At 38.4% G+C, this 140,951-nt stretch overlaps 9 protein-coding genes across 10 annotated transcripts; 5 read left to right on the forward strand and 4 right to left on the reverse strand.

The window, feature by feature from the left end:
* Positions 1–7,840: 7,840 nt before the first annotated feature.
* LOC146632749 (elastase-1-like) lies at positions 7,841–10,748 on the forward strand. The gene is made up of 8 exons (XM_085354647.1): positions 7,841–7,895; positions 8,116–8,201; positions 8,344–8,444; positions 9,514–9,639; positions 9,890–10,026; positions 10,120–10,262; positions 10,363–10,512; positions 10,647–10,748. The coding sequence occupies exons 1-8, from the start codon at positions 7,856–7,858 to the stop codon at positions 10,653–10,655; spliced, it is 792 nt and encodes a 263-aa protein (XP_085210773.1). The 5' UTR covers positions 7,841–7,855; the 3' UTR covers positions 10,656–10,748.
* A 9,282-nt stretch (positions 10,749–20,030) lies between these two features.
* Positions 20,031–22,716, forward strand: LOC146632750 (elastase-1-like). Its single transcript, XM_085354648.1, has 8 exons — positions 20,031–20,115; positions 20,228–20,325; positions 20,424–20,524; positions 20,735–20,860; positions 21,058–21,194; positions 21,374–21,516; positions 22,252–22,401; positions 22,621–22,716. Exons 1-8 carry the CDS (start codon positions 20,031–20,033, stop codon positions 22,630–22,632), a joined length of 852 nt encoding a protein of 283 aa, XP_085210774.1. The 3' UTR covers positions 22,633–22,716.
* Positions 22,717–31,306: 8,590 nt separating this feature from the next.
* On the reverse strand, positions 31,307–44,939 carry gls2b (glutaminase 2b (liver, mitochondrial)). Of its 2 annotated transcripts, XM_085353484.1 has the most exons (18): positions 44,644–44,939; positions 44,196–44,295; positions 43,955–44,076; positions 41,190–41,319; positions 40,886–40,965; positions 40,191–40,354; positions 38,642–38,700; positions 38,119–38,151; positions 37,947–38,005; positions 37,422–37,488; positions 36,740–36,790; positions 36,473–36,649; positions 36,226–36,357; positions 35,647–35,739; positions 35,497–35,558; positions 35,037–35,113; positions 32,976–33,039; positions 31,307–32,768 (listed from the first exon to the last, which is right to left on the reverse strand). In XM_085353484.1, the coding sequence occupies exons 1-18, from the start codon at positions 44,814–44,816 to the stop codon at positions 32,612–32,614; spliced, it is 1,800 nt and encodes a 599-aa protein (XP_085209610.1). In that variant the 5' UTR covers positions 44,817–44,939; the 3' UTR covers positions 31,307–32,611. The 2 variants fall into 2 exon arrangements, with proteins under 2 accessions (XP_085209610.1, XP_085209611.1); XM_085353485.1 differs by lacking the exon at positions 32,976–33,039 and having other exon boundaries at positions 32,644–32,768.
* Positions 44,940–47,907: 2,968 nt separating this feature from the next.
* On the reverse strand, positions 47,908–50,373 carry rdh5 (retinol dehydrogenase 5 (11-cis/9-cis)). Its single transcript, XM_085354649.1, has 5 exons — positions 50,333–50,373; positions 49,875–50,197; positions 49,492–49,750; positions 48,500–48,663; positions 47,908–48,128 (listed from the first exon to the last, which is right to left on the reverse strand). Exons 1-5 carry the CDS (start codon positions 50,362–50,364, stop codon positions 47,908–47,910), a joined length of 999 nt encoding a protein of 332 aa, XP_085210775.1. The 5' UTR covers positions 50,365–50,373.
* Positions 50,374–53,350: 2,977 nt separating this feature from the next.
* On the reverse strand, positions 53,351–57,722 carry bloc1s1 (biogenesis of lysosomal organelles complex-1, subunit 1). The gene is made up of 4 exons (XM_085354651.1): positions 57,556–57,722; positions 57,335–57,407; positions 55,358–55,490; positions 53,351–53,783 (listed from the first exon to the last, which is right to left on the reverse strand). The coding sequence occupies exons 1-4, from the start codon at positions 57,614–57,616 to the stop codon at positions 53,673–53,675; spliced, it is 378 nt and encodes a 125-aa protein (XP_085210777.1). The 5' UTR covers positions 57,617–57,722; the 3' UTR covers positions 53,351–53,672.
* Positions 57,723–58,978: 1,256 nt separating this feature from the next.
* On the forward strand, positions 58,979–70,921 carry itcha (itchy E3 ubiquitin protein ligase a). The gene is made up of 24 exons (XM_085354652.1): positions 58,979–59,070; positions 60,059–60,105; positions 60,379–60,520; positions 60,804–60,928; positions 61,404–61,535; positions 61,925–61,973; positions 62,113–62,291; positions 62,535–62,757; positions 62,849–62,944; positions 63,154–63,328; positions 63,963–64,032; positions 64,121–64,205; positions 64,822–64,950; positions 65,571–65,643; positions 65,805–65,876; positions 65,976–66,064; positions 66,205–66,364; positions 67,246–67,379; positions 67,786–67,926; positions 68,152–68,272; positions 68,443–68,547; positions 68,725–68,821; positions 68,926–68,998; positions 69,404–70,921. The coding sequence occupies exons 2-24, from the start codon at positions 60,081–60,083 to the stop codon at positions 69,501–69,503; spliced, it is 2,595 nt and encodes an 864-aa protein (XP_085210778.1). The 5' UTR covers positions 58,979–59,070; positions 60,059–60,080; the 3' UTR covers positions 69,504–70,921.
* Positions 70,922–76,092: 5,171 nt separating this feature from the next.
* On the forward strand, positions 76,093–77,357 carry pxmp4 (peroxisomal membrane protein 4). Its single transcript, XM_085354653.1, has 4 exons — positions 76,093–76,216; positions 76,448–76,510; positions 76,632–76,830; positions 76,926–77,357. Exons 1-4 carry the CDS (start codon positions 76,104–76,106, stop codon positions 77,193–77,195), a joined length of 645 nt encoding a protein of 214 aa, XP_085210779.1. The 5' UTR covers positions 76,093–76,103; the 3' UTR covers positions 77,196–77,357.
* A 4,873-nt stretch (positions 77,358–82,230) lies between these two features.
* On the forward strand, positions 82,231–86,943 carry tgm5l (transglutaminase 5, like). Its single transcript, XM_085353553.1, has 14 exons — positions 82,231–82,237; positions 82,426–82,638; positions 82,744–82,977; positions 83,281–83,399; positions 83,751–83,879; positions 84,237–84,414; positions 84,616–84,751; positions 84,852–84,955; positions 85,049–85,288; positions 85,429–85,491; positions 85,586–85,795; positions 85,929–86,086; positions 86,499–86,635; positions 86,790–86,943. Exons 1-14 carry the CDS (start codon positions 82,231–82,233, stop codon positions 86,941–86,943), a joined length of 2,082 nt encoding a protein of 693 aa, XP_085209679.1.
* Positions 86,944–88,359: 1,416 nt separating this feature from the next.
* On the reverse strand, positions 88,360–102,708 carry eya2 (EYA transcriptional coactivator and phosphatase 2). Its single transcript, XM_085354654.1, has 15 exons — positions 102,649–102,708; positions 102,405–102,445; positions 101,417–101,529; positions 100,452–100,568; positions 96,775–96,851; positions 96,438–96,621; positions 96,034–96,170; positions 95,826–95,909; positions 93,175–93,264; positions 91,030–91,088; positions 90,121–90,281; positions 89,264–89,378; positions 88,986–89,107; positions 88,781–88,881; positions 88,360–88,440 (listed from the first exon to the last, which is right to left on the reverse strand). Exons 3-15 carry the CDS (start codon positions 101,517–101,519, stop codon positions 88,360–88,362), a joined length of 1,431 nt encoding a protein of 476 aa, XP_085210780.1. The 5' UTR covers positions 101,520–101,529; positions 102,405–102,445; positions 102,649–102,708.
* Positions 102,709–140,951: the final 38,243 nt, after the last annotated feature.

Here is a 140,951-nt window from a genome sequence, read left to right on the forward strand (position 1 = left end):
TTATCCACACCCCCTGAGGCAAGCTTTGCATGGTGCTCTAGACTGATGGTCATTTTCACCTATTTCCAAATAATTGCAACAGTTGTCACCTTCTCACCAAGCTTCTTGCTAGTCGTCTTACACTCAATTCCAGCCTTGTGCAGGTCTATAGGTCTACAGGTCCCTGATGTCCTTTGACAGCTTTTACCCATAATGGTGGAGATGTTAGAGTGGAAGAATTCTATGGACAAGCGCGCTTTGTATGCATTACAAGTTGAGATCAAGAGTATCTGTAATTGACTTATTATAATCTGTGGGCACACATGGGCACACAGCCAATCTGTGGGAGCCAGAATTATATGGGATCAATCAATTTATAACCTTTGTAATGTGGCTTTTTCCCTGGATTTTTTTATTGGTATTCCGTCTCTCTATTTATCCATCCATCCATCCATCTTCATCCGCTTTGTCCGGGGCCGGGTCGCGGGGGCAGCAGCCTAAGCAAAGAGGCCCAGACCTCCCTCTCCCCAGCCACCTCCTCCAGCTTGTCCGGGGGAATACCAAGGCGTTCCCAGGCCAGCCGAGAGATATAATCTCTCCAGCGTGTCCTGGGTCTGCCCCGGGGCCTCCTCTCGGTGGGACATGCCTGGAACACCCCACCCAGGAGGCGCCCAGGGGGCATCCTTGTCAGATGCCCGAACCACCTCAGCTGGCTCCTTTCGATGTGGAGCAGCAGCTGCTCTACTCTGAGCCCCTCCCGGATGGCCGAACTTCTCACCCTATCTCTAAGGGAGAGGCCAGCCACCCTTCGGAGGAAGCTCATTTCTGCCGCTTGTATCCGCGATCTCGTTCTTTCGGTCACTACCCACAGCTCGTGGCCATAGATGAGGGTAGGGACGTAGATCGACCGGTAAATTGAGAGCTTCGCTTTTACACTCAGCTCCCTCTTCACCACGACGGACCGGTGCAGCGTCCGCATTACTGCAGCTGCAGCCCCAATCCGTCTGTCGATCTCCGGCTCCCTTCTCCCATCACTCGCGAACAAGACCCCGAGATACTTGAACTCCTCCACTTGTGGCAGGAACTCATCCCCGACCCGGAGTGGGCACTCCACCCTTTTCCGGCTGAGAACCATGGCCTCAGATTTGGAGGTGCTGATCCTCATTCCTGCTGCTTCACACTCGGCTGCGAACCGTTCCAGTGCGAGCTGGAGGCCCTCACCCGATGAAGCCAACAGAACCACATCATCTGCAAAAATCAGAGATGAGATTCTGAGGCCACCAAAGCGAAAGCCCTCCGCCACTTGGCTGCGCCTAGAAATCCTGTCCATAAAAATTATGAACAGAACCGGAGACAAAGGGCAGCCCTGGCGAAGCCCATCACCCACCGGGAACGAGTCCGACTTATTGCCGGCAATGCGAACCAAGCTCTTGCAACGGTTGTATAGGGATCGAATGGCCCGTAGCAATGGGCCAGACACCCCATATTCCCGCAACACCTCCCACAGGACACCCCGAGGGACACGGTCGAATGCCTTCTCCAAGTCCACAAAACACATGTAGACTGGTTGGGCAAACTCCCATGCACCCTCAAGTATCCTGGAGAGGATAAAGAGCTGGTCCAGTGTTCCGCGACCAGGACGAAAACCGCATTGTTCCTCCTGTATCCGAGGTTCGACTAACGGACGAACTCTCCTTTCCAGCACCCTGGCATAGACTTTCCCAGGGAGGCTGAGGAGTGTGATCCCCCTGTAGTTGGAACACACCCTCCGGTCCCCTTTCTTAAAGATGGGGACCACCACCCCGGTCTGCCAGTCCACAGGTACTGCCCCTGATCTCCACGCAACATTGCAGAGGCGTGTCAACCAGGACAGCCCTACAACGTCCAGAGCCTTCAGGAACTCGGGGCGGACCTCATCAACACCAGGGGCTCTGCCACCAAGGAGTTGTTTAACTGCCTCAGTGACCTCGCCCCCGGAAATTGGCGGGTCATTCCCCTCATCCCCAGACTCTGCTTCCTCCTCGGAAGACGTGTCAGTGGGATTAAGGAGGTCCTCGAAGTATTCCTTCCACCGCCTGACAATTTTCTCAGTCTCCGCCAGCACTTCCGCTTCCGCTTTCCCCTCCTGAGACGTCTGACGGTTTGCCAGAATCTCTTCGAGGCAGTCCGAAAGTCTTTTTCCATGGCCTCTCCGAACTCCTCCCACACCCGAGTTTTTGCTTCAGCCACTGCCCAAGCCGCATTCCGCTTGGCCTGTCGATACTTGTCGGCTGCCTCCGGAGTCCCACAGGCTAACCAAGCCCGATAGGACTCCTTCTTCAGCCTGGTGGCTCCCTTCACCTCTGGTGTCCACCATTTGGTTCGGGGATTACCATCACGGCAGGCACCCACCACCTTGCGGCCGCAGCTCAATGCAGCAGCTTCGGCAATGGAGACTCTGAACATGGTCCATTCGGACTCAATGTCCCCAGTCTCCCTCGGAATGCTGTCGAAGCTCTGCCGGAGGTGTGCGTTGAAGATCTCGCGGACTGGGGCCTCTGCTAGACGTTCCCAGCACACCCTCACTACGCGTTTAGGTGCACCAGGTCTGTCCAGCGTCCTCCCCCGCCACCTGATCCAACTCACCACCAGGTGGTGATCAGTTGACAGCTCAGCCCCTCTCTTTACCCGAGTGTCCAGAACATATGGTCGCAGGTCTGCTGATACGATTACAAAATCGATCATCGACCTACGGCCTAGAGCGTCCTGGTGCCACGTGCACTCTCTATTTAAAACAAAACTATTATACAAATTAGAGACTGTTTGTTTCTTTGTAAGTAACTAAACTTACGAATTAAGCAGGTATTCAAATAAATATCTCTTCCTTTGTATTGTTAAAAGCAAAACACAGAACAAAAGAAAATGGTAATGACACAAAAGAATTTGACAATTTGTGTAGTGACATGTTAGTCTGGAAACGAACGAAAGTTACTCTTATCACAGCACACTTATTCAAGCTAGCTGACAGTCTAGAAAATGCACTAATTGACATATTTTTCCTCTCCTTTCCCTCTGGGAGTAATTATATCGTCAACCAGTGTCAGGTATAAACATGCAGTGCAATAAAACTATGCATTACAAAAGAGCTTTACAAGCCCTGTTCACTGTTTGTTATTATAATTAGATTTCCTTGTTAAAAATAATAATAATAAAAAAAAACAGTTGACGGCTATAAATAACCATAAATGTTTTTTACTTACTGCATCACTTTTTAAATATGCTAATCAGTTTGTGTGCTAATGCTAACTGCGTTTGGTAATTTCTTCGTGAGATATCCTCTGTGTCTTCTAATTTTGATATTGTTGAACCTTTATTCTTCAGTTAATGGTTTTTGGTTTCAGCTTTTGAAGGCTGTGTAATGACCCTATTGTTAGAACACACAGTGTGAAGCAATATGGTAGGTCAGTTTTTAATCTCCTTTCCCCTCTATCACTCTGTGAAGGAAGCTTGGAGCAGCAGCCTCCTTTTCCACTCCAGTAGACCCCATCACTGCTTCAACCAAGGCCTGGGACCTGGCGCTCTGGCAGCACCTGAGGCCAAAGCAGACGGAAGAGGGAACAGGAAGCTAAAGGTTAAAGTAGCAGCAGCCGCTGTAGGACAGAGATAGATGAACAATACTCCAAAGGATCAATCAAGTACTCGTAACCACAGCAGATCATCTTTCTTAAGCAGCATTACTGCTGCACCACTTTGTCCCTGCCCCATAAACCGCATTACTCCACCGCCTATGAGGCACATTTTTTTGCCAGATCTATAGAAATGAGCAGACTGAGAAGAATGAGGACGGAAACATGAGAAGAAAAATGAGCTCCTGAGGAAGCTCGACTGAGAGAGAGAGGGGGGGGGTGCATGGGGTAGTGGGAGGCTGTATTGATTGTTTTCACTTTGGTGTAATTGCAATTAAAGGTTGCAAACAGCCCAGTGGATCAGTTTCACTGCTGTCACCCAGCAGGACACATGGAAGCATTGATGCATCCCTCCACATTTCCCTGGCCAGCAGGGAGAAGTGCTAATACACTGTCAGCTCTAGTAGACTGTATAGATTAGTGCTATGCCTTGCAGTAATCTAGTGCTGCAACTCCTTAAACCTTACATATAAACAAGTTACACCACTACAACAAAGAGTTGAAAGACAAACCAGTGTTAATACTCTTAGGTGCTGTGAGATGGTGCAAATGGTGCTGTTCTGTTTTTATTTGTGGGCTTGACAGATGTTCATCAAGTGCAAGAGTGTTATGTAGGTAATCACAGAGAGCCTTCTGTAAAATCTTTGTGTTTCAAGGAATTCAGTGTTATCTTAGACAACCCAGGAATCTTGTGCCCATCAGGAAAACAAAAATAAAAGACAGGACTGCATTGCCAGTGACTAAATAACAATGGAAACTATAACTCTGTTAAACTTTGTCCAATAAGACTTCAGGGAATATATTTAATATTAGTAGAGCAAGTTAATGCTATGCTCACGTGCAAGAAGCAATGATGCAAAAATGTCTGCTCTGTCTGTCTGCTCCTGCAGTTTTCACAGGATTGTGTACAGTTCTGTAAAAAAAAAACCCACTACACACACCTAATGAATCAGTAACTTGTAAAACCATCTTTAGCAGCAATAACTTGAAATAATCTTTTTCCCTATGATTACGAATATGAATTTAGGCCCAGTCTTCTTCACAATGTTGTTTCACTTCATTAAGGTTTGCGGGCATTAATCCACAGCTCTCTTCAGGACCATTTTAAGGTATTTACTGATGGGGTCTTTGCAGCATCTTGATTGTTTTTCAGTCATTCAGCTATACATTTGTTGCTGCTTGGGATTGCTGTTTTGTTACATAATACAATATTGGTAAAGCTTTAGCTGTTGGATTACAGCCTCACTCCTGGCTCTAGGATACTTTGTTATACTGTTACTGAAAAACAAGCCCAAATCATCATCATCTCGCCACCATCGTGCTTGACAGTTGGTAAGAGGTGTTTGTATGAACATGCTTTGTTTTTGTCAGAAGTGGTGTTGTGCATGATGGGCAAACATCCACACTCTAGTCTTACTCTTATTTTTATTTTTATTCTTATTCTCAGTCTCCACTATACTGAAAGGACATGCAAACCTAAGCCAGGCTGCCGTGTTCTTTTTAGAGAGAAAGGTTTTCACCCCTTACAAGCCACTCTTCATAAGTTTTGGGGGTTTTTTTTGTAATTGTACTTTCAAGAACTTCATTTACAAGAAATTCACATTTTTTTGTTTTATTCTTTTTTTATATGTTCAGTGCTGTGTTTGCCATGTGCTCTACTAGTGCAAATTGATTAAATAAAAAAAGAAACAAAAATACAGCTTTAAATTCACAGGAAAATGATGGACCGTAGGAAACAAAAAGATGGAATACAAATCAAATATTTGAGCACCAGACTGTCATAAGTGCCTTTAATGGCAACTTTTGTACTCATGCTTATTTGGATTTACCTTAAACTACTTTATATAGCTCTTAAAATGTCTGATTTGTCTGTGTCACACACTGTATTGCCTCACTTTCCTCACAGAAATTCATTATCCAATGGTAAGTAATAACCGAATATCAGAATATCATGGAATGAGTAACTGTATTTGGTTGTAGTAACGCTAGTGGTTTCCTATTTAAATGATGTTTAAATCTGTCAGCTCCAGTCTGGCAAGAGTTTTTTAAATAGTGTCACATTGGCATAATCAACATTTACACTGCGTGATAGCCCTCCCCAACTTTCTATCACACACCCAACGCACAATCAGTGCATCTCATCCATCTTTTTTTCCAAACCTCAATTTCCTGCTCGTGTATGTGAGACATCTTTATGGGAACCAAATCGACTGTTCATTAATGAGGGAAGCTGTATCAAGAACAAACACCTTTAATTAACACATCCCCAGTACTTCCTGTCTTTGATCTCCTCGTTTGATTTATGCCTCTGCAAGAAAAGGTTGGGGTGGTGGAGGAGTACACAAGAAGTTTGAAAAGGACGAGGAGAAAATAATGAAACTGTGGAGCCTCTGTTGGTCAGGAAGTCCTACAGCATTAGGACCTTTCCCCTGTGTGTCAGGGGGGCAGCTCAATTACTAGGCAGCACAGCTATCTCTTTAATAGCCTGATAAGACAATAATCCAAAATCCATACAGTTTTAATGACTTTCTGTCTAATTAAGGACTGTTTTATAAAATATGGACACATCAGAGGCCTTCCTATTGTTCAGTAAGCTACTGTTGGTGCTATCAGCGTGACTAGTTCAGAACAAGTAAAAGGCTTTTAAAAAGTATAATTATATGTATTTTACTTAGAGACTTACTGTGCATAAATCATCAAGTAATCCATCTGTGATTCTAATGTTCAATGTCAGAGGGGTTATGATGAACTGAGGGAGAGAAATCACTTTTACCTCAGTTCTCACACTGGATTTAAACACAGAGTTAGGAATGGAGAGAACTCTTAAAAAATCTCAGTAGTAGCATTAGCACTACACTACAGACTGAATTTAAAATCGACCTGCATGAATATTTGAGGTTTTCAAAGCAAAGTCAGGACCACATCTGTCATCTGTCTGTATGACCAGGAATGTGTGTGTCCCTTTGTAGAGATGCCAAGTGTTTGTTAGTCTTTAGTCCCCTCTAGTGTTAGCCCATAATATTGTCCTGTTTTCAATTAGCTTTACAGTTCATATTTCTACTGTATCTATAAAATAATGTATACGCTTACCTTGCTCTGAATCATGAATGACTCTTTATACTACAAACAAAATTAAATTACCTTTTTAATATTACATTTAGTTTGACATTAGTAAATAATTGGTACCATCTAGACATCACACTCAAGTATTCCTTTAGCTTCGTTTCAGCTTCAACAAAAAAAAACCCCCAAAAAACTAAATTAGGCATGAATAACAACAATACGAATTATTGTCTTCTTTATCCTTCATTTCTTTATATTTCTAACTTTAGAAATATTCTCTTTAATTAATATACAGACCAGATGGGACAGTTGTAAAACATATTGTAAAATATAACAAAAGATTTACTTTCCAGAGACTAACATGGTCAGTCATACTGTCTAGGTGATTCTAGACACTAGAAGATAAAAAGTGAACCTGTTTTCCATTTTAATGTGTACTTTTGGAATATGCCATTACACCATTGATGCCACAGCCGTTTGCTTTCCCATGCTCACTTGATAATTCATGCTGGTTCAAATGGACATGTGATTATGCTGTGATGTAAGTCTTCACAAGATCTTGCCCTCTCTTACATCAGGCACTTTATTTTAAGATTTCATGCTGCACTGTAATGGGAATGATCTGTATTTAATAAATCATTGAGGACATTGGGTGAGAGGTAACAGTGTAGGTTTTCATACGTATCTGTCATACATATCTGATATGATGACATTATGATATGATTTATTGTCATTATTTACAGAATGAATCATTCTTACACTCCTTTTCTGACAAAAGTATTTTGAGAAAATATCTTTTCTGTAAGCTGTTGCCCAAAATAAGTGTGGTGCGCACTATTAGCAAGAATACATTTATAAATGTATTCCTTTTAACTGCTCTGAACCACTGTGACTCATTTTATCCAGCAATAAAACTGTCAATCCATGTGACATTGTTCATTTTGGACCACATTCAACTGACCAAAGCAGGGGATGTTTTTTTTAACTGGCTGTGATAGCGCTGTGTGACACAGACCACAGGTACACACCTGGGTTTTGTCACAGGGGAAAGACCAGTCACATTTTTCCACATCAGCTGAAGGTCAAGTTCAGGTATAAAAGAAGGAAAGCAGCACTGGTTCCTGCACAGACGTTTTGAGACTGCAAACATGCTCAGGTTTTTGGTGTTGACAAGTCTTGCAGCCTTGGGTAAGAAAATGACAGCAGACATTGTGCTATATAACCATTCATTATTGATCCGTCTGTCTCGTTTTATTCTCATACTCTCTGTCGTGCCCTGTACCGTCCGTACATTCACTCAGTCACTCTTTTAGCGACGATCATTTTTCCTTTTCCCGAAAGATGAACGCAAATAACATTTTCAGATTTCTGTTAATGTGTATAAACTGATCATTATTTTTTTAACTAGTGCTGGCCGAGCCCAAGTATCTGATGAACATTGATCAAAGGGTTGTAGGAGGTGAGGTGGCTGCACCCAACTCCTGGCCCTGGCAGGTAACCCAGTATGACACATTCAATTGATTTTCACAATAAAAATGAAAGCATGTGGTCGTTCAGAGCCAAAATATCAGATTGTTAAATTAAACTTTAATTAAGCTTGAATGTTTTTACACAGAGATTTCTGTTTCTCCCTTAGATCTCTCTTCAGTACCTATCTGGCGGCTCCTACTACCACACATGTGGAGGAACTCTGATCCAGAGAGGCTGGGTTATGACTGCTGCTCACTGTGTGGACAGGTAACAAAATGATGAACTACAGGCTCACGCAGTATTCTTTGGCTGTAGGAGTTTTAGTTTTATTTGGGCTTATTATGTCATTTATCATGAAGTGCTGAAGAGGACCCAAATGCAAGGCGCTGGAGGTAGGCTTGAAAAACAAAAGGCAAGGGGTTTATTTTGGCTGATGAACTCCAGAAAAGAGAACAATCATAAATCCAGCAGCTGGTAGGAATGAGTAGGGATGATAGGCTATAAGTATACAGAGGGGTGACTGGTGAAAAGACACATTGGGGGGGAATGGGAGGCAGTTGAACACGATAAAAACTGAACACAATTAAGGGGGTTAAAGGGATACAGACAGGAAGTAAAACTGAAATAGGAAAGAAAATAAACCCACAAAGGATAAAACAAGACATAACCAAAGGGGACTAATCCTAACCTAAATGCAAAGACCTGACAACAACTACAGGATAGGAAAATAAAAAGAGACTGACATATAAACTCAAGAGAGAGAGGATGATGACAGAAACCTTAGAAGTCTGGAAACACAAAGAACTAAACTAATCCCTACGAAAGCGTAAAGGAAACAGAAACCAGCGACCTAAAAAGAAGCAGGGTCAGACTAGATTGTAGAAATAAAAACAGTATCCACACCCTAAATACAAAAACAGAAAAAAAATTTCACAGAATATTAAGGCAGAAAATTTAAACAAACAAACATAAAAAACTGGTTTAACAATGGACATAGTAAAACTAAGGAAAACCAACAAGGGTCCTCAAAACCAATATAAACTCCTCTACAGTAGAGGGTAAAATGAAATTCAACCCCTGACTTGAAAGTTAATGGGTTACTTCTAACCGAATACTTAGTTATGATTTATTTCCGTGTTTCATAAAGCCACCAGCATGAGGAAAAATCTTACAACCTCATTTGTAACTGCCACATTGAAAGAAAATTTGCTTATTGATTTAAAAGAAAAACAAACAACATGAATCAAACATAAACAAGAGTATAATGCAGTGAAATCCAACTTATTGATTGCTAACAATGTTGTGTTTGTTTTTGGATGTTTCTGAAACATTGCAGCCCCCGGACCTTTCGTGTCATTCTTGGTGCACATGACCTCAACAGCATCAGTGACAGAGAGCAGATCATAGCTGTCAGTGCCATTTATGTCCACCCCCAATGGGATGCTAACAAACTGTCTCAGGGGTGAGAAGTACCTTTATGTCTTGTATTCCTAAGCATTTTTTAAATTGTTTGTTTGTAGCTATTTATAACCTTTTTAAGTAATATTATGTTTGGCAAATGTGTTGATTTGGGGTCTGAATGTTACATTATGGATGTGGTGGGTCAAGGATATGAACATAATTCGCCTCCCAGAACTATTTTGGTTAGAGTTAGACAATTTAGACAATTTTAGAGGCTTTACAAAACAGATTTTGTTAACTCTCTACCTTAGGAATGATATCGCTCTGCTGAAACTGGCCTCAGACGCCACCCTGAACACTTATGTCCAGCTGGGCTCTCTGCCTCCCTCTGGCCAGATTCTGCCCAACAACAACCCCTGCTACATCACAGGATGGGGGCGCACTGCCAGTGAGTTGTTTGTATGATCTCCTATCAATATCACTGTCATAACTGGGTGTCTTCTGTAAAGACTAATGTACCTTACCATTTTATTTTGTCCAGCCGGTGGTAGCCTGTCTCCTGTGCTTAAGCAGGCCTACCTTCCTGTGGTGGACTATCAGACCTGCTCCAGCCCTAGCTGGTGGGGCAGCACTGTTAATAACAACATGGTGTGTGGTGGTGATGGAAAAGAGGCTGGATGCAATGTGAGTTTCATCCTACAAAAAAAGAAGAAAACTATGCTGCCAGAAAGAAATACAGGATCATTTTACATAATTAAAATAATAAATCTTTTTTTTTTCCCAGGGTGACTCTGGTGGCCCTCTTAACTGCTTGAATGGTGGAAAATACTACGTGCACGGTATTGCCAGCTTCGTGTCTGGTCTGGGATGCAATACTTATCAGAAGCCTACTGTCTTCACCCGTGTCTCCGCTTTCATTAACTGGATAAACACTGTTAGTATAAAAGGATTTTATTATCAGAGATATTCATGAAATTATTACAACTAAAAATGTTTTATAGAATTCATTTATCGTTATATCTCTAAGGTTGCAATGCTTAACCAATTTGAATGTTTTATGTTTTATAGATCGTCTAGTAAGCACAAGAATCGTTGACGCTGCAGAGACCGCATTCCATCATATTTTCATCTGTACAGACTCACTTGTCTGGTGCAATTCTGCAAAAATAAATGTAATTAACTTTGTGTGATGACTCATTTATCATCAGAAAGTTTATGCAATGGAAATGCCATTAAAAAGGTAATTTACTTAGGCTTAGACATCAGTCTATTCTACCCTGCAACAAGATGTGAATCAAGGACATTGGGGGGGAAAAGAATTAACTATCATTTATGAAAGTACGTAAATTATAGTGTTGACAGTAAATGCTGAACACTTGGGTACTGATGGAAAGTATAGAGGCACTTTTTTTGTCACCTCTGTGATTGCAAAAACTATTTGAAACAGCAAAAAAGTCTGAGCTAGACAACAGGTGTATGTCTAACCTCTGCCAAGCACAGCGGAGGAGGACAAAGGTCATCTTTTACTATGAAAAAGAAAAAAAAGAGATTTAGAGATTTAGAAATTCTGAGATGCCACAGGAATTACAAATTGTAATTATAATTTTTAGCTTTGTCTTTACTCATTTTTTTTTTTTTGCCAAGTTGGATTAAGGTTTCAAAGGGATTGGAGGACATACTGAGTCACTGCTGGACATTATCAGGCACGGGACAAGGCCTGGATGTAGCTCTTTTCATCTATTCATTTCAAGTTTATTAGTTAGATTAGGATAAAAATCAGGTGATTTGATTAAGTTATTCTTGGTATTTGATTTTTTTTTTTACATTGCACACCTAAAATGCTTAAATTGCCACAGGTGTAAAAAAAAAAAAACAGAAAAAAAATCAATATGGACTGCCTCTACAAACATTTTTTAAAAATGAGTCGCTAGCAGGGAATTTGGACCCTCCCTTTAAACAGAGAGTCCAGTCTGCAACATGTAACAAATGACATGGTGATATTTAAGATATATTTAATATTATAACTGATGCATGTCCTTTAGACTTCAGTGCTGGCTGAACTGTCTATACAGAAAGTAGTATCGCAAGAGGAGCTGTGGGTGCGGAAGTAGTGGCTTATGTTGCCTAATGGCCTTGGCAAGTTAAGTTTCACACACTAGCTGAATCGGGACTGTGAAAGGTTGTGTAAATGCAGTGCTAGTTTTGCCCTTCAGTATTGGTTGCAGATGAATCTACAGGTGGAAAGAATCTAAGATGCTTGTCTTAAATCTGTTTTATGATACTTACACAACTCTCAGCCTGTATTGCTTTGTATTTCTATGACACACATTCTTTGCGTTCGTGTACACATTTGTTTTACCATCAGGAATTTGAGATAGCTGCTTTCACTGCTTTCCAAATGTTAGAAGGTTCTAGAGCTAAGGTGTATATATATATATATATATATATATATATATATATATATATATATATGAACCCACTGTCATAATTTTTTTTTAAAGAGGCTAGTGTACACTTATACTTGCATACTAACTCTTGGTAAGCAAACAAATGCTGTAATTCAATTAATTAAATAATTAATTTAATGTATTAATGTCTTAAATAATCAGGCCCCATCTTATCTTAAGGACCTTGTAGTACCATATCACCCCATTAGAACACTTCGCTCTCACACTGCAGGCTTACTTGTTGTTCCTAGTGTTTAAAAGTAGAATGGGAGGCAGAGCCTTCAGTTTTCATGCCCCTCTTCTGTGGAACCAGCTTTCAGTTTGGATTCGGGAGACAGACACTATCTCTACTTAGGCTTCAAACTGTCACAGTACGGCTGTGTGCAGGCAAGGGAAGGACCCAAACGCAAACTCACAGAGACAAAGGTAAACTCAAAAAACACAGCTTTATTGCTGGTGTAGGAGGACAATACAAACAATACAAAACTAAACTGGGAAAACTAAAGCACAAGGAGCCACAGGGAAAATCACACAGCTATGAGGGAGGACACAACGCTGACAAAGAGAAACACGGGGCTTAAATACACAGAGGGATAACGAGGGGGAATGAGCCACAGGAGGAGAGTAATAACGCAGGACGAGACAAGGGAAGCAAAACTAGAAACATTAACATAGGACAGACTGTGAAAGTAAAACAGGAAACACACTGACTGAACTCAAAACATGTAAACTTAACAGCAACTGAGACAGAACATAGGGACCTGAAACATGGGACAGAAAGGCAAAGTAGACACAACATGAACATAACAACGCCCACAGGGAAAGAGCAAAACAGAACACAGAAGCACAGGACCTCTTTAAAAATAAAATAGGAAACAATGAAACACTGACATGACTACATGACCTTGACAAGAAACAGACATAAAACACATGAAGGATAAGGGAGACTTAACACAAGGGTTGAAAACACAAGGGGAATATAATAAGCAAATGAACATAGAAAATCTAATGAGCTTAAACATACACTATAAACATCAAAATGAACTAAAACTCAAAACGCTGGGTCATAAGACCCAGGATCATGACACAAACTTTCCTTTTTGCTAAGGGCTGGATCAGGTGACCCTGAATCCTCCCTTAGTTATGCTGCAATACACGTAGGCTGCTGGGGGATTCCCAAGATGCATTGAGTTTTTCCTTTTCAGTCACCTTTTTCACTCACCATGTGTTAATAGACCTCTCTGCATTGAATCATACTTGTTATTAATCTCTGTCTTTCTTCCACAACACGTCTTCTATCCTGTTTTCCTTCTCTCACCCCAACCGGTTGCAACAGATGGCCCCGCCCCTCCCTGAGCCTGGTTCCCCTGAAGGTCTCTTCCTATTAAAAGGGAGTTTTTCCTTCCCACTGTCACCAAAGTGCTTGCTCATAGGGTCATTTGATTGTTGGGTTTTTCTCTGTATGTGTTATTATAGGATCTAGCTTACAATATAAAGTGCCTTGAGGTGACTATTGTTGTGATTTGGCGCTATATAAATAAATTTGAATTGAATTGTTTATTTGCTGCCAACAGTACTAACACTTTGAGAAATGATGGTATGTGCTTTTATAGGTTGCTCCTCTGCGCGTACTCATACATATGTATGGTCTATGGTATTGATCAAAAAGTTCCGTTCATTTCATCACAAGGAGACTGGTGGGCCTCCAAGCTGCAGAGCTAAAAGCATTTGGCATGCCAATGGGATAGACAGCTTTGTGTCTTTTATGGGATTTAGTATGCCTCAGAAGAATTTTCTGCCTACTACATGACATGAATGAACTGGGTAACTAATGGAAATGTAATGAAAAATAAAGAGAAACTAATAAAGGCTGTTAAACAGCTTCACTTTGTTTTTTGACAGCACATTCAATAAAATAGAATCTTTTCTAATATTATTATTATATTGCGTAACACTTTATAATGTTGCACCATTAAACATTAGTAAGGCATTAAGCATTAATAAGTGTATTAGTAAGTGTATCAGCAATTCCTTACTAATGAGTAATGCCTTAGCATTAGTATACAGAAAGTAATTCAATATATGAAATAAGTAATTAAGTATTGAGATACACAGTTATATATACATAATGATTAAGATATGAGCTCATTGTTTGTGAGTGCGTTACTGGAGAATTTATATATACTCATTTCATACTGTAATTCATGGTTAATTCAGGCAGTTACTAGTTGTTAGTTAATTATTTTGTTTGACCTCATCTAAAGTGAGGACTACTTTTGCCTTATAAAACATTTATAAATAAATATGGTAGGACCTAAAGATTCAAACAGGTCTCAGTTAGCTTCACAACAGAAGAATGACACAGATGAAACAAAAGAGATACAGAACATACAAATATTTATTGCTAGATAAAAACAAAACCCACCGGAGGTTTTCAGAACACAGACATGTAGGTAGGCCCAGAGTCTGCACCAGAATTTGTAAGAGGGGTTTAAGTGAGAAAGATACATTGAGCAGTTGGAGCCACTGCTCAGCTTAAATATATTAACTATATAAATTAACTTACATATACATATAAGTTTCTTCATATTACAGTGTATGTCTCTTCGTTTTTGTTGTTTTTTTTATATGATGGTGGAGTTTTTTTAAGTCCTGATGTTAGTGCTGATTCAGCTGCCAGATTGGATTTGAATAGAATATAATAATCTATCTAATCTATCTCTGCTTTGATTGATTGATTGATATACTAAAGTGTTTTCTTCTTTCGTGAACAGAATTTCCTCAGAGCTAAGCTTGATAAGTTTCTCTTGTTGCAATTTCCCTGGTCAAATCTTCAACCAATAATTGATAAAAACCAACGTGGCATCTGAATGATGTCTTTTATAACACAGATGTATAGTTGGATTTTGTGGATCTTGCAACATTTATATTTCTGATGAATGAACATCCACATTTCTAATAAAATTCCTGATACCTAAAGGTTTTATTAGACCTCCTAAAACTTCACATCCAAAAGCTTTATGATAGAGCAAATGCAGAAACAGAGGGGCTTTACCAAGCACACCAAAAGGCATTTTTATGTTATTTTATTTATGTGTTATTATTCATTCATTCATTTTATTTTATTTTATTTTATTTTTTAAATATAAAGCATAATGTTCTGATTCTGGCAGCCAGTTCAGTTTCTCTTGTCTTTGTTTCTTTTGTTTTTCCTTGGTTGCCAAAATTGTTCTGTTTAATAAACATAAATATTGTGTTGCCCTTTTCTGTTGTCTCTCTGGTGGTTCAGTGACATTTTAGAAGTAAAAGGCTGGGGCTTAACAAACTTGCACAGTAGATGCACGATAACTGTGTGCCTATAGTGGGAACAGCACACCTGTTGCAGCTAGGGTGTAGTCAAAATTCAAATAGCACTTAAGAGTCAAAGTGACAGTAACAGGAGATATTGATTACATTTCATATGTCTTAAATGTTTTCACATTATCTGTATCATGTTTTTAGAAGTACAGCTGAACCTTTTTGTTATGCCTTTTTATGTAAAATCTGAGAAATGTTACAGCTTTTTTTTTTTTTTTACTGTATCTTTAACTCAACCTTGAAACACCAAAGTACTGTCCATGAATATATTTTAAAGCAGGGCCTGTGGGGAGGTTAAATGAACCTAAATGAACCTGGATTTACTTGGATATTAGTTATATGCTCCTAGCTATGCTTTTATTATTACAGGATAGCTGCTGTGTATGATTCCAGCAGTGATCTTTAAAGTTAAAAGGAATTTCTTGCACACACTAAATGAAAAGTGTTTTATTCATCTCGTGTTTTACTTTTTGTTAAATTCATTTAAAGTAAAGACATTTATTTTGTTTATAAACAAAAATCTCACACAATAAATCTCATAAAAAATGTAACTTGCCTCACTTCAAGTACAAGCTTTGAATATAGGTTTACAGAATTTACATTTTAATTACTGGTATATTAAATGGAGATATTGTTCACTGTGTGAATGCTGTCTGTGAGCCACGTGTGCAGAACAAGCTCATATCAGACCTGCAGTGTTCTCTTTGAGAAAAGTAAATAATCGAGCTCAGCATGTCCAGCATGTGAAGTTAGTATATGGAACGCAAAAGTGGTGCTGTAGATAACAGGCACAATACTCAAACACAGCAGCTGAATGAAGTTCTGTAGTTTATTTCTGGCTAAAGGTAAGACTGTGAGAATCCCAAAAGTAAAATAAACATATGTTGTGTTGTAGTGTTAAAATCAACATGACAAGTGGAATTTATTTTGATGCCTTAAAAATCGTACCCCACACTATCGTTCATCTCCATTAAACCACATCCTTTTCTGAGGCAACACTTAACGTGCAATACCTGCACTAAAGATAGAGAGTTGTAATAGCACCTCTGCAGGGCGTCATGAATATTTATCAAAGGGTTAATGTATAATTCTGGTGTGTGGCTTCGGGGTTGATATTGTAGCTTTTAACAGTGATCCTCATCTATAGCAATAAATATCCTGTAACCTGCGACGTACAGGATCCCTTTTCTGTTCCCTTTTCTCTAGATGTTCACCTGCATTGTCGTAGCTTGAGCTCAGCTGTCTTTCCTAATGGCTCACAGGTCTGTGAACCTGTCAAAACAACAATAGATTAAAAGCTGACTGCATTTTCACCACAGTCATCAACAGTGAACTACAATTTATGTAAAGATAAATTGCAACAACTCAGTTTTTCTACTTATTTAAAATGACACATTTACAAAAATCTGACATTCATGTATCCATAATATTTAGTAAGAGTGACTGATTGTTTCTAGGTTAAGTGAGAAAATATGTAAACATATTAATGTCTAAACGTAAAGATATTAAATGACTCAGTAAGTCAAGTGCTAAATCTTAATGTTGAAAAAAAGAAAACTGTCAGGGTCCGATCCCTGAGCAGTTATGGACTTGTTATATTATATGTATTTTTGGTGTTGCTGCCCCTCTTCTCCATGTTTGTAGATATGAGTGTGTGTATGGGTGCAGGTGTGTCTGAACTCTTGTTTACAGGCACCTTCAGGCCTGGTGGGTGTGGCCCTGCTAGGGGACTGGCCACACCCGAAGCCACACACCTGCTGCTGATCAGGGCTCATCGGGGGAGCTACTTAGGAGAGTCTTGGAGCTCCCACCGACGCGGGATCATTGCGTTAGTCTCCCATGTCAGTGTGCGTTTAGGAGGTGCAGATCGTGTGTGCCCGCGGGGGTCAGTGTTTAACGGCTGCCTCTATTGTTTTCCTACAGGAGGAACGTGGAGAGGAAGGACAGCACGCACAGGGTGTGCAGAGTCACGACAGCGGGGAGCACGAACACGGACGCCACTGGAAGACACACACAGGAGTCTTGGGGAGCACGGGGATCAATTGTGCATCAATATTTACCACACTGTAAATAAACGCACTGTTGTTATTCAGAGCTCCGCGCCTGGGTCCTCATTCCCTACATACCCACGGTCTGCCAGCCAGACCGTGACAAAAACATTCTTACTAATAACAGGAACAAAGACCTACATAGAGACTGTTTTAACAGCAGGGACTAAGTATGATCTAAATATGAGATGTATGCATTTTCAGGAGTTACAGTTAGGACCAAAGTATTTGGACAGTAGCTTTGCAGTAGTAGTATTGCATTAACTGTTTAGGACATATGACTTACATACATATGGACCTGCTGAGCTCTCTCTCTCTCTCTCTCACTTATATATACATATATATATATATATATACTTATATATATATATGTATATATAAGTATAAATAAGTATAAGTATAAATAAAACATAACTGAAATGTCTGAGCTTGGTTTCTTAAGTAAGGGATGGATAACTGCATGCTTAAACTCACTTGGTGATTGACCTGACAAGAGCCTGGTATTGATGGTATTGATTATGTTCAGAATATGTGGTCCAACAGTAGAAGTAAAAACAGGGAGGAGTGATATCATTTGGAGAACCACACAGTTTAGCATTTAACACGAGTTTCCCTAGTTCAGGTAGAGCAATTGGTTGGAAAGAAATAAGCAAACTTGAACAGGAAACATGTACAAATGGATCAACGGGAGATAATGTAGAAGGTTTCAAACTGGCAACCTTATCCACAAAGAAGGTAAGAAACTTGAAACAACTAAACGATCAGACCAGTCAACCACAAAGATCGAATTCAAAGAGATCAGACAGACGTGTGGACATGACTGGGGGAACAGGCAAGTAACACCAAAGGGAACTAACATCAAACAAGGAATAACTGTCACGGACCCGGTTCTATAGGGACTCGGGGTCCATGAGCAGTGTGGACCATTATTATCCTCATTATTATTATTATAGTATATGGTGTTTGTTTGCTGCACTGTGCTGTGTTCTCGTGTTCCATGCTTGTGGGTGTGCGTGTGTATAGGCAGGTGTGTGTGGATGCCGGTGTTTCTGAGAGCACCTTCAGGCCTGGTGGGTGTGGCCCTGCCAGGTGGTTGGCCACACCTGAAGACCATCACACAGCTGATCAAGCTTCGTTGGAGGAGCCGCTTTAAAGTGTGGTGGAGCTCTCTCCAACGCTGGATCGTTGAGTGACTACCCGTCAGTGATTCCAGCAAAATCAGTGAGTGCTAGTCTGTTGCTGTTTAGTTGTATGTTAACAGCTGCCTCTGTGGATTTTCCAGCAGGAGTGCGGGAACAGGAGAGCAGCAAGCAAATGTTTCACGGGAGCGGGGACACGGAGCACGAGCACTTAGAAAGAAACACAGCACGGGAGTTGGATTTATTGTTGTGTACTATTTACTTCACTGCAAATAAACGCACTGCATTCATCGCACAGAGTCCTGCATTTTGGGTCTTCCTTCCCCACACACCCACAGTTGGCCAGTGTGAACTGTGACAATAGAACCAGAAACATATAGCAAAAAACTCAGAAGTGCTAGGAAACAAAACTGTACTCAAAGGATGAAACAGTAAAGAACTAGAACATCACTTTTAAAAAACAAATAAATCATGAACCCACAAAACTCAAAACACTGGGTCATTGGACCACCACAAAATCATTGTTACATCACTTTCTGCAGAGGATTTACAATAAGGTGCAAGCCACTGTTTTACACACAAAAAAAAAGGGAATATCAAATTAGATTTTGCCACAAAATAACTTAAAGGGTCTGCCCAATTCTGGAAAATATTATTTGGGCAGATGAAATCCAAATTTACTTCTACCGAATAATGGGAAGAGAAAACTGAGAAGCAAATGAGTACTTCATGAGCACACCAAAGCACACCACATTATCTGTCAAACATGATGAAGTAATATTATGGGCATGTATGGCTGCCAGTGGGACGGGACCGCTAATGTTTATTGATCCTATGTCTGGTGATAAAAGAAACAGGATGACTTCTGAAGTGTACAGGATTATAATCTGTTCAGATTAATTTAAACACTCTAAAATTGATCTGACAGGTTTTGAACAATAGCCTATAGCATTCTCCAAAAGCAACCCAACCTTTTTTTCAGGGAATAAAATGGGATATTCTTCAATCACCAATGCAATCACTTGAACTCAGCTCAACAGAGCATACTGTTAGTTGACTTCTGAGAAGCATACAATCTATTAAAATTTATACAAGTTTTACCCTCAGCACAGACAAAGAACCCCAAAATTCCCTGACTATTACATTAATGTTAAAGTTTAGTTTACACAGAGAATCCAACTAAATAATCCTGAGCAGCAACTGCTAATGTAAATGGAAAAACATAATGAATTCAGCGGCTGAGTCAGCTATTCCATGAATGAATCCGCAGGCCTTCACTTCAGTGATAACTGTGAGACAGACACAGGTGGACAAGGGCTGGTGCTGAGCACTACACACAATCTCTCTCTCGCTCTCTCTCTCACACACACACACACACACACACACACACACACACACACACACACACACACACACACACACACACACACACACACACGGCCTAGAGGGTATAAAAGAGTCATGGACGGAAGCCTTCATTGCAGAAGATTTCAGGAAACTGCAGACATGTTTAGGTTTCTTGTGCTGACCTCTCTTGCAGCCCTTGGTAAGAACTGTCTTCTTCTCCTTTGACATTATTGCAAAAGACAAAAATCTTTTCGATCACTTGAACGCTTGATGGCATACTGTTGTACTTTCCATGTCTCTACCTTGTCTAGTGCTGGCTGAGCCCCAGCCCAGGTTTCTGGAGGATGATCGTACACAGGAGAGAGTGGTGGGTGGTGAGGTGGCCAGACCCCACTCCTGGCCCTGGCAGGTACTTGATACTTTACAAATGCTTTAAAAAGTCCAAAAATGCAAATCAAAACAGAATGCAGGGATTTTCAGATTTCGTAAACCCATATTTTATTCCAGATAGGTCTTCAGTACCTATCTGGAGGCTCCTACTACCACACCTGTGGAGGGACCCTGATCAGGAGAGGATGGGTCATGACTGCTGCTCACTGTGTGGACACGTGCGTGTTACACAGGATATTCTTATGACTTAACTTCATCAAAAAATCTTGGCTTTACATTTTTCTTATTGCATATCAGTCTTCTATTTAATAAACTAGCAAAAAAACTACATAGTTTTTTTGCTACATAGTTTTTTTGTGAACTGATTTATTATTATTATTGATTCATTATAATATAATTAAAGAGATGTAAATTTCATCTTCCCACAGCCCCAGAACCTGGCGTGTTGTTCTTGGGGATCACGACATCTATACCCATGAGGGCACAGAGCAGTACATGACCGTGAGTCAGGTCTACGTCCACCCCAGTTGGAACTCCAACAGTGTTGCAGGCGGGTTAGTGATATCATGATCTGACACACATTTGCATGCACAAATTTTATATATATATGGTGTGCATATATTTTTCAAGTAAAATCTTTAAAATTGGCAAATTGGGGCATATTTATTCTGTATCCTTAAAGACTTAATGATATTTTAGAAGATGAACAAAACGTGTTATTCATTGAAGTGACTGTGTGCTGGTCTCTCAGGTATGACATTGCCCTCCTGCGTCTGACATCTGATGCTACTCTCAATAACTACGTCCAGCTCGCCGCTCTGCCTCCTGCTAACCAGGTTTTGCCTAACAACAACCCCTGCTATATCAGTGGATGGGGTCGCACCCAGAGTGAGTCTGACATAAGGATATCATGCATTTACACTATACAGTAAATTATTCGGTGCAGTGCTAGCATACATGGGAAAGCAATCTGTAAGAACCATAAAGTCAAGAGAGGGTTTTTTCACCCAGATTTTTTTCAAGACACAGTTGTATTGTGAGTCTTTTTTCTGTACTGCTGTACACAGCTGGAGGTCAGATCTCCGCCCAGCTGAAGCAGGCCTCTCTGCCTGTTGTTGACCACAATACCTGCTCCAGCAGCGGATGGTGGGGGAGCACAGTGAAGACCACCATGGTTTGTGCTGGTGGCGGCAGCAATTCTGGCTGTCAGGTGAGCCAAGAGCATTATGAAGTATTTTAGGCCAGAGCGATTGTTTCATGCTTTTTACTTAGCAACGCTTTGTTGTTTAAAGTGTAATATCCAGGAGTGTTAAGTTGGTAATGCGTAAATAATTTATTAAGTCTTTTGAATCCGTAATAAACCATCAGCAAGAAAAATAGGTTTGCTATGTGGTTAATAACCTTTTAGGGTTGAGATGAGTTAAAATCTAGAACTTCATTATTAGCTACAAACAAAGATGAACACTGTCTTCATTCATTGTAATATTTAACAAACGTTGAACCTTGTTTTTTTAAGCTCTTTAGCAAACAGGTGTGTCAGCCCTAAAAAATGTTTGGGTATAAACAGACAGGAAGAAACGCTGGAAAGAAGTTGTTCTATTTCAGTCCCATGTCACTGTAACAGAGTGACATTTAATGTCTCCCACTGAGTTGGAAGCTGACCCCTTCCTGTCAAGGAAGATATTTTGGGGGGCACATGTGGGATTACTTGCTGCTTCAGCAGGGCATAAGTCACTTACAATAATTCAAGCAAGTGCTTAAGCTGCACAAAGTGCATGTTGTAAACTTGTGTTCTGCACAAACTTGCTTTAGGCTGACTGAGATGTTAGCTGGACATTGGAAGTTGGGAAGTAGTTAAGTGCACTGGCAAATTTGCTCTTGACTTTACCCAAAATGCATAAATGATTTTTTTTTGCTTGTCTGTGATGTAACCTTTCGAATGCAGGGTGACTCTGGTGGCCCCCTGAACTGCAGTGTTGGTGGCCAGTATGTTGTCCATGGTGTGACCAGCTTTGTGTCCTCCTCGGGCTGCAATGCCTACCAGAAGCCTACTGTCTTCACCCGCGTCTCTGCTTACATCAGCTGGATGAACAGTGTTAGTATTTTATAACCATTAATATAGATCACAGCATTTTAAAACACTGTGTTTGAGTTACTGTGTGTGGTAATGTTTTATTAGTCTTACTAATGCAGTAAATAGAAGATTTCATAGTTAATTTAATCCATTCAATTCTTACAAATATTTTTGCAGCATTTTGTGCAGGTTGATTGTTGTGGTAATCATGTAATGATTCATTTGTCCTTGCTTTGCCAGATCATGGGTTGAGAAGAGTGATCATCTCCATGGAAACACTCTGGATTCACCTCAGTTTCTTACTCCATCAGAATAAAATGTCCTTCAATGCACATGTGCCTCACTATGTTTTTTGTTTTTGCTTTTTTGTGCTTTTTTTTAGTGTTGCATATAAAAGATTTGGCCATTAAAGTATTTAAAAGCATTAGTAATTTGAGGTAAAGTAGAATATCTGAAACACATAATCTATTGACTATTGAGGCAGCAGTTCTAAGAAAATTCATACAAGTTTTTCTTTTGTGTCATGGCCATTTGCTGCTTCTGCTAAACTGATTTTAACAACACTTCAACAATTACACTATCACCACCAGCAGGGATCGTTACTGTTAGTGAGGAAGTAGTATAACATTAGCGATTCAAATATTTGGAAAAATAAAACAAATTTGTTTTAGGAAGAAAACTGCTAATGGCTGCCCAAATTCTCTTTGTCTATTATTATGTTTATTGTTTTTATTGTGTGTCTTTGTCATCATATGACGAAGAAACACAGTAATATATTTTAAAGATAGGCTTCACCTGCGGCATACCATAGATGTTATTCCAATCGGAGCAAAGATACAGCTCTGATTTTTGAACCTCCTGGTCACCTAGGGTTTTCCGCATGAATGATTTGTGTGCATTTATCTGTATCTCCTGGGTGTTTCACTTTCCCTTCATATTTTTGTTAGATTAACTGATTGTGATTTTAAATTGCCCATTGGTGTGGATGCATGTCTCAGTGCTAGCCTTATATTGCTTACTAGGGTGTTCAGGCTATATCACCTCTCTGGGATATGCTGGGATAATCTCGAGCCCACCTGTGACCCAGAGCTTGATGTGCAATAAACTAAACAGATGCATCTCTAAGTGACACTAATGCAGTGATACACATTCATATACAATTAGTCTCTCTTTCAAAGTTTATTTTTAATCATTCTTTCTTTTAGGCTCTATTACCTTCAGTGCTTCAATTCAGATCCAGGGCTGAACTCATTCTTCTGTCATCCACTCACAAGCAGATTAGAGTCCTTCAGTGAACCCACACAACCACTCAGGGGACATGCAGAATGCTTTTGTGATATAAACTAAATGTGTTCAACAATCAGACCAAAACTGAAAAAACAATCTACAAAACTTGCTGTTGAATGCTGGTAGCTCTTCTATCTTTGAGGAAGAAAGAAAATGTCATTCCTCATTAGTGTACCTACAGGTTTTGCTTGGCAGGGTCAGATGGGTTATATAGAAGCAGAATAGAATAAGGAGATGTTGGAAAACTCAACCTGCAGTCAGATATTTTCAGGGTTAGTTGAAGTTTTGAATATGACTAATATGATGTGTCTCTTCATGCCTAGAAGAGAAGGATATGCAGACTTGAAAATCAAAATAGATTTTGATACCAGTTCTGACAGCCTCTTAAAAATATTTGTCATAACGATACATTTATAAGGACAAAATAATACACCATGACATTTAAGTCCTTCTTAAAGGACTCTCCTTTTCTAAGGAAAACACACGTGTTAATGTATACCAATTTTTCAAGTGGTACTTTTGCTATGTAACATTTAAATGTTAAATTGTAAATAATATTGATATATATATTTAAAGGCTAGCGAGTGTATTCACAGTTTCAAATGGTAACACTCGCTTTTGCCAGATATTACATAGCTTACAAGGTATGTCAAGAAGTCTGTATTATGATCCTCGGGAAGTATATTCTAAGAAAAACACTGCCATATTGCCTTTATATCATTATGTCTGCTTATGAAAAAAAGCTTTGTCTTTTCAGTGGTGTGGCTATATGGTGGTGATGATAGCTCCAAGTCTTACAGTAAATAGCTGTCATATTGTTCTGTTGAGCAGGTATATGATGAAAGTGGAAAATCTACTGTCTAGAGATTTCTTTAGAGATTTGGTTTTCTTTTTTTGAAAGAGTAATTGTGAAACAGCTAAGAATCTGAATCACAATCAGAATCGGTTTTATTGCCAAATGTTGAGCAGGTTTAGAACATTAGGAAATTGCTGCGGTGCTTCAGTGCAAACATACTGTCATAAATTATGCTTAAATAGACATGAAAATAAAAATAAGAATAAGAGTTAAAAGTGCTAAGTAGATAGATATATACATGAGTGCAGGTTGTGATCAGTGCCAAACATGGAATGATGCAGTGAACACAGCGTAGGGTCATGTGTTAGTGGTGGGAACAGTCATACGGTTATTGTTCATGTGTCCAACAGCAGAGGGGAAGAAACTGTTCTTATGGCGAGAGGTTCTGGTGCGAATGGACCGGAGCCTCCTGCCTGAGGGGAGCAGGTCAAACAGACTGTGTCCAGGGTGAGAAGGGTCAGCTGAGATCCGAGCTGCACGCCCCAGTGTCCTGGAGGTGTACAGGTCCTGCAGAGATGGGAGTCTGCAAGACTTGAGAGGTTTCAGTCAGGTTTCATAGCTCATCAGAATACAGAATACAGAAATACCTATGGCCTCTGACAGTGATGTAGCCAGAGGACCCTTTACGTTTTCACGCCTTTACGGTTCGGAGCTGTGGACCTGTTTTATATACACGCGGAATAGTTTTCTATAAGAGATCGCTGCAAAAGTGCAGCCTTACGTAATGTCCACCCTACTGTTACACATTTTATATTAAGATTTAAAAATGTAGTCAGTATTGCTATGGCCAATAACCTTCAGTAATACTAATAAATCACACAGCAATAGTACATTCATGTAGTTGTAAAAAGCATGATAATATATTAAGTAATCCAAAGTATTCAGAATACGTTACTCTCACTAAGTAACGTAACGGAATACGTTACAAAATACATTTTGGGGCATGTATTCTGTAATCTGTAGTGGAATACATTTTAAAAGTAACCTTCCCAACACTGGCCTTATTTGGTTTATTTCTGTTATAGGTGTGTATTGACTTGGTGCTCTGATTATGCATCTGTGGGCAATCCATTTACATGCCTGAGGATCTCTCCAACACTTGACATTTTTAAAACCCATCTGAAAACACATTTTTACTCTCTATTTTTTTTTTTTTTTACTATGTACAGCACTTTGGTCAACCTGTGTGTTTTTTTAAAATGTGCTTATAAATAAATTGAAGGACTGCTTGATTAAGATTCAAGCTCCAGTTATAATTTAAATAAAACCATCATTCACTTCTTGAATATTTTTTACTTTTTACTTCACAGTCTTTTCTTTATGTGTCTCAGAGTATTCTTATGGCACTGTGCCAGCATTATCAGCTACACACTACATGCTATACTGTACTTCAGTTAAACCTGTTCAGCCTGGAGCTACATTCTTATCTCCATACTCCAGCAATCAGCTCAGCTCAGCTCATCCAATGTGCCAAAGCCTCATGAGCACCCTCTTTAAACTTCCTTTTAAAATAATAAATTTTTTGTCTAACTGACAATCCTTCTTTGAGCTCTGCATTTGGATAATCAAGTTGTCCCTTTCTGACATACTGCAAACGATAAGTGTTCTTCATGTTCCAAATGCAGCTTCAACAGATTTAAATCCAAAGAGCTTCACCTCCATCTCTATGATACTCAGTTAATTACAAGGAAAAGAAGATTATTTGTATAGACAGACTCACTGAGATAAAGACAAACTCTTTTTCGTCTAGCATGTACAGAGTGTGTTCGCAACTCTATTCTTTAATGTGAAAAATTAAAAATCCATGTCAGTCAACAAACCTAACTTGCAGTTGAAAGGTCAGCTGATTATCCTCTCATGCAGTATTTTTGTGTTTCTGTCCTCCTGACATCTGCATCAATTCATAATACATTTCTCATCTTCAACTCTTTGTGTTTCTCTTTTTTCTCTCTTTCTCCTCTACCATTTTTTGGTTTTCCTCCAGTAATTTATACTTCTGCTCCAAGGCTTTAAATTTCTCCTCCAGTTGCTTTTTTTTTTGCAGTCCTTCATTTTTCTTTCTACTTCAAACTACTGTCATGACTTTGTTTTCCTGTTCCAGCTGTTTATTCCTTTCTTCAGCTCACTTATAGTTATTCACTATTTACCACGCAATGATCCGTCGGAGAGATCTCCAACGCATTCTTAAGTAGCTCCTCCTACAAAGCTTGATCAGCTGTGTGATGGTCTTCAGGTGTGGCCAACCGCCTGGCAGGGCCACACCCACCAGGCCTGAAGGTGCCTATAAACAGGTGCTCTCAGAAACACCGGCATCCACACACACACACACACACACACACACACACAAATCTGCAAGCAGGGAGAATGAGGGACAGCACACCAAAAACACACATGTCCATAATTGCGCAGGGACCCTGACAACCTCATTATGTACAGTATGCACTCCATCTAACATGTAAGTTGGAATGGAGAAGTGGAGAAGTTGGGTATTGATTTTACTATAGCAGACTACTGTTTTCTGATATTTTAAAGTTTGTTAACACACATACTGAAATCAAAAGACCTACAATCTTTACTACACAGCAATCATGGCAAAAGGACACCCTGTGTCGTGATTTCATTTAAAATGTAATTTTTTCATCTTTGACCGCTCATGGATTCAGTAAACACTGCTTGTGTACAGAATATATCAACTTGTCTGTGGAGAAAGAATGAGTGAGGGAGACTGCAGCAAACTGCAGCTTAAATGTGAAAAGCTATAAGCTGTAAGTATTGCATCATAATGGCAATGGCTTCATGACAACTACCACTAAAAGTGTAGATGTCCAGATGTCCCAGTAGAAGAGTTTGACAATCCAGATGTATCACCAACCATGAACCTAATAGTTGTGCAACTGTGGAAGAACTGCTGGTGTGCAAGCCCGAACTGAACGAGTGACGTGAGCTGACACATGGATGATTTTAATGTGCTGCCTGTGTGATGTGGTTGAAAACTTCAGAAGACCAGAACAAGACTGTCTGTTTCTGTTGTTACAAGCTCAAAAGGTTATCCTGTGGTTTTTGTATGGGTTTCTTTCTATAATTGCATTATATTATATATAATACTAAAGGTAAATTGGTGATTAAGTTTTAGCTTAATGCACTTTTTAAAGTCTATTTAGATTTGTGTTGTCTAATGTTTCATAAATCCCCAATTCTTTAACAGAAATGCTTTCATGCCTCTGTGAATATTTAAAAATCTGTGCACATCTCTTTGTGATATGTGGACAAGATTAGCAAACATATTAGAAATTAATACACAAGTTAATCAACACAGAATTAATGCATAACATTTTTTAACCATTTTCTCAGTTGGTGGAACTAATTCCAAAGGTCAGCGTATCTGTAATATCTCTGCAAGAGGGTTACGTTCCTCATGTTAATGAAAAACAGTTCACTAATTACACATATTCATCATTTTTTGCGCTTGATTAATCACATTCTTGTGATGAAGAATGTTCACCTCTCAATTTAACACACTGTCAGGGGTAAGCTACTGTGAATACAAACTTTGTGTTATGTTCTCATGAGTCATCTCACTGACTGTTGCTACATGTCACTGTTACTGAAGCAGGGCTCAATGGCAGGACTCTGAACTGTGCAGTCAAAAGGGGATTTATATACAACACCAGTGAAATATTTACATATACAGAGCGACAGTGTTCCGGGGATTCCAAGAGAGGGTCAGGGAAACACACGTCAAGCACCTCTTCGTAGAGTCCAGAACATGATACACACACCGTCCAATCCAACACCGTGACCCACTCTCATTCTGGTCAGGTCCAGGGCAATCTATACAGGTAGATGGACACAGAGGTCAGAAGAAGCACCAGGGACCACAGGGAAGTACAAACGCGAGCCAGGCTACACTAACAGAAGTAAGTACAACAATCCAGTGAGGAACACTACTCCAACACGGCCTTAAATACTGTCAGGATCCATCAGCAATGATGAGCCGCAGGTGTGTGTGCGCAGGTGTGAGAATCAGAAGAACACAGACGAACAGACGCCTCCCTGGTGAACATAGTAAGAACAGCATGCCAGGGCAGCCACTGATGAACCATGACAGTACAAACACAGTTGTTGGTAAAGTCTGTTTGACCCACATGTGTGACCCACTCATATGCTACAGAAACTTATATATATATTTATATATATGCTACTGATGCTGAAATATTGATAGATTCACTATGATTTTATTAGAAACCAAAAAGGGAATGTAAATTACAACTTGAAGTTACAATAGAAGAAAATTAAGTCAAACACGAATGCTAGTAGGAATCATTCTACTGGAACTATAAGTATTAAAATTACATTTAATAGCAACTGATCTGATTCAGGTATTTTGCTATTACCACCCTTAATCTCACTGCTGCAAATGCATTCTCTGAAACCTAATCTCCAGAAGGCAATGGCTGAATGGCAGAACAACCTTGTCAACTTGAGAAAATCCTAACATCCTTGTGGGATTCACACACATCCCTGTGCCAACTCATTAAAGTCAGCTTTTATATTTCTGGCTTCATTAAACCTCCTTCATGCCAAAAAGTTCAAATCATTAAAAAAATGAACACTTGTCTACGACATTAATAAGCAGGTCCAATTTATCTGAGTCACGAACTGTCCAGAGTCCAAAATTTTAATCATTGTGGAAAGCAATACAAATGTGTTTGTCTTTTCAGAAGACACACATTGATACCTCACCAGTTGTCTTCTTAAGGTAGAAAAAACCACAGGCTTCGACAAGGTAGCAATTGCCAACAATCGATTTTATTGAATGCTTTTGAGAAAATGAAGAGCACCAGTCTACACCAGTGTTGGTCAAGTTACTTGAAAAAAGTAATCAGTAATTAATTACTGATTACTCCCCCAAAAAAGTAATCCCGTTACTTTACTGATTACTTATTTTCAAAAGTAATTAATTACTTAGTTACTTAGTTACTTAGTTACTTTTTAAAAACACGATTTACAACCTGAAGAGGTGATAAAGTGATAGATCTTTCAGCCCAATTCTACTTTTTCTACATAATCCATCATACAAAATGTAATCAAATGGAAAAGTCTCTTTTTTTAACTTGTTTTATCAGTTTTAATCTTTTAACTTTATGCATCAAGCAAAACATTTAATTATATGCAACATTCTCTGACTTGAATAAATTAGTTTAACATTTAAACCTATTTTCTACACATTCCAGCACATAAAATAAAATATTTTTTGTGTTTTCACTCACTCTTTCAAACAGATGCAAGTAAAACACAGCAGAAAATAAATAAAGTCAAAGACTCAGCGGTCCTTTTGCTCTATTTTCACCTGTAAAGCAGGAGCAGGGTAGGCGGAGGGTTACCCTGGTGTAGGTGTGCTGCGGTCAGTTGAAGAATCCGCGCGAGTGTCTCTGTGAGTTTCCCATCACGTCGTAGCTACTCGGTGCTTGCTCGGAAGTTTAGGGGTTTTTTTCGCTGTAAAAAGAAGTTTTCTTCCCACGCACGATGGACGCTAATGTTTTTGTCACTTTTTATGGAATCAAACTCAAAGTAAGGACAGTACTTCCACGCTTTAAACGCTGCACGCTCATACTCTCTCCCGCACTCGATATATTATCCATTGTTGATCTGCACACAGCTGCTGTCACCAACGTCGCACTTGCTTACGTCACTGTCATGAGACATTCTCGCAAAAAAAATCACGGTTTTAGTAACGCAGTAACGCAGCGTTCCTACGGGAAAGTAACGGTAATCTAATTACCGATTTTGCAATAGTAATCCCTTACTTTACTCGTTACTTGAAAAAAGTAATCAGATTACAGTAACGCGTTACAAGTAACGCGTTACTGCCCATCTCTGGTCTACACACAGTAAAGCGTTCAAATCAAGAGCTGCACCTAATCGACTGGGTGGTGTAGATTTTCTTTGTAAATCATTCAAAGTGCTGGATACAGTTGTGACATATTTGCTCACTTTCCAAAATAAAAAAGAGAAATATTGGTCTAAGAGACTAAAATAAATCCATTTAAAGAGCAAGTAAAATGTGTAGAAAATATTGCACTGCATATTTGTTGTCTAAATGTCTGTTTCTGTTTATTTCTTTAGTGGAATGGGTTCAAGATCCTGTCAGGACCACCATAGTCTCTTCAGGCGGCACTAGTCTCTCTGAACGTCAGCTTAATCTTATATAAGCTCTTTATTGCTCAGCAGTGCTCGTTCTCTCCACAAATCTAAGGCACACTGTTCCACCTGATAACAACTGATACTGTAGGTTGACCAGTTTGCAGACAACACGGACACATGTTGGACAGGCACATAGTGCCATCTGATGGATTAAAGAAAAAATGAAGCATTTGTGCTCTGTGGCTACAGTCTATTGTATCATATGCATGAAATTAAAGGTACAATCTGTCAAAAATTATTAACTCTACATTTATAAATAAAGCATTGGTAAGGAGAGGGAAGTCAACCCTGTAATGTCAAGGGTATCATATTTGTTATGAGTTTTTGTGAGTCTTAAAGACTCTTAAAGACTTAAAAGTGTGACTTCTAAGCAAGAAATTGCACAAAAATACTGGATTTAACAAAAATAGTGTAAATTAAAGCTCATATATGCAATATAAGCTCATATATGCACATTTATATTTATTTATTTATTACATTTTTCAGAAGGTTACATACACAATCCTGTTTCAGAAAATGTGATTTTTTTGGCAATTATTTCATGGTACAGTCTTTATATGGTTAAAATAATGTGGTGCACATTTGTTATATCTCGCTAAATAGTTCTTATTACATTACTTGTTCCATTTGTTTTCATTGAAATATCTTGATTATGCAAAACACACACTCCTGCTGCTTTTTCATCATGTATTCAGTTGATTTACTCGGTGCTGCAAAATATTTAATATCAAATTTGTCACACTATGAAGCACTGACTAGCTTAATAAAATCAAAATAAAATCAAGCTATGAGTGGCATACATGGCTTTAATGCCAAACCTTTCACATCATTTAGTTTTTGGAACCTAATTTATTATGAGGCTGGAGATCATAAAGTACCACAATGAGACACTCATTGTCTCTTTTTTTTACAGTAAAAAACATGCAGTTTTCCCAAGTCAAGGTATAAACATATACATAATAAATTAACATTAAGTTGGCCACTATGTGTTATAACTGTGATATTATGTCATTGTGTTTATGGTATGGATTTCAAATAATTTAAATACGCTGAGTTTGATAGTTGGTTTGACTGGGAGTAAAAAAGACGAGTGTCACACAACATTCAGACAAGGCAAAGGAGGGAAAATCCTTTATAGAACAAAAACAACAAGCACCTTCCTGTCATCAAAAATCTTTTACACCCTGTCACCTGCTGCTGAAATCCATGTAACTTTGAGTCAGGTGGCATCAATTTCCCTTTGTGTGGCACTACATTGTACTCGGTTGCACTTTGACAGAGATATCAATCAAGTGAACCTCACACATATATACATTATAGAATAGAAATGCTATACGGACTGTAGTGTTCTAAAAATGCAATTGTTGCGTCTCCTCGAGGGCAGGAGGGGATAACACAACAACTCCGGAAACTCGGTACAGGTGTTATGAAAAAGGTTTAATGGCAGCGCTCTCACAAAATAAATAACCCAGACTCAAACAACAAATGTGGGGGAGAAAGGGACAGTTAGGTTGTGCCAAAAAAAAACCACCAAAAAGACAAAACCAAAACTTAGCTGAGCTATTATCCTAGAAAAGCAAAAACAAGAGGGAAAGACCCTAAACCTCAACTCAAAACAAGCTCAAAATTACATGGGTGGCACCAACCTACTTACCTAGTGTTTCTAACAAAAAGACTCAAAATCACAAAAAGGAAATGCTAAACAATAAAATTTTCACCTGACTCGAATTTGAAGAAAATCTTTCATAAAGCTCCATGACAGTTATATTCTGTTGTTTGTGCGTCACTCATGTTTCGTGCTACAAATGGACACCCATATTTCTAAACTTGGAAAATTGCACAAATGCCCTGATGTATTACAATTTCAGAACTTCATTTTAGCTATCACACCATGCCGTCAATGGTGTCAAGCTTCTGGGGATGCACAGCTTCACTCTGCTTCTTTTCCTGCTGCTTGCACTCTTGCTGGTAATCTTTGAGCACCGTCACTAGCTCGTCATGCCCAAATTGCATGGCATCATCGACCGGTAGATTCCCCCACCTGCAAGTGATGGAGAGGCAATTCATAAAACTATGGATGACAAAATCCAAGAGTATACAAACTGTGGTATTAACATCGTGTGCTGATAAATAATTGGAAAAGTTTAGTTGATGGAAAAAGGCTCTTTACAATGAAGTAGTATGACAGTACAGGGTTAATGTAATCAATTGATTATAATTAGAATTATATACAAGGTATTTATCTCACCTGTCTTCTACAAATGGATCAACTTTGCAGGTTTCAGTGAGGAATTTTACTACATCCATGTGACCTAAGAATATAATTTTTAAAAAGCAAAAAAACCAAATTGTCACCATTGACAAATTAATCTAGTAGCACCACAGAATTAGAAATGGAGAAGAAAATCTGCTAAAGTAAAAACAAAAAACAATAAATATGTAATTACTAATTCCTTCTATTGGAATCCAGCTCAGAATGGCATTTAGGAATCTTTGCCTTTTCCCTTTTGGAAGAAAACTGCTGTTACTTCCATGTAGGGCTGGGTATCGTCACTGATTTCTAGAATCGATTCAATTCCGATTCACAAGGTCCCGAATCGATTCGATCCACGATTCGATTTAATTCGATTCGATTTAAATCTGGGAAATTTTGACAGTCAGAAATATTATAATTCAGATCAGAACATTTACATATTTTTGTATCAATAAAAAGGAAGCTGACACACGCAAGACTTTTTCAAAGGTGTGAGCGTCACAGCAGATGCCTTTGTGTTAAAGTAGCTGAAGATAAAACACAGAAAAACATTAAGGTGATTTTCCTGGCCTGGGATTTTATAAAAATATTCTGCAGTACATCAAAAACGAAAGAAAACCATTAATCAACATATGAACATTACCTCTGAAGTTACAGCGGTTTTATTAGAGACACGGCTAACGTTTTGCATTTTGAATAATTTTAAAAAGTTTAAATTTGTTCAGTATTGAACAGCAGAAATGAGGTTTTCTTTTCGGAAGAATGTAAAAGGGGAAAAAAACAGCGGCCGACAGCGCTGTAAACAACAGTAGACTTGTGCGTAACAAGCAAGCGAATAATGAAGAAAGGGAAACTGTTCTTGAAGTACAGAGAGAGAGAGAGAGCTGCGCATCGCGGTGGAAGCAAAACAGTAAAAGTCAGAGTGAATTCATGACGATGTTTATGTGAAGCGTTTGGATCTTCTTTTGCTGCTGGTTCGGTCAATATTATTTGGAGAGACATCAAACTAACAGCTTTAGAATCGGCGCATAAAGGGCGTGAACACAAAGCGCAGACCCGCCGACAGATCAGAATCAGCGAGCTGTCGGCTTTCAGCCCCGACCGTGAGAAAGGCGACATCTAACTGATTCTGATCCGCGGGTCGCGCTGTGTGTTTAAGTCTATGTGCAGAATCCGTGTTCCTGCTCTCATTTACTGTCTTAGCTGTTTGGTGGTTCTTGAAATTTTGTGAGATGTCACCTGAGATTCTGGCATTTTGGGCAAAATAAATTTATATTAAAAAAATCGATTCAGGATTTTAATGAATCGATTTTACGTTATCCAAGCCAGAATCAATTTTAATCGATGAATCGATTATAAAAACCCACCCCTACTTCCATGTTAATCCTCGAAACAAATAGTTTGCTTACGAGGCTCTTTTCAAGAAAAACGTTACTGCTGTAGTCGTGGCAGCGGAGTATTAAATCTGTGCTGTGAATAAACTAACATTGCAACAGAAGACAAATAATCTACCATATGGTGCTCTGTAAGGGTTTATGAGCTGGTTCATTAGTGGCTTGTATAATGTGAGCCAGAGGTACTGAACCTCTACTGTTAATCATGAGAATAAACAAAGTGAAAACTTTGCGCTAATTACTGCTGTGAGCATCAAAACAAACGATTTAACAAGTTTAAGTATTTTTGTATCAGTCAGCAATGAAAAGAAATGACAGAGTGAACAGACACCATTCTTTTAACTGAGAGAAGACAGTGGATAGGTAATAAAGGTTGTTTTTATCTGCTATACCAACCAATCATCATTAAAACTGAAATCTGCAACTTTCTGCATCTGTTATCTTACAATTACACCAAGTTTTCTTAAACATCTATGACAAACTTTTGTGTTGTAGCAAAACTTTAAATGTATGTTGTTTGGATCAAAGTCATGATTAGTTTGATCTCAGATGATGACTTAAGCTAACTGCACTTGTTTTGAAGTCATTAATTTAAAAATAAATAAGTAAATAAAAAAATGACCGAATAAGTGTAAAATTAGCCTGAACTTATGACGCTTACCCTCAGCTGCAGCAACATGAAGCGCTGTTCGAAAATCATAGTCTTTGAGGTCCATGTCCATGGAAGAAAGTGCAAATCTGCAAAACAAATCAGTCAGCTACTTTCAAGTGCTCCATTATTCACAAGGGGTCGCCGCAGCGGGTAGCCCTGCATGTTTGATTTGGCAGATTTTTTCACTAGCTGCCTTTACTGATGCAACCCCAAAGAGATTTGTATCTCCTCCCTGAAACAAATTGTGGATTCCACACTTGTCTTATTAAAAAAGAAAAAGAAAAAGAGAACTCTTATTGGTCTTATACTCTATGCTCTGATTCTGTACTAGGTATAAAAGGTCATTTTGTTCACTACACCTTACTAGTAATAAACATTGTTGAGGTAATTTGATCCAGGGCCTGTTTTAGACATTGTGAGGGAAATGTTTTATAGAGGACAGACAAAATCAGGAGTCTCGATTATCTACCTTCTCAGTGCCGATACATCTCCACTGTAGGCAGCAAACAACAAGTTGAAAACAGACTTGTTCTGCAAAAACACCACAGAGCCATAAACATGGAGGCTTAGAGCACAGCGCATATTACATACAGTACCAAACAAAATACGAGCAACTCACCCTGTCATCTCCATCCTGTCTGCGAGGGTCCTGTTTCTTTACAAAGTGCCTCAAGTTGTCGTAATTGTGAAAATTGAACACTGACACAAGTTCCTAAGAAAACAAAAACAGTATGATTTAATCTTTAGGGGGGGAACAAAAAAATTATTTATTCTGTTTTGTTCTGTCAAAAAAAAAAAATTAAATATTAAAAAAACAGAATATAACAGCCACAGAATAAGTCAGGTTTATTAGACATTTTGCACTCTGTAAAGCAACTACAGACACATTCTGGGGGAATATTTATGGTATTAGTCGAAGCCAGGCTTCTGGCTTTAAGACGATGTCGATAGTGTAATGACTGCAAATTATTTATCAAACTAAACTGGTTATTACTGTAATCATCATCATCTTTTAAAAAATTAAAGCTTCTACCGTAAGGCCTGAAGTATTGACGACTTCAGAGCCAATTTAAACACGAGAAAAATATTAGAAAGGCCAGGATGTTCTACTTGCATTAAAAATTCAAATTAAAACATTAACGTGAAAAAACAAAACATAAGTGGTCTAAATATAATAAAACAGAAACTATTTTCTTGCCTGACAGAAGTGTATTCCTCGGACACTGTTTCCAACCCTGTCCAGTGGAGGAGACCAGCACATCACTCCCATCACATTGGGGATCACCAACAGAATTGCACCGGATACTCCTGATTTTGCAGGCAAGCCCACCTGTGAGATGAGAACGAGAGGCTGAATGTGCCATTTGTTCTAGGTAATGAGATTATTCCTATTTTTGTTGTGACACAGTGAAGTGCTTTTTCCATCACATCCTGCTGTTACTCACATGAAAAGCCATCTGGCCGGAGAAGTCATACATGCCACAGGAGTGCATGAGGCTCAGGGTGTTTCGCACAGCCTCAGTACTCAGGACACGCTCGCCTGTAATTGGGCAAATTCCCCCATTGGCCAGAGTGGCAGCCATGATGCTTCCTGACTCACAGGTTACCTCAATGGAGCAAAGCTGAGAGGAATAGTCAGTTTATTATTGAAACTACTGAATCATTTTTCATAAATAAAAGGCTGCAAAAGACTCTTTTTATTGACATTTTACCTGGAAGTAGAAGTCAAGGGCATCGATCATATCTGCTCCCAGAGGAAAACACTGGTGAGTGAAATATTATCATCATGAGTATCTGATTGACCAAAGTAAGCAGAATATTTATCTGAAACTTGGCAATTTGGTTTCATGAAAATTAAATAATATAAAAACCTTATTATAAATGTGGAATATGACTGCTGAGTACCTGATCAAAATATACATTTTATAATAGGTTAAAATGGATAAAAATACAGTATTTAGGTTTTAAATGTTAGCTTTTCCTTGTCATGTGTGTCATCTATTGAGTTTCTAACATGACCTCATGCGGACATTGCTTGAGTTGTCCAACATATTAAAAGTAATACGACCATTGCTAAGGAAAAATCAGTAGTTCTTGGAGGTTTCTGGCTGGCTTCTGATTTGTGTCCTACAGGCCTTATTCATTTGATCCTTCATTGTCACCATGATTGTCACACATCATAAAATGGCAAACAAGTTAATGTCATTTGGTTAGTGCTAACTTGTCTGCAAACCTCAATGAGACACTCAGTTGATCAATTAGTCATTACTTTCATAATTAAATCATGGATGATTAATTTTGATTGTTTTTAATTACTAAAAGATAAGTACTATCAAGTTGAAACTTTTAAATTCATATATGTGAGCTTTAGGAAATGTTTTTTCTGAAACTGACCTTCTTCTCTTTCATGTAGTATCCAATGGCAAAATTCCTGTCACCTGTTTCTTTTTCTGACTGGAACCTGAGACAAAGAAAGAGCAGAAATCAATATAAAAAAAACATCAATAATGCAATAGGTAGTGGACTAAACCCATAACACAGTAAGTCTTTCCATATGGAAAAGAAATAGTAAAAACATATATGATTTACTCATGAAAGTGGCCACTTTCATGAGTAAATCATATATAAATCATATAAGGCTTACATGATTTACTCATGAAAGTGGCCACTTTCTCATTACTTTCATATATTTTTTTAGTAAGTATACAAAACATACAAGTTTCATTATATAATTTTCCAAGGGATCTTATATGTGTTTTCACTCTTGTATGCTTTTCATACAAGTTTCACACAAGACAGATACAAACTTTATAAGATTTATATATATATATCTTTTCCATATGGGTTTTCACTCATGCTTGTGCTAAATGGAGGCAAATAAATACAAAATACTCCAACTCTATTTTGAAATGCACTCACGTGGCATTGCTGAATCCTACATATTCTTGGCCAGCCATCTTTTTCACAAACTCCATAACCTGGAAAAAAACATCTGTGCTTTTTCAGCATACCTCTGAGCACCAAAATAATAAGCCTACATTTTTATATTCATGGTCTAAACAGAGTAGAAAACTGGAGGTACATTACTTACATAGTCAAACTTTTCTGCCTTATTTGAGTGAGGCTGAAAACAAGGAGAGTCGCTTGCTTGTGTAAAAACAAACAGTACTGAGTATAATTGCCACATTCACTCAGCTCCTGCATTCAGAAGCTGGTACCAATTGCACAGTATAAAAACACGAATGTGTTACTGATTGCATGATTTAGTATCCTATTATCAGCAGTAAGAGAAGAGCAGGTAATGATCATAAACCAAGTGGTCCAACTTTAAGGCAAACATTAAATATGCTATAGAACATCACAAATTTTCATGCAGTAAAACATCTGATGCATTAAGTTGTTTTTAAATTGAGTGCATAACTTTCTACTGCAAAGTACCATTGCTGCAAGAGTCTTACTCAACAGCAGGGTAAACACAGTTAGTTAGTGCATATTTTAATATTAATTTCTTTATTTAAGAGATTTGAGCTTCAAAAATATATAAAATCTGCAACTAACCTTTTGCTGCCACAGTCTTTCACTAAAAAGAGAGTGATAAGTGTTTATCTGTCTACCTTGATAAGAGAGCTGATCAAAATGGCTCCAGCATTCACCATGGGATTATGGGGCTTATCTATGAGACGGGACAGTAAGATAAGACACAGGGTTGAAGACAAATTCTTTATGAAATAATGATTTTGTACAAAGGACTGAAATCAATCTCTATAATATGTGAATCAACATAAGAGTTGTGGTCTGAAGTTTATATACACTTGTTATAGTAATTTGGGGATTTTAATGATTTCTTTGCACTGCTGTTTTTCCAGGGTAGAATGATTGTACAGCAAACATCTTCAATTATGTAAAAAAAAACAAGAATTGGGTACACAAGATTGCAATTATTGTGGATTTTCTCTAATTCAAACAACATCAAAAATATATATGCTGGTTCAAACATGCATGCTGCCCCCACTCTTAACAAATTGCACCTCAACCAGATGCTTTTGGTCACCATCAACATGCTACTGGGAGGACTGGATTTTTGACCACTATTCTTAGCAGAGTTCAATGCTAATGTTCAACCCAATGAGTGTCAAACAAATTCTTTTTATGCTGGCAAAAAGAGACTACAATACCACTTGTAGCTTACTAACAAAGCTAATAGGGCTTGGCGTTGTCAGGTTAAAAGGCACTGTAGAAGCTTCAACAACAGTTATTTAAAAAATTTAATTTGGGCCTGTATGTATACTTTTTAACCTTTTTAGATTAGAGAAATTACAAAGTATATTCAAATTTGTGCACCGAATTCTTTTTTTAATAAAATATTTTCATATTTTCCAAAATAAAGCTGTACAATCATTCCACCTCTTCCAAAAGAAGAGGTCAAAGAAATCATTAAAATTCCTGAAATTACCACCAAACATACATGCTCATGATGGGTATATGTAAATTTCTGACCACGAGTGCATATTTTAAAAAAAGGGTCCTGACAAAATTCCTAATGTGCATGAAATATAATCTGAATAACAGAATAATATTTGTACCAAAAAAGTACTGCAAAAACAAATTTACAAAATGTCTTTAAATGTATATTGTGTTACCAATTTTTTTTTTTTGAAAAGGGCAACCAATAAATATTTGTTCTTTTTTTTTAACTGAAAAACAATTACAAACACTACCTTGTTACCAAAATAGCAACTAATCAGTTTATTACATTTCATTAATTATTACTGGTGTAAAATTTGACTCGGTGGAACGGAAATGGCCTGAATTTCACAGTATTTCTCAGAGAAGGAAACCAGTGTCAGTGACAGTTGTGAAGGACCTAAATTCTGTGTCAGAGTAACACAGCTAGATTTCTTCCTTGATATTAAGCAGAAGAATAAAGAAACATTATGATAAAATTATTATGAGAATATAAATTCGGGTTTCATCTGGACGAAGACATTGTTCATCCAGTCAGTTTAGCACTTATGCAGGAGTAAAAGGAAACTAAGATACATGTTATGTGCTGTGCTAGATGCCTCATAACTAGATTTCTTTGAACTTCAGGTGTCATTTCCGCGCACTGATTGCATTGATAGATTTTTATAATCCAATAGGAGGTAATGAGGCTTTACATACCTTCATCATCAAGTGAAAGCACATTGAACTTGAGTCCACTGGGCTCCATGCCAACATAGCGGTGAACCTTCTCAGTTTCTGACTCATGTATGGCAATGGCATACTGCAGGGGCTTCACGCAGGACTGCAGGCAAAACGGCTGTTTGGTGTGGCCTACTGAGTGCCTGCAAAAAGAAAACAGAATAGACCTTTAGAGCCTACACAATCTTGAAAATAAAGTGACAGTCATACTGAATGTGCAGTATCACTTTAAAAAAAAGTATGAACTATGTTTAAGTAGAGACTGAGAGAACGCTCATTTATATTTGATTCACCTTCTGAAATCTGTAGCAAATGCACTGTGTATGAAGATTATAAGACTGGAACTAAAAATTATATTTTGATTACAGAAATGTGTATCAGTAAGTCTGTGACTCAAAATTGGACAAAAATAAAACAAAGGTACAGCAAAACATTAGGCTGATGTTCTGCAAAATTTTTTCACATGAAATTGTCTTACAAAGAATATGTCAAATCAAATAAATCTAGTTACACACTAGACAAGAAGAATCTTTGTTTCCAGCTGTCATTCAGTGATAGCTGGGAAATCACAATCTAATGAGGAATCTCATAATATATGAATAAAATAGCTCTATAAATCTCTACAAATCTCATAAAAGACTCTCATTTCATTTATTCAAATGTTTAGTTCCTACCTCTGTCCGTCAACTGTACACAAAGACACACCCCATAGCTCTGGGCTGAATTTAGCCAGTTGGGGAATGTAGTCTGCAACCTGCAGTCACAATGAGAAACACAGTTAAAGTTAAGACAGAAGTAATGCTCATTCAGAAGTAATTGTTAGAACTAATGTTAATGTAGTAGAAGAGATTCCTTATTTACTCATCAAGTATTATGTTTAATGTGTGCAGATATTGGGGCAGCAGGATGAATTAGGAGAAAGCTTTACGCAGCAAATAAACCATCATAGCATGGAAAACTAAATTAGGAAAAGTTTACCTTCCCATCACTTTGCTTCTGCACTTTTTCGTAGATTTCATTTATTTTCTGTACAAACAGGTCAAACTCAGGGATGATAAACTTCTTCCTGAAGGCCTGGATTAGCAGAACAATGTTTCCTCCTACACATCTAAGACAAAAACAGCATAATGCAGAATTACTCAAGAGCCCTAAATAAAAAGAAAATACTTTCATTGCGTGTGTGTGTTGTTTGTGTACCTGTTTAGACATCTTTGTGGGGACCAAAGAATGGAAGTTTACTATACTTGTGGGGACCAATAGCCCGGTCCCCACAAGTCTGAAGGCATTTCAGATTCAAAATGCGGTTTTAGTTAAAGAGATACAATTGGGTTATGGTTAGGTATTAAGAGAGTTTTGTTTAGTTTTCTTTTCATAAAGCTCTGGTGCACGGTCCGGTTAAGGGTTAGGGTTAGGCATTTATTTTTGATGGCTAGTGTTAGGGTACGGGGCTAGGGAAAGAAAAGCATTATGTCAAGTAGATGTCCCCACAAGGATAGGAGTACACACACGAGTGTGTGTGTGTGTGTGTGTGTAGCCTCTAGAGTAAGTGGAAGCCAGCAGCTGTCAGTTTCCATTAAGTGTGAGAAGCTGTTCCTTTGATCAAAACGACAGTAAATAAAACTGACATGTCCTGACACCGACTTTCACACATCCATGTTTGGGATGGATCTTGATGAAATGCATGTATTTAATTATGACATTACAATGTGTGTGAATTTATTACTGTATGATAAATCTAACATTCTTAAGCTATACCTGTACGTATTTGCATTACATTATACAGTGTATCAGTTTTTCAATTTATTATTTATAAAGAAAAAATCTGTATGCGCACAATTTGTGACACCAGAAGCCTTAAAAATTGCATAAAATGTTGTCCATTTAGTTCCGACTTCTTCTACATTCTATAGTTCCGCCTTATCATTCTTAAACCTGTCTGAATGACTGAACATAAAGTACGTGGAAGACAAAAGAAGAGAGAAACAATTACGCATAACATCACATACAACAAATCCTGTACTAAAATGGATTGTTAGTGGAAGGTCAGGCTAAAAATAGTTTGGTCTCATGCCTGCACCTGCTTCCTCATGCATGGAAAACAAAACACCATGGACTGTCACAGCTAAGATAGCCCTCTCTGAGGGATAGTGTAACGAAGATTAAGTCCCACAAAAAAACAACAATAATTGTGGGAGAAATGTAAAGTTAAATTTCCTGTCAACTGCCGCATTAGATCCATTTTTCTTGGCCACTGTTGCCCTTTAGAGTTTGCTAAAAGTTATTCTGTGTGCCATTTTCTTAACTTGATTTCTGACTTGCTAAACTGACACACAAATGACAAATCATGGGCTTATCCACAGACTGCATTGGTTTCACAGAGTGGCATAAGAAATAATACTAATAATAAAAAACAAAACACAATGAAATAACCAAAACAACAAAAAAAAACTAAAAAAAGGGAGCAAAACTATATCTCCAGCAGCCGCAGGACTAACAGTTAAATGTCAGCACTTACAGGCAGTTCACCGCGAGGGTCGACGTACTGAGTGTAAATAACCCTAATGCAATGAAACTTAGCCTCATTTGATTTGTAGTGATCAAAGACATAAAGCGTTTACCAGCAATGTAAACCATTTTTCCAAATTGAATCACAGAGGCAGCTGTGGCTCAGGCTCTCTGTCCAATAACCACAGGGTTACTGATCTGATCTCTGTGTCCTAATTGTAAAATGCTTTGTTTATTAAGTTAAAAAGTGCACACATTTCCAGCTAGACCATGGGTATAAAACTTCAGGCCCAGGGGCCAGAATCGGCATAATGGACAGCTTTGGAAAACGTGAAGGGGTTATAAATGTTTGTATTTTTAACTGTATTTTAATAGGTTTTGCAGCATTTTATGCTTTTAAAGACCTCCCCCGTCACAATTTATATTACACCACAGTAATTAAAAAATATATGAATATTTAAATAAGAGAAAAGTTCCTGTTTTTTAATACTGACTTTACATTGAATCCACAAGAAAAGAGCATTCTCTGTGAATTAAGAGAAACTTTCTGTTTTGTTATTGCAGGACAGTCTGAGCAATTAGCTACCAGAAATTCTTGTTTCCTGTCTTGTGAAAGATTTCTTTCAATTATTTCATCTACTACACCACCATTACTATGTCATGTGGAAAATCTAGGACTTACTGTGTAATTCCACTTTTTTCTGACATTATTCTCAGAGATTAAATGTGTAGTTAAACTTTTTTTTACATCGTTAGAAAAGAGAATTTCAATGGTTAGGCCTACTTAAAATCAAAGTGATATAAAATAATTATCCAGACTTTCCTCTATCTTCTACTGGTTGGACTTCAGTAGAAGATAGAGGTTGTCTTTTAAACAGTTTGCATTTGTAAAATTTACAAGATATGGGGGTTATCATGGTCTACTACAGTGGAGTTGACTGTTCTCTTGTCAGTGGGAAAGGCACAGGCTTTCTAATCACAGTATATAGTTATATTCATAACGCCCTGGCAGTAAACCTGTATATACAAGACCATGGCCCCCAAATTGCTCCAGAACCAAATTGCAGGAAAATACAAAAGAAATTCTTTAATTAAATTAAGTTTTGGTCAGACTGGATTCTTTTTAGTTTAATTAAAGAATGATTAACTGACTCATTTCCCAATCATTTTGAACTGCCTGTGTGCTTTAGAGGTGCTATTGACATAAATTTTCTTAGCCTTGAGAAACCGCTTGTCACCTGTGGAAAAGGTCTTTGTCCATCATCACCTCGCCAACAGATTCCTTCACGGCCTCTCGGAGCTTCTCCATGCAGTCTTTAAGGCGAGGATCGGATGGGTGAAGGCCATTTTTTTTCAGTGCCTGCAAATAAGAAGTTGTCAGCATTAATGTCATTGCACACAGTATGTACAATTAATAGGATAGTATATATTCAGTAGCAACAGTGCATATAAAGTAATGTACAGATGATGTCTGCTTACTGCTGTAAAGTATGAGATGGGCACTTGCTCTTTTCCCTCTGTGATGGTGTAGAAAAGCATGTTTTCCACTCCGGAACCAGATGGCTTTGAATGCATATTCCTGGTGAAGTGAAGAGCACACTCTTGAAAAGAGGAAAACAATCAAAAGAAGTGTTGGATTCCCTTAAAAAAAACACAACAACAACAACAAATAAAAGACAAGATTGCTTTTATAGCCTACACATGCTGCACACACAGACATAACCACCTATATGGAGGTCCATATGGTGACTGTTCTCTTCCTCCTATAGTTTCTCTGTGCCCATAACACAGAAAACAACTGCTTATGCACAAATAATTATATACCAGCATATGGCAGATAATAGTTAGTGTGGAGGCGTTCTGTTTAAACGAATTCACACCAGTAAGAAGGTGCTGATTCTCACCAGTTTAGCACACACATACTTACATTTTCAGATGCAAACGATCTCGTAGTGCAGGGGATCGTCTCTGAAACTGAGTTATTGATTTCGTGCCCAAACAGCATGCTGGTTGCACGATGAAAACCTTCTTCGCCACATCTGTACTTTTGACCACCAGTTGAGCAGAGTTTGACCGGCGCAGCGCGTTCAGGAAATGCATGGCTGCGACAAACGGCACAAATAAAGCCTTCGCGATAGCTCGTTCAGGATGAAATCAACACAGATAACCTTGCTGTTATTTTCTGAGCTGGACGCCAGCTGATCGTGCGAGGTCGTTGACTCACCAGCTTTAGGCTGAAGTTGAAGTTTTGTTACCTTCATGTGTCATCGGAAAGGTGGGACTGTTTTTATTACAAGCCCTTTACAAGTACAGTTCATTTACTTGGAAAAAAACATTTAACTTAAAATATATAGAGATCTCGACTACTTAAACAGCACAACAAGAAACAGGTTTATATTATTAAAACAGCCTAGAATGTGTCACAACCCACAACTCCACAAATACTCGTTTGAAGCGTGGTTAAAGTTTTACAAGGAGCATTTGAAAGCAGCAGAGTCTGCACAGGAGCCGGTCAGAAGCTAGAAATAAATTTCCCAATCTGAAACTCCAAAGCTGTTGGAGTATTAAAACGCGCATAAGAAAGAAATATTAATATTTTACGCATTACTTAACTGCTTTTGCAACATTATGGGGAAAAAAAAATCTAATGTTTATAGTACGGCAATTTTAAGCACTTTAGTTCTGAAACTTTCATGCGATGTTTTAGCACCACCTGGTGGATTTTCCAGTCAGTAGGTTTGAATGTAATGTGGTGTACATTTATAGTTGGCTAGCAATGTGCCAGAATACTGAACCCAGTTCTGACGAAACATATTTTTTTTTCTTGTTTCTTCTAGTGGTTCAGATGACTCACTCTATCTGCTTCTTTGCATTAAAAAACATAAAACAGTAATAATGTCCCTCCATCATGGTAATTAATTCCATCTCTGTCAGTTGAAAATGTCCCGGAGCTACTGAACTGCATTTAGAAAGTATACAAAATAATATAAAATAATGTTTAAAGAGCCAACAATAATACAGTCATACACAACTTAAAAACACGACAATCACACACATACAGTGGGGCAAAAAAGTATTTAGTCAGCCACCGATTGTGCAAGTTCCCCCACCTAAAATGATGACAGAGGTCAGTAATTTGCACCAGAGGTACACTTCAACTGTGAGAGACAGAATGTGAAAAAAAAATCCATGAATCCACATGGTAGGATTTGTAAAGAATTTATTCGTAAATCAGGGTGGAAAATAAGTATTTGGTCAATAACAAAAATACAACTCAATACTTTGTAACATAACCTTTGTTGGCAATAACAGAGGTCAAACGTTTACTATAGGTCTTTACCAGGTTTGCACACACAGTAGCTGGTATTTTGGCCCATTCCTCCATGCAGATCTTCTCGAGAGCAGTGATGTTTTGGGGCTGTCGCCGAGCAACACGGACTTTCAACTCCCGCCACAGATTTTCTATGGGGTTGAGGTCTGGAGACTGGCTAGGCCACTCCAGGACTTTCAAATGCTTCTTACGGAGCCACTCCTTTGTTGCCCGGGCGGTGTGTTTTGGATCATTGTCATGTTGGAAGACCCAGCCTCGTTTCATCTTCAAAGTTCTCACTGATGGAAGGAGGTTTTGGCTCAAAATCTCACGATACATGGCCCCATTCATTCTGTCCTTAACACGGATCAGTCGTCCTGTCCCCTTGGCAGAAAAACAGCCCCATAGCATGATGTTTCCACCCCCATGCTTCACAGTAGGTATGGTGTTCTTGGGATGCAACTCAGTATTCTTCTTCCTCCAAACACGACGAGTTGAGTTTATACCAAAAAGTTCTACTTTGGTTTCGTCTGACCACATGACATTCTCCCAATCCTCTGCTGTATCATCCATGTGCTCTCTGGCAAACTTCAGACGGGCCTGGACATGCACTGGCTTCAGCAGCGGAACACGTCTGGCACTGCGGGATTTGATTCCCTGCCGTTGTAGTGTGTTACTGATGGTGACCTTTGTTACTTTGGTCCCAGCTCTCTGCAGGTCATTCACCAGGTCCCCCCGTGTGGTTCTGGGATCTTTGCTCACCGTTCTCATGATCATTTTGACCCCACGGGATGAGATCTTGCGTGGAGCCCCAGATCGAGGGAGATTATCAGTGGTCTTGTATGTCTTCCATTTTCTGATGATTGCTCCCACAGTTGGTTTTTCACACCAAGCTGCTTGCCTATTGTAGATTCACTCTTCCCAGTCTGGTGCAGGTCTACAATACTTTTCCTGGTGTCCTTCGAAAGCTCTTTGGTCTTGGCCATGGCGGAGTTTGGAGTCTGACTGTTTGAGGCTGTGGACAGGTGTCTTTTATACAGATGATGAGTTCAAACAGGTGCCATTCATACAGGTAACGAGTGGGGGACAGAAAAGCTTCTTACAGAAGACGTTACAGGTCTGTGAGAGCCAGAGATTTTCCTTGTTTGAGGTGACCAAATACTTATTTTCCACCCTAATTTACGAATAAATTCTTTACAAATCCTACCATGTGAATTCATGGATTTTTTTTTTCACAATCTGTCTCTCACAGTTGAAGTGTACCTCTGGTGCAAATTACTGACCTCTGTCATCATTTTAGGTGGGGGAACTTGCACAATCGGTGGCTGACTAAATACTTTTTTGCCCCACTGTACAGTGCATGAGTCTTCATATATGCATATTTCTTCTCATTTAACTGCCGTGTTCATGTTGCCCATAACTGTAGCTCAGCCTGTAGACATTGTTTCAGAGCAAAGCTTTATTTATTTTCTTTCTGTATGCAGCCCGTTCTCACTCCCGTTTCAGCAGCATGCCCATCCTTGCATTCTGACAAACACAGTTTCTTAATATTAAAATGTTCTTTATTTAGGCTTCCATGGTGAACAACATCCATAACAAGCACATTAAATAATAGCGTTAAAACACCCAACAAACAGAATAATATGCATACGGTAAACTGTATGAGTATTTTTGTGTTGTCTAGAAGTGTCAAAGAGACATTACAGAGGAAAAAGACTTTTCTATGGTATACACTTATAAATATAATAACAGTAATTTCTAAAGTTGTCGTATTATCATCGCATGGCCAACTCTGATAAGGAAAATAGATCAAGAAAAAAAAACTTTTTTAATGTCAGCCTCCTTATTGCGTCAAAATGACATAAAGTAGGTCATCCCAAATCAGACGCTCTTTGAAGGACGTGGAAGCACGAGCTTCAGTGCAATATCAACTACAAAGGAAGGCATGTAAGAGAGGGGGATCCAGACAAGCTTGGCATCCCAGCCAGCACTGTATCTGGTGCGAGGGTAGGCAGCAGAGAGAGCGTGCTCCATGCAGTTGGTCACTTTAGTGAGGTCAGAGTCGCAGACGGCATTCATGATCAAACGCTGTATATTGACATCTTAAAAAGAGAATTATGTATCGTGACCAGAGAGTAATTTGTGATTTTTTTAAGCCACAGTAAACTTGCAATTTCCAAGAATCCTTCATTCTTATCTGATGTTCAATGATTTATTTTTATACTTCATTTTTTTTAAAAGCACGCAAAGATATTTTTGGATTAACATGTTATGTATGAATCTTGGAAGTCACTTCTCAATAGGTGACTTTTTATATCTAAAATTAACAGTTACATTTCATTCCTAGTGTATCAAAGCAAAAAACAAACAAACAAACAAAAACGAGTCAAAAAAAATCAGTAAGAATGTGACACAATTGACCTATTCTGCATCAATAAAATGCTTCAGATGGTCCACGGCCCATTGTACTTACATTTATCAAGGTATTTGTCTCCATAGCTGGCCTTTACTTCAGGGCTGAGTTGGTTCCACAGGCGATGGAGCTCCCTCTCAATGGATTCGAGGCTCGTTACTGCAGTCTTGAAAAACCCGGGCTCAACGATACATACCTTAATTCCAAAGTAGTGGATGTCTCTCCTGGAAACACAGATATGCTCTGTGTGTTGCTTTTTCATAGCAATAACAAAACCTCATCTAATTTTGAGCACCACTTTCTAACAGGTCACCATTCACACATGTCCTGCTTTATATCTGCTTTACAATTTATTTGTGAGATATTAATAAAAATATTTGGATTGGTAGAAAGGCCAATCAAATGGCCAAATGGATTGGCCATCTGCATTTAAGCCAAAAAATGAGTCTAAAAATCTCTACTTGTCATTAGTATTCCCTTACAGTGCGGGCTTTCTTGATTTTCTGAGAGTGCAAATGAGTTCTTATCAATTGTTTATAACTGATACATTGTATTCTATTACTATCAAATACTGTTGAATGACCTACTGAACATTAGTAAAGTCTTGAGTTTCCACTTACCAACTAATATTCAGGTTTATAGATTTAGATGGTTTCAGTGCTAGCTCTATAACACAGGCTGCAAGCTTTTCATTGTCATTAATGAAAACATAATCAACTACCTGGCAGAAAAAGAGAGTTAATGTAGCTATGTGAGTCAGTGAGGGCAACAAACATTTCCCCCCGTTTGGCCTCAGAACCAAAAATCCTTCTCTGAGGCACGCTGTGGCCAAATTAGGTCTATTTGTACAACTGGTTAGATGGTGTGCATTTTTAGTGCACTCTGTAATTTACTGATGGTCTTTTTTATCACTGAAAATGTAATAAAACTGTATCACCCATGCTAACTTTCTAATTATGATACACTGTCTGTCTTTCTAAATAAGAAACGAGTACCAACTGGGTCCTTAAGCTAATATATATGGTTGCAGCAGCCCTTTAAATGAGTCTTACCTGAGGCAGTCAGAGAAAGATTCTACTGCAAACTTGGAAATGCAGTATCCACCACCATTTGCTGCCACTCTACCAAGCACTGATGCTACATTTACAATACGACCACGAGCCTGTTTGATGAGGGGCAGGAAGGTCATTGTCATGGCAATCACTCCATTCATGTTTACTTTCAGTGTGCTGTGGAAATCCTCCACTTTCATCCACTCGGATGGACCCATGGGTAATGAACGTCCAGCATTGTTCACAAGACCCCAAAGTCCTACAAAGCAAATAAAAAGACAAAACAAGGAAAACATGATGCTGTGTTTTGTTTACAGGCTTGCCTTGTGTGATCTAATAATGTCCTACAATCGTATATGTAACTGTAGGAAATCATCTCTCACCCTTATCGCCAACCTCTTGCTTGGTCCACTCCATTGCTTTTTCAATGCTATCCTGACTGGTCACATCCAGCAGGATAGTCTTCAGATAAGGCCCTGCCACTCTTTTCAGATCATCAGCTCCCTTTTCTGTGAGACAGCCAGCTAGTACACGGAAACCTTTACGATCCAGTTTCTTACACAGCAGGTTTCCAAACCCCATGTCACAGCCAGTAACAAAGACATACTTATTTTTGAAATCCTCAATCTCCAAGCTGTCTCTGTAGAGCCACCCGACAATCCACAACACAATGAAGGTAGCAGAAATGTATAACCAAGCATTTTCCCTAAAAGAGATCAAATAATATGTAATAAGAATGTTAAGTATTTGACTGTCACATCTGCATCCGTGAGTATGGTAAGGTATGACTACAGGTAGCAAAGAAATCAAGAAGTCAAAGTTTAGTTTTGGTATTTCTTACCCTAAAAGGTCATACACAAACTGTGTATCCATGATGTCTTCAGGACTAGAAGTAGTTTTTCAGTCACTGTGAGAACTTGATGCCTGCTGAAATAACATGTTAGTATGTACTGACATGGGAAGCTCTCAAATACAGTTTTCAGAGAAGAGAATGTAAATCAGAAATACATTGATACGTTTCAGGAATGTTGCAAAACCGATTTTGTCTCAATTCCACAATAATTAGGTTTTTATTGAAGCTTTATATTGTTTTATTTCATCTTTTTGACAGCTATTTGACACAATGAATTTGTTCAGTGAGAGCCATAATTGAAGGGTGCCCCTAATGCAAAACTGCTTTGGCTGCTCTGGGCATGTGATAAATCTTTGGATAATACTCTTAAGGAAGAAAGAAAAGGCATTTGTGATGGAGTAAAACCCAGTGAGTGGGGGGGACGAAGACATGTTTTTGAAGCATAATTTTAATACCCGTAACGGATCTGCTTGGGATTGCTGAAAACTAATTAGTCTGCAGGCTTATTATTGTAACAAAAAAACTTCTGTGGCTTAAGGTATCCAAAATATTTATTGTGTGGAAAAACTAATACTTGTTAAAATCTTGTTACATTTGGGATAAATTAAGTTAGCAAGTAGAGTTATAATTACATTTTCTGAACCAGAACACTCTCTCAGAAAGAGAGAGAGATGTCAGTGCAAGGTTTATGCTACAGCTGCCCTAAATTAACAATATTGGTAATTACCAAATTGATTTCTTATGTTTCTGTAATCGTTATTCCACCAGTGTGTACAAGCTCTTTCACCGTAATGATATTTTTAATGCTAGAATATAATTATTTTGGTTAACCACAAATGTTCAAATTTGCTGTTTTACAAAAAAAGCAGAAAAAAAAATAAACCACATTATTATTTTTGATGCCAAATTACAGTAATTTTCCAACTGAATGCTAAATGCTTGATTAATTTTGTGACTTCTCAGGGACTTCTCTAGTGTTCCATTTCAAATTTGGGTACAAAACCATGAAATCAGTTTGCTATTAGCCTAATAGCAAATGACAACATATCTTTTTTGTTTTTAACTGGTTTTTGACAGATTTCTAAAATGTTTTCTTGTTTTTTATGACATGTGGTTTACTAAATTTGCTAATAACTGTTTAAATCTCAATCAGTGTAAATTTATAATCAGATAAAACTCAAAAGTCCATTTCTGCATATCTTGAGTTTTTAATATTCACATTTAAACTAATTACTTTCTTTGATTAAACTGAAGTGGTGAGTAAAACACAAAACTGTGTTGTCCTACCTTTTTATCTTTTGGGAAGTGATGGCGCTCCACACGTTGTCGCTCCTCTTCCCGTTCCCTTTCTGGTTATTCTCCTGTCTTAGTTCAGCTGGTTGGACAGAAGCTTTATCCCTGTTGTTTATCCCTTTAGACTAGCCCGCTACTGGTAATCCAGCAACGCGTAACCATTTGGTTGGTGTGTTTAAAAAAAAGGTGGTGGGAACGAAACAAACAAAAACCCTTTTCTGTGACGTGCACTTGGATTTCAAGATCTTCTTAAAGACATTTTAACATGTTACGTCAGGTCCTTTCAAATGGTGCACCACAAAGTGTATACAGTATATATTTTCAAAGCCTGAAGGTTCCTAGTTTATAGCGGCATGAATACTTTGTGTTTTAAGAGTATTTATACAAATTGTGATAATCCTGTCGGACCAAGCATGAGTACAATCTGTGACTGCCTCAGTTCACCTGACAGTTATATCAGTAATAAAGCTCATACAGTACTCTTTTAACAGTCTCTATGACCTGCGTAATTTTTGGGCCGGTGGAAAAAGAACAAATACATCCAACCTTTTTTTTTTTTTTACATTAAAATTAGATTAAGAGCAGTCTCGTGTGGTAAATTTCTTGCCTGTAATACGATTAGTGAACTCACAAGCCACACTCACTGACACGTCACACATTCCACAAACTGTCCAAGCACCTTAGCCAGGCAGGTATTTATCCACTTACTATATTTATATCAAAACTTGTTGCAATAGTTGCAAGTCCATAAATGCTAAGGTCTCTTTGGGATTTTCACATTTGTAACAGGTACACTGAAGCCAAAAAAACAAAAAAAAAAAAAACAATTCTTGATCCTGAAGTAATTTTGAAGGAAACTGCCCACTTGCAACCCTCACAGCCTTTAACTCTCACTTGTTCTCCAGTTGTGTTGTAAAGATTTAATCTGTGCTTACCCAACACTGACATCTGCTGTGCATATGAACCTCCTGACAACGTATCTCCTTAAAAAGCAGCCTACAGGCTTTTCTTTCTTAAATGAGGTACTTTATACAAATATTCACATTTCCTTGTTCCCAATTTCTTTATATGTAACAACTGTTCAATTAACACATTTTTTATAAGAAGAAAACACAAGTGAAGATTTTTAAACTTTATTAAAATATTTTTCCATCATTAACAACATCTGAAATCCATCCATCGTTCAGGTATCAGCCACAGAAAAGAAAGCCATAAAACAAAATGCTTTTTTTGGATATACTAAATAAAGGTAACCGGTGTTTATTATGTCTGTGGCTTCTTTAACCTATTGCAAAGGGGTAAACTGAATCTTTACAACAATGTTACTTTTTCCTCTTTTATTCAACAAATCAGGCAATGTAGTGAACCAATTTGTCTGACTCGGCCCCCACCTCTATCGCCTACTGTCACTCACCACATGGAGTGACAGGATCCCTGCAGGGCTGTGTTCTTAGCCCCCTACTGTATGTATGCCGTGTGCACACGACTATGTCCTGAGGAAGAATAACCAGGACCGGGAGCTGCTGCTGGCCTTCTACCACTCATCAGGTACGCAAGGACCACAACTGAGAATAGGAAGGCTATGCAAAGGGTAATTAACACTGCCCCAAAAATGATTCCTCTTCCACCCCTGGAGGCCATCGCCAGATTCTCCTGTTTCAGAAAAAGTAGGGCCACAGGTGACTCTTTGCACCCCCCCTCCCCCTCCCCATTTGTACATGAACTATTCTATTCTAAATATTTATCTACTGTTATTTAGGTTGTTGCAACCTTGATCTGTAAGCACCTCCAACACTGCTGCTAACACAACAACATAACAATTTCTGCACATGTGCATTTAATTGTTAAAGCAGCAGAATTCTGATGTTCATCTGAGCTGCCCTGGCAAACTTAGAGGGGAGTGCAGACAAGCAAATAAACTGCTGACAAAGGCAAAACACATATTCGCTGATAGGGGTCAACTCAAGTAGATTTAAATGTTATTCCAGTGTATTCAGTTTCACTTGCAAATGTCCAGCACGTACATGTTCATGGTTTATGAGCAAGCAGACTGAAGCTGACCCTTGTGTACATACTCCAGCGCTGTTGCTATTGTCCTCATGTCCATCTCAATACTGCGTGCCCAGTTTTCTACATCTCCAATTTCCTGTTTAAATGAGAGCATGAAAAAATTAGTATTCACAACCTTGTTAATGTACAAATATAACCCACTATCAGCCGTCTTTAATTCCCAAAATGTGTTTTTTGGATTCTTTTTCAAAAGGGGAAAAGTGTGTTGAGCTCAGATTAAGTCCCTAATTAAAATGTGTTTGTACAAGCAATTCCTTGGTGATGTCACAAATAACTCCTAAGCCAATCATGATCCAGTTTGTATTTTACACAAGTGCGATGTGTTGACCTGGAACTGCCAGTGCACAACAGAGAGCGCAGATCTTTGGAAGATCAGAATCAGAAAGGGGTTTATTGCCAAATGTTGAGCAGGTTTACAACATTAGGAAATTGCTGCGGTGCTTCAGTGCAAACATAGTGTCATAAATAGCACTTAAATAGACATGAAAAAATAAAAGTAGGGATAAGAATTAAAAGTGCTACGTAGAAAGATATGTGCATGAGCTATACATGAGATATATGCATGAGAATAAGAATTAAGAGTGCTACGTTGAAAGATATATACATGAGTGCAGGTGGTGATCAGTGCCAAACATGGAATGATGCAGTGAACACAGCGTAGGGTCATGTGTTAGTGGTGGGAACAGTCATACGGTTATTGTTCATGTGTCCAACAGCAGAGGGGAAGAAACTGTTCTTGTGGCGAGAGGTTCTGGTGCGAATGGACCGGAGCCTCCTGCCTGAGGGGAGCAGGTCAAACAGACTGTGTCCAGGGTGAGAAGGGTCAGCTGAGATCCGAGCTGCACGCCGCAATGTCCTGGAGGTGTACAGGTCCTGCAGAGATGGGAGTCTGCAGCCAATCACCTTCTCAGCAGAGCGCACAACACGCTGCAGTCTCTGTTTGTCCCTGATAGTGGCTCCAGCGTACCACACGGTGATGGAGGAGGTGAGGATGGACTCGATGATTGCAGTGTAGAACTGCATCATCGTCCGTGTTGGCAGGTTGAATTTCTTCAGCTGCCTCAGGAAGTACATCCTCTGCTGGGCTTTCTTGATGACGGAGGTGATGGTGGGCTCCCACTTCAGGTCCTGGGTGATGGTGGTACCCAGGAAGCGGAATGAGTCCACAGAGGTGATGGGGGTGTCAGTCAGGATGATGGGGGGGAGTGGGGCTGTGTGCTTCCTGAAGTCCACAATAATCTCCACTGTCTTCTGGGCATAAACAGTTTTGTTTGTATGTACTCCTGACGTTATTTAACACAAGGTTACAATAGCACTTTATTTGCTCCAGCGTCTAGTGTTACAGTTTTAATGTGTTTTACTCCTCACACTTGCACAAAGAACTGCAGCTAGAAGTTAGCCTGCTGACACACTTAAGGGGATGTCTTTTAGGGAATTTTTGGATAAAAATTATACTGACAAAAAAAACATGTCAAACAAATTATTATTATATTATTAAATATCATAACGTTCTTTTAACATTTTCATCCTAACTGACCTTGAAAAAATGCTGATGTTTGCTGCAAAATCACTTTGCAACATGACTGTGTTCAAGACTGATATGGTAGATTTGAGATGATGACAGACGACAGCCATTTCCTTTTAACCTACCTTTAATGCTTGATTGAAACCCTCCACCATACTGATCCACTGAGCAGTTTGTTTGGAGAACTGGCTTGCCTGCACTTGGAGAGTCTTAACCTCATGGTCAAGCTTTCGCTGGTTTACATATGCCTGTGCAACTCTAAAATGAAACAGAACAAAATAATGAGGTTTAGGGCATTATAATACATATAGCCGCTTCAATTTCAATACACTGAAACCATACACTGTTACTCAATATAGTAAAAATCTCCCTTTGTCCCAGAAGGATTTTGGTCTGGTGGCTAATCTTTTTCATGCAGGAGCAGCACAACAATAATGGTCTTTGCATCCCACTCTGAGTCTCTTAAGCTGATTGTCCTGGTTTCATCACATCTTTCACAATACATTGTTAATAATTTCAGCATACTGTTTTTGGCTGTGTTAAATATTAGGCGATGTCCATCCTGTTAAGAATAAACTGTTTGATTAATTTGGTCCGAAGAAGGTGTCAGTAATGTGAAAGCCTGGAGAAACAGTATGACTAAAATCTGATGTGTGTGAAAGCCTTTTGTCAGCCTGGCACTGACATACCATATACGAAGTAATCAGTCGAAAAATTATTATTAATTAGTGGGATACAAATAATAAATAATTACTAGCTATTAACATCACACTAAAATCAAGATACTTTTAAAATTGTTTACACTTGACTTTAAATAAGCAAAAAAATATTTAATGTAACATATTCTCTAACTTTATTGTCATTTTACATTAAATATCTTTAGATTTTGAATACTGGTTGTAAACAACACAACATGTGGAAAGTTAATATTGGGCTCAGAGATTTTTCACAACTTGCTTACTTTCCATTGACTAAATTTGCAATGTAAAAAAGAAAATCAATAATTACTGGTGCTGAAACAAGTACAGCTTTCAGAGCAACACTTAAAAGTAAATAATACAATTGGTGCAGGACACAGATGTCCAATATTCCAGAGAGATTGCGTGAAATGTACCTTTCTGTGGGACCTCCAAAGGTTGATTCTGTTCATCTGAACATAGCATTTTCAGGGGGAGAAACGTTTTGTCACTCATCCAAGTGACGAAACCTGGATGAGTTTTGGACCCGATCCTGGGGGTGGACCAATTTTTGGCGCAGCAATTTTTGGCGCAGCGCGTTTTGGCCTAAGCAAAAACCTGTAGGGATTCTGTATGTTTCAGGAGTATCAAGACACATTTTTGCTAAACACCGTGTCTCCTGTGGCTTTTAAACCCCAAAACACGATGTGACAAAAATTGGTCCACCCCAAGGATCAGGTCGCCCGACGCAAACAAGAGTAACATAGTGTACGCTGTTAAGTGCCAGGAGGATTGCCAGGACTTATACATCGGGGAAACCAAACAACCTCAGGCGAAGCGGATGGCACAACACAGAAAAGCTACCTCTGCAGTCTATTTACTAGACACTACAGTCTAGTGGCCTGTAGTGTCAATGATGAGGATGTACACATCCTGGACAGGGAGAAACGCTGGTTTGAGCGCGTAGTCAAGGAGGCCATTTACGTGAAAAGGCAAAGACCATCTCTGAATCGAGAAGGGGGTCTAAGGGTACATCTCTTGGCATCTTACAGTGCTGTGATTGTAGCCATTCCCCAACTCTATGTGAATGGTACTCATGGCCATTGATCAATGGGCTTTGATCAGTGGTTGTTGATCAATGGAACTGACCTCCCAGCGCATTGTTCCTTCAGTGGTGTTAGTTTCGATCATTATGCAAATGTACTGTTTATACGATTGGGGAAACCTGCAGTAAACTGAGACTGAAGAAGTCACTTGGAAGAGTGGCGAAACGTTACTCCCACTAAAAACGCTACGTCCAGATCAACAGAATCAACTTTTGGAGATTTACTTACCTGGATGACTGAGCATTCCTTAAATACTACCAAACCAAAATGAACAGCAAGAAATAAGCAAAAAGAAAAAAGAAAGGAATCACCGTCATACCCAACGTTGAGGTGGTCTACCAGGGCTTCTGTCAAACAAGTGGCTGCAGCAATTGCTTCACGTCTGCGTTTCTCTGTGAGAGAAAAAAGACATTACTACAATCAATCAACACCGGACTGTAGCACTGTGTGGTGCTGGGACATCCTAAGTCAAAGAGAGCTTTGTTTTTTAGCAATGGTTAGCACTGGCGGCTATCACTATCGATTTTTGTTATCACACACCCTGCAGCTCCTTCCGCTCATTTTGCTTCGCCTGGTGCTCCTTCAATAGACGAGATAACATCGTGCTTCAGCAGACGTTATATTAATGGCGAAAGTGACTGCTCATAGAACAAATAACATATCATTTACCACACCGCGGCGTTTCTTGCTGACTGCTAACAATTACAGCCGTGTCACGGGACTAAAAAGACGGATGTCACACGTGGGCGTGTCCACACTTTGGCCATCGAGTAAATGTCTGAATAATTTCATAAATAAAACCATATATTTTAGTATGTACTGCCAAACAATGTAAAATTTAAAGGAACATAAACGTATCTTGTATCTTGTTAAATTATACGATTGTTTTATCTTTTTTTTATCGCGATGTCAGCAGCTTCAACATCCCTTCAAAATAAAAGCTTGCCTATAGGCTACATCTACTAATACTGCAGACAGAAATCAAATGACAAAACTACTCTAGTCCAGACTTATAATAGCAGAAAGCTGGGGGACAAAAATACCAAGACAAATATAGTCTGGTGCATCGTGCTGTTTTATTTTTGTCTTTTTGTTTTTAATGTGTGAAGGAAACGGTTTCCAGGGCCTACTCCGTGGATCGGCTTCCTCCGAGGCGTGGACGTCTATCAGCAGAGAATGTACCTTCACCTATCAGCAGAGAATGTCCCTTAGTCTGTAACACAGTCAAATATATTCTCAAGTAATATTCAAGCATGCCATTCAGCGTGTTAGTACGAGCTCGGGAGCAGCTTGGGAGAACAAGAAAACAGAGACTGCTTCAGGTTGTCTTCCCAAATTGACTCAACTTTATTCACAAGTACAACAGTTTATATAGAGGGTAAAATTCATGAGACAGCAGATTATCAGTTTAAACCAGTACAGACCAAGATAAGGCAGCGTCTTCCTGCCCTTGGCTGAAGAAGCATCCTTTGTGTAGTTTATCAGTTCAGCTACAATTGTGATTATCTCAGCGACATATTTTCAAGGCACAAAATAAAGAGTTCTTTCATTAGTGAAATCTGAAACAAACCATTTGGCCTTCAACAGGCGTCTAAAAGATTAAGAAACTAATGTAGCTGAGGGAGTGATCTCTGTGGTATTTCAACCTTGTACCAGCCTGTGATTCTCACACATCAATTCTTGGGTCAAAGAGAAAAACACTGAAACAAAGGGGCCTTATTGAATGACAGAGTTTTCCTGCATAATGTCACTATAAAACAATATCCAGTAAATGCTACCATGGTACTAAAATACCTAACAATGTGTATAACGTTATAATAAAAATTAACATGGTCTGACGCCTAATGTTGCTTATAACTTATATAGATAATCAGATTATATAGATAATAAGCCTTTTTCTCCAATGCTTTATTATGAAAAACTTGTACCGGAAAACCTGGACTTGTTCAAGCTAGCGGATCACTGGTCTGAGCTGATGTTGTTATCTTACCTGTCATCATTCAGACATAGCTGAAACTAAAGTTTTTGTCACTCTTTATCTTCTTCTTTAATCAGGTATGGTCACTTAGAGTTCTTCCAAGGAACAGCTTTGATTATTCCTCCTCTAAATAGTCGAATGAGTGAAAGTGGTGTTAGCATTTCGAGCGTGGGTTTAATGCATGGTTAGCTAAAGCCTTGATCGGGATATCGGTGTGCAAAGTTCCAGGTTCTTGAACTTGTCCGCCTTCGTTACAGTTATGAAACAGTTTACAAGCTGGCTAGTGATGGTGATGTGACAGCTTAAACGGAAACTCTACTAGAGTCTAGTGTTTAACGCTGTCTTAATAACTAATCTTCTGTTGGCTAACATTACTGCTAACCTGTGAGAAAATTGAGCCTAATGCGCAACGAGATCAGATATCAGTTTACTGACTGATATCCTCCGTCTCGTTTCCCTTCTGTTTATATATATAAAACCTCACAAACTAACAAGCAGAAATCATTTTACTCCATACAACCTCAGTTTCTCAGTACCAATATCTCAAACCTCAACATTGAACAATATGTATGCCAATAGATTTTTTTTTTTTTTATACTGACCAACCATTATTTAGTTCAGGCTCTGTTTTGATTACTAAAATTGACTGTCGATTACTAAAATTGACTGTCGATTACTAAAATTGACTGTCTAGCACACATAGCAATGCGGTTTGCTGATTTACAAGCTCTACCAGATGAGTGACAGATTTGGACAGCAGTTATGAATGATTTCCCTGGGCCTGTGTGCTAAGAAGCTAGTGAGGGTATAGCTCAATTTGTTTATTTGTGTATTGTAAACCACAGTCAATTTAAATAATTAACCAGAGTGATAATTGAGATAACATGTTATCTTTGAGTCAACAAAAAATGATCCCAGATACCAGAATCTGTCTCAAGTATCTCTTTGTTTTATTTAGATTGCTTACTCACAGTTGACTATAAATCAGGTTATATTTTTCACTCTTTAAGTATTAAGTTATATGTGATAACATTGATTGGAGGTTCATTTGTTGTTGCCACTTAGGCTCTAATGTTATGGATGAACCATGAAGGCCCAGTTGCAAGTTACTGGTAAGTTATTGTTTTTGCAAAATTTGTATGCTCATCATTTAACAAAAACCAGTAGAGGACTGTGATAAATTCTTAACGGGGTTTTCTTTTATCATTATTAATATGCTTAACATCTGTCATGGAAACCTAGATTTTGATGAATCCCTTGATCTTAAAAAATACCTTAAAGCTGGTTGTAAATAAACTGACTGCTGTTGAGCTCAGGATGCATGGGGCTACAGGAAGTGGTTTTAAAATCTTGGTTTTCCATGACTAGAATTTTTATTTTTCCAGTGCTTTCAGCTAAGCTGAAGGAAAACAAAAAGACCTGGTTTGGTCCAAGTCCATATGTTGAAATAGCAGTGGATGGCCAGTCAAAGAGGACTGAGAAATGCAACAACACACACAGCCCTAAATGGAAGCAGGCTCTCACAGTGTGAGTACAACTGTGAAAATTTGTTTAGGTCCATATTTTAGCAGAATGTTGCAATTGTAGACAGTAAATGTAATGTAAGATATAATGGAGGATTAAAATCATCATAGACTTATTAATTGGATTTCCTCTGTACTTGGAGGCGGGAAAAACAAAACAAAAAGTATCAATGCTTGATGAGTTTCAAACAAAAGCTAAGAAGCTGTACAGATTACCTCAATTATTTCTCTGCTGTTGTATCGTATTGGTTGGTGCTGTATGCTGAAAATTTCTCACCTTTCTACAGAATTGTGACGCCGTTCAGCAAACTGATATTTCGTGTTTGGAGCCATCAGACACTCAAGTCAGACATTCTATTGGGTCTAGCTACATTGGAAATCAGCAAGACCCTTAAGGCCAATGACATGAAATGTAAGTTCATTTTCCTAAGTGGTGATTGGACCTCAGACCTGGTCAGTGTGCATAGCATTACAGTGACATTACAGTCTGGTCTACATTCTCTGTAAGAGCTACTTGTCTGTGATTTTTAAAGCACTGAATGAGATTCTTGTTGCACGTGGTTTTTGAGGCATTCCATGTGACTGGAGTTTTTCAGCTCTGCTCTTTTCACACTGTCACAGTTTGGGCTAAAAAAGTAAACGTTGCTTTAAAAATCAGGTGATTAATAACAATCAGAGACCCCTTAGGAAATTGTTCTTCAGTATTTGTTTATTTTAGTAATAAATGTTACTAGGAGAACAATGTGCTTGTAGGAGCAGTTTTTAATTAAACCAGGACATCGTTAATAATTGCTTTTATTCTTTTGTGTTATGGTATCGTATGTGTTCTCTTGTCTTGTAATTACAGTGCCTGCTTAAAACTTGACATGTATTCTGTCCCCCTTAAGTATGTGAGGTCGTGCAGACACTGCAGCTGTGCTCTGACAGAGACCCCCAGGATCTTGTAGGTGACTTGTCAGTCTGTCTGGATGGCATGCAGGTAGACCCAGAAACCTTTGGCTTGGCAGAGAGAGAACAAGGTGAGAGACCACGCTCACACAAACCCAGTATACTATGTGGGACACATTTGCAATTTTAGAACAGGAATGCTCATAATCTGTAATTTGAAAATGAATAGAATTGCAGAATAAATTTAGCTTGTTACCATGTTGGTCATTATTAATGAATTTGATAGCAATGAGGTAACAAGGTGGAAACTGCTGCCAGGTTGTAAATGCTTATCAGTGTTCTGTGCCCTGACAAGACCTTGGCATTACTTGTAACCTTTATATCTACCTGCATTAGTGACTACATTTGCACCCAAGCATTTGAGAACTTGGGAGTTACACATACATTTTTGAATGTCACATTAAACATTTGTCTTTTACTTTGATTTTTATTTTTTATTTTTGTTTTTATGGCTTGCTAGCTGCTCTTCCAAATGGAAATACGCGGCAAAATGGAGATACTGGTGACAGGTCTAGTAAATCTTTAATTAATGATCTTAAGATACTATTGCATTAAAATATTTGGACATTGGTTTTGTAAGATTAAATAAACATTTTAAATCTTTGGTCTTGGAAAACTACTCAAATATTAAGTATTTTGTACTTGTAGGTCAAGCGGAGGCTCATCACCTTCAAGTGACTTGGATGAATGGGTCATTGTACCAAATGTGCATGCTGTCAATGGTACAAGTTCTCCCTCACGGTCTCCAGGGGGCTCCACTGCATCACTTCCTTCTGGACCTACTCAACCGCCCCCTCCTATGCGACAGAAACCAGCAGCTTCACCATGTAGGAAAACTATAAGACATCAAAGATTAAATGGCTTACATATACATCACATGAGTGATTTCAATCTCCCTCATGTCTAATATACCATTATTCTTTTATATACTAGCTAAAGCACTGAATACTGACTTCAGTCAGTATTAAAGTCACTACGCTTTTGAAAACAAATACACCTTTGAAAATAGAAAGAACATTTTTTTTCACAGACTTAAAGGTTCCCTACTCTTGTTCTTGCTCATTTCATAGCCTCTTCTAGCAGTTCTTCTCCTAGTGAACTCAGCGAAGGCCCAGCTTCCGATGGTTCCTCTCAGGCATCAGCTAGTGGGTGTTCAGATCAGCAGAATGAATCAAATGCAAGGGCGGCAACATCAAGTTCCTCACAGACAGCAAGTGTTCCTAAACAAGGGGCCAGTGCCTCAGCAACAATTCCCAGGGTGGCTCCCATAAACAATGGTCCCTTGCCCCCAGGGTAAAGAGCAATGCTTTCTGCATTTTGTTTTATAGGCCCCTCATTTAAGCTTATTTTCAATCTGTTTATTTAATTTGTATTTCTTCTGCAGGTGGGAGCAAAGAGTTGACCAGAATGGACGGGTATACTATGTGGATCACATTGAGAAAAGAACAACCTGGGATAGGCCTGAGCCTTTGCCTTCAGGGTGCCAAACATCTTTATTTTTTTTATACTACAGATATATATGTAGTTTGAATATTGTGTATTCAGTGGCATATAATTATCTATGTCACATTGTTTATAATCACTTTTACTATGTGGTAATGTGTTCTCTGTGGGAGTTTTTAATATCTAGAAAGAAATCCTTGGCAAAATAAACAACTTTTTTTTTTTTTTTGCTCTCCTTTTATGCAGATGGGAGCGCAGAGTGGATCCAATGGGTAGAGTTTATTATGTTGACCACATAACCCGAACTACTACATGGCAAAGACCCACACAGGAGTCAGTGCGTAACTACGAGGAATGGCAGCACCAGCGTAGCCAGCTTCAGGGAGCCATGCAGCAATTTAACCAGAGATTCATATATGGGGTGAGAGCAGTCACTGAATGTGCTTCAGACTACACATGAAGAACAGTTTGAAGATGTATTTCTTTTGATTTGCTTAAAGAGCCCATCTACGCATGGTTTTTGATCTATAAAATCATTTGTATATGGTGTACTTTTACCACATACAAAAATTATACTGCACAGTCCTTCTACGTCTTAAATTCAAATTTATAAATAAAAAAATAACTTTAACTTTTAAGTACTAAACACCTGCAGTCTAATGAATAAGCACTTAAGGTTTCAGCTTTCCACTTCTACTGTGTAATTTGCATATTTCATGCTGAACAATATATTGCAATAATTGTGTCTTGGAAACATTTTGGAACATCTTTCTCTTTAAAATGAAGTGACAGTGCAGACTTTGAGGTCTGATGTAGCTCTCGAGTGTGAAAGGAGCTCAAGTAAGGTTGCATGAGTTTGTAAAGTCCAGATAGCATGTTTTAAGTCTCGTGACTAAAAAGCTTTAAGCACCCGAAGAAATAAACATACAAATGCTCTTGGGTCAGTTTCTTCTCTGATTTTAAGTCTAAACTGTGTTTAAACAGACCGTGACAAAAATAGTTTTTACAGATGTTTTTGCAGACTTGACATTTGTAACGTTTTCTTTCTGGCTCAGCTGCAAGACCAGTTTGCAGCCACAGCCAGTAAAGAGTTTGACCCACTAGGACCTCTGCCTCACGGATGGGGTAAGTATCAGTGAGATTACAAAAATGTTTTAGCTGATGTTACTGACATGATAAATAAATGAAATGTGTTGATTTTCTCCTTCACAAGAAAAGAGAACTGACACCAATGGTAGAGTGTATTTTGTCCATCACCCAACTCGCAGGACACAGTGGGAAGACCCAAGGACCCAAGGGTGAGTGTATTTTGTGTTCTTGACAGTAGGGAGCGCTGATATGTCTAGAATAAAGTGACAAGTGAAAGGAATGTCACTTTGTTTTTGGCAGGCCCAAATTTCTGAGTGACACATTTTAGGTCTGTGTTTCAGCCATCAATTTGATGTAGAAGGTTAATTCTTTCCATTGCAGGACTCCCTGAAAAACTGTCCTAACCTCTTAGGAGCTTGGAGTTTGGAACAGGTCAACAGTGGCACAGAAATTGCATGCAGATGATCTGGCAACTGTGAAACTGGATTAAATGTGTAGAACATAATGACTGGATTCTGACATCTTTGACAGATTTGGAATTGGATAGTTCCTTCAGAAAATCTTTGCTGTTGACCACTAACTGCTCTTAAATTTATGGTTTATGGATACACAAAGGGAAGGGTTTCTGTCTAAATGCTTTTTTTGTAACCAGCTAATCACAGTTAAGTAGTACGGAGGAAACCCTGCTTTTAAGGACGAGTTTTTAAATCTTTGATTCCATTTATTATTTTTTATTCATTTAACTTAAAATATACATTTTATGTTTCTTTTAAAATGATTTCTTTTAATGGTTGCATTTCTCTGTGCTTACTTAACTTTATCCAGGCTGCTGAATGACAAGCCTCTGCCTGAGGGTTGGGAGATGAGGTTCACTGTGGATGGTATTCCCTACTTTGTAGATCACAATAGGCGAACAACAACCTACATTGACCCTCGCACAGGGAAATCCTCACTGTAAGTTTTGGTATCTTGTGCTAACACGAGGGGGATCAGATTCATTTAATGGAGACAGACACAACTGCACGTTAAAAGCTTCTGTAGCCTGTGAATCAAAAAAGTCTTTGGTTGTTTTTATATACGTATTTATAATTATAATTGAGGTCATTCTCAACATAAGCAAACAACTCGGGAGTTTGACTGAGACCTACTCCAATGGTCTCTGTTCTGTGTTCTGGTCCGTACCTGGGTGTGTTACAGTGCTTACATTTGCATGAACAAGCATCATGAAAGGGGGGAGGGGGGGGGGGGGATGAACAGAGTTCAATTTAAATGGGACAGGTGTGTCTCATTAATTTTTACAAAATTTGTATATGTTTGCTTATCTAACTCTTTCCACACTAAATTGCAAATGTCGAGAATATTGATTAGTGCACGCCTGAATATATTTAAATCAGCGATTGGTGTAAAATCAAATGAGCCTTATAATCTCAAGTGATCATGACCACAAAGCCTGGGTGTTGCTAAAGAAAACAAACAGGATGCTCAGAATGTCCAGAGATGAATATAAGCACTTGTTATCAAAATGTATTTTGATACTTTTATTTGACAATAATTTAATGTGGTCTTTTTTGTAGTGAGAATGGGCCACAGATAACTTATGTCAGGGACTTCAAAGCCAAAGTGCAATACTTCAGATTCTGGTGTCAGGTACGTGCTTTCAGCATATCATACTGTTTTACTACATATGCTGTTATGTTCTTCTTGTTTTTAATTACGTAAATGCAAAGTAAAGTGTAAATGATTTTGCTAGTGGACAGAGTTTTTAAAATCAATTATTTACATTGTTTACATGTTTTGTTTCCTCTTAGCAACTGTCGATGCCTCAGCACATTAAAATTACAGTTTCACGCAAAACTTTGTTTGAGGATTCATTTCAACAGGTAATTGTTTTAATTGGTTGTACTGTCTTCTCACCACATTTCTATATTTAATAACATTGTCTTTTCAGTGCTTGAGATGTGTAATTAATTCATTCTTAGATCATGAGTTTCCACCCACAAGATCTTAGGCGTAGACTTTGGATAATTTTCCCTGGTGAGGAAGGCTTGGACTATGGAGGTGTGGCCAGGTAATCTCAAAGTAAAAGCTGCACCACCCTGTTGCTAAAATAACAACACAAACAGTAAAAACTCGTGATTTTGTCATTAAAATCTAGTTTAAAAAGAACTACCCCACTCAACTAGTTTGACCACTTGTGCTTATTTTCAGGGAATGGTTCTTCTTGCTGTCTCATGAGGTGCTGAATCCAATGTACTGTTTGTTTGAGTATGCTGGCAAGGACAACTACTGTCTTCAGATCAACCCTGCCTCTTACATCAACCCGGATCACCTTAAGTACTTCAAGTTCATTGGGCGATTTATTGCCATGGTATGCGCACCATCTCTCAGTTGTTACTAATAAGTTTAAATCATTAGTTTTGAAACTAAATGTATGTGCATGATTAATCTGGTCTGCCATTGCTATATCCTACCATATTATTATGCCATACTACAGGGTGGGCCATTTATATGGATACACCGTAATAACATGGGAATGGTTGGTGATATTAAAGTCCTGTTTGTGGCACATTAGTATATGTGAGGGGGCAAACTCCTCAAGATGGGTGGTGACCATGGTGGCTATGTAGAAGTCGGTCATCTTGGATACAACTTTTGTTTTTCCAATAGGAAGAGGGCCATGTGACACATCAGACTTATTGGTAATGTCACAAGAAAAACAATGGTGTGCTTGGTTTCAACGTAACTTTATTATTTCGTGAGTTACGTTGAAACCAAGCACACCATTGTTTTGGCCCTCTTCCTATTGAAAAAGCAAAAGTTGTATCCAAGATGGCCGACTTCTACATGGCTACCATGGTCACCACCCATCTTGAGGAGTTTGCCCCCTCACATATACTAATGTGCCACAAACAGGACTTTAATATCACCAACCATTCCCATGTTATTACGGTGTATCCATATAAATGGCCCACCCTGTATATTATTACATTGTGTAACACATTAATTACTTTATGTGAATCATGCAATATTTTATGCTTTTGTCTTTTATTGCAATTTAATCACAATGATTAGATCTCAAATCTAATTATTGAATTAAATTTCAAAAAGAGATAGATGTGCCTTACAGAATAATATGTTTGACTTTCTCCCATAAAATTACAAATCTCAAATATGAGATAAATGTCTTCTGTTTATCTGTTGTTGTTTTTTAATTTGCATACAAAACCTTTCCATTTTATGTCTCTCCAGGCCTTGTTCCATGGCAAATTTATCGACACAGGTTTCTCGCTGCCCTTTTACAAACGTATTCTGAACAAACCTCTGGGTCTGAAAGACCTGGAGTCCATAGATCCAGAATTCTATAATTCACTCATCTGGATCAAGTAAGTTTCTGATGTACATGTGATAATTGAGTTATACTTGTGGTGGATGGTGTCGAAGACTTTGATGTATTTTACATTTGTTGGGTTGTTATAAGTGGACCAAAATTTGTGGATATATACATAGACTTCTGGCTGCTTTAAAAAAAAATATTTTCATTTCCTAAATATGTTTGCATATTGTTAGATACTAGGTTTTGATAACCTATGCACACAAATGAAGAGTTTGAGAGGACAAATTGGGTCATGTGCATTATTTGAGTAAATGATTTATGCTCCCGTAATTTGTCACTCACTGTGGAAATGTATAGGATTCTATAGTGACCTTTAGAGCAGACATAATAGCTAACTTCTTTTGTTTTTTAAACATTGTCAGTAATGACGGTAACTGTCATTGTCTTGCTTGTAGGGACAATAATATAGAGGAGTGCGGTCTGGAAATGTTCTTCTCCGTTGACAAGGAGATACTTGGGGAGGTCACCACACATGAGCTTAAACCAGATGGAGGGAACATTCTAGTAACTGAAGAAAATAAAGAGGAATACATCAGGTACAACTTCTTACCTACCGTCCATATTCATTTGCTACTTTTACATGCTCCATAACATAATGTGGTAAACAAGCGTAACATTTAAATACACTGAATTCGGACATGTCATGTTTAAACTAAATAATCCTGTTTTCCTTGAAAACATTCATTTTTAAGCAGCACTTGACATCTCTAAAGTGGGTTAATATTAATTTATTAATATTTCATTATGTCATCTCTATGCAGGTTAGTGGCAGAGTGGAGGCTATCCAGAGGTGTGGAGGAGCAGACACAGGCTTTCTTTGAGGGCTTCAATGAAGTTCTTCCACAGCAATACCTTCAGTACTTTGATGCTAGAGAATTAGAGGTACTGAAGTCAATAGATGATTCTCTATAACTTTTACAAGTGTTTGAGGTAGCACTGGTCCTTTAAATACTACAGGGATTCTGTAACAATAAGGATTTAAAAAATTAGAGAAAATAAATACTAACATGAATGTTGGGCTTATTTATAAAATGTCCCCTTCTTGTCTGTAGGTGATGCTGTGCGGTATGCAGGAGATAGACTTGGTGGACTGGCAGAGAAACACAATCTATAGACATTATGCCCGAACTAGCAAGCAGATAATGTGGTTCTGGCAGGTTGGTACTTTAAAAAAAAAAATATATATATATATGTTTTTGAATCAGCTGTAGCTGCTTAATTCAGTGTGAATATTTCTTTTTCCAACTAAAAAACAACAAATGGAAAATTAGTATCACTGTAATGTACGGATATCAGCCTGATACTGGTGTTAACACAAAACTGTCTGTTAACAGTTTGTGAAGGAGATGGACAACGAAAAAAGGATGAGACTTCTGCAGTTTGTCACAGGAACCTGTCGTCTTCCCGTGGGCGGCTTCGCTGATCTAATGGGTATCAACAGCGAACAGACACATGACATTTGTACAGTAGTATAAACCAGTATGTGATATCAAAATCATATTTAATCTCTTTATCCTTATTTTTGATCAATATAGGAAGCAATGGTCCACAGAAGTTTTGCATTGAGAAAGTTGGAAAAGAAAACTGGCTTCCACGAAGCCACACATGGTAAGACCAGTAATTCTACATTTGTACAGGTTTCTTCAGTTCATGTGTTAAACCTCGTGTCATATCCGGCTTAATGTGGGATTAAACTTTCATGACCAAACCCTATTAGTCATTTCTGATTCAACCGTTGCAAGCGTTCCTTTATTTTTAGCCTGAGATGTTGGTGTTTGTTGTTATATAATGCTATGTGAGAATACATTGTTGCTCGTTAAGTGTTTATTTAGCAGATGTCTTCGCTGTGCGCAGTACCGTGGGACATTACTGCAGCTGAACAAATGTTATCATTTATAAATGCAAACACAACACACTTGTCATCATTATGAATGACCTAGAAAGAAAATGTTAACTTAATACTAATAGAGCACTTCTGGCCACCCTCTGTTTCTGTCTTCTTGTTTTATGTAGCTTTAATCGTCTGGACCTCCCTCCTTATAAGAGCTACGAACAGCTGAAGGAGAAACTCATGTTTGCCATAGAGGAAACAGAAGGATTCGGGCAGGAGTAAAACTATAAGTGCAAACGTATAGGATGGTGGTGATGGCGGTGGACTTGGAGGAGCCATATCCATTTCAGACAAGAGCACTTTCCAGCAGATTGTCTTTGTAGTCAGAAGCTGCTTATGATCTGGTGGAAGAACTTATTATTCCTTCTTATAGTTTGTCACAATTGCATATTCATAAAGAAAAAGCTGTATTGTTAAAAATTAGTTTGCTTCAAACGAGACCTTAAAAATCCTCTTAACCTGGTTTCACCTCTTTCCTGTAGTAAGAGGTGATCAGTTCATTCCTAATCCACTGTCAGGCGATGGAGGCGGGGCCTTTCTTGCATTGTCGTGTTTGCACTTGTATGAAGACCGACTGCAGTTTCTACATCTACATGTGTGAATATGCAGTAGAAACTTATGAGACACTTTCTGGTTCTATGCATGAGCATGAAGAACCATATTTGTGCATTTTGTCTTAAAGGATGGAAGTTGATATGTTAAAAACAACATCAGAGGTTCACACATGGCTTTGAATCTTTCCTATTTTTTATGAATGAAATGGATCCCCCCCAAATCGCTGACTGACAGACTGTAAAGACTCCCGTAGCACTTATACAGTTTCTTTAACACTTTTTGCAAAACATAATGATAGCTTTATCTTATTTTGACAGGTTTATTTCTTAAAAATTTAATGAGTTAAGATGCTGAGTACCTTTGCACATTGTTGTGTGAGCAGTAAGATGCTTTGATTGTTCTTGAAAGATGTGGTATTTTTATGTGCAATTGTTTTGTAGGAAACATTTTTCCAGATAAGAGTCAAAGCTGTTTGATCATTTTTATAACACTTTGATAATATTTACCATTTAGTGTTGATTTCAATTCCAATATGAAGTTGGTGACATATTTGGTGAAATTAATGTGGTTGTGATTTGAGAAAAGATTACCTTCCCATACTGTGCTGTATGAAATCAGATTTAAGTGTGGACGCTCAGCACTTTTGTCAGTCAGGGAACATGACGGGCTTTTCCTGATAATTAACTTGTTACTGATGACGTGGAATGTCAATGAACAATTTCCATGAGATGGTAACTGATCTCTGCTAATTGCCCAGAGCAAAGTATTACATGTGCTGATGCTGGGTTTCTGAGGCAACCACCTTTTGTTTTCTCTCCCACAAAATAGATAAAATGTGGCACATTTATTAGGAAACAAAAAGGTTTTTAAAAAATTGTATATTTTTGTGTGTGTGTTGATGTTATGATACCACAATACAACAAAAAGGATTAATGACTATTCTGATTCTTAACAAATTTATCTGTGGCTAAGGCAGTTTATGTAAATATACTCCGAAGTTTAATCAAAAGAAAAGTGACTTATTCTAGCAATAGAACTTCTTAAGTTGCTGGCAAGATGTGAAATAAGATCTGAATTATGATAGCAAGTGCCCCTAGTTTTATAGGGCGTATGGCTTTCAGATTTGTACAGTTGTATTGTATTTCATGACTTTTCAAAATGTTGTCTGCTGACAGATATAGTTTATTTTAGGTAAAGTATCACTTAAATAAAATCTTTGGAACCAGTCTAACAAATGAGTTAAATTAATTAAAGAACCCTTAACAGAGGTAATCAATTCCGAACAGTCCCAAAGTAATTACACACGTGATATCAATGGTCAGTACTAAGAGTTTGTTATTTGTTTTACTTGTGGTAAGGTATAGAAATTAAAACTGCTCTGTTCTGCTAAAAAGAAAAGAAAACTAAAAATATATTTTGTATTTAAAACAAATTTACCTTGCTGAGGAATTATATTCACATTCACGTTTTAATAATTTTGTTGCCATTATAAAAAGACTTTACTTTTCCCCCTTTTACTTAGAATGTAGTTCTACAAGTGAATGACACCAGAAACAAAGACGTAGCCAGTGAAAGTAAGCACATTTTAAAAGATCATTAGGTCAGTAGGTCTTAATATTTTTTTATAAACAGGATTGAATAAACAGACCCAAAACTCATATTATGATTTCTTTTTTTAATTTATTTATTTTTCTTCCCACTGTCCAGCCTTCAACCTGTGGTAGTGTGTATGTTGGCAGCGTGGTGTAAATTATCTGCAGTAATTCCAGTGTGTGGCCCAGAAAATGATTTTATACATGGTGTCTTTAAGATACAGATTGAAATGTAAACAGACAAAATACTGTCATTTTTAATGTACTCATGTGTGAACCATGTGGCTGTTTTTCCCATTTCATGTCGTCAGCACTGCAGGTAGGAAAAAAAAAAAAGACTTGTCTGATGTAAGTGATCCCTCGTTGCCCTGATGAGTACATTCATTCAGGCCACACCTCCACCGCCACATACCAGTTTTTCTTCATTTAATTGTGTAGGATGTTTCACTTGACTTCACCTTTATTCCCTTACTGGTTGTACACCCATACACTTGCAGTGTAGCTACTCCTGTGCAGATTAATGTAAAAAAAATGCATAAAACTTTTTTCTTTTCTTTTTTTTTTTTTTTTTTTTTAAGTATGTTGACTGTTGAATATTTAACAGGTAACAATATTACAGCACATTGACACTCGGAGTGGTTGAATTAACCACTTCTGTGTTTAACCACCACTGTGGTCCAGGTCATGGGGCAGATGAATATATTTAAAAAAAATATGCAAAATGGTGTTTGACTTGTTCTGATTGCACAGTCATTCGAATAGTAGACTAACATTTTTTATACACAAGTGGAAGTTTGTGGATAAATATTAGGAAGATGAATTTCTTGTATCAATGGATTTAGTAGATTTAAAAAAGAGCAATAAAACAATTAAAACACTGAAAGTGTGATGGGTATTTTGTACACGTACATTACAATAACTTACAACACACAACTCATTCATTTTGTAAGTATATTTCTTCCCAGTCTAATTGAATAATTTTTTTTTTATGTTGTCTTCCACTTGAATTGATCTCTTCATCTTGCTGGGTTTATTGTTGCCCTTTGTGAGCTGAAATTTCCCAAACAAATCTATCTCTGTCTCCAACAGTTTTGTCAGAGTGCTGTCTTCATTTACTTTTAGCAAAGTGACCTAAATTATGTAAGAACTGCTGTCTTTGAAAACACACAGAAGATACATGAAAGAAAACGAGAACTCTCTTTGTTACAAAACTACATATGCTGGGTATGTTGATGGGTGTTGACACAGAGAATGTACCAGAATACACCAGATGGTATGTAAGATGGCTCTTGGCAACATCATTTAACAGGAGGATGCTTACTCCATTATGTAACAGCTGAAACAGTGAGTGAACTACCAAGTTCTAGCACTGTTTCACTATGCTGTTTGTACTTTTGAGAATGTTGTGTTGCTTTCTTTCAACTGTATGTTGTAGAATAGAATTAGAATTCAACTTTATTGTCATTGCACATGTCACAGGTACAAGGCAACGAAATGCAGTTTGCATCCACCCAGAAAGTGCTTTAGCAATATATATATTAGCAATAATATAGTTATATAGATATATTACAAAAATGGGTCTATTGTAGAGAGGGTACAAACCATGGGTCTATTATGGGTATGTTACAATGTACATGGTATGAAGGTATGTTATGAATATGTTATAACTATAAGTATGTACAGGCTGTAGTGAGTGTACAAGCTATGAACAGGATATAAATATGAAACTATACAGAATTATGAAATATGAACTATACAAGTCATAAACAGTTGTATAATTGTATTGTACAGAATGATTTTCTAGACAGCATTTATAGTGTGGATGTAAGTATTACTTGAAATCCTGGTTAAAAGGGTGATGCCTTTCAAAAAACATAAGAATCACAAAATATACAGTGGAGAGCACAAAAATAACAATTAGAATTCATTGCATAATTTTACATTAGTACTTGTATGAAGCATCCACTCTTACATTATGTAATATGCAATAATTAAATGACTAACACAGTTTCCTTAAAGTTTCATATTTAGTTGTTTTGTTTAATAGACAGAACAAATTCTACTAAAATAAGAAATGAGCATGTTTTTAGAATAGGTTTTCTTCCACCCCAAAGAACAACGTTAATAGTACTCACCACACCACTGTATGTGCATGTCATAAGCCATTACTTAACATTGTGACTCAGAAACTGCTGTCTGCTAATTGTTCTGTTACATAATATTAATTATTGTTTCTTTAAAACTTGACTTCTGAATTATAAGCATATGGTACTTTTTATTTCTACTAGAGTTATCTACTATAAGTTATTAATAGTTATCAAGGTGACATTTCTAAAGATAAGAACAAGAAATGATGGGGAACTGTATGAATCTATTACATAAGTAAAGTGTCTGCCTGAATTACATGGGTGGTGTCTTGGCAAATGTGCTAGAATACTGCATGTGTACATGCTGATACCTCTAAACAAATTATGCCCTCTCCTTGTTGTTATTTTAACATCCTAAAATTTGTAACCGTTCTTGCAGGATAAAGTCAAAAACTGGTCTTTGGTCTTAGGCTTGCATTTAAAGTGAAGGTTGACATAAAAACACTTCAGTTTTCATATGAGATATTCACATTTGCATTATGTAATAAGCAGAAGATGAATAACTAGTGCAGTAATGTATCAAAAATTAGGCATTTAATTTACAGTCAGCAATAAATTGCAGTGCAATAATAATGAGGTGCAGTAGGCTCTTTTCCTCATGTCATTTGTGGCATTGTGCAAAATACTGAAGAGTTTTCAGCTAAATTACCTGTAAATATATTTTTCTGTTTTTCTTTTTTAAAGTGTGTTTTTCAACAGGTGGAGCGGTTTCAAATAACATTAGAGTTTTACTACACTTCGGTATTTTTTGATTATTTACTTATTTTCTTTTTTCCATTTTTTTTGTTTGTTCGTTTTTTGTGTAGTTTTCATCGAGTTAAAGTTTACTTCAGATTTTGTTGGATTTAAGCAGATATCCTGACTGTTGTTACGTTTCGGTGTTGTCAGTGTTTTGTTTTTGCGTGACTGTCATGTGTTTCCTGTTTTACTTTGAAGGTCTGTGTTATCTTAGTGTTTTCAGTTTACGTTTCCCTGTCTCGTCAGTTCTAATTTGCCCCAGCTGTGTTTCCCTCCTGTTGTCCATTTTCCTGATTGCTCCCTTTATGTATTTAAACCCTGTGTTTCAGTGTGTCATGGTCGCGATCTCCCCCCGTGTTGTAAATAGTTTGGTGTTTTGTTATAAATAAATAGTCTGTTGTAAATACTTTCGTCATGGGATATTTTCGTTTTGGGATTTTGGTGGAGGGCCTTCGTGGTTTATTTTTCCTTATCTTTGTTTTTCTGCGTTGCACCCCGGTTGCCTAGGCCGGGGTGTAACATATGGGGGCTCGTCCGGGATTGCCTTCGCTGGGGGGTCCGGGGACCGCCCCAGCCTTTGTCGTCTGCTGGAGGGTCCGTGGGACCGCTCCAGCCTTCATTCGCCTTCGCTGGAGGGTCCGTGGGACCGCTCCAGCCTTCATTCGCCTTCGCTGGAGGGTCCGTGGGACCACTCCAGCCTTCATCCGCCTTCGCTGGAGGGTCCGAGGGACCGCTCCAGCCTTCGTCGTCTGCTGGAGGGTCAGTGGGACCGCTCCAGCCTTCATCAGTTTCATCTGCCTTCGCTTCAGCCGTCCGTCTCCGCTGGAGGGTCCGAGGGACCGCTCCAGCCTTCGTCGTCTGCTGGAGGGTCAGTGGGACCGCTCCAGCCTTCATCAGCTTCGTCTGCCTTCGCTGAGGGGAGGGTCCGTGGGACCGCCCCAGCCTTTGTCGTCGCTGGAGGGTCCGTGGGACCGCTCCAGCCTTCATCCGCCTTCGCTGGAGGGTCCGTGGGACTGCTCCAGCCTTCGTCGTCTGCTGGAGGGTCAGTGGGACCGCTCCAGCCTTCATCGGCTTCATCTGTCTGGATCAAACTTTTCACTTGGTGTTAAATGTTTGATTTTTGGGTGGGGGGAACTGTTACGTTTCGGTGTTGTCAGTGTTTTGTTTTTGCGTGACTGTCATGTGTTTCCTGTTTTACTTTGAAGGTCTGTGTTATCTTAGTGTTTTCAGTTTACGTTTCCCTGTCTCGTCAGTTCTAATTTGCCCCAGCTGTGTTTCCCTCCTGTTGTCCATTTTCCTGATTGCTCCCTTTATGTATTTAAACCCTGTGTTTCAGTGTGTCATGGTCGCGATCTCCCCCGTGTTGTAAATAGTTTGGTGTTTTGTTATAAATAAATAGTCTGTTGTAAATACTTTCGTCATGGGATATTTTCGTTTTGGGATTTTGGTGGAGGGCCTTCGTGGTTTATTTTTCCTTATCTTTGTTTTTCTGCGTTGCACCCCGGTTGCCTAGGCCGGGGTGTAACACTGTGTTGAAAAAAAAAAAACTAAGAGTAAAGACACGTCCTGTACGATTTTATTTACTTTCAGTAACCACACAATACTTGTACTGTTTTGTGGTGTTTTAGAGCTTTCCCCTTCAGTGTTAGTTTCATCTCACTGAGCTGCGCTTCTGCACGCATAGGAACCTTTAATAGAACTCGGCTACAGGGTGCGTTTTTAATGTGGCACAGCATTCTGCACTGTTGTGTCCCACCTGTATCTGTTTCCCCTCGGCTCCGTTGAAAGTCATGGCAGGTCCTGATCTGATAAGAACTCTTCTGTATACCGTCAATAATCTTCTACAGCAGGAGAAATACAAAGCGGCGTTGGCAGTTTTGAAGGGATTCAGGAACGGCGCTGTGTGAGTTCAGTGGAGCACCCTGCGAGCTTAACTACGCTATTTACTTATTTAAACTTACACTGCTATCAGCTGGACTATTGCACTTGTTCCTTTAGCTGTTGTTCTCTGTCATGGCAGAGAGCCAGACTGGTAACTTGGCGGTGGATTTAGCAGCAGCTGAGGATAATAACAATAAGTGGAGATTTTTAGCCGGTAGCGAAGCACTTATATAACACTCTGTTTATTTCTCAGATATGGGGCTAAAATCAGAGCACCACATGCCCTGGTTATGACATTTCTATTTAGAAGTGGCAGGTAAGGCATAAATCTCAAGCTTATATATATATTTAAAAAAAAAAAACCCCAAACAAACCCTGTGCTACACGTCGCGTGCCTCTGAAGTGTTAAAACATCCCGTTTTCCTCCTGTGTTCTAGTTTAAACGACAAGTTCAAAGCCATTTTGAAGGCCACATACACCCACTCCAGAAACCTGGCGTGCTTTGTGTTCACGTACAAAGGACTGCAAGCTTTGCAGCAGAAACTTCAAGGAAAGAGTTTACAGTCTCACTCATTTCTGGCTGCCTGTGTTGGTGGATGGTTAGTGTTTGGCGATAACAACAACATTAACAGTCAGGTAGGACAAACTGCAGCCTGTGGGTGTCAAACTTCAAACTTGCCTGTTGCATCTGTCTGTGTTCCGATTATACAACTCTTTACTTTCTACTCTAGATCAACATGTACCTGCTGTCCAGAATCCTGTTCGCCCTGTCTCGGCTGGCTGTAGAGAAAGGATTCATCCCACAGCCTAAGCATGACCCTTTCCCACTCTTTGCCACGCTAGTTTGGGGTATCGTCTTGTGGTTGTTTGAGTATTACCCACATACACTCCAGCCATCACTGCAGTCCTCCATGAACTACCTCTATCATGACAGCAACGTGTGGCATGACATCTCAGACTTCCTAGTTTACAATAAGCCAAGGACTGCTGCCCAAAACTGAAGGTTTATTGTTTTATTTTTTGTAAAATAATCTTTTTTTAATCACTATTCTAAATATGATTGAATTTTGCCTTTTTAAATGTTTGACACTGAAGTTTGTATTTGAATGTCCTAATTCTTTTCTGTTTGTCAGTATCAACCAAGTTTCTCGCTAAAGTGCTCAACCATCATATTTAAGTACCATTGCTGAAAGGCAATGGTTGCAGTACTTCCTATGATTTTGTGTTCATATTTTATCTGATTGTACAGATTGTTGGAGATTCTGATTTTCCAGAGCTATGTCACTAAATGTAGTTGCTGTATAATTGAAGAATTAATAAACAACTAAATTAAATTTCTGTTATCTCTTGTAAACCTGTAGCTACACATTGACATATTTGTGTCACCTCAAGTTGTCAGCTGATTTATTTAAAAAAAAATTAAAACATTCTTTAACATTCATTCAGTAACAAAGCAATGGCAGCTGTTATTTTTAACTTATATATGAACTGTTAATGTTCTTTCTGCAATGCATTCTGCAAGTTTGAATGATGAAGCATAATGACACGTATTTCTTTGCGTTTTTTTTTTTATGAAATAATGATTTCTTCATACTGCTTACGCCTGAACTCCTCCCAGCAATGCATGCAGAAGAAATACTGGATTTGCATGTTGCAGATTTTGTTAGGTTGTCTTAGTGACTCAAGGTGTGCCATTGTTATATAATATTTAATGTAGAGTGAAATCTTCAAAGGGTTAATCATCACTTTTTGATTGCATCATTTTGTTGAACAATAGCATATTGTTCAACAACGTTGCATAGGTTTTCTAGTTTTATTCACAAAATTGGTCCAACGTGGCCAGTTTCAAGAAAAAACAAGTTTAGTTGGTTGAATTAAGCAGGTGCATTCTCTACTGTATACTTGTTAAAAATGTTCTACAGTCTGTTATTTGAATTGAAATATTAATTACTTTAAAAATGCTATTAATGGTAATGTATACATTTACTAGAAGAATCCATCCATTTTTAACTGCTTGGACAATTCAGGGTCACAGCGGTGTTGGAGCCTAACCCAACTGTTACACAGAGAGAGACCTGCACCCAGGGCAGTCTATAACAGGCCTATCACACAGAGACAGTCATTCACATGCAGACTTTTGGGCATGTTGTACATGCATGCGCTGGGAGAACATGCAAACCCCACACAGAACACCCCCAGGTGGCCAGGTATTTCAGCTAGAACTGTCAGCTCACTGATGATAATAGTACTTGTGCTTATGCATTCCTTATGAAATTACATCCTAGTGTCAAACTTACAGAATCACTTTTGATGCAAAATTCAAATGAGAAGTGACAGTGACATGGATGATGACTTTCAATGTTTCAATTTAATGTTACTTTATGCTCTCCATTGGTAAATAACACTAACGATATATAAAATAAAAAATAAAAAACACCTTTAATTTGGCCACGACAATCCATGCTTTAGAGCATCAGAATTTTACTTACCCATTGGTGGTAATAATACTGTACATATTATTATAACACCTTAAAAGGGCTGTTCTGAACGAATGTGCTTATTTCTATAATTTAGATAATACTCTCTGTTAAAAGTAAATATAGACTAAGTGCACTTACACCGTACTTCATGAACAGTTCTGTGTAGACAAAAAAAGATTATATATGTGCTGCGACTAAAAGGCACTGGTGTTACTTGTTAAATGTCAAATGTTAAAAAATAAAATATCAAACAACTTCAACTAAAAACACTGTTGATGTAAAATAATGCAACACAGTACTGTTCACTCTTACACTAACACTTTTCAACAAATGGCTTATGTTACGATTTGAGCAAGAAAAGTATAATCCAGGCAGATATGAAACATAGAAAGCAACAGTTAAAATTCATGAGAGCGAGTCAGTACTCATTCTCCAAAAATGCTTCCCACCCAAGATATTGTGCGTGCTTGTAATTATAAGTGGGTGAGCGCTCCTTCACTACAAAAACATTTGCGCAATGATGATGATGATGCTAGTTTCATTAAAAGGCAAACCAGAGTGAACAATGATGAGTTTCAAATAGCTAACCTCCCACGCTTCTATTCTGGGGCAAAACTCCATATCCTTGTGCAGCAACTTATTTGAGGTGGATTAATCAATGAATTACAAAACCTAAGGAATGTTCGTGTAAAGAGATAAAGTGACAGAGGGGGGAAAGCTGCACATGAGTGTGTATGAATGTATGTAATGGCCAATTTTGTCTTCATAGTTTAGCTTTGTTACTCATTTATGGATAGCTGCTCTAACCTTTTGCCTTACAGAGTTGAGGGAGATGTATAATTAATAAAAACCACATGTCTTTCATTTGAAAACCTTACTCTTAGCCACCCTAACTGGAAAGCGTTGTTGTTATTTGTTGTTGTCCATTTTTCCTCCTGCCCCTTAAGTCTAATCTCTCTTTTTTAAGTGCTCAGCTTTTTTTTAGTATTCAGCTCAGATAAAATAATTACAGAGGGTGATTTTAATATTCATGTAGCCTCATTGCATTTGACATCATTTTAAATGTCTTCATTTTGCATTAAGAAATGTAGACAAGAAAAGAAAAGAAGAAAAGGCCTTTGTCACTCATCTATATTTATTTGTCCCTCTGGGAAAATCATGATATTTCTATACACCAATATGGAACTAAAGATCTTTTCTTTTGTGAGCAAGTGGGGGCAATAGTGCCATGCGGATGGCAAGAGTTGAAAAGAGGAGGCAAAAAAGAAGATGCCACTTTCTAAAATAGGAAACGCAGTTCCTAACAACTTATTGCTTATTGTTACCATGATGATTTACCTTAACAAATCATGTAGGGGCTTACTAAAGCAGTGTCATCTGTGTGCGTGATAAAATGTCTGCTGGGAAAAAGTTGTTTTTACAGCAGTAGGTATACAGAATAAACAATCATAGAGATAAAGCAAAACCCAGAGGGAAGTCTGTGAAAGTGGTCTATTTGTCTGAAAATAGACTCCAACTCTGGTCTCATGTGTTATCCTGCTAAGAAACCCAACAATTCATAAAGTCAAACAAGAAACATGAAAAAAAATTGTTTCCAGTTTATCTGCTAACATTTTCTTTTAAAATTGTATAAAAAGAAACACACTCTTCATTGGTCCTCTAGTTTTATTGCTTATAGTTCGTTATATATTTTTGAAGGAAAATCATCTACTAGACAAAGAGAAAATACTCTTTCATCAGCCATTTTTTCATGTTTCACAGTGGTTCACTGATGGTTTATCATCACATGTCCACCAGGTTACATTTATTTACAACATAAACCAGTATTTTTGTAAATTTGATCATATGGCTTATAAAAATGTTAAAAAAGAATTTCTATTCACACGCAACCCTGTTGTGCATCATACGAATAATAATAGTTGACTTAAGCATAAAACATGCTCTTTCTTGTTGTCCACCCAGTTACTGTTTTCCACAGTAACAGGGTGGACTAGGTGGGTTGGTATGCATATTTTTGTGACTCTTTTTAATGTAATCAAAGCGTGAAAGCATGTGGGAGTCTAATTTATTTTTTAGAATAGATGGACATTTTTTCCAGTGGATTCAAACAAGATAAAATCTTTCATAGTTTAGTATCTCATCTCCAATGTCAGGCAGGGAGGCTGCCCATGTAAAAGACAACTATGAAAACCACCAGATACCTGAAATTTTAAAGCTGTGGAGATTATCAAAATAAGCAAGTGTTTTGCAACAAACTGTTAATATTGATATTGATATTTTACTTTGAAATATAAAGGTGGTAATAGTGAAAAGGATAATACGTCATCCAGAGGGCGTGAATAGACTGGTCTTTCAGAAACTGATGCTTGAACTGATGGACAACTATCTCTGGGATTACAGAGAATCATCTAAAAAGAGAAAATATCTAGTGAGCTGCAGCTCTCAGGGTGAAAATCACTTGTTGATGTCAAAAGTCAGAGGAAAATGGCCAGACTGCGTCATACTGAAAGGTTAAACACTTGTTCCAACCAAAGTATGCAAAAGAACATCACTGATTGCACAGTATATTGAACATGTTAATGCAGATGGGCTACAGCAGCAGAATACCACAACAGCCATCCCTGTCACCTAAATCAGGAAACTGAATATACAGTTCACATGAGCTCATCAAAAACTGGACAACAGACAACTGGAAAAATGTTGCCTGGTCATTTGGATGGCAGGGACAGTATTTGGGTTAAACACAATAAGAGCAAGAAATGATCCTGCCTTGTATCAAAGTTTCAGGCTGTCGCAGCTCTGGGGGACATTTTCTTGGCACATTTTAGACTCCTTAGTACCAGTTTAGCATTGTTTAAATGCACGACCTATCCGAGTATTGTTGCTAACCATGTCCTTATCTTTATGACAATATTGTGCCCATTTTCAGCTGGCTGCTTCCAGCAGGATAACGTGCCATGTCACAAAACTGAAATAATTTCAAACAAGTTTTCGAACATCCAACTCAACCTTATAGTCAACAAAATAAATAGTTAGTACCACCTCATACTGTATATGCAGAACTTTGTAATATAGTATTAGTCACATATTCAAATAGTGGGTGCATCAAACTAGCCGTTAACAAGTGTCATTCATTCAAAATCGTCAGAAAAAAGCCTCTCTGCAAATAAACTTAGAACACAATGTAAACAATAATATTTGGATAACAGACCTGTATGTGAAACAAAATCTAGGACTTACGTAATAGAATCATCCTTCAGTTGAATCCTGTGTCATAACATGACGTCTGAATGCAGATTCTATTGTGTGGAATATCAAAATTTGTGGTCTATGCGACAGATATTAATCATTGACAATCAGATTTGCTAGCATCTGTTAACACTGAAAGGTACTGTTCTTGCCCAAGGCCTCGGGCCTTGGTAACAATTCAAGAAAGTCACACTGCGTTCTCCCCGCCTTCTGAAATGCTTAAGAAGGGTTGGGCAAAATGCTTATATAGCTTTAGTGGGCGATAGTGGAGTCATACAACGTTGCTGTGAGAAAGAGAGACTAAGAGATGGAAGGTGAGATTTCATCTTCAGAAATGCAAACTCTTTCACTCTTTTCTGTTCCTTACTATTCATTACTATTCATTTGTTATACAGAGCAAATTCACTCTTGATAAAGACTATGATTATGATTTGATTATTACCATGATTACTGCTGTGCGTGATTGCCTTTTACTGTTACAGACAATGTATGATGTTGACAGTCTTTAATGTTTCTTTTTCTCAACTTGCAGACTTGAGGATAAAATATGTTGACCTGGAACAATCAGAAAACCTTGAGAGTCATAGGACGAATGGCTTCAGGAACACCAAATCTCTGGTGGTGCGGAGAGGAGCCCCATTTAAAGTCAGCGTTCAGCTGGAAGGGCGACCCTTCAACCCTAAGATCAATACTCTGAGGGTGAAAATCATGCTAGGTACTTTCCTGAGTATATTGCATGGATGCTTTTGTATACAAGTGGTCTAACCCACAATTTAAGGCTTTTGCTTGTGTTTCTAACATTCCTCAATTTTCCCATCAGGTAACCTGTACGCAGTAATGCCTGTAACCTTCTCCAAGAGCTCTTCCAAGTCCAGCTGGAATGCCTATATTGACCCTGAGGAGTGGAACCCTCTGAAACCTTCTATCTACATCTACTCTCCTGCCTCTGCCTCAGTCGGCTCCTACAGATTTCAGCTGTGTGTGCTTACTCAGGATGGCAAGAAAAGCTCTGCATATGGCAATTTCATCCTGCTCTGCAACCCCTGGTGTTCTGGTAAGTGAAGCAAAGTATCAGTGCTGGAGAATCAGATTTATTTTGGTAGCTTGTTGCAGCAACCATATATGTATCAGAATACATATATGGTTTGTGTGGCCTAACACACAAACCATATTGAAAATTACATTATTGTAGAATACATAATAAATTATTAATTACTTATTTTTAAGTATCTGCTACAGTACTATATAGGTCCGTGGACTGAATGATCTGTAAATCTCTTTGAAAATGTTGAATTGAACATGAATTGAAAATGTTAGTACACTGTGTGGTTCTAAATGCAGGATGTATTTCTTGCAGAGGATACAGTATACATCCCATTTGAGGATCAGAGAGAAGAATATATCCAGAGTGACTTTGGGTTGCTGTTTATGGGATCAGAGACAATCATTGTTGAAAGACCGTGGTCTTTTGATCAGGTAAGAAAGTCGCAAACTGAACACTAAGCAACTCAAAAAAAAAAAGTATTACCAGAAGATGTGCCTTTTAAATGAGGTATTATGTATGAGTGTATTATGTTTTATCAAAGTGCATAAAGATCGTATTCTCTGTAACACTGTTTTGAAAGATTCCCAGTGTTCACTTTCAGTTCACTTTAATAATTCTTCAAAACAATATTTGAAAATGAATAAATGTGCAAATTTTGGAGGATCAATGAGATAAAACATCTTAAAGTATGTGTGCACATAGTAAAATCTTGACCTTAAATCTGACTTCAAACCACCTGCTTAACAGGATGTACTCAAATTTTCTCTTTTCTGCTTGTAAAGTATGAGTCTGGTGTTCTGGAGGCATGCTTGAATTTGCTCCAAGTCAGCCCTCAGCACAAAAAGAACAGAAAGATGGACTACCTGAACCGAAACAACCCCGTGTACCTCAGCCGGGTTGTGTCTGCCATGGTGAGTGTCAACAGATTCTGTCTAGCAACACAAATTCAACATTAACTAGCTTTACAAATTGTATGAATCACATTAGTTTTTGGATCTTGTTTACAATCTATTACATGAGCATCATTTCTACTTGTTAAACAAGCTTGGGCTTAACCTGGGACACTATGTTCTGCACATTGACACAATGAAGAGACACAGCCTTCAATGTTCTGAACACTAAATGTCACATGCAGCAACACTGTAATTATTACTGTAAAACTGCCAAGGCAACATGGAAAATTATGGGATGCCCAAACCTGTTTTGGCATCTTTGGCACGTGCTGTGCAAACAGTAAAAACTATACTTAAGTTGTGCTTTGTGTTTAGATCAACAGTGAGGATGACCGTGGGGTGCTGAAGGGGAACTGGACAGGCGACTTCAAACAAGGTGTCAGTCCCTCCATGTGGACTGGGAGTGGGGACATTTTGAGAAAGTGGAACCAGTCTGGTAACAGCCCAGTCAAGTATGGACAGTGCTGGGTTTTTGCAGCTGTCATGTGCACAGGTGCTTATATCTTCATCTTTTAAAACCTTATAAAAGCAAGTAACTTAGATCATGTACTTCTGGTCTTTGATAATCAGTTGTTCTAAATGATGCTATCATAATAAAGTGTTTTCATTCCTTTTTTTTTAACACCGAGTCATTTTTTCCATGACAGTGTTCAAATATTTTAACAGTGTTTTTTTTAAATCAATTGTGCTTCAGTTATGAGAGTTCTTGGCATTCCTTGCCGTGTGATCACAAACTTCAACTCTGCCCATGACACTGATGGCAACCTGGTGATTGAGGAATACTACAGCGCAACAGGGCAGAAGTTAAACCTCACCAAAGACAGCATCTGGTCAGTTTTATATTTTGCTTATAAACTGTATTATTTAACTACTTTAAAGACTTTAATGACATTTTAATGCTTAACTTTATCTTTTGTTGGACTTTAACAGGAACTTCCATGTCTGGGTGGAGTGCTGGATGACTCGTCGGGATCTTGAATCTGGAATGGATGGCTGGCAAGTTCTTGACCCGACTCCTCAGCAGAGAAGTGGAGGTGTGTGCTAAAAAAAGTTCTTAAACTTTTTCTTCCACTCTTTAATTCTTTGTGAACTTCTTCAAAACGGTCTTGTTTCTGCCATCATCACAGGAGTGTACCGCTGTGGCCCCGCACCAGTCAAAGCAATAAAGAACAAGCGTGTGGACCTGTTCTATGATGTCCCATTTGTCTACGCCAGTGTGAATGCTGATATCCATACAATCATCTTGGGCCAGGGTCAGGTGCTCGGGTTCAGCAAAGACACTGAGAGAGTTGGCTCCCTCATCTGCACTAAGGCTGTTGGGTTCCCCAGATTGCAAAAGATCACAGGAGATTACAAATACATCAAAAGTATGACCATAAAACTAGAATTCTGCTCATTGATTTGCACATTATGCAATTTAATGAAGTGATATATTGAACTAAAGTGATAAAGTGAAATAATAGCACTCTCACATACTCACATTTGTCTTTCTGTCTTTATAACACAGGCCCAACTTCAACACTTTCATCAAGAAGCTCTTCAAGTTCAGGTGACTCAACACTAAGAAGAAGTAATTTGTAGTTTTGAATGTATTCATCAGAGTTTATACCGATTTCTTTAAAAACATATCTCTTCATGAGGACTTTTTCATGTTTATTCAGCAGGTTCATCCCAGGGAGTGTTAGTCTTCCTGACCCTGGACAAATTCCCCATTGTTGGGGAGCCTGTCAGCTTCAGCGTGAAAATTATGAACAAGCAGAATGTAGCCAAGATGTTGAAGATTCACCTCAATGCCCAGGCAAAAGAATACAACCACAGCCCCTCGGACACCTTCTGGGAAAACCACGGTGTCTTACAACTTGCACCTATGGAAGGTACATTTACTTTTCTCATCTACAACTAAAATAGTCACCTTTGAAGGACTGTTGTTGTTTTCAGATCTTAATCTATTTGGATTTGACTATTTATTTAACACAACCTAATTTCTGTGTCACTTCCTCTATCCAGTCAAGGTAGTGAGGCAGAAGATCCCCCTAGCACAGTATGAAGACGTGGTGGGGGATAACCTGATCAACCTTGCAGTTGTTGTGGAGGATACTGCCAGTCAGGAGAGAGTCCTGAGCTCAGAGGAGTTCAACATCACCAGTCCACAGCTCATCATACAGGTACTTTACAAAAATTCTCAATATTTCCTCCTTAAAGTTTCTCACATACAGACTTATTGCATCCATCAACTTAAACTTCTTTAAACAAATTAATTAATTAAACTTTATGTCTTTGAGCACAAATTCCAATGCTTTGATACCAAGTACAGGTTGCTATGTAATATTATAAGAAAGTATTTAAAGGGCATTCAGGATTTTCATATCTGATTTGATGATGCACCAGCTGTGAAAAAAATGCATCGGTGGTTTTGAAAATTTCTATAATATTTCTCCTTTTTGAATAAAAATGTAATCATATAGTTACAAGTATGAGTTGCAGACAGCAGATGTTATGTCATATTTATTAGCTTAAAGTTATATAATGGAGAACTTGAGGAAATGTTCTGGGTTTACTAATGTGTTTGTCCTTCAGGTTGCAGATGAAAAGTCCATCAAGCAACACAGCGAACAGACTGCCCTAGTGACCTTCATCAACCCATATTCTCACCCAGTCAGTGGAGTACTGACTGTAGCTGGGGCTGGGCTGCTCCAAGGCAAAGTTCAGTTCAGGTAAGAATGATTTTTTTTGTCTCATGGGCAATAATTAGAGGCGTGATGCAAAGTGACAGGACGTTTATTGTAGTCAGCCAATCTGAGTTACTGGAATAAATTTCTACATTTTGCAAACATTTTTTTAAAATAAGCTTTCTACATTTTCCTGCAGGATGCCCCCACTGCCTCCAGGAGGAAGAGCGGATCAGCCAATCCCGTTCATGCCCAACATGGTGGGAGAAAAGATGCTGCAAGCCAGCCTGTGGCTCACAAATATGAATGTCACCATCAGAGGCTTTAAGATGGTCTCTGTCAACAGTGTTTAGCACCTGCAGCCATGTTTCCTATGCTGTAAATGATGAATGTAAATATTATTTATTTAGCTATTTATTGTTTTTATTTATGTGTATATGTGCCATAAAAATTAACATTGATACCCAAAGATATATATATTTTTAATTTATTGTTGTACTTTTACCTTTATTTGAGAAATAAAATCATAAAATGTTCAATTCTGTCTCATTTCTTCTAAAAGCCACACAGTGTATGAGTCTATCAGTGTCTTTATGTTACTACTTTTCTTGGCCTGAAGATGGTGATCTTTCCCCATAAAGAAAGAAAAGTCCCTCGAGTGATTTTGTGCATGGAAAACTTTAAAATTCCTTTTTAGGTTTATGTCATGTAGATTGATTAGAATGCATCTATAGATTGAGCAACAGTGCAAAATGAGATGAAACTGAACTCACCTTTGCCCTCAGTGTAATTAATTTATCTTTATTCATCTACTTCAACTGTCTGTCACAACAAGTTGGCAACAAAGCATTATATACAGATCATTGCTAAGCTGACAGGCAGTGTAATCGGCACATGCACAATCATACCAGTCCAACTATATTACAAACAGGTTATTAGGAACTTAATGACAGTAAAGAAAACAATATACAACCCATGATTAAAGGTAAAGATTCATTCAAGCACCAGCCTATAATACAGCATCTTCAAGCCAACTCATCAAAACTTTTTGAGCAGATTTTTGGTCTTTAACTGTGATTATTGTTTTATGCAGAGCTCCCAAACTATTACCGTACTGTATTGTAAAACTGAACCAGTAAATAGCTCAGACTGTAAAGCTGAAATGCAGACTATTTAATAGCCCCTACCTTTAAGAGAATGGTATTTAACATTTATTACTAAAAATCACAATATCAGAATTCTTGCTTCTAATTTTGTCTTTACAACATTAATGGCCAGTAAAAAAACGTGTTAAGTCTCAAAAGAAATATAAAGACACAGCAGAAAAAGTCATCAACAATCTGAACTTTACTCACTGTGATCGCTAAACAGGATGTAAATATCCTGAAAACGGAACAATTTATAAACTCAAGATGAATTAAAAAAAAAAAAAGTAAGTTTGTTGTTTTATATGATTAATATTATCGGTATTAACCATAATTCCCTGGAGTTAGCGATGAGGCTTTGGTCCCTTATTTCACTTTGGCCTTTTATTTTGTTTCCAGCCCTTTTTTTCATATTTATGTATCACAGACACTGCAGCCTTGCTTCAGAATCCCCACAAAATCCATTGGCTTGGGTATAAAATTGTCTGTCAGAGTGCTTGCTCAATATAGCAGTACTGACTTTTAATCAGTCTCCAGGGGAATCTTCACCTGCAAGGTGCACTCAGAAGCTCCAGAGTTTCTCATAACACAAGCATAAGAGCAGAATGTGATGGATGGCGCCCTCTAGAGGTAGTCCAGCTCCAGTGCGTGGCTCAAAGCCTCGAGATCAGCCCTACAGGACACTCTCCAGAATGGCATGTTCTTCTGATAAAACAAAAATAATGTCATATCAAACGCGTGTATAGAGTATAACATTGAAACTTAAGATAGTATCTTTTCAGAAGTTTTCAGTGTTTCTGCAGAAGAAGAGCATATGTGAAGTATTGTCCCATTTGGAGGGGTGCTATAGTACACAGATACATCTGGATAACATTATAGAAAAGCATTAGAAAAAAAAATCTAGGAAAATCTCAAAACAGCAATTTCATGAAAAAACAAACCCATACCACAGAAGCTGCAGAAATCAAGCATAGTGTAAGGTTAACTGATTTGCTGTGGCCCATTTTTCAGCTGTTAAAGTAATAATAAAACCAGACAGTTTTACCTTCTTGGCTACAGTCTCCTCTTCAGCTCCATCTCCTATCACCACATAGACTGCTCTCCGACCAAACCTCTGAGAGACACGCTCAAAACAACTTTCTTTGCCTTTGAAAAGGAGAAAAATCACAGTTTAAATTATTATTACAGCCTTTTCACTTGCTTAACTGTGATATTATCTCCTTGCCTACTTTCCCTTGAAGTTTTCTCACCTGTCTTGGTGGCACTGTATATGTTCTCTATGGGGAAGGCTGAACCTAAACCATAGAGTAACACCTTGGACAGGGCTGGAATGAGCTGAGTAGTGGTCACCAACACATTCACACAATTAGGCCTGAAAGAGGGCAAGACAGGCACTAAAGTCAGTAAATATGACAAACAAATATATTTTGTCACAAACTGAGAAAAAAAAATGAAAATGTCAAATTAAACAAAGCTAACATTTAATTCACCTCTAAGTGGTAATAAAACTATGGAAGCATAAACTGACCTTGAGTTGATGAGAGCCAGAGCTTTGAGTGCTTGAGTCAGCCACAGGTCAGTGAGGACTTCCATCTCTCTCCTTAACTGTAACCACTCTTCTCTCTTGGGGCTGCCCAGTAAACCTGACCATCAAGAAGAACAAAAGCTTGACAGATAATCTTGGAAACAAGTATTTTACTCTTCTTCATATCCAAACTGCATGTTTATGCCTAGAAAGAAAATAGGAACCTAATGAAACACATCACATCATCACACGCACCACCACACATTTCCTATAATCCTATAATTATAAATTATAGGATTTATAATAATATAATAATATTCATAATCTTTATAATCTCTTCTGCTATTTGCACGTTCTTTACTGTAAATTCCTAAGTTAATTTGTAAATTTTCTAGTAACCTGTAAATTGTAAATATTGTAAAACTTTTTTTCTGTCATTTAATAGTCGGGCATTGTACAGCTACAAGCATTTCACCCCCATGTCATACTGTGTATGGTTGTGTGTGTGACAAATAAAATTTGAATTTGAATGAACTCAAATGAAAAGGTCCTACTTTATGACTTCAAATCAATCATCTTTTGATTCTTAGATGTTAAGATTTAGTTCTTTAACTCTTTACCCACTGAAGCCTGACTAGGTGTAACACTTACAGTTAGTTTCTCTTTTGCTTTTAAGGGCACTGGTGAAAGTCCTACAGTTGATAAATATTTGCATTTGTGTAGAATAATCTCATCATCTAACTTCCTGTAAGTGTTTAATAAGTGCACGAAAACCCCACATAAAAGAAGGAAGGAAGAATTTCTAAACTTTCACGTCACACATAGACAGCAATGTTGTATAAAATGAGACTAGAACTTACCCCCGACATTATTTTTGTATGTGTTGTAGATCTCCTTGACTCTGCGGTATCGGAAAGCTAGTTTCCTCATCCAGTCCACCCCTCCGTGGACCCCTGACCCCAGGCACAGAGATCCTGCTCCTGCTGGGCTCTGGAAGCCATCCGACCCAAAGTTATAAGTGCTGCAGAGTCACAATAAAGAAAACAGCCAGGATATAAATCATAAAGGCGTGAGCTGAATTCTTCTGAAGATCTTATTGTAATAGTTCATCATTGTTGACATTGGTACTCCAAGAATCAGTGGCTATATTCACTAATATATTTTAGGGTTGCAGGAATTTATTAAAGCAATTCAACCATTGAAAAAGAAAGCATTGCTCGAGCTTTTCATCAAATGTAGGGAAATGTGCCAGTGCAAATGAAACTGTCCGGGCCAAGAAATCCTGTAAAATTGAATGAGCATTTGTCACTAAAAATATTATATACATGTAGTGTGACTAGAATAAATATAAAAACATACTCAAATGAAAAGGTCCAAGTTCAATAAAATAAATATGTCAAAAATGTACTTTAATACAGACTGGTTCGCTCAAATCATTCCTAAAAGCATCTTAAAGTGTTTCAACAAGTTTATGCAATAAAACGCCAGCACTGAGGGAGACAGAGGGAATGAAAGAGATAGTTTGATGAGAAATGAAAGCACTGGATAATCCTCTGACATATTATATGACTGTGGAAGTAGGGAAAATAAAAGACATGCACATGCTTGCATGCATGAGCACACACAGATGCACACAGCCCCCATCTCATCTTCATGCTTTTCTCTTCCTGCCCACTAAAACCCAGAGGGCAAGTCTGGTTCACAAGCCATAGCAGAACTGTCAGTTTCCCAGCTAAGCTTTGAGTACAGTAACACAGCAGAAACTTTACCTCAGGTCCTGTCCATTGTCATCTGATGCCACGTCATCAATATGGACTTGGTCACATTCCTGGGAAATGAAAAGGAGAGCAGATATATGATGAGATCCTTTTCAGAGTAAAGCCATTTACAGGCAGGTCTCTGCTCTATAGAAATGATAGCACAATGGATATGAAAAAAAAAGGGTTAAAATAAAATACAAGGAAGGAGGAAATAAGGTGTCAGGAAATGGGCCAGTAAGGCGCCACGGAAAAAAAGTCGTCAACATAGTGGTGCAATTCTAGCGCAACCACATAGTGAAGTAAAGTAAATCTGCACTTTTTTTTAAATACACCTAACAATTTAACCACTGGTTAAAAAAAAAAAGAAATTCTCTTAAGAATCACTCATTGTCCGACAAGCACAATGGTTTGCATATTTGTCTCTGTTGGACGTTAATGCAGCCAACCAGACTGCAGGGAACAAAACCACACTGTAGCTTAACCAAGTGTCTGCAGCCAAAACACCTTCAGCAATATGCAGTAAAACAAGAAATTTGAAAACAGCTATTATGATTTGATATGTTAAATTAAAAAAAAAAAAAAAAAAAGTAGGACAAGTCAGTCATCACAGACTAAGTGAAAACACACCATGCAAAGGTATCAAGCAAAAACTTGCACTCTGGTTTCTGCACACTCAGTGATATACTCTGTTTTTAAGCACGCACATGCTTAAAAATGGAGTCCTAGTATGACTCCAAACTGTAACGCAACGGCCCAGTACAGACCGGCTCTCCTATCACCTTTCCCAGACGGAGACGCTACCTCATCTCCCTTACATTGCTGCATAACTATATTCCCAGGGGCTGCAACCCACTCCCACTCAGGTGACATCCACCCATGCTGAAATGTAACTGCTGACCGTACAATGCGGATTACCTTTGTATAATTTAATTTCAAACATTTGATTATTTAATACGGACAAAAGCAAACTGGATCCTTCATCTGTCAGCTCTGCAAGTCCTAAAATGTCAATGTAAGTGCAGAATAAAATAAAAAAATTGCACATATGCTAAAAGTCTCAAAAAGCAAAAGTCTGAGTTAGTCTGATTTTGATTAGACTGCAATAGTTGTATCGTTAAATTGAGATAAAGAAAACTAGAACACACTGAAATCTTTTTTTTTTTTTAAACCATTAAAATTTCAACTGGCAATGATGGACTTGATTAGTCAGACAGTAACACCGACTATTTACAATACGTGAGTCATGACAGCAGCAGTTGTAGCCACTGGTGTTGCCACAGACATGATAAGGACAAGATAATTGCACCTTAAGACTTAACAGGCTTTGTCAGCCTGATATGGGGCACTGCTTTAGAGCTTTACTGAGTCCTGACAACAAAAGGAGGGATAAAAACTGGGTTTGCAAATGGCTTTGTTGGCTCCTTTCCCTCTTCTTGACTGTTCCTCCTCCCATTTGACTAATTTCCCCCTTGGATACTCAGACACAGACCTATAATTATAGCACAAAGTGTACTTGTTCTCTTTTTCTATGCAGCTCTTCAGGTTTTCTTCTTTGTCAGAACAAGGTTAAGGAATTTAGGATGAAAAACACATGCGTTGTTCAGTCACTAGCAGGTACTAAAATGCATTTTAATGACCAACAGAGGCTTTTATTTCTTTTTTTAAGGAGTCATCATTTTAAGACGTTGTGTATTAACTTTGGGAGTTTTTTTTGATGTCCTGTCAATTCCCCATGAAAGTAAATTGTTTGGGTAATGCTGTAAATGCAGCAGAAAGAATAAATACGAGATAGATATTGTGTGAAGGGATTTCTTCAATGAGTGCCACCGTGCTTTATGTAAGAAGAAAAAGCAGCAAAATGTCAAACCGCTCGCTAAGCTCTTGCAGGCAAGGTTTTCTGGTTAACTGTATGCCAGCTTACATTGCTGGATAATTTTCAGTGCTACAGTTTTCCAGCTTACTGGAAAAAGTCACACAATTATTAGAATATATTGAGATCCAGTGCACTGTAAGCCAAATATGAAAATAGTACACTGGCACAATTTTCTTTGTGCAGCAAAGCACACCGCTAATTAATCAACACTGAGTCTTGGAATTTTCATTGTGTTTCTTTTTTCAACAGTTACGGTTCATCACACAAATTTCAAACCTCACCTCCAGGTCATTGAAGAAAAGCCTTGAGTCAGCCAAGTTGAAGATCATTTCCTCCATCCACAAACCCAGAGACACTGCCTTTGAAGAGTCCTGATACACACAGAGGCAGGAAAAATTGACACATGTTGTATATGCCATTCTCGCACAAGATGGAGAGAAGAAAACTGTTAAAAGTTAGTGTGGACAGTAACAGAATTTTTTCTTTTTGGCATCCTTAACTAAAACTATAAACAGATTTGGCACCATGAATAGAATGTGAATGTGAACAAAGGCTATGCTCTTTGTTAGCATGTTCATAGAAATAAAATTCTGGGCTTATGTTCAGACTAGAAGCTTTGGTATTTAGAGAATAAATTGTTCATTTAAAGCTATTTAACATTACTGCTCTTTTCATTATGTCAATGCACACATAATAGAAGCTTTGTTCTGCTCTAAGTAAAAGGATTTACATAAACAGGTTCCAGAAGAAGGTAGGCGTGAATATTTATCTGTCAATCAAACTTTATTGCTTATCGTTATCTCTGCCATCTTCATTCTGAGCTATTTGTTTTGGCGTTCATAAATTCAGTCAACTGTTCTCTGCTGCTGCTTTTGGTCAGAAATGCAAACTAATCGAAGTCAGCAACTATTAAAACCCTTATTTTCAGTCGTATACATGTAGACTCGTTTAACTACTGGCACCTTAAATGCAATGGATATAATAGCTGAAATGTAGTCAGTCTTTCACCTTTTCCCTCAAACCTTTTATTTTCTGTTATTTTCAATCATATAGAAAGCAAAGTAAAAACCAGGTTTTGCATTACAATAACTTCCATTCAGTTTTTAATAAGCATTTTCTGAATTACCACATTCAGAAAATATAAATCATAATGTGCCAGCAGTCTGGCTGACAAATCATCCATGTTGTTCAACTTTTTTTTTTTAAAAAAGAAAAAAAGAAAAGGTGTGTACATATGAGTGGTGCATTGTTTTGATAACTCCTCTTTGGCAGCAAGACACGCAAAGCCAGGAAAAGTCAGCCAAAGGTGATCATTTAATTAGTTCATTTGAAATGACAAGCAGGGCTGTGTTCTCACTCAGGTTGGTAAAATGGACTTGATGACACAAGTAGGGTAAATCACAGCAATTACAAAATACCTCCCTCCACAAAAGGGCTTAAAAAAAAGGTGATTAAGGACAAAGGCCAAAATAAGTTCAATAGGAGCGACGGGGAGGACACAGGTGACTGGGAGAAAATGCAGTGGGCGAGGACTAAGGAAGAGGTGAATAGAAAGGGTGAAGTGGGTGGAGTTAAAGGCTTGAGAAAGGTTTGTTTGTCCAATAATTGAAATAATTGTCTGTAATCACCCTTCTCTGAAGACTGTGGTTACTACTACACAGAAAATCTAATAAAAGCCTCTTTCTTTTAACCCCAAAGCAGAGGAATGAAGATGAAAACTGGTAGAAAAGGAAAGAACATGCAAGAAAAATTGGTTCCCAAATTTGCACCTTTGCAGGGGACTTTTGTTTGTGATATAAAAGACAGGGTTTGGGAAGAGAATTCACACTCTGGAGAATAGAGTGAGGTGCTGCATGATAAATGAGATAATGGAAGCAAGGTTTTGGGAGTAAGGGTCAGCTCCTCATGTGGACATCTATTCACCTCTGGCTCACCAAGCTAGTGAAAACAGGTTTCTTTCAACAGACCCATTAGTCTTCCTCAGAGTGGGCCCAGACTTACCTTTACTTTATAAATGCCCAAGCATTTGTTAATAATAAGAGCAAATTACATTGATCCAGTTGGAAGAGGCTTATGGTGAGAAGCAGGATGCAAACAGAGTTAATTAACTCCAGAAATGATTATATTATTTCTCCCATAGTAGGAACAACAACAACAAAATATTTCTAGCTTCTGAGCCATCTCAATATTAGTCTATTCATTTGTTTTTCCACTGTCATTCATTCAGTTCCTTTACTGCTTGTCTTAGTTTTGATGTCAGAATCTGTCCCGAGTTTCCCTAGATCCAACAGTGGGGTGTTTGGGTGGTGGGAGGAATCAGGAATTTCTGGCACATGAGTCACATTTCAACACATCCACACAGTCTAACTTGCTCCTTCTCTTTTCTTGGCCCTTCTGCTCTTTCTCTCTTCACCCCCTCACCGTGGCAGAAGAGAAAGAAAAAGAAACAACAGATCCCTGGCCCATCAGAAACGCTGCTCTCAAACTCCCATCAGCCTTGTGTCAACCCACAGGGGGACCGTGAGAATTCAAAACACAGATCCCCGGCCAAAAACAAGAAATGCACCACTGTCCGCCCCTCGTCAGCTGCCTGTCTGTTATGTAAAGGTCCCGCTGGCTGTCAATCACACGGCAGGTTGTCGGGGTAGCTAAACAGCCCTGCTGCATTATGAAAAGAAACAGGAGGGCAGAAAGGAAAAACAGCCAGCGTGTGAAAATGCTCAGGGATGAGACCCAAAGGTCACTTGTCTCAGGCAGCCAAACTGTTGACCACTAAGTTAAATAAGCACTTGATTGCTGAGAGAAAACAGGGTTACGCGTTTGTTGTTAGGATCATGTGTCCACCAGCCTTATCGCTAGAATTGGGTGTGAATATAGCTTCAGTACATACTCCTTACGGTAAATGACAACAAGAATGGTCATATCGCCATACCTTGCCAAATCGTGTGGAGAAAGTTCCCGTGAGGAGCGAATGGAAAATAATGATGGTTTCATCCAGATCCCAGATAAACACTCGCTGCAGTGAAATAACAGATATGTAATGTTAACCACATGACAGTTTGTGAGTGTGTGTGAGAGAGAAAGATAAATATTGGAGAGAAATGCTGATAATTTCCAACAATGTGTGACCATGGGTTTACCTCAATATCAGAGTCCAAAGGTGGAGCGGGGTCACTGGCTCTTTTTCTTCCTCTTAACTTGCCATCTGAACCCCTTCGTGTTGGGACCCCCTCCTCTTTACCTGGTGTGGGGGGGCTGGGTGGTGGGTGGTACTCTCCTAAAAGACAGAAATATTTTTTTCTTACTTTTTTTTTTTTTTTTTTTTTTTTAAACTGGTCACAAACAACAATTTGTATGTTCAAAGGGGCAACCACATGGTTTTCAGAATCATCAGGCAAGTAAAATTTTAAATATTTCAGTTTTTGTATTCTTTTTCTTAATGTCACAATGATTTAAAAAAATGACACATAGTATAATTAAAGTGATTAAATGACTCATATATTCTTAAAAAAAGCTTAGAAATAAAACAAAATACAGTTTTTACCTGTATGTGACTCTGGGCTGTGATTGGGCAACATAATTGGGTGTTCTGGGTGCTGATAGGCTAATGGAGCAGTGATCGCAGCAGGGCTAATGTTGCTACTGGTTAGGTAGGGGCTGTTGTAGTGATGTGAGTTATAATACGGCGAGTATTGACTCTGACTGTAGCTTGAATACGCTGAAAACTCCTGCCAACACAGACAAGAATATTAGTCAGTGACGTCAAACATCAGTTGATAACCGATTACAGGACTTTTAGAGTTCCCCTTTTATTTCTGCAAATAACTATATACAAAGAAACATTTTGTTCACGTGTTGCTAGTAAGAACTTAGATACTCACTTGTTGTGCAGGGTTGAAAGGGGTTGAACTTGATATTGCATGGGTGCCTTGAAAAATTCCAGAGGAGATTCCACTACCTAAGGAATGATGCACAGACAAGGGTTAGCTTTAAGGTATAAATCACTCATAAAGGATTAAAAAAAAAAAAAAGATACAATTTCAAACTGGAGGGATATTTGACTTTGCTCCATCTAGTATTGTTGAATCCGCTTCATATATAATTTCGCAAGATCCAATCTGATCTGTGATCTGAGTAGAGGAAGTACTGAGCAGTAAACTTTGACTCCTCTTTGACAGCTAAGTGCTGTAGAAGGTTAGAGTGTGATTTATTATGGACATGACAATACAGGTGGGAAAGTCTGCTGCTCCTGCTGCTCTGGGAATCTTCGAATCTAATCAAGCCAAGGCAAGAATGTCTCCCTCCGAGCGATTTTGCCCCACATTAATGCCGTCTCACCTCGCATCTTCCTGTCAGGTATGTGCATACTGTTTGTTTGTCTGATTAACTACTTCTCCTGTAATTCTATCACCTTCACCCACAGAACTGGATATATTTCTAATTTTCATTCCATCCCTTTAGTTTAACCATTATCTTGATGTAGCTTTAAAAAAAAGCAAATTAAATTAACCCCCCCCCCAAAAAAAATAATAAAAAAAATAAAAAAATGCAATAATGCTGGCTATTAGCCAAAGAGGATCAAATGAACTTCTACTAACTGTGAAAAAAAAAAAGTATGTTGTGTGTGGTTCCTTAAAATGGGGATACTATTTCCTAACAACTTCATGTAAAACAGTTACATTTTCAGAATTTACAAACAGACAGTTATGCATGTTATGAACCGAAGAAGATGACAGTTGACAAATTTTGCAGTCTTTGCTAAACCAGCTGAGTTACAGGACAGTTGTAGTAACTGTAAAGTAAAAGAAAGAACATTTTTAAAAGCAGTTCGACCTTTTAATGTTCCCGTTTTAGAGAAACTAAAAGCCGTTTCTTGTTAAGCAGCTTGATATAGATGATTGTGTCTATTGCCATCTGCATTCATATGAAAAACAGATCAAATGACATGCCTACTATTTGTTTTATTTCCACCTGTACTGTTTATTGAATGGGTGGTTTTAAGCAATAAGTAATTCCATGGGATAGTTTGGAAGTTAATTAACAGACACTGCTAGCTTCCTAGCTTCCTATATGTAATTACCTTATGTTTACCCTTCATTGTTTCATAAGATCATTGCTCCTTCTTCACCATGACACAGTGCATGACAAACAGTAGAATAATGACTCAGTGGAAGAATCACAATGAAATGGTCTCAAATAACACAACAGCCTTTAGAGCAGTGGTTCTTAACCTGGGTTCGCTCGAACCCTAGGGGTTCGGTGAGTCGGTCTCAGGGGTTCGGCAGAGCCTTCGCCATGACATGCATGGCTCATTTTGTGCACCAGTAAAAAAATCACATTTTATTTTTCACTAAAGAGGGGTTCAGTGAATGCGCATATGAAGCTGGTGGGGTTCGGTACCTCCAACAAGGTTAAGAACCACTGCTTTAGAGTGACTAAAGGAAAAATATAGGACGTCTCTGGAGTAAACACAAAAAGCTCCCATAGCCCCCATTTGGTTTGAGTTGTACACACAGTGTACAGTAAGTTTTTCTGAAGGCTCTTTGTGGTGTGTGTGTGTGTGTGTGTGTGTGTGTGTGTGTGTGTAGCTTGCGTATTGTGTGCAGTATAATGGATGACATGGAAACATTCTGAAATCCTACAAACATTTGGTTGTTGTGGCAGTTTATTACCGTTTGAAGTTTTCAGTTAATGATTTATGCATACAAATATTCAAACAACTGTATTTTGTTTGGAAACAGTGTCCTTCAAGCTTTAAGTACACTATGTTAAAAACTGTTTGTTGGTTCAAGGGTGATCTAACAAAGCACAGTCACTAAAGGCTTTGCAGTTTCTGAGAGGCTTCATCAAAAGTGTGTTTACAAGAATATTTACATTCCTGTGTAATGCCTCACATCTGAATATTCTCCTAAAAGAAAGTTATATGGAAAAAAAGATTTAACTTGTCTGTAAAGAGCTGACAAGCAATTGATCTGGAGTCAGTGGGTGAGTGGAGAAAGATAAAGCATGACATTCATATTGGATAACATTGGATTTTAAGCAGAGCACAAACTTAACCGTGTAAAAGACTAGCGATTCTTCTTCGAAGAGGAAGATTAGGGTAAATTAAAAAGCTGTGGAAACAACTACTCAGTCATCAGTCAGTTAGTCCAGCGGTCCCCAACCTTTTTTGCGCCACGGACCGGTTTATGCCCGACAATATTTTCACGGACCGGCCTTTAAGGTGTCGCGGATAAATACAACAAAATAAAACTAGTACCGGTACCGAAAAAAAAGAAGATTTATTCATAACACACGTGAAAAGACCCAGGAAAACCGAGTTAACGATAAAAACAATAACAAAATAACGCTGAAAACCGATAAAAACCCTGAAAACCATACATTTCACACCTGAGCCTCAACTCTCGCGGCCCGATACCAAACGACTCACGGACCGGTACCGGTCCGGGGGTTGGGGACCGCTGAGTTAGTCCGTTAACTAACTGAAAGGAAAAGGATCTATCACCATGACTATTTTGGCAATAGAGTAAACTATAGTTATTCACAAACAATGAACTCTGCTTATTCACAACATGACAGTTTAGTGCTCATTTTAACTGCAGCCATGAACTTAGAAATGCTTGTGACAATGCAAGTTCCCAACATTAGATGGCTTTTAACCTTGTACAAAGTCTGTGTGGTGTCTGATTTTGTTGAAGTGAGAATAACACAAGGTAATTATCCTTGCTAGTGAGTAGTCATTTGGTATCCAACCTTATAGACACAAGAAGAAGAAAGGCAGTAAGATTCAGAAAGTACTGGGTTGTTATTCTGAAAAATATTCAATGCAAAATAACAGCATTTTAAAAGCACGTCCACTCATCGGTTTATTGCCCGAAATTGTTTCATCTTCTCCTTGTCGCTTTCATTCAGTGGAAAAAGCTCATGCTCTGTCTGCAATATTAAACCCATTCAACCCTCCGTAAAATGCCCCTTAACCTCTCCCCTCTCACACACAAGGTCAATTTCACGCTGGTTTCAAAGCCATAAAGTCGCACTGAGCAAGTCATGCTTTGGGCGCCGGACGACTGAGGAATGTGTACAGCACAGACACACACAGACCTGCACGGGCATAGCGCTGAACAGACTCACGAGTTCTACATCTTAGTCAAATCATTTGACTGCCAACAAGACCCTCTGCCTAGTTTTTGTTATCTCTACAATTCATATTTTTCCTCTATCCTCTCATTTTCTCTTCCTATCATCTACATGTTTTTTTTGACTCCCTCTCCAGAGAAACTGACACAAGCGTTTGCATGCTGTGTTGTTGGTCTGAGTGGAGAAAAGGGGCCTGACCCCATGAAAAAGAGGAGGGGTGGGGAGACTTTTGACGCCAGGAGTCCAGACCGCAGCTAATGGAGAACAGGTGTGGCAGAGAGAGGAGAGGAGCTAGGGATGACGGCGAGTATGGATGCTCCATCCAGTAACGCAATATCAGAGATGCCTTATAAAAGGTCTGTGCGTTGTTGTGTGCGGTAGCGTGTCCTTAGTTTCAGTACATACAGTGTTTCAGACTAACCATGTGTATGAGAGTAGCTGTAGAGACTTTGACTTGATGGAGTACTGCTGAAGTTGGAGTAGCCCAGTAGTCCTGTCTGTCCTGGTGAGTGACTTAGGCCATCCTCAGTTTTAATATCTAAAATAACATTAAAAAACAGAAAATTAATGTTGCATTCAGGGCAAGACTAACCAACAATGCTGGAAGTTATTTTCATTATCAATTATACCAAACACGCTATTACTAGAGTTTCGATGTTGAAATCAGAAAACGGTTTGGTCTAATTCATGGTAATCAGTTGAGATAATTAAACCTACAGAACACAATGAGGTTGACTATCAAGGTTTGACATTTGAGTGTCTAGATTGGTCCATCTCTTGAAATCCATTTTCCTGAACAGAGCCTAGATTAACCATAATGCTAAAACAAGTGACAAGTGACGTGATCAGCTTGTTATAACGCAGTGTTCTGCTGGTAAGCCTGTGGTTCTGGCCTTCCTGGATGTTAGTTTGCTACATGCCACCCACTTCGACACATGTTCACCCCTTCAAAGGCAGCAGGCTAGAACAATGCACCTCACGACCTGCAAAAACTCCACAGAAACAGCTCTACGGACGAATCAAAGACCCAAAAGTAATCATTTGGCCCCTGATCCTTCCAAATCCTAGTCATATCAACCAATCTGCGGGATGCCTAGAACAAACTGTTCCACTCAGCCCCAAACATCACAAGACGCAACCAGAGAGCTAGTGTATATGCCCTGACTAATCGCAGCTGTTTTGACTTGAATGAGAAAGACCCACAAAATATTGTTTTAATGCTGTGGCTTATTGGTGTAAGTAAAATGGCAATTTATCTTCGTAGCACAATGCCCTGGTTTGTTGTGTACATTACAAAATGTTTGTTCCCCTAGTGTCCACCTCAAGTCACTGTTTTAGAATGTCATTGCCTTGTATATTCATAAAACCATGTTTGTTTGTACTTACTGTAAGATGGCATGCTGTAGCCCTGTGTGTGGTGCGTGTACGATGCGTATGGTCCTGCAGGTTGGAGCGCAGGGCTGTACTGAGTCTGTCCATATGCTGCCATGACAATGATCCTGGAAAGAGGAAGCTTTTGTTAGAGAGTTTGACTTCTCTGTTTTTGTCATGTTAGAAAGGGGAAGAATGGGTGGATGCCAGGAATCTTTGATAAAATTGAAAGATACGCATTGTTTTTTTTGTTTTGGTCTCTTTGCTTCGTCTGTTATTAAAAGCTTAAAAACTTAAACAAATCAAAATAAAAAAGTTAAATGAAAGGAAAGGTGAGCTATAGCAATTTCCGGAATCGCAAATTTAAATTTTTGTACTTTACCAGCATAGCTTAGCTTAACCCATAGACAAAAATAATCCCTATTTGTCTTAAACAGTTCAGATCCTCAGTTTATCCACGGGGCTAAAACAAGCTATTTTTGCTCCGATTTCCTTTTAGTGTAGGCCCCTTTAAACAAGCTTTCTTTTGATTGGCTGCCTCTTGCAAACATAAGATGGCTTGATCTTCTGTGCTCACAGCCGGAGCTGTGTGAACTGGTATTTTGAAGAGTCTGAAACCCATGTCTACAGTTCATTTGATCATACGCACGCTTTATATAATAAGGTAAAGACATCACAAAAATAGAAAGAGAAAACCACAACAATCGGATGATCCTTCATGAGCAAGCACTTGGTAACAGTGTGAAGGAAAAACTCCATTCTATCAGGACAAAACTTCAGCCAGAACCAGGCTCAAAGAGAGTTTAATAATAACTAATGATTATTTACAAAGTGGTGAATAAACAAGTAGAATGAAAAGAGGAGAGAAGGAGAAATACTCCTATGCAACATAACTATGGGAAAGTTCAGAGTCACCTGATCCAGTCCTAACTACAAGCTTTATCAAAAAGTTCTAATCTTAGTTCACTTTTAATTTTAGTGGCAAATGTCATTAAAAGAATACCTGAGGATGTGTAATGTCCTTGGATTAGATAATAAGAAGCCCTGTGAAATGAAGCAAGAGTGGACACAATTTAGAAAAAAGTTAGAAAAAAAAAACATGAGATCAACCAAGAAAAAGACAATGTCACTCAAAGAAATGGTTATAAACATATAAATAGTTATGATAAGATGTTTATTCACTATGTAACAAACCTCTCAGTAATTTCTCAGGCAGACTGCATGCCTTTGTAGTCTGGCTCTCTTACCTGCTCCTGTAGAGAGAGAGCTTAAACCTCTTTATCCTCTCACACTAGTGTTTGTCAGGTTTCTTTCAGTCGTCAACTATCCTGTGGAAACAATAGTGAATACATACCATCAGGACATAGTCATGCAGGTTACTGACATGCTTCAAGCCCTGTTGAAGCAAAACAAGCAGAAAAAAATATTTTATTCATGCAAACAGTTGAAAAGGTGAACAGGTTTAAAGAAAACAAAGACTCAGGGAGAGAGATTAAGCTAAATGTAGCATTGATGTGAAGCCATTGTCACAGTGACTTCAGACAGTCAAATAAGGGATCTGAAAATCAAATGAGGAGTTACAGAAACCAGGTACAACTGTTTCTAAGGTTGTGGTTTTTTTGCAAAGTAGCTTGCTTTAACCTTTCAGACTTACTCTCCTGCCTGACACCTGTGCCATGCAAATTGTGTGTTGCTACATAGGGAATAGTTCACAAACCAGTGGGGGTGGATAGGGTTTTCAACAGAAAGCTGTTAAACAGAATTTCTCATGTCTGTTGGCTGACATGGTGGGACAATAGAGCTGATGTGAGTAAACACGATGGCATGACAAAATAATGACATGAGGAGAGGAAAAATTTTGCAAGATATTTTTCCCTTGAGCTACAGTAGCTCTTTAATTTACTTGCTTCTCTTGAGTAAATTGAAGGTTTTTTTAGGGTCTACCTCACAATATAAAGCACCTTGAGGCGATTGTTGTTGTGATTTGGAGCTGTATAAATAAAACTGAATTGAATGCTGCAAATTAATATGAGAAATACGATAACATATTGCTTTATTGGATAGTGAAATCATTCTGAAATCACTCAATTAACCACAACCAGATCGATATGGCCTTTTTGATTTTCCTGTCAATTTACAGATAATTGGATATATCAGAGTAATGTGATATGAGAGTTGATTAGAAGATGTACAATTGATAGGTCCTACCTAATTGACAAAAGCAATAAAAATAAGAAAAAAGGATTCTGTAAAGTGGGCTGATGGTTAGACAAAATCTGCACATATAAATAAGTCAAAGGAGGAAGTTGAATGAGGTCAGTCTGCCCAACAGAACTCCTACTACAATGCTGGGAAAATGTCAAAATGCTATCTGTGTTACACATATCAGATCAAAATGAAGGGAAATCTTGATTTTGGAGCGTGCAATGATACTGATTCTGTGGTAATAGTTTTGAGAGGATGCACTAAGAAATGTCTTTACAAGTTTGCTGTGGAAGTACAGTTACAGTGCATCCTACTTCTTTGTAAAGAAGTAAAACACAAACTGCCTGCCAAGTCTTATTGCCTGACATCAGGACAAACAGGAAAAAAATCCTGCAGCCATGTTCCCAAATGTTGCTGAAAACAATTTCTGAAGAATGAACTCTGCTAAAATGTTGATGTATGTGTGCGTATTGTCCCAGTAGCCAAGTAGATGTCAGAGCAGTGAAGAAAAGCGTGACTAAATGCTATGGTTGCCTGTCTTTGTTCCGCACAATCTTGTTCCTTTGTAAATATATGACTACATTTGCAATAACCTGAACATTTTATTAATATTATATGCTCTTTTTGTCTCCCCCTCTCTCTTTTTGCCTTAGGCCATTGCAATCTGGCAAAGCTGTAGCTAACTGCCTGACCTCCAACCTCACTGACAACACATTGACAGAGACAGATGACAGTGATGAATTATAAGAGAAACTAGGTTTCAGAGCAGCAGAGATATGACCGAGAAAGAAGACTGAAGTGGCAGAAGTTAAAGATTTACCGTTAGTGGCTTCACAAAATCACAGGCAAAATGCATTACTTAGAAATAGCGCACTCTCAGCCACAAGGACTTACTAGATCCATTTGTAGGTCTATAGTATTGACCTTACCTTAAACATACATACATGCGAATGCAGGTTATTTCTTTTCCTTCTATTACAAACTTTTTTTTTCCAAGTAAATATGTTACAACCACAGCTTAAAAGCATAAAATTGTATCTGAATTATTTTCATCTCAATTTGAAATCTAAAAATCAGGCTTTGCAGTTTAGATGTAATCAGTAACCTTTGTTTAAGTCCTTGCAGCCTAATCTGACCCTTATCACAGGCAGACTGTGAAGCTCAGTATGATGACACTGATACTGCAGTGCAGAAGAAAAATAAGGGAAGTTCTGTTGTGCTTTGCATTTCCTAGTACTTTCCAGGGAGTAAAACAAAAAGCAACGTCTGTTCAGAGTCCTCTTGACTTTAGTTGTAACAGTCCTGTATACATACACCCACACAGACACACACATGCATGTACACGCAAACACAAAAACTGTATGAAAGCCAAGGCACTTCCTGGTTCAGGTTGAGGCCTGGGATGAGGGCGGCCAAGGCCATGGGAACTACAGGACACCGGAGGGAAGATGAGCGGCGCTCAACAGAGATGTGGAAGGCCAAGAACTGAAACCGAAGCTAAAACAAACCCAGCAATGCTACAGGGGGCCGCGAGGCCACAAGGTCTGTCTCACCAGCTTCACCTGGGTCTCAGAGTTCTGCTAGACCTCGGCTTATTTCACGGGTATCAAATTCTAGCCTTTGTGGAGTGTATTGTGCTTTAGGTTGGAATGTCATTTGGGAAAATAAAAGGAAAACATCTGTTTATGCAGATTTACCTTTTATTAAGTAAAGCCACAGATTTGACTCACACTAAGCCAACTTATACCTGTACATAATAAACTAGGTTCGGTTATTAAGGTGTTGTCATGTTCAAGAAACTGGTTTCTATGACATGTTATCACATCTGGACAAAAATCAACAAAAAACAAACAAGCAAAAAAAAAAAAACCTACTAGTAAAGTTTGGTATTTTAACTAGGTGACCTCACCAGATGCTGTAGCTGGTGGCAATTTCCAATGTAGGGTGTGTTCCCTATCTTATTTACATTTGTCAGACATTTAGGTAACCAGTGTCTGCCTGGTGTTGACAGTGTAAATATGTTTGCATATGTCTGGCTCTCTGAGTCTTGATATGACTTTATAGTAAGAGTCTGGTTACAGCCTGAGGTGACCCACGGATGGTCTGACCTTTATTATTGGTTTTCAATCATAAGTTTGAAAAGGTAATTTGGTGGTCTCTGGTCATGCCATATGGAACCCCACCTGGAGCCCTCAATTTGTACAGTCCACATAAGTGCCTGGGGGAATTTGGGGGGCTGTTTCGCTGTTGCACACAAACCTCTCTCTCAGCTGCTGATAAAAGACATTGAACAAGGTCCCACTATTTGGATTTATGTCAATGTTTTGGGGAGGAACTTGATGCCATCTGCCAACCACTGCCCCGTTTAAACATTTTCGGCACACAACTCAGAGTTCAACAGACTACAGAAAACAGGAAAATATATGGATATTTATGTTCAGAACTTTTTTTGTATATTTAATAATAATAAAAAAAAACCCTACATCCATCCACAAGTAAAAACAAAGCCAACAGTTCCAAATCTAAATGAACACAAGATGATTTAGTACACATGTGGGAAAACACTGTTGTTTTTCCTGACATTTTCATGATGCTTTTTTTCTTTTGGTATTATGATGATAAAAAGCCCTTTCAGAGCCTGCAAACTCTGTCCAGTAATGCTGGAAAATCTTTCAGTAAACAGAGCGCAAACTTCATGCAAATCTGCAACTTTCCATCCAGGGACTGAGCCTGGTCTGGCACTTATTTTCTTTATCAATTATGTCCGCTGATTATTTTCCTAAGTAAACATGTGCACTAAATGTTCTAAAATATGCACATCTTTGAATTGCTTGCTTTGTCTCATAATTTACATTTACATATGTTTTTTTTGTCCAAGTTTCCAATTTTCAAAAGAGATAAGCTGTAACATAGTGTTATTGTTTCATTGGAAGAAAACATGGATATTAAAATATTAGTAAATTACTTTAGCACCCCATTTTTATGCTCATTTTCTATATGTGATTTGCTACCGCTGACTGTTATTGCTATAACTACATGATTAAAGCAATGGCTACTCACAAAAAACACTCCATCAGCAACGGTTTAATTGTAACACTTGGAAAAACCATACAGAAATGTTTTTGTTGACTCCATACAAAGTTTGATATTTGCTAACACTACAAAAAACAAAGACACGTGCGCAAGATAGTTCCACGTGTTGCAGTAGAAATGGTCCTGTCACTCCCCAATCCCTCCCTTCTTACCCCAACTTATCTACAATATTTACAATATCAACAAAAAAACCTTAACTTCCGTAACCACTTTAAGACATAAAGTTTTATCTCATCTTACAAACACAAATGATTAAAATAAAGACTCTATTGATTAGCTCAGCTTTTTTCTGTCTCCTTTTTTTCTTGAGATAACAAAACAGACACAAACGAATACAACTGAATGTTGACGCTATTCAAGTATGTTCATTTAAAACTGATATAGACAGGGAACTCCTTTGAAGGAAACAGAAGTGATTCTGCAAGCGGCTTCAATTAACCTCTGGCAGCAGTGAACCTGTTGTCAACTCTGTGTACACTCTGTAACTTTACCTTCAAGACTTGGTGTTCTGTCTTTTTCACTTGACTAACTCCAACAACAGCACTGCTTGAATGTCAGCAGCCCACTCCGTCTCTTGGTAATCAAAGCTTTTTTATTCGACACTACTGCCACCTTTATCCCGATTTCTCAAACACGCGCTCTTTCCTCCGTTCTACATTTCTGCTCATTTCAGCTTGCATTTGTTTCTTTGCAAACTCGATTCCCTCCCTGTGTTCAAGGGACAACACTTATAATATCCCTTAAAATTTCCCCCTGTAATATTGCCAAACCCAAGAAGGACCACCTACGCCAAAACAAGTGCCCCGGGACAGGGGTCAGAGAGGGGGACAGCTGGCAGACCTCCCAGCAGCCTAGAGGAGTGGGTGTGGGTTGGAGAACTGGGCTGACCCCAGTCAGATGGTGGTCTGGCTCCCAGGTAAAAAAACATCTGGTCTGGTGATGGGAGGGCGGCTGTGCATGCGCTCATGAATTTAAAAGTGACACACGCCTGACTGCATGAGTGCTCCTGCCTTCTCTAATGAACTCATAGACACACACTAAAGTACACACACTCTCAGACTTGCTGCTTTATTAGTCATTAGGTTTACCCTCGATCGTCTCCTTAGCACATGATGGCAAGTGGCTGCCTTAGCCGCTAACAGCTGGCCAGACAGAACTCAGCAGTAGCTGAATCTCAAAGGTGCTACGGACAGACCGAGGTCCAATTACTTCTTTACTGGTAAATTTACTGTGCAAGTGTGTGTCTGAGAGAGACGAAGAAAGCAAGAAACAAAAATGGAGATAAGAATGCCAGAAAAAATAAGACATTATCAAATATGAATTCAAACTCAGTGACAGACTGGCAACCTCATACTGTGGCAGCTGGGATAGGCTCCAGTCCCTTGCGAGCCTGAATTGAATAAGTGGAAGAAAATAGGTGGATGGATGGGTGACTTAGACTAACAGATGGAAAAATTGTAAAAAAAAAAAACCAAACAAACAAAAAAAACAAGCAAACCCCCAAAACATTATATTATATGAGGAAAAAGTAATGCTGAAAAAAAAAAGAAATTCCTACACCTAAAAAAAAATATTCTACTGAAAACCAAGAAATATTAAATTCTCTTTTGGAAAGTGCTCACACATTAACCCCCCCGCCCCAAGAAAAAAATGGTCACAGTAGGTTTTGTTGCAATGTGTGTGGCTTCACTATTCAAGATGAGATAAGGAGATAGCCAGAAAGACAGCTGTTGTCTGCTGACAGCCCAGAGTTTATTACACATACCCAGACCTACACACACATCACCACAAGGACTCGCCGGGAGCTTTCTGGGCCTTAAGGGAATTAAATATGGGGGAGAGAATGGCAGGAAAGCAGGAGGCATTAAGAAGGAGGCCTCATAACTTTGGAGTGGTTCAAGAAGTAACAGAAACACGTTTTCTGCCCTGACTTTTTGCTAAACCAAACACATTGACAGTAATGTGCAGTTTTTAATAATTTAAAATTATTATCTAAATGATGTTCGACTGTCAGCTTTTATGTTGTGAGACTATAAATAAAGAAGTCTAGTAAAAAAAATCTAATATAAAATCTAAACATTAATCCCCCTCCCCCCAAAAAAACAACAACAAAAAACTTGCTGTTGAGTTGTTTTGGGACATTTAAACTTTTCCTTATTTCCTTAACATTTTACCTGATTGGTTGCAGGCTTCTCGGGTTATGAGCAAAGAATATAAACTACATTTAAAAAAACAAAAAAAACAGTATATTTAAAATAAAAAGACAGAGCAAAAACAAGCAATCACACTGACGTACACTGGTCACATAAATGCAGCCGTTATGACTTTGACCTTGTGTGCTTGTTTGTAAGTCAGGATTAAACTGGCTGTATCACTTGACTATTGTGTCCCTGTGACTGTTAAAAAGACAGGATAAACTACTGCCTAGGAAATACTTGTGACCTTGACAAACACCAAGTGCAATATTAGAGAATTTAGACAAAGACAACATGCCACTATGTGGACAAATTTGGTCTGTACGCCACACTTAATGAAGCACAACGAGAAGATGTCAAGTTGTGTGTCTAAGAGTTTGATAATAAGCTGACTAAACGGCTAAAAAAAATATTTGGTTCTGCACCAAATACAAACGCACTCATTTTAGTGCAGCAAATTAGAAAGCTTTGCAATGACACAGAGAAGTCTGGTTCTAACACTGCTGTAGCCTTAAATTCATGTCATTAAAGCTGCTTGACTCCCAGTGAGAGTGAGAGAGAGAAGAGAGAGGCTGAGGAGAAAGGGACAAACAGAAGCCATAAGACATCAAGAGCTGCACAGCTGTGAAGAAATATCATAAAATCGGTGCCGATAAAGTCAGGAAGAGCAGAGCTTCCTATGAAAATATTTATCATTCCAGAAACGTTTGGCTACAGAGGGGTTTGGAATTAATTTGTGTTTTCTTAAGAGGGGGTGCCTTCAGTTCAGGATGGGGAATTCTCTACAACTCGGGACTTTTTGGGTTCCTGCTTATTCACAATTTATTAGAGCTAGTAATAAGAACCATGAAGTCTGAGGAAACAGGGAGAAGAGAAAGAGGCAGAGGGAGAAAGACTGTGAGGGGCTCGGGTCAGCTATAGAGAAGAAATCCAGAAATGGGGCCTAATGTTATTAGGAGACACACCACAGTGTTAAATCAAACATGCTCGAGCACAAACGTTGTGAAGGTGGTTTGAGCCAGCATCCCTGTCGCCTCCATCAGACCCCTGGATATTTATGGAGATTGAAATAGAGGTAGCAGGAGATTCTAACGTATGGACGGTTGGGGATCTGAATTTCACACACCAACTATCTAAAGTAAGACTCCCGCTTTGGAACAGAGACAACTGAGAGTAAGTGGCAGGCGAGAGATATGCCAACTAGGGCTTTATAAAATTCAGAGTGCTGGTATATAAGGAACATATTTTCATGTCCCACTTATATTAAAAAAAGATCTCTGCAAACAAACATGTAATTGTTTAACTTATTAAAGTTTAAATGTACATTTTTAAAAATATTTCCTAATTAATATATATATATGTTTTATCTATATATCATGGCAAAAGTCTACTAGAAATCCAAGACAATGCAATGTCAGAATTTTTTCATGTCAATACATTTACTATGTAAATGCTAAAACCAGAGGACCCCATTACTCATTACTCTTCCAACCCTGTAACCGATAGAAATGTTTAAAAGTAATTTGAATGACTGGCAAAACAGTAGAGCGAGTTTTCTAGTCTGGAGCAATTAAGGAGTCCTTGACAAATATGAATACCAGTCTTTGAAAAACGCTAACGGGGAGGCTCCCCTAATTTACTCATTGAGGGTCATTGCGTGGCTGCTACACGGGTGGCAGTGATTTGGGTGTAATCTTCTGTACTTATAGGCCCGAGCAAAAATTAGTCCACGGACTCAAAGCCCACCAAGAAAAACAAAAGGAGCTCAATCTAAAGAGAAGGCACCTCACACACTTCTGCCCCAGTTTTTTTAATGGCTTGACAAGACACAAAATAACCGTTTTGCTGATGGTGATTTTCTACTGCTGGGAATTATTTTTAAGAATTATAGTTAAATGCTTAATCAGAATGTACTATTCTCAGCCCATAGGATTTTTAAAATACCCTGAAACAAACAAACAAACAAACAAAAACAAAACTAACCAGTTTTACTTGTATATGGCGCGGAATTTTTCCGCTTTAGAAAACATTTGTCCCTACACAAATAGGAATGGTGCCAAGTACTGTTTGTATCACGGCTTTGAAGATTCCTATAATTATACATTACATTTGGGCTGTCTTATTTTTAAAAATCAAATTATAAAACAATATATAAAAACAAACATTTTAACAATACCAATAATACCGTCATTATATTACCCTAATTGTGTAATCATAATAATAATTATTATAATTTTAAAATAGCCAAACGAGGAAAAAAAATATATAATAGTGTAGCTGAAATATTATGCCGTAAATTTACTTTAGTATACACTTTTCACTGATACGGTTTGAAAAAAAGGGGGGGGGGGGGGGGGGGGAGAAAAACTCTCTTAACGGGACAAATTATGCTTTCTGTAATATTTATCCCAAAAGCTCTCAGTCAGACTTGGAAGTATCAGGAAATACATAAAAATTCGCAGCGAAACAGATGAGCATCAAACTCTGCGGATTGTTTGGTTTAAATCAGTAAATCCATGAAGTGATATATGTAATGATATGATGCCTTATTGTATAAATAAATAAATAAATAAATAGATAAATAAAAGACAGTAAACAAGGTATATCAAACTTACCATAATTCAGAATAAGGCATATGCAGGAAAAATCCGATTACCGATCAGAGCCTCTCCATGCCCAGGAGAGAGCCCGCAGGTCTTTCCCCCAAGTGTCCCAGGAAATCAGTGACAACACGCTCCTGTTGACTCGGAGCTCCTGAGATGAGGAGGAAGAAAAAGCGGACGCTTTAAATCGAGGGTCTCTAGGTGACAGCTTTCTGTAGACACTGACTCGCATCGATCTCTCTTCTCGCACTCTGCAGCTTCAGGAGCGTGTTTGCTTTCCCGGCGGTGGGGAAGCAGTGTTAAGTAAATGAGCGAAGATTCCTGGTTCCTCCTCCTCCTCCTACTACTACCGAAGAAGTGCGTGCGCGCTGCACACAGCCTGAACGCGTGTGTTTGTGTGTGTGCGTGCGCGCCCCCCATGTCTCAGCCACTCCTCGTTTATGCCCTCAGCAGAAGTGCCTCACTTCTCGCCTATCTTTAAATCTTTGTTTAGTCAAAGGCTCTTCACCGCCTGTGTTTACACAACGACGCTGAAACTACTGAGGGAGACACGCTGATGCTGAGGACTCAACGTCTGCACTCCAGATATGAAGAGTTTCCTTAGCTTGTGGTAAATAACTCCTGGGCATTGACAAACTTATCAAGCAGTAGTTATCTTTAGTGTGTGTGTGTGTGTGTGTGTGTGTGTGTGTGTAGCTTACTTTAAAGATAACATAGAGCTGAGATGAAATGATTTTTTACTTTGGTTTAATTTGATATTACTCAGCTTTTATAAGCGGGGGTCTTTTTATTATTCATTATATGTGCACACTGGATAAAGTACATAAAACATCATTAAAGAAACTTGAAATCCAAAATTTTAATGTGCATTACTCGGAGAATACCAGTATTAGAATAAATTCTCCCCAACCTCTAAATGCCTAAGAAAAGTACAGACCTTTGCCAGCTGTACTTTCCATTAATGAATTATATCATACATGATACAAGAAAATAAAAATGTCTTTCAAATAACTCCTTCATTTGTCACACATTTATTATGTGTGTAATCTATCCGTTTTTTAAACCTCAAACAATCATTCACTTAAAAATAAACAATCAAAGAAAAAGAAAAGTCATAACCCTAACATTTGCATGCAGCCATTTAGACTGCTCACACTGTATTGGGTCTAGTCATGTATCTGAAAAGTCAAAGATCATTCAAGGTTATCCAAACAGGTCATGTGGATGTGCAGTTCTAACAACACCTGCTGAATGAAATGAATCTAACATGTCTTGTCGGTCTGATTGCAGCCCTCACTTCCAGTGAGTTCCCGTGAATCTGAGGAAGCACAGTGCAGTTGTTTCATCCTCAGCTTGTCTTTTGTTTAATATGATGAGAATATTTGTGTTTGTGCCCACGTTATGTGTGTCCACCTTGTGAGCCATTGTCTCTGTGTATATTCTGTAACATGAGGACTTCTGGGTCGGAGCTGGGAGCCATGACTCAGGAGGAAACAGGTTCTCCTGAGCATGGACAACAGGATGCGCTCACTGACACCATCTCCAAACCCGCAGACATGGATACGTAAGGACTCCTGGGGGGAGATTTGTGCTACTTTACATCTGGGCTAATACTGACATCACTGACCTTTCCAAATAAAAGAATGGAACAACCTTTAGGGTAATACTTTTTGTTAAAATAGAGGGGAGAGAATGGCAAGAAAGCAGAAGACATTTAGAAGAAGTGGTTCAAAAGTAACAGAGACACGTTTTTTATCCTGACTTTTTGCTTAACCAAACACATTCATAGAAACGTGCAGTTTTATATGTAAACCTCAAAGGTCATTCAGCTTGCCACATATATACACGTTTCATTAAAAAAACTGGCCTGGTTTAAAATATTTTTTCTGACACAATGTAAAATAATGGAGAACAAAAAAAAAACCAAAAGCTGAAGACCAATGTATTATTTTCCAAAATTAAAAGGGGATTTTCATCCTCACTGTGTCGTTTTTCTGTTTTAATATTATCTGTACTTTATTTCCTCAGTCAGGCTGTTTTTTTCTGGGTCGTTAAATAAAGCATGAGTCTGAACCTGTTGCACTTGGCAGTTATAGAATAGGAGTGATAGTGAAAGCAATAATAAAGGAAAACATATTGGCTGTGAAGATGATTTATGAACTTTGCAAAACATACTGCAAGACTTGAAGCACTCACAGCGCATACTGGCCTACTGAGGCTTCTGTCACTGGAGAAACTGGTATCTCTGCCTTGTCTGATGAGTGATGACAGTAATGAGTCTATAGGGAAATGCTTGGTTTTTGCTAGTAAAAGACTATAGAAAATGTCACAGTAACTACTTAAATCTTGTTTTTTGAAATATTTATATTTTATGACAATGTTCAGTACTAACAAGATTTGAGATGTAGCAGTACAGAAAGTCAGGGAGGCTATTCCCTTGTTTCCGTGTCTGGGACCGACACGTGTTATCCCCAAAGTGTGTTAGAGTCGCACAAGAATGTATTTAGTAGGAGGAAGTCACTTGTGTTAGCTAAACATTCCATATGTTAAAGCGTCAGTCTACTGCACAGTGTTTGTTTCACAAACTTTGGATATGCACATTTAAAAGAGCTTTGTAGATCTCAAAAGCATTCTACTTTCTGTGTGAAATGATAAATCATATGCTTTGACACATTTAGGTAAAATTATTGTCAGAATTAAATAAAAAAATATTAAACATTTCTGAAATGTTGATGTGTACCAGAATTCATTTTAAACATCACATCTGTACAAAGAAAAACAGAAATCTTTAACTATTAGCAACTTTTTAATTTGTTGCTTTAAATTTCAATACTCGTGAACATCTATGTTTTAAGTGCTGTGTTAATGGCCCCTAGAAACACCTTGAAGCTGACACTGTTCTCCTTGTAATCCTTTATGATGGTATCATTTCAGTGCCATGGAGTCAAGGAAAAATACCTAGATCTACATTGTGATATTACAAAGCAGAGGTACAAAACGACAATAGCTCTGGAAAGTACTGTGATGCAGACATGACGACCTAGTCTGCCAATTGTTCAAGCAAGAGGCAGGCAGGCCAACTGCTTTCTTCAACTCCAGTGTGTGGTGAAGAAATAAAAGCTGCCATTGTCTCTGTCTTCCTGTGATTCCTCAGCCAGCTGTCTTTCGATCTGCTGACATACACTTACTGTCACAGTGTGTCATCGGCATTCCTGCCACAAAGTTAGTGGAAGGCTTCTTATGAATTTTCTGGAAGTCCAAGCTGTATCATTGAGCAATAATAATAATAATAAAAAACCTGCGTTGAAATGTGAGCCTGTCAAAGAAGAGTCTCATGTGAAGTTAAACATTTTGTTGTGTGAAATATTCATGCAAATGTCACATAAGCGTTATCATTCCCATGCTGAGGGACACTGAGAAAACTCAGAAAAGGGAAAGAGGGAGAATATAAACATTAGGAAAAATGAATGTAACCTTATACTTTGCAGGGCTTAATGCCATGTGAAAGGAAGAAAAGCCCTATAACCGCTACATCTGTGTTTAAATGCCCCACATACAGCCACCAAAGCGTCAACTCTAGACTGAAAACTGACATCTACCCCATCGGATTACGTTCAACTTCACAATGATATACCACTTCCTGCTCAAATCGTCGTCAAGTGTTCTTGAATACATTACATAAAATCACCCTGCACCTTACTGTCTTTGTCAGCTAGTTGTTTTCTTTGGGTGTTTTCGCACAAAACTGCGGGCAATCTCAGAAGAGTTAGGAGGTTGTCCGCATTTGTACCTTCTCACATGTAGCACACAGCAGGAAATAGTCCACTTCAGACGTGCTTTCTCTGCAGGAAACACAGCGTTTGGTTTCGGTACGGGTGCTACCTGGGTAGGGCATGCAGGAGGTGGGACACATGACGTCCACTTCTCCCTGTGAATTTATCAGACAATTGCCATTCTTTTCTCACATGAGCTCAGTTGGTGAGCACAGATTTTGCAGTAGGGGTGGGGAGGGTAACGACTGAGTCAGTCATTTGTGTTTTCGCACGCAGCTCTGATGGGCCATGTCTAGAAAGCTTACAGGGAGAATTCTTTGAAAAGATATTGCCTCGATTTTTGCTTTAGTTTTTTAGTAGGAAATGAAGGAAGTGCTGTTTGATACATTGTCCATATTTCTCTTAATCAGAAGTAGTGTAAAATTATACACATGATTCTTAACCCTGTCATATTCACCAAAACGCTCAGTTTCTAACTTTCTTCAGTTAAGTTATAATATTCATTAAATGATTGGAATCCATCCTTTTTCTTCCACTTATCTATTTGAGAAAAATATCACACATTTAATCAAAAATATAGTAAATGTAGACCAATCAATCACAAAAACAAGGTCGAAAAAACTGAGTAAAAATACTGAAAACCTCCTCGCTACTTTTTTGGAAGCATTTTTCTCTTCTCTCTGTCTCTAATGAACAGACCCAGTATCCCTCCATTCCTCCCCACTGGGACCAGTGATGGAGCAGTCCTCCCTCCCAATGAGACAAGTTTCACCCAGGCTAGCTATGTGATGTGCGTATTATTTAACTGACCCTGGCCTCTAACCACAGGCCCTTGGGAACACACGCATGTGCAGGGCAAAGGAATGTTGTTGTTGGGTTTTGACTGGAGAGAAAAATAAAATGTTAATATTTAATCATCTAAATGTATTGGTTAAAAAATAGAAAAAGCACTGGAGGAGTGTGGTTTTCTCCTGAGGTCAGTGATCTACTTTACAGTTTTATGTAAAGTGATCTGGATTACATTTAATTATTTACTTTATATCATTACCATATATGCATTCGAGCTCCCGCCAACGTACACACACATATACACACACACACGCGCGTACTCACAGCCTTGTTGTTCTGAGCCCCTCTTCGCCCTCTTCAATGCCCCCTATGTCTCAGGAATGTGGGAATGATTGCCTTAATTTTATAAAGCGCACGGCTTCCTTTGGTTCAATTTTCACCAACACCATAAAAAAGAAGCAGTTGTAGGTCAGCAAGAACCCATCTGGTTTTGCCATTGCTGGGGCTTTAATGACCAGGTAATAAAAGTTCAATTTGACAGAAATTACAACAGATGTTTCGAGCTATAAGCCTCAGACATAGTTGGTTCCACAGCGGGATGAAACCCCATGCCTAAAGGGGCTGCCCACTCGTCTGATACACTGTACTAAATGACTAATGTTTATACAGCATGAGAAATAACATTAGAAATGCACTTGTAACAACACTGAGCGAGCAATACAGCTTTAGAGTTCAGCTTTTTTAATAGCTCAGAAAAGTTTCCTCTGTATTTTTATTTAGATAAAGAAATATAGAAGTATTAAGGTGTCATAAGAGAGAACACTTTATATTTTTAATTAAGTTGCAGGGAGTTGACTGTAACGTAAATAGCATGTATGGGAACAATGCATTCCATTTAAACAACCCTGCAATAAATACGACCTTCCTGCCTGGGAGATTACAAATCATGTGTCAGTACTTGACACATTGCAATGTTTGACTGTATTATAGTATACTGCAAGGTATTTGTGTCATTGTGTCTCAGCTTGTACAAATACCACATAGTGACCTTTTTATGACCTTTGTGTTACAAAAAGGAAAAACTAAATAAAAAATTCATCATATTGTGTTGTAAATTTGTAGATTTTGTAGATGTAGATCCTTTGTTTCATCTCCTGAATGAAGGCAAAGGGAGAAATAAAGGGTTAAAACTCAGAGTCAGAGAAGAAATCACAATTTTCTTTTTAACGGAATCTCAAAAATATTGTTTATTTTAAATTTATACCTATTTTGAGTTTGAATTGTGCAAGTTTTGGCATGATAATCAATTCTTTAATAGATTTAAAATGAGCCATTTTAAAAATAATTAAATTATTATTATGGTTATGATGATGATGATGATTATAATTATTATATTTCTGCATTGTTGGCAGTTGATCTTCAGCTGCAGAAGCAGGAAAGATGAATCAGTCTTTCTACACTAACTGTTATTCAGTCCTCAGAGCATTAACATTTTCTGTTGATTTACACAGCAGGTACACTAAGACTCATCCTCTGCCAACTTTTAGTTTAACAACTGAACCGTGGGAAAACTGCTTGGTTTGCTAAAGCTTTTCTCACCAAACCCAAGTACTGTAGTACACAGCATTAAACTTAAAGGAATGTCTTCAGCGGATATGTCAAATTCAACAACCTCAGGGCAGGTATTCAATTCTTGATTGCTCTATGTTTTCCCATGTGTATGAACACAACTGCTGCTGTGTCAATCTGTGTGAAAATGGCTTACGTTTTTGCTTTATGTATTACATAGCCTGTGAGTCAACACAGGGCGTGACAAGGCATGACTTCCGTCTTAATAGCCTTTACTAACAGAAAACACCTAAATAAAAAGAGTGCAACTGCCTTAAAACAAGAAACTCAAGAAACCCAAACTACAAATGTCCCTAAAACACAGCTGGTGTTCAAATAACACCTCACACAATTGACGCTTGTTCTCACTTCTGGTGATTTATAATTCCCCTATGGATGCAAATAAAGAAAAACCTCAGCCAGTGTCCAACTCTCCTATGATGGATGATATCCTAAAGGAATTCCTCAACACTACACTTCTGAGACCTCTACCTGCACCCCAAACATAAAAAAAAAAAAAAAAGTTTTCAACCTCTCCATTTCCTGTGCACACGCACAGATTTGAGAACGGATATGTTCTCACATAGAGTCACAAGTTCCCACAACTCTGAAAAACACCAGTCTTTAAGATCCAGGACCGATTTTTTTCCTTCTCCTTTTCTCCTTCCTTTGATAGGGACTAGGTGTGTTAAGAATATTGCATTTCTCTTCTGTTCAGGTGACTTGAGGAAAGAAATAGTTTCGCAACAACACAACCCATTGTCTTATCAACAGTTATGTACAGTTTCTTTTTCAGATTTTTTGAGTAGTTGGTGATGACAAAGAACTCACATTCCTGAGTGATAGGGATTCGCAGCTGAATGGATTTCTTTCAGGTAATCATTTTCTGAAGCAGGAAAAAGGAAGAACCATGTCTCAACTATACAGACATCACTGAAGTCAAAAGGTTACTATACAGCCATGTTTGGTATCAACAACAGTGATACAAGGAAAGTATTCACCTCCATGACTCTGACTTGACCTTTGTGGAGACATTACAAATGTGCTTACCATCCACGTTGGACTCACTGAGCAAAATCCCGATTTGTTTGAAGCTCCTGTTCTGTTTGCTGACATGGGGCTTTCATTTCAGCGTTAGAGACAAGTCCCCCCCCCCCCCATCTCTTCCTGGAGTCTCTCTAGCTTCCTCAGCTTCCTACTGCAATCCAAAGACATGAAGTTAGTGGGGTTAGCTTAATTGGTGCTTCTAAACTGCCCACAAGTGTGAATGTGAATGAGAATGGCTATATGTCTCTCTGTTAGCCCCGTGGCAGCTGGGATAGCCTCCACATCTATCTAGCCTCAGAGATGAGACAAATGTAACTTATAGATGCAGGTCAGGAACTTAACTTGTAGATGAGCTTATATCTAAGAACAAATCCAAATAAAGTTTTGAATGGACAGCACTGAAGCAATTATTGTTAATTCTGATAGGAACATAACATAGCCAAATATAAAGAATCAAGAATGGTTGTGGGGACATTTCACTCACTGTCCCTACAGGGACCATTGGAACATTGTATAAATTGTTTAATTCTTTGGGCATTTCAAGACACATATCAGAGCTAGACTGAAGCATGTGGTACTCTGGCACCAGTTATCCAGAGGAAGGATAAGGTAAAAAACAAACAAACTTCACTGACATTGTTATGGGAGTAAATATTCAGGAATTTCAGTGCATCCTGCAAAGTCCTTGCATGTTAATATCCTGAAAGATTGATCTCACACATATTCAGTTTCCTTTTCTATTCTTCTCAAAATTGCGTCTAAATACGTTTACCCTGTGGCATCTGAGCATAACACTGGATGACTTTGTAATCTGAGCTCATCTTGCTCATTATTAAATCGTAAGCGAAGATAAAATATTGCCAAATACAATTGCATAGTATTTGCTTTAAAAATGCTTTGGCCACTGTTTCAAACAGTACCCACTGCTTTCCGTTCACTGCTGTTGTGGTAACACAACAGAACAAAGCAATCAGCAGAGGGGATTTCCCTGCTTAACAGTCAGCCAATAATACAGCTCTCATGACAAACAACACATGAACAGAGCATCGGTATTTACTTATAATAGAAATAACCATCCGATGTTAAAAAGTATGAATTATGTCTTCCATTTATTTTTGTTGCTCCTAAAAGTAAGTGGTCTTTTTGAAGTTCATGATCAATTGTCCACAGAACTAAAACAAACATTTTTGTTTGTTTGGTTATGTTAATTCAATAAGTGATTATACATGACCTGCATTGGACTGAATGATGTCATTGCGTCAGTGTTGGGCTGAATTCCCATGGCTGGAAGGCTAAGGGAAGGAAGTCTTCATTACATGACCTGTGTGCGCATGTCTGCGTGATTTCGGCTTCAGTGAGCAAAATGTTTTATCACTGTCAGCAAAAACAAAGTGGGTTATGAGGGATAAAGAATAATGATGTTGGGGCAAAGTGCAAAATAAAGAGTTAAGGAGTGAACGCTGGAATAAAGACATTTCTCCACATGAACAATAAATTTTGAGACATATTACGTCCTCCAAGAAAGAACTAAAGAAAAATAAAATATATTAAAAATTCACAACAGTGAGGTGCAAACAAAAAGAGAACATGATTAAAAACCATGACAAACCATGAGAATACCAAGTAAACATGTTGAAAATTATTAGGACTGTGGATATAGAACAGCATTACTATGCATGGGTTATGCATGGCGAAAGCAGAAAGGTTTTAGGCACCTATAAACCACCACACTTATGTTTTAAAAACACCCATATAACTATAGCGAATTCTTGAGGTGGAGGTTGATACATTTTCTTGCCCACCTCTAAAATTCTGTGAAATTAATTTGCTTTCACCTTCCTTTGACTTAATAAGTATAACAGTATATCTGTTTGAAAACTATATAAAAACGAGAGATATTGTACAGAATTGAGGTTTACTTTTATAACCTCTTGATTTCATTTGTCCCAAAGCGGTGGGATACTCATGAGTAACACTGTCTTTAAAGTGATTATTGATATAACATGGAAATGGTACAAATTGCTCCACCAGTTTACCCGTCTGCTTGAAAAGTGTAAATATTGATTTATTACAAATGAATGTGGGAAGGGGGACCTACCCGCGGCCTTTGACCTTTCATTCCTTCCACCAAAAATGTACACAAAGCCATATAATTGATCACTGCAAATCAATAATTTGAAAAGTGATAGCTAGACACACAGCTAATGGATAGATACAGAGATTTTAAGAGCTTATTGGTGTGTTTAAAGCTGCACTAGTTTTCTTTTTGGTTTACAGGACAAAATCAATCTTTTTTTTTCATTTTGAATAACATTTTGCACTAATCCGCGTTCCTAAAAACAAACATTCAAGCAAAACAATCAAATCAACAAAAAACCCAACACATATTTACAATGTTATGTGTCATGCATTTCTACATACATGTATTATTGTTTTCTTACCAAATCTTGATGAAACAGGCTCTTCAACCCTGAAGTGACTTGCATTTTATACCTGTTTGACCTTTTCACCCTCATGAATAAATGAAGGGTTCTCACTGAACGAAGAAATTATGTGGGAGAAAATTGCAATGAGAAGAAGAGATACTTGTTTTACTTCAGGATTGAAACTCCCTCAGGCTCGTTTTTTTTCTTCTTCCCTCGTCTCTTTGTAGAAGAGAAATAGAAAGGAGGGGTGAGAGAAGGAGGCCACAGGTGACCTTTTTGGATTATCAACTCAATGCCTGGGGTGAATGAGAGAGAAAGAAGGAGAGGGAGTGAAGGAGAAGAGAGGTGGGGATCGGCTGGGGGAAAGGTAAAGGTGTGAAAAAAGGAGTGATGTTTTCATTTCCTTTCGTCTCTGCTTGGTGGCTCCAGGCAGTGGATTTTCACCTCACCTTGTTGCACATTGTCTTGTCACTGCAAAGTGTGTGAAAACTCCGCCCACAACGAGCTGAAGGCCGAGGGAAAGAGAGCAAGGAAGTCTAAGTTAACACACTGTAAGGCAAACAAAATCCTGCTCGGCGACCAATAAATAAGTAAAGAACATACAAGGACCAACTGCTATCCAGTTACTTCAGGTTGTAGAGAGATAAGTCATCATGCATAATAGGAAAGAACTGTGTGATTAGTTTATGAAAGATTAAAAAAAAGAGCTTTTATAAAGATCCATATACAGAAAACGTAAAAGAAGAGAGGAATTCCAGGATAAAACACATTCTAACAAAAATTAATATGGTCAATGTTTCAAAACCAGCTGAACTGATACAGTGAAGACTTGCTTTGTAAATATTTTAATCACTTAAAAGCAACTTTTTAAAGATATGCTCATGGCTATACTCAAATGAATTGTATATTTTTATCTGTGTATACTCTGAATATCATGATAGTATATGTATATGCAGCATGGATGTGTGTGTGTTGTTTGTATATGCCTGTCTCCTGCAATCTATTTTTATTATTTAGTGATTCAGTGAACTTCTTTTAATTAAATTGCGTAAACACATTAAATATGAATAGAACATGTAATTCAACCATTAATTTGACAATTTATTAACAATTAACTTTACAGCTGGTCTTAACTACTGCTCAGCATTTAATCTGCCATCTTGTATCTTCACGTGGACCACATGACATTAACAACCTCCTTTCCAGTCCAAAGTCTGTGCAGATGTTATTCATGGTCTGTTTGATGAGTGATCTTCAGGTTCACATTAAACAATTTAACCCCTAAATCATTTGGCCTAATAAACATTTGCTTTTTGACTATTAATTTATAAATTGCTCTCATGGTTGTGATGACAATAGACATAACTGAGATGTCTTTGTTTTATAAAACCCGATACATTCTGTAAACACTTAAATATGAGGATGTAACAAATGTTTTATAGCTATGAACCAAACACTGGTAAAGCGGCAGTTTGTCATCATGTCACTTCAAAGCTCTAGTCCACTGTGTCATTTTGTCATTTTGCAACCACATGAAAAACAAAACCGCACTACTTGGTAAGATAATTCAGCGTACAAGGACACCAGCCATAATTTAGCTTCAGTTGCAAAAAGTCTTTGTATTTTCTTGAATGTCTATCCACTATGAGGTTAGGAAAATTGAGGAATTTTCTTCTATAGTTTTTTTTTTTTCATTTTGCTTTGTTTGGTTTTTTGTTTTTTGGTAAAATTGTTTGAATAATTTTATTCTAGGAAATTCTCGCACAAAACAAATCAGCAAACATTCCCCAGTGGATGTCAAACTGCTGCAACCTACTGCTTCTCTCCCCTTTCCATTGCCTTCAGCTATTTTTACTTTTTAACAGCATTCCCATGTGATTATTATTCTTTTTCTCATTGATCATTGACAGAAAATGCTTTATTGGATCCATCTATGCCCTATAGTCTATGCTGTGAATCCAATGACTCCTGAGGCCAACGTGTTTATGGTCGTGTCTGTGAGCAGTCGACAGGCACTGGAACGCTGCACACAACCACACCTAATTAGAACAAGACTGTTTGACTTACTGCATTACCCTGTTATTACTCAGACTGGGTACAGAAGGACACAGGGCCTGATTTTAATAACTCTGCAGACAATTGAGGGAAATTTTCAAGCAGCCACCAAGGCAGGCAAGTATTTACACACATGATTGCTGGACTTTGCTTCTCATTGCTGCTGCTGGACTAGTTGAGGCCCAAGAACATGAAGGAATCAGCATGATGGATACATGTATGAACAGTTCAAATTCTCTTATGTTAACACAATGACTGTTTTCATGATCATGTACTAATCTAAATGGAAGGTATCAATTATTAATCATCCCCAGAGATCCTCTAAAATCTCAACTAACTTATCAATAATTCACACATCTGACCATCTTAACGAATTCGCTGCTGGTTTAATTACGGTATATCCCAACTAATGAGGCTTTTAAAGGACAGATTTCTCTCTATTACGGTAATCACTTTATTGATAAACCACCAGGACAGAAAGAAAGTCAACTGTCCTGGGAGTATAATTGATGGATGCTGAGTGTTTTTCTTAACATGGTGACAGATCATCCATTCTACCATCCCCCTTTTCTGGCTTTACCAAGTCTAGTCTTACTGCCATTAGACTGTGGTGATGGAGAAGAAAAGCATGACTCAGTAGTAAGGTTTAACAGCAACACATCCTTGCCATAAAAAGACAAATACTCACAGTTTTGGGAAAGGGTTTGTAACTTGTTGTTTTTTGAAATCTAAATTAAGCGGTATACGTTTCATTTTTGTTAGCTGACTGCTGAACTTTACTTTATAATAAATCTCAAACACATAAGCAAACTCACTTTGCATCAAAACTGTCACTGAGTCGTGCTGCTTCAAGTTAACCTTTGTTGTTTCTCTTATCCAGAGCAGAGTTTCCTCCTCTGTTTTCACTATGTTGATATACCGCTGGTCACAGTGAATACTAATTGCTACATCATTCTAGACTGAGATTCTGGTGAAATTGCATAGAGATTATGTCAAGTCTGAACAGTTTTTAGAGCAATGTAAGCGCAGTGAATCAGCTGACATTAACAATGACTTGCTGGGCCCACTTACAAAGCATTGGCGAATATGTGCTTGTTTCATGCTAGAGGGTTGTGATAATAGGACTTTGGGGATCCATAAAAACTGACGGCTGCAGGAGTTTCTGCATGTCTCAAAGCGTGAATCATGTTTTCTGCTTCTGGGCGCAGCTTGAGGTCCTCTGTATGTGTTAAATTTGTGAGAATTTTTTTTTTGCTTGTCTTTTTCTTCATCATAGTCTTTAGATTTTACAGACAAACATTGTATCATACATTGTTTTTATTGATTTTGTGACAGCTGGCAATCGAATAGAACTATTTTGGTTTAGTCTTTAGCCTTTGTATCTGCGACAAACAAATACGATTTCATTATAGTAGTGACACCAGCATGTGATCACCAGGTGAAATGCATAATCAATTATTTAAATTCTTTAAGCAAAACCAAAACAAATGGTGTATGTAGAAAGAATGACAGCTTTTGGTACATTAACAAGTTCTGTTTCAGTGTGTGTAACCCCAATCATGTTTTAGAGAATATTAAAAGGACTTTTGGAAAGAAAAGGATAAACAAGATTATCTTGATTGATTATCTTTTACCTTCTGATTGCCAAGACATTGGAGAACATATTTCAAAAGAAGTTCCATAAATTAAAAAAAACAAAAAAACCCAAACATGAACTGCAATGAAGAGTCTGTTTGCAACCCAAGTTGAACTTGTCCCTGTGTCCAATTTAAGTCTAAACACCAAAAATAGAAAGCTGTCCTTTGAGCCATCTTTTACACAGACGAACTGTCCATATGTTGAACTGCACTAAGGAATGCCTCTCTGCTCTTTCTAAGCTTGGCACCTAATATCCAAATTGAAACTCTAAACAGCTGCTGCTTTACTTTCTCTCTGCGATGTAGCTGGGAAACCTGATCTGTGCTATTGATCAGACTTCCATGTTGTTAGCTAGAAGCCTGATGTCTCCACATTCACTTTATGACCCTCTCTTAAAAGAAGTGGGGGTGTGATTAATGATAGATAAAAATATATCCCATAAATCTTCCCAGTAGAATTTCATCAGCTGGATATAGAGGAAGTATGTCTATTTTGAATATTGTTCATTACCGCTAATTCTTTCCTGTGGTGCTTTTTTATTATTATAATTTCAAAGTCTACATAGGGTTTACATTCCTGAGATCATTTTTGTTTTCTTATTGTCACCTTGAATGTTCAAACACACTGGAGTGCCCTGCTTGAGACAAACCAGGCAAATTTGGATTTATTATTTCATGCTTTAATGATTATCTGGCTTGTTGTACTCGACATAATATGGCTAGTCTGTCACTTCAGCCTCAAGACATGGCAGTTCAGCTTGGCTTAATCCTGGATAGGGGAAAGGGAGAAAAAAAGAGAAGCCAGACTAGTGAATAGATAGGCATAGTCTGGGGGGATGCTGAAGAAAAATATCTGAACGGCATTTTGCAAAAGCACCTCTTAAGTTAAGAAAACATGGGAGTTGAGGAGAAACAGCTGTGTGCACTGAAGCCTGGCATCCTGAGGACAAAAACACAGGCAGTTCATAATAAAAATAATAAGCCTGCTGAGTTCTTAATAAAAGGCCCGAGATGAGACAATACAGTCAAATGAGGGGCACTCCACGTATCTCAGGTTGCCCTTGTCACTACAAGAGACCAGTCTTACCACCACAGAAAAAGAAAGAAGGGGTTTGGCAGTGACAATGGGATGTTGTTGGCTTCATCGTTTGGTTCCATACACCAGCTTTGCCACAGAGAAATTGGCAGAACAATCCAGTCTTGCTCCATGGTGCCACACGTGGCTATGGATGGTACCATGTTAATGTTGGATCAGAGCCACTGGTTGGGTTCAGAGTCTGGAGTGAATACTCCAGTGTTTATGTGTGGATATACTGTATTTGTGCCTGTATGTGTGGTTTGGGTTCAGAGCTTAATGTGGAATGCTAGGGAAAGCCCAAACCACCCAGTTTTTCATCTTGTCCTTCTCTTACCTCACTCTTTTCTGTCATCTGTCTCTTTCTCCTCCTTCGCTCTTTCTGCCATCTGGCCTCGGTGAACAGACCTCTGACAGAAGTGCTCAGACAGCTCAGTCATAATGGTCTGGGTGGCATTAATGGGGCTCATTTTATTTCACCAAATCTTACTGCAAAAACTTCACCGACAGCTTCGCCAGTAAATCAGAGGTAGACAATAAATCGTTTACAATTGCTTCTTCATTAAAAAAATTTTAAGAGAAGAGGACAAAAGAACTGATATTATACAGACACTTCACACTGAACTATGAACTAAATGTTCAGGAAATAATAGGATGGTGATAATATTCAGGAATTCTTTGATTTATCTTCAGAGGTGGGACCAAGTCATTGTTTTGCAAGTCTCAAGTAAGTCTCAAGTCTTTATCCTCAAGTCTCAAGTCAAGTCTCAAGTAATGTCAGGCAAGTCAGAGTCGAGTCTCAAGTCACTGGTGTAAAAGTCCGAGTCAAGTCACAAGTCTGAAATTTTGAATTTCAAGTCCTTTTGAGTCTTTAAAAAAAAAACAACGAAAAAATAATGTTGCAGTTATGCTAAATGTAAATATTAGACCATGTAATTTTAAAATCTGTGTTTTTCTCAACACATGACAAAATAGTGAACTTAGAAAATATACACAAATTGTGAAATTGCACCTCTTTAAAATGCAGCTCAATTAAACCTAGCTCCAAGAATAATTTTCACCGACAGTTCTGAGATAAGCTGCATGTTATTCTTGGATGCGGTTGTAGGACCGGCTTTAAAACCGCATGACAAAAATATCATACACATTAAAAAAACTGTATCACCAACGTAGCCTGGACAACATTTGCTAGTTAGATGAAGTCAGCTATCTCATCGTAGCATATTTATATGCATATTTATAATCATACGGTTCTTGGAGTGAGTGCATACACTCGTGAAGTTTAGTAACTTCAGGTCACTGCAACAAGCCCAGGTACAGTTTACCGACGGATGGGTGCAGGACCTTGAAATGCACCGTGTAGAACGAAAGACCATCGTACGTATCATAAGTTTACCAGTCTCACAAATCGTCGTCATAAATACACATTCGTTAACCGTTTATTAATATAACCTTTGAGCTCAACGGTAATTAATTAGCAGTGGAAATAATTTCTGGTACCCATCACAGAAATGCAGCAGTGACAATAATATTGTATGCTGTAATCGTACTGGACAATTAGTGATACAAAACAACTGTTTTACCCTGTGAATAAAAGTATATGTTTTTGTCAGTGTACCATAATAACAGAAGCGAAACGCAATATTGTGTCAGGACAATTCACTATTTATGCACAATAAACAAAGGAGCATAGCGCGACAATTTCTGTTCAGCGCCAGACTTGCTTGTAACCTATATCACCAATTATGTTATGAAAATGACGTATTAACTACAACAGAAGACTTGCCTTTGTGGAAATGCTTGGAGCAGACTAACCTGTGAGCTGGAGTGTTCTGGGACGTTATATTTGGTCTTTGAATGGCTGCAATCCAGGCCATCCGTCGCCTCTTTGTTACTTCGGAAACATGGCTTGAACAATTTCTCTTCAACGACGTAATCCGATAACAACCGATCTCTTTACCCGTCGGCTTCCCGTGGCTGTCATGCGACCGGCTATTGCAGTTAATAATACAACAGCTTCTTGACATTTTTGTGTTTCTTTTTATCGCTGTGTGACTGATTTCAATTGAAAGGCTGTGTGCGCTAGTACCTCTTGCCACGAGTTCCCAGAATCCTTTGCGGTTTTACCCCTGAATGACGTCACATTTTCAATCTCTATATAATATGCATGTTAAATTTTATATTTGGGGTAAAATATCAAGTCTTTTCAAGTAAACCGGTTCAAGTCCAATTCAAGTCCCAAGTCATTGGTGTAAAAGTCCAAGTCAAGTCACAAGTCTTAGAACATTTTTTCAAGTCAAGTCTAAAGTCATAAAATTAATGACTCGAGTCTGACTCGAGTCCAAGTCATGTGACTCGAGTCCACACCTCTGTTTATCTTTCATGCCCCCCTTGTTTTTAGTCCTTGCATGTCCCATGAGAAGCAATGCTGGGCTCCATATAAGTACTGATTTATGGGAACCCAGGGAGCAGAAAGAAATGGGACAAGCATATTAAAGCATAAATCTTCATCCTCACAAATAACTTTGCTATCATAAAACAGCAACCAACCTTTGGTAGAGGAAGGGAAATCTGTAAAGATGGTAGAAAAATGAGCACTGTGAGAAAAATTGTAAGGACCAAAGACCAAGTATGACCAGTAAGCGAATACTCCTTTGATTAGTCATGCCCTCCATAGTCTTTCAAATTAACCCACGTGCCCTCCATGCCTCTTATCTATGAGAGCTCTATAATGTTTTTTGTGTCTGTTTAGTTTTTTTTTTCTTTAAAAAAAAATCTGAATGAATGTTAGCTCCCAACAGTGTCAGAAGTAGAGTAACATGATAAGATGGGTCAAGCTCTGAAGCCAATGTCACAACAGTGGACTTGTGCTAGCTCAAACTATTTCTTTGGGATGTGAGCTGCTGTGGAGACAGTAACCAGAGCTGGTTAATGTTATTAAATATAATTAATGTTTTTAAGGTTGGGGAAACCTGCAATCAGCTGAGACTGAGGAAGTCATTTGGATGATTCATGAAATGTTTCTTCCACTGAAAATGTTACATCCAGATGGACAGAATCAACTTTTTGGGATTTGCTTACCTGGATGATACGGCATGCATCAAGACATGTTACTGTAATGTGTATAAAAAAGTAATGACAATATATATATATATATATATATGTATATATATATATATATTTCCTATTCACCTATATGTTGTCTATTTAAAAAATGGCAGTAAAAAACTCTATATAGGCATTATCCCTTTGACCTTCTGATCAATCTATTGATCTAGAAAGATAGGTCAAAGGTAAAATGTAACGTGATATTTTAAATCCTTATATGGTAATTTCTATATGTTGACAATAGAAACCACACTTTTAAGTATCACAGTTTCTAAGTTATGCATATTTTTTGTCAATTTTCCAACACTAAATCATTAAGTTGACCTTGAAGACCTTGGTAGGGGCAAATTATAATGGACTGCTGACATGACCCCGCTCTACGATCTACATGGTTACTTGCTAGCTATTTAAGCATTAATTCCAAATTGTGTCACTCGCCATTTAAAGGGGAAAATTCAGGCTGTCATAAATTTACTGAAATATGTTTCTACAGTTTCACAAAGGGGAAAAAACCCTCAAAGGATGAGAGTACAAGTGTGTAAAATAGCAGCAATATAAATCCTTTTTTTCATTCATTTGTTTCCATGAATTGAAATGACAGTAGAGATCTACCCACTAAATGGAAAACATGTCAGACAAATACCGGCTACAAATCAGTGGTATAAAGTAAAGGGAGTTGCATCCAACATATGATGATAAGAGGATATAGGTACTATATACTCTTAAGGGCACTTGTGTAACTACAATCTGTAACCAAAACTAACCAAGCCTCAGGCTTTCTGGTGTGAACAGGTGCTTATTACCCACTGAGCAACCTAAAATGAAGTTAGTAACATATTCTTTGGAATTAAAACCATGACTACTTCAGTAATTAGTTAGTAAGTAACTTATTTAGACGTGCTAAGGAATGCGACAACTTTGAATTTGAACCAGCTAAAAATAAACTCAGAACAAACCACCTGCTTTCAAATGCTTCACATCCAAAGCACTGTGTTTACTACAGCCTCACGCACACCCATTTTGCACTGGATCAAAGCTTCAAAGACCTGCTCTGGGAAGTTTCTGTTAAACAGTAAACTTTGTGTGATTTAATAAATAATATGTGTCTTAACTACAGAAATCCTTTCCAGCATTTGTTGTATATCAAAATCTTTAACCAAGAATTTTTCCCATGAACGAGGAGCAGCATGGCATGTAACACTTATTTCTCAGCGAGCCCAATGTGCTGTGATAATGTGACGTTGTTTTAGGGTAGAAAAAATATTTCCTCCTGTGCTTGCCTGATAGTCTGACCACAACGTGTGACAATGTTTGGAGAACTTAGACTAGAAACCTTACTTTCCGTTCTTTTCCTCCTCCTTCATCTCCTTTTCTTCTTACACACGCATTGTTCATGTGTTGCTGATTACCCCCGAGTCCAGGTCTCAGCCCAGAGCTTCCACTGTTTCGATTCATATGGTTTAAAGAACTATGGAAATCCCCCATCCAACCCCTACCTTAAAGCACCCGGCGTAACCGTACATTGACAAACATGGCGTTTGTGGTTCGTGTATACAAGCGGATATCCTCTCTGACATATGAACACATTCAGATGTACTGTATGCAAAGTAAATGCGTATATACACACACGAGCACATGCACACGACACCCCTTGTCTTTCTTTTCTTAGGTTCTTTTGATTGACAGTGCCTGCTCCTGCAAGGGATTATAGTCGAAAATAGGGGTGTGGGTCCTGGGGAGGGGTGATGGGAGTTTGAGGCCAGGGTGAGGGAGAGTGAGAAAGAGGACTGAGGATTAGACCCACTGAGCTTCATTAACCTGAATGTTTACACAAGCTGATCTCTCGCAATGAGACCCTTTTCCTTCCCACAAGTGTCCCCTTCAAGAATCTGCTGCCCCTTCCTCCATCCTCTCAAACCCATTGAAGCAATGAAGCCAGCAAGTCAGGCATGAAGTCTGTGCTGATAAGACCCAGGACAGGATGGTGTGAAGGAGTTGTTTTTTCTTCTTCTTCCATATTAAAAATAAACCAAGTAGTGGTTTACCAATATGTTTATGCAGGCGTGAGGATTATAATAATTAAAATTAAACTTTAAAAACAAAGCTTTACAGAAAATGTTTTGTTGTTGTTTTTTTAACGGTTTTGGATGTTGTGTTTTGCAAGGATTAAGAAATCTGGAGAATACAGAGACTTAAGTTGAGGAAGCCATTTGATTGTAAATTGAATGGCCTCTGTCAATCAAAATATATGTGCAACATACATTTTTACTTAATAATAATTTTTAAAAAGCTGTTTGTAAAAAGTTGTTTCGGCAAACATCTGTTTGGTTGTCATCCTTAAAGCAAAGGACCAACTGAGGTAATTTCAGATTTTGTTGGATTCCATCTGTGATTTGCATAATGAATGACTTGGAGGAGTTTATCTAAGACCAGAACATTTGGCAACATTTGACAGAGCAGTTTCTGAGCAACAGTTCCTTACCAGAATACACGAAATCACAGCTAATTATATGAGGCAGTACAACACAATGCGATGCAAAAGCAGAAAGAGGCTAAAGAGCCACTAAATTAGTGCCAATCACATGGCAGACTTCAAACACAGAGACTTGTGCTTTTGTTGCATCTCTCCAAGGGCCCATTGAGCTGTCCAGAGCTGTGCCTGAGCTTTAAGAACAACACTGGGGGCTATTTGCCTCTCAGATTAAAGAGGGTGAGTTTGCAAGAGAGCTGAAAGCAGTGGTAGTAGGAAGACATGCTCTGGAGGTTTCCCCCTAAAGAGCAGTTAGCAGAACAGAACTGCCGATTCTGTTTAGCATCTTTGGGGAAGGGTGTTTTCTCTCAGCACTGAGGTGGAAAAGTAAATTAGCGTTCATTCTGGGCTTGGCTCCCGCCCCGACTAACTGAGAATGGTGTGTTGACAGCCACGAGATTGCTCTCTTCAAAGAGCTGAAACTTAAGGGACATGGCTCACGCTTAAGTAAATAGAAAGAAATCTGGAACTCTTACTTAGACAGGCAGGCTGTGGCATGTATTTCAAAATCGCCATGACATTAAATGCCCCAGCAGATCTACTGGAAGGTATTCGGCAAGAGGCAATTCTTTGGCGACATCTTCCATGTGGGTCTAATTTTTCACCTTGAGTGATTGTGAATGCTGTGGAGGTTCACTGTAGGTCTGTGCTTGCTTGACAAGATGCTGATTCTCAGGACAGAAAAAGGGAAATGGAGGGAAGTAGGAGGAAAACTTGAGACAGAGAGAGAAAAAGACAGATAGCCTAAGAGTGCCAAATCATGACTGCTGAGGAAAAGAGGTCTACACAATATCTGAAAGGAAAGGGAATGCGGAGGGAAGAGAAGGGGAATGAGAGATTGGAGAAAGGGGTGCTGCGAGGAAAAGAGAGAAATAGTTTTTGAGGAGACATCTGGCTTTGATTAAGAGGGGCAGTGTGGACAAGCCAGGCTTTGCTGCTTGTTTTGACTGGGCTTTTCAGGGGAAGTTGATGTTGTTTGTTTTTGAATAGCAAGTGGCTTGTTAATTGATGAGTACAAGCCATGGAGACAATCACCCGGGCGAGATTAGACATTATTGAAGTTGGAGTGTTTACCTATTTGTGTATTTATGTGAAGTTTGCATGTACAAGTATAGTACGAATTTGTGGGAATAGTATGGCTGTGTGGGAGGTTGTAATATATACAGAAAATAAATTTCCCCAGGAATGCCAAACTTTTCTCCAGTGTTGCCTGTTTCATGCTTTGATGTGCATGAGATATATTTGCTAAAGCTTCTTTTCCCAGTCTGTTTGAGGCACAAAAAACTGAAGGAATTCATGGTTTTGATGCTGAAATAGATGTCACAACAGAAGACTAGCAATTTAAAAAAGGAGAATAAAATAAACACATGAAAAAACAAAAGCCAAATTTGAAAAGACAGGATTAGAACACATGTGACAAGATGTTGTTGTAAAACGTCGGCTTTTGTGGAGAGAGACGGTAAAGATGTGTGGTATTGGCTGCATCAGTGCGCGATGATTGCTTCAATCTTAAGATGAGAACAAAACATTTTAAACACCTATGCAGCAAAAGTGGGATTCAGAATTCTTCGCTGTCACTTTTTTGCAGACATATTGAGTGTGAGAGGAACCTCATGGCACAGCGTCCTGCACCACTGAATATGAATAAACCATCAAGTGCAGAGACTCAAGCCAAGCCAAACTCAGCGCGCAGGCATCACAGCAGAACAGAACAGGAGGCCCTGGAGCTCTTACTGGCAAGCACAACCGAGCTCCACAGCCCCGCTCCCTCCCTCCCTAAAAACTCCCGTTCCTGAAGTCAATTGCCCATCAAAAGAAAGATAATGGCTTAAAGAATTTTTTCTTTTGCCTCTGATTTTTAGTGATTGTTAAGATGACATGCATTGCCTGCAAAAAAAGACACTGCAGGCCAGAATGAATCCAAGAGAATATTGGTGAGTCTAGTGGGATTTTGAAGAGAAACTGGAGACCTGGAGTAGGCTGCTTGTTTTCAGAGGGCTTTGGGGTCGTGACAATGATTGGAAGTGATGTCTGTTTGGTAGTTGCTGCTTCTGCTTCAAGGATAGCTGTATAAAAGTCAGAGGCAGTTGGACCTTGGCACGGTTAGACAAAGTACAACAAAGAGGTGTGTGAAGGAATCAGAAATGAAAGTGATTAGGGGTAACATTTATTAGCCAGTGCCATCCTAAGGACAACAATGTAAGCCTTCCTTCTGAACGGGTCCTATTGCAAAATTTGTGTGGAGAAAAAAACACCTTCAAATTCTGCGTGTCACTAAGTGTCAGTATCTCAAATTCACTGCAAAGACTGGGAATGAATATGAGAAGGTTCAAAACTTAGTGTACTAGTGTGGCACTTTTTACAGGGTTATATTATGAAAATATAAATAATTACGACCATATGCGCCAAATAATTGCTACTTTACATCTTTTGTATTGAATGTCTCAAATAATGTAGAAAAGAGCTAATTCATTAAATATGAGAGTGTGATGGTGTTTTAAATCAGAGGTACCTATTTTTAAGTTTTTCCTTTTACTGTATATGACAAAAATGAGCACATTCCTGTGCACTTTTTAAATGACATATTTGTGTGTTTATGTGTTTCTATTTGACACTAACTATTAGGATTAAATGAATCATGTTATTTTAAAAAGTATGATCATTATTATAACTTACTATTTGTAATTTACACCCTCTTATTGCAACCTTAACACCTCACCAAGCCTCCTCTGTATTGTGTTTATTTGGCTTGGAGGTCTTGAACCTCTGTCCACCACACCTTAGCAGCAGCGGTGTGATGCGAGGATCAGTGAAACATTATCCAAAGCAGGGGAAACCAGCTGGGAAGTGGAGAACAGCAGCGATGGGAGGATGTTCTCCCTGCTTACCAAACAGAAACTCAAGAGGATTTGTTCCAGGAGTGAGGAGGAAGGTGTCATAGAAGGTATCAGTGTCCTGATGCTTTTCCCATGTCTTCAGGGCTTTGTTGTGTTTACGGTTTGTATGGCCACACAGGAATGAATATTTGTGTTATTGTGTTATAGAGAAAGCACACATATGTCAGTAAGATCACCAACCGTAAACCATGTTTCTGTCAAAAAGATATTTTTTTAAATCTTTCTTGGCCCTAATTGAACATTTCACACTGCTCACTATAACCAGCAAAAAAGTGAGCTAGTTTTTTATTTTTACTGTCTGACCACTAATTTTGATGTTTACCCAAGCTGGTTGGAGAGGAAGTACAGAAGAATGAAATCAGTGTTGTTATGTCTGATGACTGGGAGGTCTAAAAATTTCAATTTCCTATGGTAGTTATGAGGTGGCGTAGGTTCCACTATTGCACCTTGGAATCCAACTACTCCACCCGGTTGAGGTGAATAAAGATGGAGTTTGCTGGATCTAAAATGACAACCTAACTTTCAGTACCCTAGTAGAGGCACACAGGGCCTATCAAGGGTAAATACAGGTAATTATAACAGTATGAGTCAATGTGTAATTAATGTTTGTGTAACAAAACGTCTGTTAGTACAACTTGAAATGAAGCCACCTAACATTTTAATCACAGCTGCTTCCTTTGCTGTTTCTGTCAGATAGTTTTAATCATTTTTGAACGATGTGACTTATTCACATAATCAGACAACCTGTACTGGAGTTCTACCAAAAGACATCTGCAGGTGAGACCTGTGTGCTCCTGACATTACCTCATCAAACCATCACTCAGACAGAAGCACTGCCCTGTGGGGAACATTTGCCAATAGGCATGCAGGTGAACCCTTGAATCAACTTTAATTAGGCTGCTAAGTAAAATGCATGTTTGAAAGGTGTGGGAAAGTGAGGCTGGTGCCTGTGAACTTTATAGACCACCGACAGAATGAGCTGTTTATGCCTTTATGAAAAGAACCACAAAACAAAATATCAGTAAACTGTGATCCTTGTCTTGTGCAGAGTAAAAGAAATCCTCGACGTACTGCTATAAAGGCTTACTGACTACTATTATACAGCTGTATCCATATTAACCTTTAAAAAAGTGTGAAAGAATACAGTTTAATTCGACAGCTCGTTGTAGCATATTAATCAAACAAGGTGCTCTTTCTGGTGCTAATGTAAGAAATCTCTATATTAGCGCTCCTTTAAAACAACATTTCAGCACTTAAATTACTTTTAGCCTTACCCAGGGTCCTGACAGTGAAGCACCTACCCAGCACAGGAGCCCCATCTCTTAGGCTCTCGCTGTGGATACTTCTCTCAACTCAACACTGCAAATTTATTGACAGCTTTTAAAAAATATTTACTGCTCCACTTCCTCTCCCTGTGGGCACCTAGCCTGTAATCTTCCAACTCGTTTATTAGATCATTTGTCAGAGCCTTGAACCTTTCTCTCCCCTCCCACACACATTTCTTTTTTGTCATCATCTTCTCTTGACTCTTTCTTTAAGGAGTGTGTATCACCTATAAAGGTCTACATATGAGAGAGAGAGAGGGAAAGCGAGAGAGACAATTAGGTGAGACAGAATGGGCCTTGGAGATTAACTCCTTCCGTGCCCCTCTTTTCCTTTTTAAAACAGAATTTACAGCTGATTAGCCTCCACTATAAAGACAGGCCCCAGCTCACAGAAGGAACACTGCAAAACATTTATGCAAGGCCAGACGCAAAGACCCTTATTAAAAACACGTGTTCTTCCAAAGACCCCTCAGAGAGACATCTAGAAAGGGGCTGAATAAAATCTCTGCAGAGGGCTCGCTCATCTCGTTTTCAGCACATTGTTGAAGGAAATGTCTGAAATAAGACTCATGAATATTTAAAAAAAAAAAATACATAAATAATAAGTACCTTAAAAATGCAAAAGTTCAAAGTAAGTGTAAGACAAACAGAGGAATGAGCTCTTTACAAAGAAACAAAACACACTTGCAAGATCCTCTTAAGCATGAATTAACAAAATATATGCTTTATCATGACGATTATCCATATATTTAAGCATTAAATGTGTATGTTTCCTGGCCAACGGCTTCTTTTACATCATCTTAATAATCTAAGCTAACTGGTTTCTAGGTGTAGCCATATTTATTTGGCCTACTAACTGCACAAGGGGACTAGTCTACAATTCCTACCATCTAACTCTTTGAAAGAAAGTAACCAAACTGTCAAACTACTTCTTTAAAGACCAACAAATCTATATATTTAAAACCACAAAATCTGGTTAATCAACTGAAATAATAACTGCTCTCCAAATGGATTTTTGCTCAGTGTCCAAACTTAGCACTGAGCTCACTGTACCACAGCAGTGCTTAGATTCACTGTTTCCCCTTATGGCTATAATCTGTGTGTGTCTGTGTGAGTGTGTGAAGGCAGGAGAAAGTGAGAGAGGGCATGAGAAGGTGAAATTGGGTGTAGAAAATACTGAAAAAAGTGAGAGTGAACTTTGTTATTGCTGAAGACGTGTATGGTGAGGCGGCGGCTGGCGTGGGCACCTAGACCCTTAGCTACTGTTGCTGCCAGGCTTCAGCTGCTACGTGTGCTCAGTCTTCACCACGTGCCCACAGAGTACACAAAGCAGCCACAGGTATGTCCCCATCACCCCAGGCCACACCGATCACAGCCAGGATGCTGTCAGAACCTTTCTGCTAGCCTGTCAGGCTAACGAGTTGTGACTGAGTCTTTGCTGCCAGCACACAAGGAGTTGTTCCATTCATATACCTTCTATTGATGTATGGAGACTTTCCTTACCAGGTCACAGCCATCAAGGAGGAACCCTGGAACGTGTGTGTGTCTGTATCATAAGCACGTCTGCTTTTAGAGACTGCGAATGCGTGTGTGCTTGCATGTGGGCGTGCATGTATCCATTTATCTGTTGGTGGGTGTTCAGTCTGGTTTGCCACAGTGGAAAAGATAATCATAAACTGGCTGGGTGATGGTAAAAATGCATCCAGGTGGACTGCGCTTGTGTGCTGCTGCATGGCTCTGTGTGTCAGCTTGGCTGGGCTCACAAAGGTCCCAGTTCTTCATGAAATTTGTGGTAAATAAATTGTTGAGCTGTACACTTCAGTGCAGCCAGTCGATCAAAACTATCACACAGCTGGCTGCTGCGACAGGGAAAAATGTCCCGCAATCATCTGCAGGAGGAATTACGACAACATTAGGCATGTTTTTCTTTATCATTTCTGCACAAAGTTGAGCAATATAAGCAAAACCTAATTTGATCTTTGATCATTTAAACAATGACAATTGTGTGGTTAGGACTTGATGCCAAATTACATGAGATAATTTACCGTACAAGCTATCAAGAGTCTGTATCAATATATGGCAAAAACTCAATAGGGTTAATAACACTAGCATGGCTCAGACCAAGAGGATAGAAAAATTAGTTATGGCCAGTGTTTCCAACTGACATAATTTTAGCTATGTGAGTTTCAACATAAACAGAAAAAGGAATGAGAAAATAATTGTGGTCGACTGGTGTGTGGTAACCCGTTGGTTTCAGTCTTCATGTTGGATGTGGTGTTCTTTTTCCAGGGTTTTGGATTTCTCATTATATGTTAGGTACATGAACTTGTATATGGCTGGATACGTGCTGTTAGAGTTGACTGAGTACAGCAGCATTCCCTACTCAACCTAAACTCACAAAATATTTTTTCATTTGCCAGGATTTTTATTGAGGGAGAATTTTATGGTAAAGGTAGATTTGCAGTTGAAATCTGAAAGTTCATGCACACGGTGGGGCGTCACTGTCCACTGGAGTCGTTCCAGAAAAGTGTGAAATGATGTCAAAACAGCCTTTAAATTATATTATTCCTGTATGGGCAGCAGACAAATAAAAAAAATTGATGGGATTCAGGAAATTAAAAGGATGCGTGCTGTCAAGGCATGATTAGTTTTGAAATGTAAAATGTATTACAATTAATCATTAACAATAAATATTTCACTGAAAACTGAATAATGCTGGCAAATCTCCTGCTTATCCAGCAGTCTCTGAGATACAACAAGATTGTCTTTCATTCATAAATCTATAACTTTAACATCTTTTATTTTTGGCATGCTTTTTTTCAAAGAGTTGGGCTTTGGAAAATAGTCATGTCATTATTTATAAATGCATAAAACAGATATTAATCAACTGTGGCAGCTATTCCCATTGCAGGATGGCATTTCGTTAGTTACTACAAATAATCACATTCTTGCCTCTGCACATTTTTTTAAGATGAAATCTGCCAGAGGAAAAAAAGAAAGAAAGATTTACCTTCTCACCATCCCCCATGATAAATCTGAGAAAATAGCCCTCTGCTCTGTTCCAAATAATTTCCTTCCAGCTCTGTCCAGAGAGATTTCAGGGACTAGGCAGTTTGGTTTTTCTCCTTCAGAGAGCGTTAGCTTGGTTGGCTGCAGGGCTAAGGGTCCAGCTCTATCAACTAGCGCCAATGTAAACACAGCAATTCCTCCCCAATTAGAAACGCTAAATGCATTGGACTCGGTGCAATACCAGGGCTGGTCTATGCAATTAATGCAGTCTTAGTCTCCACTGGCTGCTTTGGATGACTGGGATGGTTAAGATGTATACAGTTTCAGTTCAAGGCCAGTCACTGGAAGTCTGATTATGCAGGTTGGACTCATCATGGAAGTATAAACATGAGGCTGGATGGGCGCTTAGTGGTTGGGGTTTTCTTTGGGTCAGCCGTGCTGGGTAGCACCACCAAGATATGCGTGGGAGGGAGGTCAATCAGAGGGAGATATTTGTAAAAGAGGAAGCGGCATTTCAGCTGTGGAAACTAATCAGATTCAACTCTTAAAAAGCACAGAAGCTGTGATTATTACAGTGAGGATCTGTATGCACTTTTTCAGACCAGATGTAAAAAGACTGATTATTTTGCAATTAGGCCACTGCAATGCCATTATTTTATCAGTTAGCAATCAGTAATTAAAAATAGACCTTGCGCCTGCAATATCCAGTCACTTCTTAAGATTTAGAAAACATATGGACATTCAGACTTGCACTATCCCTATTCTTACTTTTTATACGTGATAATTTCACATTCTTTTTAATTAGATTAAAGCTACAGTGTCTGGTGACTTATCCTCCTACATGTGTGTATTTTGAGTTTCTGTTAGCATGCAAAAAACATGCAAAATAATTTAAAAAAATGAAGAAATAAATAAAAGATATGGTAAAAAAAGATATAAATGAAAGGTGCAAAATACAACAATGTATCCACTGATGAGGTGAGGTTAGTTACGTACATCACACACACACACACACGCACGCACACACACACACACACACACACACACACACACACACACACACACACACACACACACACACACACAAACACACACACACACACACACACACACACACACACGTGCACGCACACACACATACAACCTCTTTTTTGTGATAGAAGTGATAGAAGATCACACAGGGTTCCTTTTGTCCTTTGGCCATTGTGCATTGAGGTGTTGATTTGCTTCAGCCCAGGGCACTGTACTCTCTCAAAGATAGTTTGCTAACAGAGCTTTCACTCCATTGCCTCTAATGAAAATCCATACTAAACATTTAGCTCTGTGTGAGAAAGGGAGGAAATTCAATAAGACACATAACACAATTTATAAATTACAGGAAGAACCAATCGAACCAACAGGGAAAATGGAAAAATGTTTTTATGTTTGTATTTGTTAATTTTGCTTATTTTGGGCAATGTATTGTATTTTGTATGTGGCTTCCAGTGTGTGGTGAGCATAAAGAGGTTGAAATCTATTTTCTGGGCCAAAATGAAGTCTAGTGCTGGGTTTTTATTCCTTCTTCTTTTCCACAACGATTATCAGTCATGCCGCCAGAGATGTCTCCACTGAGGTATTCCCCAAACTAATGGTCGCTCTTGGACAGCACTATCGATAGTAAACTAATCTGAAGCCTGCAAGGCACAGGAAACAGATCTCATTAGCACTCACTGAACTATCTTCCAAGGAAACTTTCATCTTTAGACCACTCTGACAAGAGGCCTGAAAGCCAGACTAATGTCACTTACTAGTTCTGGGTTTAATGGCTGACTGAAAATGTGGATGGATGGATGGACAATGAAAGAGTGGAGGGATCTGTGTGAAGTTGTTTTATGTTTGTGTGCTTGACTGTGGGGTCATAAAGCGCTATAGTTTAGCAAAAGCCATGGAACCATACAACCTTTTTGTTGTTAAATCAATGTTACTGCTAAATACATTTGGATTGTTTTTGATTATTTTGTTATGTGCATTTTTGCATAGTATATGTTTTGTGACAATTTGCTTATTCTGATATCACCTTCTTATTCTGTATTTACATGCTAGACAGTATAAATATGTGATTTAAGTTGATCTAAATTAAGTCATTATAAACTAGCTGTGAAAAAAATAAACAAAAACATTTAACAAAATATAAAA

This window comes from Diplotaxodon limnothrissa, linkage group LG5 (assembly GCF_057381915.1).
Source record: "Diplotaxodon limnothrissa isolate DT_005_m linkage group LG5, D_limnothrissa_male_GT1.1, whole genome shotgun sequence".
Classification (NCBI taxonomy): domain Eukaryota; kingdom Metazoa; phylum Chordata; class Actinopteri; order Cichliformes; family Cichlidae; genus Diplotaxodon; species Diplotaxodon limnothrissa.

Bases quoted from the DNA above. Each gene is read 5' to 3' on its own strand.
- LOC146632749 (XM_085354647.1), top strand. From the start codon at position 7,856: ATGCTCAGGTTTTTGGTGTTGACAAGTCTTGCAGCCTTGG. The intron at 7,896-8,115 runs GTAAGAAAATGA...TTTTTTAACTAG, and splicing joins GACAAGTCTTGCAGCCTTGG to TGCTGGCCGAGCCCAAGTAT. The intron at 10,027-10,119 runs GTGAGTTGTTTG...TATTTTGTCCAG, and splicing joins AGGATGGGGGCGCACTGCCA to CCGGTGGTAGCCTGTCTCCT.
- LOC146632750 (XM_085354648.1), top strand. From the start codon at position 20,031: ATGGACGGAAGCCTTCATTGCAGAAGATTTCAGGAAACTGCAGACATG. The intron at 20,525-20,734 runs GTGCGTGTTACA...ATCTTCCCACAG, and splicing joins GCTGCTCACTGTGTGGACAC to CCCCAGAACCTGGCGTGTTG. The intron at 20,861-21,057 runs GTTAGTGATATC...CTGGTCTCTCAG, and splicing joins TCCAACAGTGTTGCAGGCGG to GTATGACATTGCCCTCCTGC.
- gls2b (XM_085353484.1), bottom strand. From the start codon at position 44,816: ATGCATTTCCTGAACGCGCTGCGCCGGTCAAACTCTGCTCAACTGGTG. The intron at 38,152-38,641 runs GTAGACAGATAA...CCTTGTTTTCAG, and splicing joins TGATCAGCTCTCTTATCAAG to CCTCACTCAAATAAGGCAGA. The intron at 32,769-32,975 runs GTGAGATAAATA...CATCACTTGCAG, and splicing joins GATCCATTTGTAGAAGACAG to GTGGGGGAATCTACCGGTCG.
- rdh5 (XM_085354649.1), bottom strand. From the start codon at position 50,364: ATGGATACACAGTTTGTGTATGACCTTTTAGG. The intron at 50,198-50,332 runs GTAAGAAATACC...GATCTCTTTTAG, and splicing joins TTTGTGTATGACCTTTTAGG to GGAAAATGCTTGGTTATACA. The intron at 49,751-49,874 runs GTGAGAGATGAT...TTTGCTTTGTAG, and splicing joins GCAAGAGGTTGGCGATAAGG to GACTTTGGGGTCTTGTGAAC.
- bloc1s1 (XM_085354651.1), bottom strand. From the start codon at position 57,616: ATGTTATCTCGTCTATTGAAGGAGCACCAGGCGAAGCAAAATGAGCGG. The intron at 57,408-57,555 runs GTGTGTGATAAC...TTTCTCTCACAG, and splicing joins TGAGCGGAAGGAGCTGCAGG to AGAAACGCAGACGTGAAGCA. The intron at 53,784-55,357 runs GTAGGTTAAAAG...TCATTTAAACAG, and splicing joins GTTTCAATCAAGCATTAAAG to GAAATTGGAGATGTAGAAAA.
- itcha (XM_085354652.1), top strand. From the start codon at position 60,081: ATGAAGGCCCAGTTGCAAGTTACTG. The intron at 60,106-60,378 runs GTAAGTTATTGT...TTATTTTTCCAG, and splicing joins GGCCCAGTTGCAAGTTACTG to TGCTTTCAGCTAAGCTGAAG. The intron at 61,974-62,112 runs GTCTAGTAAATC...TTGTACTTGTAG, and splicing joins AATGGAGATACTGGTGACAG to GTCAAGCGGAGGCTCATCAC.
- pxmp4 (XM_085354653.1), top strand. From the start codon at position 76,104: ATGGCAGGTCCTGATCTGATAAGAACTCTTCTGTATACCGTCAATAAT. The intron at 76,217-76,447 runs GTGAGTTCAGTG...TTTATTTCTCAG, and splicing joins GGATTCAGGAACGGCGCTGT to ATATGGGGCTAAAATCAGAG. The intron at 76,511-76,631 runs GTAAGGCATAAA...CCTGTGTTCTAG, and splicing joins TTTCTATTTAGAAGTGGCAG to TTTAAACGACAAGTTCAAAG.
- tgm5l (XM_085353553.1), top strand. The intron at 85,289-85,428 runs GTATGACCATAA...TTTATAACACAG, and splicing joins AGATTACAAATACATCAAAA to GCCCAACTTCAACACTTTCA. The intron at 86,087-86,498 runs GTACTTTACAAA...TTTGTCCTTCAG, and splicing joins GTCCACAGCTCATCATACAG to GTTGCAGATGAAAAGTCCAT.
- eya2 (XM_085354654.1), bottom strand. From the start codon at position 101,519: ATGGCAGCATATGGACAGACTCAGTACAGCCCTGCGCTCCAACCTGCA. The intron at 96,852-100,451 runs GTTAGTCTGAAA...ATCATTCCTTAG, and splicing joins CAGCTACTCTCATACACATG to GTAGTGGAATCTCCTCTGGA. The intron at 96,622-96,774 runs GTGAGTATCTAA...CTGTGTTGGCAG, and splicing joins CTTTCAACCCTGCACAACAA to GAGTTTTCAGCGTATTCAAG.